This window comes from Sturnira hondurensis, unplaced genomic scaffold (assembly GCF_014824575.4).
Source record: "Sturnira hondurensis isolate 20B ecotype Veracruz unplaced genomic scaffold, ASM1482457v3 Scaffold0018493, whole genome shotgun sequence".
Classification (NCBI taxonomy): domain Eukaryota; kingdom Metazoa; phylum Chordata; class Mammalia; order Chiroptera; family Phyllostomidae; genus Sturnira; species Sturnira hondurensis.
The window spans coordinates 674,064-808,391 of NW_028091124.1; the positions used below are offsets into that span (position 1 = coordinate 674,064).

The 134,328-nt window shown below is 63.6% G+C and overlaps 7 protein-coding genes and 1 pseudogene across 9 annotated transcripts; 2 read left to right on the forward strand and 6 right to left on the reverse strand.

Moving 5' to 3' along the window:
* The first annotated feature begins 2,362 nt into the window (after positions 1-2,362).
* LOC119003091 (aquaporin-12-like) lies at positions 2,363-6,636 on the forward strand. Its single transcript, XM_037069251.1, has 3 exons — positions 2,363-3,009; positions 5,364-5,480; positions 6,222-6,636. The coding sequence occupies exons 1-3, from the start codon at positions 2,403-2,405 to the stop codon at positions 6,425-6,427; spliced, it is 930 nt and encodes a 309-aa protein (XP_036925146.1). The 5' UTR covers positions 2,363-2,402; the 3' UTR covers positions 6,428-6,636.
* A 1,201-nt stretch (positions 6,637-7,837) lies between these two features.
* Positions 7,838-9,350, reverse strand: LOC119003095 (G-protein coupled receptor 35-like; annotated as a pseudogene).
* A 3,988-nt stretch (positions 9,351-13,338) lies between these two features.
* LOC119003090 (G-protein coupled receptor 35-like) lies at positions 13,339-15,083 on the reverse strand. Its single transcript, XM_037069250.1, has 2 exons — positions 14,720-15,083; positions 13,339-14,590 (listed from the first exon to the last, which is right to left on the reverse strand). The coding sequence occupies exons 1-2, from the start codon at positions 14,908-14,910 to the stop codon at positions 13,666-13,668; spliced, it is 1,116 nt and encodes a 371-aa protein (XP_036925145.1). The 5' UTR covers positions 14,911-15,083; the 3' UTR covers positions 13,339-13,665.
* A 12,540-nt stretch (positions 15,084-27,623) lies between these two features.
* Positions 27,624-37,683, reverse strand: CAPN10 (calpain 10). The gene is made up of 12 exons (XM_037069155.1): positions 37,372-37,683; positions 35,464-35,595; positions 34,197-34,393; positions 33,272-33,468; positions 32,789-32,930; positions 31,783-31,949; positions 31,365-31,639; positions 30,473-30,675; positions 30,135-30,390; positions 28,456-28,655; positions 28,226-28,271; positions 27,624-28,025 (listed from the first exon to the last, which is right to left on the reverse strand). The coding sequence occupies exons 1-12, from the start codon at positions 37,495-37,497 to the stop codon at positions 27,996-27,998; spliced, it is 1,971 nt and encodes a 656-aa protein (XP_036925050.1). The 5' UTR covers positions 37,498-37,683; the 3' UTR covers positions 27,624-27,995.
* Positions 37,684-44,048: 6,365 nt separating this feature from the next.
* RNPEPL1 (arginyl aminopeptidase like 1) lies at positions 44,049-52,785 on the reverse strand. The gene is made up of 11 exons (XM_037069154.1): positions 52,145-52,785; positions 49,244-49,384; positions 48,662-48,813; positions 48,188-48,304; positions 47,766-48,001; positions 47,400-47,513; positions 46,964-47,076; positions 46,755-46,863; positions 45,615-45,845; positions 45,388-45,530; positions 44,049-45,031 (listed from the first exon to the last, which is right to left on the reverse strand). Exons 1-11 carry the CDS (start codon positions 52,673-52,675, stop codon positions 44,720-44,722), a joined length of 2,199 nt encoding a protein of 732 aa, XP_036925049.1. The 5' UTR covers positions 52,676-52,785; the 3' UTR covers positions 44,049-44,719.
* A 3,513-nt stretch (positions 52,786-56,298) lies between these two features.
* Positions 56,299-57,675, reverse strand: DUSP28 (dual specificity phosphatase 28). The gene is made up of 2 exons (XM_037069223.1): positions 57,202-57,675; positions 56,299-57,059 (listed from the first exon to the last, which is right to left on the reverse strand). The coding sequence occupies exons 1-2, from the start codon at positions 57,592-57,594 to the stop codon at positions 56,940-56,942; spliced, it is 513 nt and encodes a 170-aa protein (XP_036925118.1). The 5' UTR covers positions 57,595-57,675; the 3' UTR covers positions 56,299-56,939.
* A 3,124-nt stretch (positions 57,676-60,799) lies between these two features.
* Positions 60,800-95,058, forward strand: ANKMY1 (ankyrin repeat and MYND domain containing 1). 3 transcript variants are annotated; one of them, XM_037069221.1, is made up of 18 exons: positions 60,800-60,950; positions 61,500-61,647; positions 63,973-64,162; positions 65,755-65,898; positions 68,476-68,948; positions 70,307-70,523; positions 70,844-71,008; positions 73,276-73,658; positions 75,449-75,620; positions 76,876-77,016; positions 77,353-77,496; positions 79,198-79,305; positions 80,487-80,618; positions 81,289-81,402; positions 81,735-81,900; positions 86,175-86,253; positions 86,864-87,024; positions 87,560-87,754. In XM_037069221.1, the coding sequence occupies exons 2-18, from the start codon at positions 61,517-61,519 to the stop codon at positions 87,616-87,618; spliced, it is 2,979 nt and encodes a 992-aa protein (XP_036925116.1). In that variant the 5' UTR covers positions 60,800-60,950; positions 61,500-61,516; the 3' UTR covers positions 87,619-87,754. The 3 variants fall into 3 exon arrangements, with proteins under 3 accessions (XP_036925116.1, XP_036925117.1, XP_036925115.1); XM_037069220.1 differs by lacking the exon at positions 87,560-87,754 and adding an exon at positions 94,619-95,058 and having other exon boundaries at positions 60,801-60,950; XM_037069222.1 differs by lacking the exons at positions 86,175-86,253; positions 86,864-87,024; positions 87,560-87,754 and adding an exon at positions 94,619-95,058.
* A 458-nt stretch (positions 95,059-95,516) lies between these two features.
* Positions 95,517-117,346, reverse strand: GPC1 (glypican 1). The gene is made up of 9 exons (XM_037069205.1): positions 116,894-117,346; positions 101,029-101,187; positions 100,014-100,405; positions 99,161-99,326; positions 98,608-98,738; positions 98,411-98,527; positions 98,116-98,249; positions 97,643-97,818; positions 95,517-97,426 (listed from the first exon to the last, which is right to left on the reverse strand). The coding sequence occupies exons 1-9, from the start codon at positions 117,057-117,059 to the stop codon at positions 97,194-97,196; spliced, it is 1,674 nt and encodes a 557-aa protein (XP_036925100.1). The 5' UTR covers positions 117,060-117,346; the 3' UTR covers positions 95,517-97,193.
* Between the last annotated feature and the right edge of the window lie 16,982 nt (positions 117,347-134,328).

The following is a 134,328-nucleotide window of genomic DNA, read 5'->3' on the forward strand; positions in this document are numbered from 1 at the left end:
AGACCCACAGACCCACGCACGTAGTCACGGTCTGACCGAGGAGCAAGGCCCGTGCAGTGGAAGGCGGGCCGTCTCTGCGGCCGGCAGTGCTGGGGCCATGGGGAGCCCGTGTGTCCAAAGGAAAAGAAAAAAGGAATCTGGCTTCAGATCATACACTTTTCACGAAAGTTGAGAAGCTAAGTCAAAATGGATCTCAGACCTAAATGTAAAACACAAAACTATGACACTCCTAGACGTACTTTTCAAAAGACATTAATAAAACGCCCAGGGCCTGGGAGAAGATTTGTGCAGAACGAGCACAGGACAAAGAGCTTGTGTCTGGGACATGTCGGAATAAAAGACGAATCGGTATGCCTCAGTAACCGAAAGATACACACTTAATTAAAAAATGAGCAGAATGTATTTGAATGATCAAAAAGTTTATGAGAACGGGCTGGACATCAGCCGTCCACAGGGAAATGCAACCTAAGCCACGAATGGGGGAATGAACACACGAGTGCACCTCCACACCCCCGACTCTCGTCACAGGACACACACAGGACACACCCCGGCCCCCCAGGCAAAGTCACTGCAGTGCCGCTGACGCGACACCTGCCCTGGTCCACCTGCCCTGCCACCCAGGCATGTCTGGTGTTTACCGGGAAGAACAGCGTTTGTCTGCGAAGATTTACACAAAAGTGCTCATGGCAGCTTTCCTCGTGTCAAGAAAAACCGAAAAGACCCTCACCCTGCACCAGCAGCAACACGACACTCGGGCTGTGGTCTTCCTTAGGTGGACGGCCGCTCGGCAGCAAACAGGAGCAGGACGCGGCCGGCAGCACGCAGGGCGCCCCTCACAGACGTCCCCGCGATGGTCCCCGTCCACACGAAACGCAAGCCCGGTAACAGGAGTCAGGAGTGGGCGAGCGTCACCAGGAAGGAGCGTGAGGGGCCTCCGGGGTGAGGAAACGGTCCCTGTCTTGGTAACGGCGTGGGTCACCGGGTGTATGTGTTTGCCGCGAGGCACGGAAGAGCCCTCAGATGACTGATGTGCTTCGCTTGAAGTTTTACATAAAAATCAAACAGTCTGCAAATAAAGAACAAATTGACCTGGATGATCCGTGTGAATAACCGAACTCTGGCCCGGGGCCTGCGTGCGTGCGGCGGTTTGTGGCCTGGCGCCGGCTGCGGGTTCTGCAGTGAGTGTCGTGGACTCGGGTGGGGGGGGGGGCGGTGGCTCCTGTTGGCGTTCACCTTGCCCCTCTGGCGAAGTGCTGGCCCTCCAAGTTGCCTGCTGCCACAACCGGGGAAAGAGCTGGCCCCGGTCCTCCCCGCTGTGGCCCCTCCCGGGTCTCAGCACAGGGGTCAGGTTGAAAGAGTAAAAACAAACGGGACAGAATGAGGGGGAGGGGCGGGCAAGCCCTGGTGCAGGAGGGCGCGGGCCGCACTGGGTGGACCCTGCACCTGGGCCACATGCCACAGCACCCAGGAGGGCCAGCCCAGAGCGCGGGTCCACAGGTCAGCAGGGCGGCCAGGGTGCAGCTGGAACAGGGCCAGGACCAAGGTGCCCCCAGGGGACGTCCGGCTCAGCACCTCCTCCACAAGCCTCTGCTCAGCCGGACGCTCAGGAGGGAGAATCACACCAGCGCTGCGGCCTTGTCCCCACCTCCCCAGCCCCTCTGGACCGGAGGGCAGTGGCCCAGCAGTGTCCTCTGGAAAGGGGCCCATTCCACACTTGGGTGGGGCGTGGGGTGGCCTTCACAGGTGACCCCCAACTCGCCAGGGGCCCGGGCCTCCAGTGCGTCATGTCCTGGGGTCAGAGTGAAACTCTGAGCTCCCCGGCTGGCTGCTCTACTTCCTTAGAAAAGCACTCACATTCATCTGAGCCGCCGTGCAGACCAGCCGCCCTGTGTGGCGAGGTGGGCCTTTCTGCCCTTTCAGATTTGGGGGTGCCTGGAGCAGCCCTGGTGGGGCCCTCCTGGTTTCCTTGTGGGGGAGGCCTGGCCCCCAGATGGCTGCCTTCATGGAGGGGACTGGTGGCATGTGGCCCCGGTGCAGGCAGGGCCGGGGACCCTCGCCCAGGTGGGGACCTGGCCCAGGTGTGAGAGCTGCCGGGCTGTGGAGCCAGGAGCCTGGGTGTGAGTCACAGCTGTGTGCGGCCTGTCTAGGCCTTGGGCCGCTGGGGTGGGGGGAACGTCCTGGCGAGCCGCTGGCCCCAGGGGAGAAGCTGTGGGCGTTGCCAGCTCTGCTCAGGCGCTGGCCCCAGGTGGGTTGGAGGTGAGGGTGCAGCTGTGGTGTTCCCAGGACTCCAGCCCAGGTGGACACGTCCACAGCTTCCCACCCTTGTACCTGGGGTGGGCCAGGCCCTGACACGTGGGCTCAGGTCCCCACTCAGTCCGGCTCCTAGTAGAGCCCCTGGGCCGATGGCTGGTCTGAACGTGTCCCTCTCATTCTTCTTGGCCACCATCGCCCTCTGCCAGGTGGCCAGGAGAGTGTCCAAGGCCCTGCTCCCTGAAGGCATCTACACCAGCTTCGCCCGGGAGGTGGTCGGCGCGGCCCAGCTGGGGGCTTGCTGCCTGGAGCTGGGGGCGCTGGTGGAGCTGGGCCCCTGGGCCGGGGGCCTCGGGCTCGACCTGCTGCTGACCCTGCTGTTCCTGCTCTTCCTGGTGCACGGGGCCACCTTCGACGGCGCGTCAGCCAACCCTGCGGTGGCCCTGCAGGAGCTGCTCCTGGCCGAGGCCACGCTGCCCGACACGCTGCTGAGGCTGGTGGCCCAGGCACTGGGTGTGCAGGCGGCCTGCGCCATGACCCGGCGGTACTGGGCCTGGGAGCTCAGCGACCTGCACGTCCTGAAGAACCTCATGGAGGCCCACTGCAGCTCGGCCCTGCGCACGACCGTGCCCCTCGGCACGCTGGTGGAGGGCGCCTGCGCCTTCTTCTTCCACCTGAGCCTCCTCCGCCTCCGGAACAGCCTGCCCCCCTACAGGGTGCTGGCCGTGGCCCTGCTGGTCACCGTCACGGCCTACACAGGTGAGACCTGGGGTCCCCAGCAGGTGCACTCGGACCTCTGCCCCGGGGCTGCTGGCCAAGGGGGGGGCCACGTCCTGGGATGCTGGGGTGGGGTGATGACCAGCTGGGTTGGACACAGCAGGAGGGTGGCCCCCTCAGGACGGTCCTTGCTGGCTGGGCCTCTCCACGATCCGACATCTTCATGTTCATCCCAGAAGGTCCACACTCGGGCTCAGGTGGCGGGGGACAATGCCATTTCTCCAGGGTGGGGCCCAGGCTCAGTCACCCCTTCCGAGGCCACCAGGTGCTGACATTTCTCCCTCCCTATTGGCACCAACGCTTACCCCACCCTGAGGTGGCAGCAGGCTCCCAACCCCTCTCGGGGGTCAGGCTCACCCTCCCAGGTGAGCTTCCTGACCACATTCTCCTGGGGTCCCTCAGGCCCAGTGGGAGCTGCCCTGGGCCTCCGGCCACGGCCTCAGCCAGCGCCCCATTCTGTGTTCAGTTCTCAGAAAAGGTCTCCTGGGGTCGGGCAGGACCTTCCAGGAAGATGGCCGGGGCGCCTCCTGTGCTGGGCGTGAGGGGCACCCATGACCGCTGACTGCAGACCGGTCACCTGCAGTAGGTCAGGCTCCAGGCAGGGGAGACACGGCAGGAAGGGGCCGAGGCCGAGCACCCCCATCTCTGCCGCAGCCCGGCCTCAGCAGGGCCCAGGGGTCCCTGGAGGTGAGGATAGGCGTCGGCGCTGGGTAACAGGCAACTACACAGCTCAAAGGCAGGTGAAGCACTGTTCCGTTTATTGCAAGTACAAGCAGGTTTTTATATTTTCATTTCTGGTAGTGATTCACATTTACAGGTGCATAGCATGATCAGTTAAGCAGAAAAAAATCAATACAAAGGTAACCAGGAAAAGTACGAAAGTTCCCATAATTTCGATTATGTTGAACAAAATTATTTTGACCAGGAGAACTATTAATCAGACAACTTAAAATGGCTCTATGTACAAAGTTTAAATGTCCTATTATTTATCAAAGTTCTTAGAGTTAGTCATGGGACAAAACGATACGCTAGACCGAGCAGAGGTTAGGAAACTCATTATAAGCCTTTGTAATGTCTAACTTAGCTATCTATCTTTCTATCTAAAATATTTCTGTGTATTATAAACTATTTCTCTAGTAACTGTTTTCTACATGCTTAATAGCTAACTAGCTTCTCCTGTTTCTTTGCCTGTCTAATTCTAATAGATACATGTCCCTATTCAAGGTAAAGGAGGGGCTGTTATTCCAACAACTCTAGACATTCAGGGGCTGTTTCATTAGAGGGGATCTGCCTCGGGACTTACTTAAGGGGCTGCCTTGGGTATTCCAGGCCCCCTACTGGCTGATGTCATCATATCCTACAGCTGCTTAATCAGGTCAGGGAAGGAGGGGTTATTTTGGGGAAAGGCCAAGGTGATATTGTTCTCAGCCCGACCTAGTTGCTGTTCAGCTCTGAGAATGGTCAGCATTTCTAGGAGATTCCAAATTATCAGAAAAGTAGAGGTTAGAACACCAAGAGACAGCAAGATTAAGATCAACACCACATATCCATTCCTGCCACGTCCACCAGGCCGGAACACGCTTCTGTGAAGTCGTCCTCCCCACGCTCGGACTTTGTCAGGCAGCACGGTTGGCACTGGGGCTGGACGTGACACATCTCCACGTGGGGTGCCCAGTGAGGGCCGAGCCAGCACCGAGGGCTCACTGCCCGTGTTGCCAACCCCTCCTGGGGCAGGCACACACTGTGAGCTGCCACTAGGGCCGGCACGGGCGGGGAACCCCAGGCTCAGCTGAGCCTGTGGGGGATGGAGGGGACAGTGCTCTGCGACCAGACCACCTGCATTCCTGCCCTGGGGTGGCCCCCGGGGTGCCTCCCACACAGCCAGCGCCCCACCGGTAGGGCCCAGGGGTGGGGCTCTGGGCTCCGAGTCTATGCGGCCGCCTGCCTTCCCCGAGACGCAGACCTGCTGGGGAGGGCCCTGCTCTCTGGGGCCCAGGCTGCAGGTCCAGATCTCCCCTCTCCCTCCAGCACAGTGCGACCCTGGTGTGGCCTGGCCCGTCTCTGTGGTTCTGCCTCCCTGTGTCTGTCTGTCTGTCTCTCAAAGGCCACAGCCCTGGAGGCGGGAGGTATTAGAAAAGGGGGGGGGAGTGAGTCCCCCCAGGGACGGGAGGTCAGCATGGATGCTGGACATCCCTGGAGAGACTCGCTGAGCTGCTCCCCGATCTCGAAGCCAAGGGACGCCCCTGCCCGGGCCGCCACCCACCCTGCAGGGGGTGGAGGAGGGGCTGAGCCAAGGGCAGGGCCTCGTCCAGGCTGATCTGCTGCTTCCTCCACAGCCGGGCCCCTCACGTCTGCCTTCTTCAACCCCGCCCTGGCTGCCTCAGTCACCTTCCACTGCGATGGGCATACCTTGCGAGAGTATGCCCAGGTGTACTGGCTGGGCCCTCTGACAGGTAAGGGCCCACAGGGCACACTGCGGTCCTGTAGGAGCTCATGGTCGAGGGGCAGGGACAGATAACACCCCTGCATCTGGCCCCTGGGGTCCAGCTGGTGGGTGGGGTCCATTCAGGGGCTGCTTCCTGACAGAGGGGCCCTGCGGGGAGGGGGGGGCTGGACAGTGTTCCCAGGCCGCTGCCACTCACGGGGCCTGAGGGCTCCGCCCTGCGATCCAGACACCGAGGCCACTCCTCAGTGGGGCTGGTGACCACTCCCTTTCCACCCTGGGAGAGGGGCTGGGAGTGGCCTGAGTCTGGACTTGGTCACAGAGGGTCTGGGCCCCTGGAGGGGACGATATGGCGGCAGGGCTCCCTGTGTCCCCTGCGGGGACCCTCACAGCCGGCCAGCCTCCCTGACCTGTGCACCGCGCTCCCCAGCCTCTGCCACCACGAGGAGGCCTGGGTAGAGAGTGGCCAGACAGGCTCCACCAGTGGCTGTGAACTCTGGTGCAAAGCATGCTGGGCCCAGGTCCCCAGATGGTGGTCCACAGATCACAGGGACTCCCGGTGGCTTATCCCCATCTCCCAGGGGTAGGCGCCCTGGAGGAAGGGCATGGCTGGGAAGAGCAGTGTCCAGGAAAGGACCCCCGCCAGGTGTGTGGGCTCCCCATCCCAGGGAGGGCCCGCTGTGTGTGGCCCGGGTGGTCTTCAGTCGCACGAGCCCCAGGGCCCGGCGGCCTGACCCTCGGTCTCCTGCAGGGATGGTGCTGGCTGTCCTGCTGTACCACGGCCACCTTCCCCGCCTTTTCCAGAGGAACCTGTTGTATGGTCAGAAGAACAAGTACCGGACCCCCAAAGGGAAACCCGCCACGGGACCTGAGGACACCCGGACGCCCGCTCAGGCGGGCAGAGGCCGGGAGCCTGGGCGGCGGGGGCTTGGGAAACCACCGCTGGGCTCCAGCTGAGTGGACAGGCTCCGAGTGAGCTCCACAGAGGGCCAGGCCACCGGCTGGACCCAGGGCCCTCCCTGGGCAGAGGGGTACCATCGCCCCTACTTCCTCCTCCAAAACTCGTCAATAAACCGTCCTCGGACCTGCCCAGTGGAGGGGCACAGGGTGGAGGCTGGTTTGTGTCACCTCCGTCTTCCCACTCTGTCCGCCCAACCTCTTCTCAGAGTCAGAGCGGGACTGGGGGAGGGGCCTGAGGGGGAACCCGAGGTAGAGCTCTCCCCAGCGGGCTCCTGGCTGCCCCCGGCACCCCAGCAGCCCAGCCCGGGCCAGGGGCACTGAATGGGCCCAACACCCTGGACCCTGCTGGGGACATCATGGATGGGGTCTGGGGCCCAAGGCAGCAGGGGAGCAAGCCAGACACAGGCCCCCACCCACCAGCACCCTAAGCTTCAGGGCAGCTAGCTGCAGGCTCTCGGGCCCAGGCAGACCCCCACCAACCCCAGGGCCTTCCGGGAGGACCCCAGCTTCCCCCCAGGCTGGAGGGGTCACAGCCGCCTCCTCCCCCCAGGCCAGGGGACAAAGGCTCCTCAGCTCAGGGTCCCTGGAACCCCCAGCCCTAGGCCCCACCCTCTCTTCTGGCTGAGAAGGACAGGTCCTGGTCACCCACCTGGGCTTCTAGGAGGCAGTGGAGGAGGGAGAGAAACCCCCACCCACTTGCATGGCTCCCCGACCGCCTGGCAGTGCAGCGTCGCACTCAGCCCGACCCCCGGCCTCCTCCCTGCTGTGCGGCTGCTGGAAGTGGGGAGCAGGGGACACCCTGCATTAGGGCCTGACTGGGTGGGGCCGGAGCACACAGGGGTGTCGACGGGGTGGCGGCGACCGGCTTCCCTCCTGGAAGGCACCGCGCGGGCCAGGGCAGGGGCTGCAGTGGCACACGGAGCAGAGGTTGTGGCCCTGGAAGGAAAGGGGGTCTCCCCGAGGGGTGGCACGGGGCCCGAGGTGGGAGGACGGCTGGCATGTACGTCCCCACGCAAAGTTCCTTTGCTCTCCACACAGCTGCATCCAGGACAGAAACTGAGGGCACAGGCAGTGAACTTGGTCGGCTGATTAGCAGGAGACACTGGGCACATGGGCGTCGCCGCAGTAAAGCACGGCGCGCAGCTGCCGTTGGAGGTGTGTGAGGGTTGGAGTCTCTATTCCAGAAGACTTCAGTATTGTCGGGAAAACCCTATTCGGGCCCTGGCTGGTGTAGCTCAGTGGGTGAGCACCAGCTTGCAAACTGAAGGGTTGCTGGTTCAATTCCCAGGCAGGACACAAGCCTGGGTTGCCCACCAGGTCCCCAATAGGGGGCACACGAGAGGCAAGCACACACTGATGTTTCTTGCCCTCCATTTCTCCCTCCCTTCCCCTCTGTCTAAAAATAAATAAAGTCTTTTTTTTTTAATGAGAAGAAAAAGAATTTCTTTGAACTCATTTGGCAGCTGTGTCTCTTTAACTGGGACCCAGCTCAGAGACAGGCGCCCTCCCAACCTGGGGCTCCAGCAGGCGTCAAAGACTTGCGGAGAGGCCCCCGAGCCGGGTCGCAGCAGACTTTGGTATCTAGTTGTGACACAGAGGTGACAGGAGAGACGAGGGCCCGTTTTCCTGTGACACCCTTCCCAGGACGTCCGGCACTGGGAGGGTCACCTGGAGTAAACAGGGGTCACTCTGCGCCATTGAGCATGAGGGGGCCAAAGGAAAGGCTGAACTCGGAGGAGAAAGACCCATGAGGTCACAGACCTCCGATGTTGTGGCCAGGCCCCACCTGCAGAGGGGAAGCCGGCCCAGGACCCACAGCCCGAGACAGTGCCTTGTCCCACTGCACCAAGGGCAGCTGCTTCTCAGGGACACAGTGGCTGTGGGAAGACGGCAGCTCTAGGGGGGGCCCCCTCCCATGGCCCTCTCCTGGGCGCCCAGGTCTGGGCGGCCGCACGCAGCAGCGCCCGCCACCCTCCCTGCAAAAGGCCAGGGCCTGGCGAGCACAGCCCCCACCTCCTCCTGGAACTCCATGGCCACAAAATAGTAGCACACAGCGTCCAGGCAGCAGTTGGCGCTGGCCAGGCGGGGGCCACCTGCACGAAGGCCGCCACCCTCTGGACAGTGGGGCAGGTTGTGCCTGTCCCCTGGGCCACAAGCCTGGCCAGCAAGGCCATGTGCAGCAGGAGGAAGCAGAGCACGAAGGTGGCCAGGTTGGCCGTCACCATGCAGAGGGCCTTGAGAATGGGGGCAGCGGCCCGGGGCCGCGCCTGCGCCCACCGGCGGAGGAGATGCCAGAGCACCTGGCCGGAGCACCTGGCCGGAGCAGAAGCCCAGGAGGACCAGCGGGAGGACAAAGAGGAGCAGGGAGAAGACCAGGGCCCTGGGGCCCCGCGTGCGGCCCTTCCCAAAGTAGAAGCTCTCCCCTGGGCCCAGCCAGGCCGCGGGCAGAGCCACAGCCACAATGATGGGGACCCAGAGGGCCGCACAGGCAAGGACGGCCTGGCAGGGGCTGCGCCGGACCCAGGCCCCAGCGGGAACTGCAGGGTGGCGTAGTGGTCGGCAGCGATGGCCGTGAGGAGCCACATGCTCCTGTAGGTGTTGACATGGCGGAAGCTCTGCAGGACCCTGCACAGGGCGCCCTCCTGGGCCCCCGGCACCTGGCCCAGCATGTGCAGGACCCCTGCAGGCTCAGCAGCAGCAGGCCGTTGGCTGCGGCCAGGGTGACCATGTAGACGGGTGTCTCCGTCCAGCGGTGCAGGCGGCAGCAGAACACCCAGAGCGCCAGGACATTGAGCAGCAGGCCCAGTGCCAGGATGAGGCAGATGGAGGTGCTGGTTGCCACCTGCGACGCGGTGCCCCTGTCTGTGCTGCAGCTGCGCAAGCGGCTGGCAGGGGCATTGGCCAGCGACACCATGTCCATGGGAGCCATGTCCGTGGGAGCGGGGAGTGGGGGCAGGGCAGTGGGTGCCAGCAGGCTCAGGAGCTTCTCCTGGGGACGGGGAGGGAGGCACTGCAGTCACTCTGTCCTGCCCGCTCCCCTCCCCACTCCCCAGCTTCCTCTCCCTCTCCCCCACTTCCTGTGCCAGTCCCAGGGCTCCCACAAACCTGGATCGGAGTGCCCCCTCTTCTAACCCCAGGGGCTCCCCCGAGACCCCCCCGACTGAGGGCCAGCCACCTGGCCCACCCCACCCCACCCTGCCAGGCAAGGCCTCTGTGGGGCTTGCTCTTTGAACCTCTGGACCAGAGGCTTCAGCTCAACCTGGGTCCTTTGCTGGCCTGGGCCTCTGCAAGGTCACCCTGCCCCTGAGCCCTGGGGGCCTGTCCAGGGGCCATGGCCCAGCAGGGGGGGCCTGGTCCTCTGGAGGCAGAGCTGGCCTATGCTCTCTCCTCCAGAGCTCAGGGCCTCCACCCCACACCAGCGAGGTCTTGGGGATGCACGAAGGCCAGCCCCACACCCTGCTCCTGGGAGCCTCTCTGGTGGCCAGCAGGGCGGGCGCAAGACAGGCTTTTCAGAGGGACAGCGTTGACTCAGGGTGGGCTCACTGACCTGGGTCAGCCAGGGCCTTGAGGACTCGAGCTGGGGCAGCCTCTGCACACAGGAGAACCAGAGACCCTGGACCACCGCCTGGAGGTCCAAGGGAGGAAGGTATAGTAGACATTGTGGGGTGCTACCCAGGGACCCCCTTTGGGACAGAAGGGCATCAAGCAGCTCCTCCTGGCCGTGCCTGCCCCACGTGGTCAGCTCCGGGCGCCCAGGGCGCAGCTACGGCCCGTCTGTCCTTCCGGCTTCACTCACCCCCTTTCTGGTGGGCTGGCCAGAGAGTGCTCTGGAAGTCCCTGTATGCAAATCTCCCTCTCAAAGGGGCTCTGAGCCCCCATGCAGGGCATATTCTGGCTGAGCAGGAGGTGGCCTTGCCCCAGCCAGCCCCGCACAGCAGCCCTGGGGGATGCAGGCCTGAGCGAGGATGCGGCTGCGGCTGGGGCCGGGCCCGAGGGGCTGGCTGGCTGAGGTGGCAGGGAGAACGTGGCCAGGCCACCTGCAGGAGGAAGGGGCCAGAGAGTGGCCGGGGACTCAGCCCCTCTGCCCAGGGGCACCCCCGGGGGGACCTGGAGAAGGGCAGGCGAGAGGCAGCAGCACTTCCTCTGGGAACCCCACAGTGAGGTGGGCGGCCGCCAGCTCCGGGTGCCCCACAGGTGCCTGGCGCTTCGAGGGGCCATCTGCTCAGGCCTGGAGCTGGTGCTGCAGGGGGGCACAGCTCTGAGGGCAAGGCAGGGCACCCCTCCTACACCAGGTAGGTGCCGGGGGTGTCTCTTCATGGTCAGTGCTCTCCCGGGGAATGGGGGCTGGAGGACAGCCTTGCTTCCGGGGGACTGGGTGCTGTCTAGCCTAGACTCCGCACCGAGATGGGGAGGCCGGCACGCCCCTCTGTGTGTGGTCGGACTTTGACGGTGCTTTGGGGAAGTCGGCCGCGGTTTCCCCGCCGTGGGCTCCACATCCCAAGGTGCCCTCCCGAGGCGGCGGGGCAGCCCTGAAGTGGGGTACCTGGGCCAGAGGACCCTCGACACAGGCAGGAGCAGAGCAGGGGCCAAGGGCCAGGTACGGACGGCACCACGGCGAAAAGTTCCAGGTGCCCAGCAGTGGGCAAAACTGGAAATGAACTACTTCAGGCTCGGCCCTCACCCGCAGGGTGACCTGTCCTTGCCTTTCAATTCGCTAGACCTGTGGCCCAGCCCCCTGAGAGCAGGAGCCAAGGGGCCCCCAGGAGCTCTCCCAGGACAGCGAGGCTCTGACTGGCACTGGGTAATCTCAGGAACGAGTCTGACCCAAGGACACGGCCTCGGTCAGAGCAGCGGTGATGTCGCAGTTCAGCTGAGTGTCAGCTCTGCGCCCAGAGAAGCGCAGCACCTGGGGGGAGCGGGGGGGCGGCACCCTGGCTGACAGTGGGACCAGCTGTGAGGACTCAGGCCCCCATGGCCATGCCAAGCCACTGGGGGCGGGGACCGCAGCCCTGCAAAGACACACCTGGGGTGATGGTGCCCAGTCCACGGAGACCTCCCCTGCGGCCTCCACGTAAAAACCCCCATGACGAAGGACCGGCCCTGCGTGTTCGAGCTCCCCCCCCACTCACACCTTCTCCCCCACTTCCTGCCCCCAGGGGTGCACCTTGCACCTCATGTCCTCCTTCCTGAGCCCCAACAGCCTGTCTTTTCTGACTGTGGGCCTCGTTCTCTGAGCCCATGCCGCTCAGCCGGCTCACTTCCTCCACTTCCGTGACTTTCTAAATAATCTTCCCCTTCTAGGTAGAGCTCTTGGCTCTGGGCTCCTTCCTAGCCAAGCTCAGGGACCCACGTCTAACTTCACTGTGAACACCTGCAGCTCCTGGTTCCCACACCGTGGCCGGGGGGGCCGACCCGAGGCCCACACCGCCTCCCCAGGCCAGCTCCGCTCGCTCCCCCAGCACTGCCTCTAACCGACATGTCTTCCTGAGGGAGGCTGGACACATGCTTAGGAGGGACTCTGCTGAGAGCCGGACGGAGGACAGCCGGCCCCTCCTCCACGGGCTGCCTTGTCCCCAGACCACCTGTGGCCCGCTGAACCCCAGCACAGACAGGAAGAGGCTTCTTAACACAAACTGCCCTGGAAGAAAGACTCAGAGCACTGGCCAGACAGATGGCACAGACTGTCAGGGACAGAGCGACATGGCACCACCCAGCGGCACCTTGGTGTCTGTGTAAGAATCGCCGGCCACTCAGGTTCTGCACAAAGCCCAGCTCCCGATCAGAAGCAGCTTGGTTCCGGGCAGTTCTCTGGGTCCACCCCAGCCTTGAGGCTCGAAAGTGGCCACCACTTCCTGGGAGTGGCCTCACTCTGAGCTGACCACCCACGCTTCCTCTGGCTGTCCCCACGGGGTCGGAGCTGGGCAGCCCACAGCAGCGTACCACCCCCAGACTCTCCCCAGGGCATCTGCGGCCTGTGCAAAGCGGCGTCCTGTGCCTGACTCTGTGAAAACCCAGCTTCCTCCACTGTGCCGGGAGCCCCAGGAACCAGTGAGGGGGGCCCTGGGCACCCACGGGAGGTGGGCGGGTTGTTTTGGGGCTGAGGGCCCAGCAGCTGCCCCTCTAAGCTCAGAGAGGCCACCGAGTCCTGCTGAGCACGGGGCCCAGGGGGCGGCCGCACCTGCCCTTTTGGTCTACGGCTCTTTTCTGGTGCTGGTCCCCACAGGCATCTGGAACCCCCTCCTCCATCTTACGGAGCTGGGGAGGCCAGGGCCAGGGCTCTGGAGATGAGTCCCAGGCCCAGTTGGCCTGTTTTCCTGATCCCCAAACCTGGCCGAGGACAGAACTAGGTGCACCAATAGCCTGTGGGCGTGCCAGCCCTGGGGGGGGGCACTCTGCAGACCCCTCGGTTCCTTGGAAAGCAAAACCCTGGAGGGTGGAGGTGGCAGAGGCCAGGGGCTGGAAACTGTCCCCAAAAGGGCGGGGCTGTGATGACAGGGAGCAGGCTTGGAGGGCGAGAGTGGGGTACAGACACCTGGGGAGACTGGCTGGGGTGAGGGAGGCTGGCCCTGCCTGAGCCTGGACGTGCGGCCACGCCAGGGAGGCCAGGGAGATGCGGCCGTTGTGCAAAACTGCCTGCCTGGCACCCAGTCCCCCGCTTCCTGGACGAAGCATGGGAGTGTGTCCCTGGGCAGACCCCGGCCACCTCCTCCCAGCACCCCTTCCCCACCCACGGCATCTGTGCAGGGGGCCCAGCCCGTGCCAGCAGGAGGAAACCAGGCAGCCACTGGGCTTCAGGGGCCAGTAAGCCAGGTGGGTGGGAAGCAGGCTGGAGGGCAATGGAGAATCCCCCGGAGAGACACCCCGCCCCCACACTCCTGCCGTGCAGGCTGGGTGGCACAAACAGCTCGGTCCTGGCCAGCCCCGATGGACAGCTTTATTCTGGCCCCAGTGGACAGCAGCACCAGGCTCTGGACTCAGCAGGGGTGCAGTCCTGTCACAGGTTCCTGGCGGGGAGGCCTGCTCAGGCCTCAGTCCCCCAGCCCTTGGTCCTGTCTGTCCTCCATGCCAGGGGTGGGGTGGCCACCATCCCAGGCTCCGTGCCTAGAGCCTCGCTGCCCACTGCAGGACCAGGCCCACAGCCACAGCGAACTCCAGGGCTCCTCGCCACCGGCTCCCCTGCCCTCCATCAGGCGGCACCACCTGGCCCCCTGCCTCCCCAACCTCATGCTCCTCTCCTAGGCCACCGTCACACACAGAGAGCCCTGGCTCTTCTGGGCCCTGACGCCAGGGAGGCTGGCCAGGGCGGACGCCTCCTGGAACTCCCTGGCCATGTAGTAGTAGCAGACAGCATCCAGGCAGCAGTTGGCATCCGAGACCCTACTGGCGACGTGGATGGCGTAGACGGTAGCGCAAGTGTGCAGGCCGGTGGCCAGGCGCCATGTCAGTACCACGTGCAAGGGCAGGAAGCAGACCACAAACACGGCCAGGTTGGCCCAGACCATGCGGACCGCCTTGTGGGTGGCCTCTGCCTGGCCCACCTCAACAGCCGGCCTCCGGCCCAGGGCGGCCACCACCTGCAGGGAGCAGGGCAGCAGCACGGCCAGCGGCAGGTAGAAGCCCAGCAGGGAGAAGACCATGGTCTGGTGGTGCTGCCGGGCGGGGTTCCCGAAGCAGAAGCCGCCTTCCTGGTCCTTGAGGGCCCAGCGGAGCCCCAGGGAGCCGGCCACCAGCACCCAGAGGGCCGCGCACACGGCCCCAGCCTGCCTCGGGGAGCGCAGCCTGCGGGCGTACAGGGGGTGCCGCACGGCCACGTAGCGGTCCACGGCGATGGCCGTGATCAGGCCGATGCTCATGTACCTGTTGACCAGGTAGACGCTCTGGGAGACCTGGCACAGCACCGTGTCCCCCGTGGGCGGGCTGTGCATCAGCGAGTAGACCATGAAGGGCATGGCACAGAGCAGGCAGAGGTCGGCCACGGCCAGGTTGACCATGTAGACGCGCGTCTCCGTCCAGCGGCGCAGGCGGCAGCACAGCACCCAGAGCGCCAGGGCGTTCAGCAGCAGGCCCAGCACCAGCACCAGGCCCAGGTAGGCGTTGTGGATGTACTTGACCGGAGGCAGCAAGATGGCGGAGCAAAAGCTGCCGTTCATGGTCCTGGGGCTGCAAGAGGCGATCTGGGCTCAGGGGGCGGGCAGGAGGCCGGGCCTAGGGGCTGGCGAAGCCCCTCCCACCTCTGGCCAGGGATTCAGCAGGTGAAACCCCACCGCCACCCAGGCACCCAAAACTCACCCTCCCGAGGAACTCACAGACCCCAAGGCCGGACCCCTGCCCAGGGGACAGGCAGGGAGACCATGCCCTTTGGAGCAGGGTGGCATCGTGAGCCAGCCCAGACCCAGACCCAGGCCTTCGCCCTCTCTGGAGCACCCCCTGCTGCCCCGGGCCGGGCCTGCTACTGGGCAGAGCGGACATTGGGAACTCATCGTCCGCCTCGAGTCCAACAGAGCCAGCTCAAGACAGGGAGCCTGGTGCGGTGACTACGGGGCGGGTGGAGGACGAAGCCCTTCTGCCTCTCCCGGGACCTGGCTGCAGGAGCGCCCACCTCTGACCCATGCCCGGACCCAGCAGAGCGGACACACCCACCCCACCCCCAGCCATCTGGCAGCAGAGGCCCAGGACAACAGGGGCTTTGGCTCTGGTCAGCACCCCCTCAGACCTCCAGAACTCCCCCACCCCGGGCGCTGAGGCCCACCCTGGCCCCATCTGGGGCAGGGAGCCCCGAGCTCCCTGTGGTCAGAGCAGTTAGTGGGGCTCGGCCCCTCCAGGCCCAGGCTTGGGTCAGGGCGGCGCTGGGCTGCCTCTGCCCCATCCTCCTCCTCACCAGAAGCTCTGCCCAGCCTCACCCTCTACTGCCCACGCTGGACTCTGGTCCCCTGAACGTGCTCCAGCACGCAGCCTGGGGGGGCCAGGACCAGCCTACCGGGGCAGGGGGACGGGGTCAGGGGCCTGGCCTTCCTTCCACTGCACCCAGTGCCAAGATGGAGTCCGGATTCACCCTGAGCTGTGCCGGCCTCGGTGCCCTCTCACCAGCGGCACAGGGCACCTCCGCCCTCACACCTCCTCCCAGCCCCACCTTGACTCCTCTGGCTGGAGGGACCTGTTCCCTCCCCCACGAGAACAGGCCCTCTGGGGGCTCCCTGCCTTTTAGGTGGGGAATGGAAGGTGGTCAGTCCCCCAGGGCGGCCCAGGGCCAGGCTGGGCTGGTTCTGCTCCCATACCCAGCCTCCCCCCGCCCCCGCCCCCACTCACTCCCACACACGGGAGGGAGGAAACATCCAGAGCCCAGTGTCTGCTGAGTCATCAGGCTCATTAGTGCCTCCAGGCTGCCGCCCCCTGGGGACTTGCTGACACAGACCACAGCCAGGCAGGAGCAGTTTCCACCAAGAACAGAAAGATTCGGCAAACCAGCCATCCCAGGTCTTTTGAATTTAAAATGGCACATTTGCTAGCAATTACGATTTCACAAGCCCTTTCCCGGGAGTAAGATTCCCCAGGCCTCCAGCTCCCCCTCCAGCAGCTGGGGGGCGTGGCCTGTTCCGTCCCTTTTCTGTGTCACCTGCCTTTATACCTCAAGCCCGGAACCTGCTGGAACTCACTGCTGGCCTTCCCCCTTCCTGCCCATCCTGCCCTCCCAGCCACCTCCCACACAGACACCCCAAGATCTGCCAGGCCATCTCTGTGAGACCCCCCACTCCAGAATCCTTCGAAGCTGCTGGGACTGCTGCCCTGGGGCCCTCATCTCTGTCCCCTGGGGTGGGTCCCAGGAAAAGCTTGGGCCGTCAAGGCCTCAGTCCTGCCCAAATGGCCACTGTGTGTCCCTGCCTGAGCCTGGCTCCTGCGTGGGGATGTGTGTTCGGGACAGGGATGCCAGCCGGCCTCCTGCCCAGGCATGCGGACCGTCTCCACAGCTGTGCAGGGTCAGGGGTCACGCTGGGGCAGCTGGGGCTTGCGGAAGGAGCAAGCGCTCAGCTGCCAGGGCCCTTCCTCTCCGGCCGGGGAGGCTGCTGTGGGGTGGGGAGTGGAGGCCCCTCGTCTGCTTCCCACACAGGCAGCAGAAAGCCACGTTCCAACCTTTTCGGAGATCCGTGCATCCCCTGCAGATAGATCTGTGTGTGTCCTGGGGAGCCCGGCCCCCCCTGCAGCCTCGGGGCTCCTCTCGGTCTGCCCGCCCTGCTGGCCTCAGTGACCCTGCGTATCGCTGAGTGGGACTCGGGGGGCGGATGGCAGCACCCCGGCACCATGAAGGCCTCCGGAGCTCAGCCCACCTGAGAAACACCCCGGGGTCCAGGACTGGCATGAGCGAAACGAGAGTGTCACGGAGCAAGGTGGGGGTGCGGAGGGGAGGGGCCTGGCACCTGCCGCCAGGGACACGAGCAGGTGCAGTCACTATGCAGCAAGAAGAGAGCACGTAATTCGGCAATCCCTCATCTGAGAGTTGATCCAGAAAATAAGAAAAACAGCTTCTCTGAACAATACGTGAACCTTTACATTCGTTCACAGTGTCATTCACAGTGGCCAAGATGTGGAAGCCACCGGCATCCAGCGACAGACACGGGGACAGGGGATACGGGGTGGGCCCACACACCGGGACCCTGCTCAGTCACAGCGAGGATGAGACGCTGCCACTTGTGATGACAGTGCCGGACGCCGAGAGTACCACACATGCTAAGTGACATCAGTCAGACAGAAAAGAAGAAACACTACCTGGTTTCGCTCACGAGGGGGATGTGAAAGAAAAAGCAACAGAAGAAACCTAAACAAACTCACAGACGCAGACGGCAGAGTGACGGCCACCAGAGGCGGTGTGGTGGGGGACAAAGAGGGCAAGGGTCAGATACACGGTGACAGGAGGACACTGGACTCCGAGTGCACGGTGGCCGATGACACTCTCCTATCCCTGAAATGTATGGAATGTTAATGACTGGTGTTACCCCGTAAAATAAAAAACTTTCATGAAACAGAACTCACGGAGGCAAGAACACAGAACTGAGATATTTCTATTCTCGTTTTTAAACTGGTGGCCACAACCCACAACGTGGATTTCACAATGAGATGGGAGCCCAGGCCCTGGGAGACACCCCAAGTTCCTCCGAACTGCAGCCCACATTCTGACCGACCCTGCTTGGAGTGCCTCCTTTGGACACCCCCCTCAGTCCCAAGCCCGCAGTACAGCACAGCCCGGCCCTGGGACCCCTGACCCCCCAGTTGGCACTGACCTGCCCGCAGCCTGGTTTTCTGGGCTGAGTGGTCGACTCCACCCTCCGTAAGGCGGATGAACTGATCACAGCCAAGGGAGGCTGGCGGGCTCCCCGCCTCTGCCCAGCCCAGAACCGCCTGGGAAACTTCCAGGAAGGGAAGTGAGAGCCCGGCGGGTGTGATGCCTCTGGACTCCTCATGCACCAGTCCGAGGGCACTCACCCTCGCTCGCCCTCGCCGGCAGGACCTTCCTGCTGCTGCTTCAGCCACCTGCCCGCTCAGGCCCTGCTCCTCGGAGGCCTCCTATCCAGGGGCCTCCTCCTGTCCTGAATGCCCCAACGGCCACGCAGCCCCGGCCCCCCCTCAGCTGGATTCTCCCCCTCCCTCTGAAGACCTTCTTTCCCCGGTCAGCTCACACACCGCTGCTGCCTGAATCTACAGCCCCTAGACTCCCGCATATGCCCCCTCCGGGAAGTGACAGGAGCAGAAGGTGTTGTTCAGGAACATGTTCCTTTTTCACTAGCTGACCTCTCTTCAATTCAAAAACGCCTAGGCTCATTCTCCACTAACCCTACCAATTTTATCAGGGAATTCCAGTACCTAGCCCAGGCTTACGACCTCGCGTGGCACGACCTGCACATCATTTTAACTTCCACTATGACCCCGGACGAGCGCAACTGCGTCCGGACTGCAGCTAGGGCTCATGCAGACCAAACCCACACCACCAATCCTCTAATGCCAGTACAGGCTGAAGCCATGCCAGGGGCAGGACCAGGCTGGGGCTACCAGGTAGGACAGGCGGGTTGGAGACGCTGCGACCAAATGGTCGAGTGCCTGATAGCAGGTATGCACCAATCTGCCCAGAAAGCAGTCAATTACAATAAGCTCAGAGAGGTCACCCAAGGCCCTGGAAAAATCCAGCACTGTTTCTCAACAGACTAAACGAGGCAATGGTGCTCCATGCCCGCCTCGACCCGGCTTCTAGTGCTGGGGCCACTGTCCTAGCTACTCACCTTATCTCCCAGTCGGCCCCAGATATTAGAGAAGAAAACTAAAAAAGGCCGAGGATGGCCCCCAAACCCCTATCTGAGATCTGGTAAATATGGCATTTAAGGTTTTCAATAACCAGGAAGCAGAGGCTGAGGCTGCCCACCAGGCTCACCTACAGCAAAAGTAGCCCTGCAAACCCAGGCCATGCTAGTGGCCCTGCGGCCGGTGACAAACACGGGCGCGGGGGTGAAGCCTAAGTCCGGGCCAAAGAACACCTCACCGGGGGGCCTGTTTCAAGTGTGGCAAAGAAGGGCACTGGGCCCGCCAGTGTCCTCAACCCCGGCCACCAAGGAAGCCTTGCCCCGATTGCCAGCAGCTTGGCCACTGGAGGGATGCCTGTCCCCTTAGAGGCTCATCCCTGGCGTCTCCACACGGGGGACCAGCCAATCTAGGTGAGGACTCTTCCCTGGCCACACTGGAACTTCTCAGACTCCTAGGCAATTGAAGGGGCCCGGACTCAAAGACCCGCATCACCCTCGCTGAGCCCAGGGTAACGCTGCAGGTAGCGGCTAAGTCATCTCTTTCCTGGTGGACACAGGGGCTACCTTCTCTGTTTTACCATCTTTTTCAGGACCTCTTACTCCTTCCCAGATCTCGGTCATGGGGGTTGACGGACCCGTCTCGCCTGTGGTGAACCCCCCTGCTTAGCTGCAGTCTGGACGGCTTTCCCTTTTCCCATTCATTCCTTGTCATACCCTCCTGCCCTATTCCGCTTCTGGGACGGGATGTTCTCCAATTACTAGGTGACACTCTTCAGATTGCGCAAAACCCGACCCCTTCCCCCTCCCTTATCCTCCCGCTGTTAGAAAATCCAACTCCTCCTCCAGCTCCGCCCATTTCCCCTTCCCTTGTCAACCCACAAGTGTGGGACACTTCTACCCCAACGGTGGCTTCTCAGCCCCGCCCCCGTCGTCATGCGCCTAAAACGGCCCCTCGTTTTCCCATCCCGACCCCAGTCTCCCGTCTCCGACGCAAACTCAAAAGGATTCCAGCCTATCATCACCCGCCTCGCCTCCTAGACCAGAAACGGCCAACCTCCAGCCCCTTCCCTCTAGGCCCCCTGACAGCAGGAAGTAGCCAGATCGCACACGACGCCCCTTATCCTATCAGAGAGGTTGGGATGTCAGGATGGGCGGGGTAGGGTAAACCGGCCGCAGAACTACGACCCGGAAAAGACCGCTGACGTCAAACCAGAGAGCCGAAAGGGCGGGCTTACCTGAGCCCGAGGAGAACCACCGATGATATATTGTTCAACAGGGACCAATCCCCAGCTCCCACGAAGAGCCAACCATAGTAAACCCCCGTCACACTCCCTGCTTGGGTGCGACCTCCCCGACCCCCCTCTGCAGACCGGGAACCTCACAAACCCCAACAAAGGTCTGTACTGCCTGACTTTGTGGCTGATTGGCATTTCTTCCTGGGCGGAGACGAAGAAAACCTTTCACAGCCAACGTCAACTTCCGTGCCGCTGAGCCCCGCACAACTCGGGGTTAGAGGCACCGACCCCACACTGCCAAAACCCCACGAGTAACTTCGACTGCCCCGAAACCTGACTGCCAGGGGCCTCCTGCGGCCTGGAAGCCTCAATGACCACAACAGGCTGATTCACGCACTCGGGACGGGGTGCACTTCGGACACTGTGTTCTTGAAGCGAGTGGAGACCAGAGTCTCGCCGAGAAAGCCACGGGGAGGGAAGTCACAGGCACGGCGTGAACCGAGAGCGACGTGCGCGTCCGTGGGCCCTGTGGGTTTGAACCCTTGTTTTCAAGGGTCAGCTGCACATAGTTCTTGCCTGTGGCAGGGACCTCCCTGACCTCGACTTGTCACCACGGGGACACAGTAGGGCCTCAGTGAAGCCTGTTAGCCGGCTGGCAGCCCCGACAGCAAGAAGAATCTAGCCAACGGCCGAGCAGAGGACCGAGCAGGGTCGCAGCTCCCAGTGGGTGCTTTGTGAACGCCTACTGACCACGGGCTCAGACACATGTGCCTGTGAGAGGGGTCTCTGTCCTCCCACCGCCCCCAGCTCACCACGCTGCTGGCTCCCTCCCAGTGGGGTGGGGGCTGCTCTGGACAGGCCTCTGGCTTCAGACCAGGCCCTGCCACCCATGGCTGGGCAGTCTCGAAGCCGCAGCAGTGCATCTGTGGAGGACAGGCCAAGGGGCCCCCCCGATGCCGCCGGGCCCCCCCGCTCAGCCCACACTCCACGCCTGTCATCCTGCCGAGGTCCCAGGGGCCTGTCCTGCTTTGCACCTGCTGGGCCTGGGAGAGACCCTGTGACAGGCAAGTGTGTGGGGTCTGGGCGGGGTGGTCCTTGGGCCTTTCCTCTGAATCCTTGGGGGTGGAAAAAGCCTCAGGCCTGTGAGCGACAGCCATCAGCTACGGTCACTGCACTAGGTCCACCTGAAGCTTGGCGGGAAGTGGCCCGGGGGAGGCCAGGCCACCCTGCTCCGGCAGCTGCCACTCTCTTCCTCGGGAACCTGCCACCCCGCTGTGGGGCTGAGATCCCTCATTCATTCATCACTCATGTGTTCAGCAAATGTGCTGAGCGTGGGCAGGTTTCCCCGAGCGGCAAGAAGGGCAGGGCTTGGTGGACACCCCCAGTGACACACCCTCGGGGCCTGCCTACTGTGTCTGCGATCCATAGATCATGAAGGGTCATGAAAAGGTCATGAGGGTCCTTCAAAACTCCCTGGGCTACAAAGATGTGAGAACAGATGGGCCGGGGGATGCCTGTGGGGCTGCCTGTCCTGGTCCAGACCCCCACGCACACCCCACGGAACCACAGGCACACGCAGGCCACGCGAGGGGATCACACACGGCACCACCCTTCCCTGCCTGTCACCGCGCCTGCCCGTGCCTTAGGCAGTCCAGACACTGTGGGCAATGGAAGTGCCTCCTCAGCTGGCTGCAGCGCCCCACCCTCCTGGCACTCTCCCAGCAGGAGGGTCCCAAGTGGGGAGACCATGGTGGGGCGGCCTCAGCCCCCCAGGTGGGCTCACTCACCTCTGCCAGCCGATGCTCCCCGCCCCGCCTGGCCAGTTCCCAGGTGGCCAACAGCTTACAGCCCGTGTCTGCTCTGCCGGAACCCTCAAGGATCCCTCTGCAGCGGCAAAGGGGCGGCTGAGGAGGTTGCTCCAGCCTCAGGCTGCTGACTCCTCCCAGCCTCCTCCCGCCTCTGCCAGAGGTTGCTCTGTCTGACTGAGGCAGGCTGCAGGCCTCAGGCCAGGCTGCCTTCCCGCAGGGCACCCCCCACCCACACAGAACCCCTGGCGGGGCTCCAGGCCACCTGGGAGGCCCTCCCCATTCATCATACCCTCTTCTCTTCCAGGAGGCCAGGAAGGAGGCCGTGGCCCCTGCTGAAGAACCTGGGGGCCCTCCCCACCCCACAGGACAGGCATTCTGGCTCCGCCCCTGTGGGGCCCTCAGGCTGAAGAGGTGATGGGCAGAGAGCCCGGGTGGCCTCCCCTCTGCTGGGAAGTGGGCTGGGAACCTGCCGGGGCATCTGAGGTCAGAGCAGAGGGTGTGTCTCCCCATGAAAGGGCTGGTCTCCCCCTGACCCCCTGCCACCCAAGGCAGCAGCCTCCACAGTGGCTGGTCTGACCCAGTCTGTCTGGGGTGAGCCCGAGTAGGCAGCTCACCCAGCCCCCCAAGGGCCACTGAGGCAGGAGGTCCCCCGCTTCCCTTGAGAAACTTGCTGTCCCCTCTCCTGTCCCTCCCCAGGACACTGGCCTCCTGACCCTTCCTCTGGACAGTGGACAAGATGCTAACTAATAGAAACACAACAGATTACACGGAGAAGAAGTAAAGGGCTCCGTAAAGAGGTGAAAAGAAAAGCCTGCAACAGACTCGTAAGAAGAGAAACGTGAATCAGCAGTGCCCATTCCCTGCCCCCTGGGCAAAAGCCAGAGGTGACAGCAGCTGCCTGAGGACACCCCCCAGGGACTCTGAGCAAGGCACACCCGACCTGCGGAGGGGGTTTGCATATCCACCAAAATTAGAGATTCGTGTCCTTTGGCCTGGGAATGCTCCTCCTAGGAACCAATTCTTCAGACAGACAGACAGACAGACAGAAAAGATGCTTCCACGCTGGGGCAGCGGCGGCCTGGAAAGCACACACGTGTCTCCCGCTGGCACCCAGAGCACCAGCAGTGGAGGGGCAGGCGCCGTCTCCTCGGGGACACACACGCGGCTGTGTGGCTCTGGACAGACAGGGGCCCGTGGCTGTCTCCAGCAGGTGCTGTGAGGGGAGCTGGGACGTGGGTGTTTCTTTGTGACGCACGTGGTGAAGGCCAGCAGGTTATATTTTCACAAGTGGAAGGGGAAGCCATGGAGTTCTTTGGGATGGAGGGATGGCCAGGGAGTCCCCACGGCGCTGTCAGCGTGGCCCTAGTTATGAATAAGGGCGTGGGGGGCAGAGGCGCTCAGATGTGGGGCTTAATAACCCGGGGGCATGGGCCCGTGGCTTTTCCGGGGAGCTGCAGCGTCACACCCCAGGGCCCACGGGGAGAGGTGCCGTGCTGCAGAGGCCAGTCGAACCAGGGGTGGACCCATCCAAAGCCCCCGAGAGCCTGGGACGTTGATTGGTTCTTTTGAAAAAGCACCTGGTCCGGGCGGAACCCTAGCGCCTGGCTACCTCCCCAGGGGAACAAAGCGCACTCTTGCACTAGCGCTCCCTCTCCCTCTCTCTCCCCCCCCCCATGGCCCGCACTCGCCTGGTGCACTCGAGTGTGCTCTCTCCACAGCCATGTGGCCTTAGCAGCCGTGGCTGACGGCCTCGAGGACCGCACACTCGGACTCCGGGGGCGGCTGGGACACCTCGGCACGGCCATGGACTGCAGCCCCGAGCCCAGGCACAGGAGCTCGGGCTGTTTTTAGCCCTGCTTTCCCACGGCGGGACCAATGGAGATGGAGCCTCGGGGTGGCCTTCCGCTCCAACAGATCGTTCTGCTGGCCACCACTTCCTGTGCACGGGTCCTTGGAACGCTTGCCTCATGCTCCCGTGGAAGAGGCCCGTTTTCACCAAAAACACAGGGTTGTGTGGGGCTGCAGCCCGAGCCCACGGCCATTGTTGGCGCTGCTGGGGGAGAAACGGGACCCCTGGGCTGCAGAGCTGAGTGCTCTGGGAGCCGGTGGGACCAGCCTGGCCCCTACGCTCCTTCTCAAAACCAGAGGTGACCCTCCCCTGAGGGAGCAGAGCCAGGCCCCAAACCCCACTGTGTCCCCAGGACCACCGGGACTCCTCTGCTCGTTTCAGATGCAGCGGAGCTGGTTTACATCTGTTAGGTGTCATGGGGGCAGATCTGGTAAAACCGAGTGACGCAGACAGGGGACCCTGAGCAAGAGTGATCACAAACGAAGAAGGAAAGAACTCGGAACCTCAGAACCTTGGCTGCAGCCTGGTTGGCCCTGGCCAGCTGGCTGCGGCTCCCACCTGCCGCCCGGCCAGGCCCTCGCCCCAACCACCTGCTCCCAGGGCAGCCAGGTCTCTGTACTCACCGCCAAAGCTCTGCGACCCCCAAGGCTGACCCAGGCCTGGGGGAAGACCATGGGCTGGGACATGAGAGGGAAGGCCCAGGACCAGGACGGGGAAGGGCACAGCTCCCGCAGGGCGGGCACTGCCACCATTCCTCTCCTGCAGGAAGTGACCCTGAGACGGAAGTGCAAACAGGTGGAGCGGGCAAAGTCTGCCGGGGGGCGGGAACGGTGTTCCTGCACTTCCCACACCTGCCAGCTGGGTCTGCCAGGCCAGATGTAGAGGAGGGAGGCAGCCTTCGCCCGCACAGCCCCCCATGGGCAGGACCACAGAGCGGCTTGGGTCCCTAGGCGGGCCTGGCCCTGGATACTGCCCAGGGCGCTGCACTGCCACCAGCCTGGTGGGCTGGCTACAGACCCTCCCCGGCCCCGCTGGGTCAGGCCACCCAGTGAGCCCCTGCCGGTTGGCAGGGTCCCTACAGATCTGCAGCCCCAGCTCAGCCCAGACTGCCCCAGTGGGCCTGGGACTGGTGACAGGCGTGAGAGTACAGACTGAGGCTGACACGTACAAGGCATGGGGACATCCGCCCCACGGCGGTAAGGGGTGCAGCCCCCAGGGTGGGACCTGCTCAGGCCCTGGACAACTGGGGAGCAGCCTGTTCCCCGGCTCCTCAGCGGACAGCCCCACCCCAGCAGGCACTTCCAGGCTGCCCAGGGCTCCAGGGCGGACCAGAGGGCAGAGCTGGGACAGTCGCTGGGGGACACACTGAGTGTGGCCGGAGCCCAGATCACCAGGCAGCGCCATCAAGGACAGGCCTTCAACAAGGGCCCTGAAGTCCACAGACGGCTGCTGGTGGAAGCAGGCCCTATGGCTTCAGAGGCTGCCTGGGAGGTGGGGGTTGGGGGCTCCTTCAGCGCTGCCTGTGGTGGGAAGGCCTGGGGGCAGGAGGGAGCTGGTCTGGAAGTACAGGGAGACCACGTCCTGTGCACCCAGACATCCGCTTCCTCAGCCCCAACCACACAGGTCCTAGGACCGCAGGGGCCACTGCCCCCCCCCCCCCCCCCCCCGCCACANCGGCGCCCCCGACTGGGCCTCTGCCAATCATGTCCCTCCCCACCACCCAGCAGGAGACTAGGAATGTCCCCAGATCTGGTCACAGCCAGGGTGTCTGGCTGAGGAGCCCCCAGCCCTCTGCCCCTCCTGGGAGAGCTCCAGAGGGTCCTGGGCCCCCCGCCCAGGGGTGAGGGGGCTGTGAGCAGGACCTGGTTTTCAGTCATCTGCTGCTGCCCCCCCTTTGGAGGGCGGCACACCCCATCTCCCACACAGGTGCTCTGCGGGGAACTTCAACCAATGACAAAACACATGGCTTTGTCTGTTTTCACGTAATGGAACTGCTTTGCAGCCAACAAGCTGACAACAGAGACTGAGCAAGGAGAGGATGGCAGAGCCCAGAGGCGCAGGGCCAGCTCGAGGGCACCCCCTGCAGGCCTCCCCGGGACTCACCCGCCGGAGGGGCCCATAGGGCCTGCATCCTGCCTGGGGCATGGCCGCCGTGACAGATGGGCCGTGAAAGGTCACCAGGCCAGGCCATCAGGTGGAAATGACAGGCCGACTTCCTGAGTTTCGGAGGCCGGAGGTCGGAAGCCAAGGCGCTGGCTGGGAAATTCAGTTCCTGGCCTGCAGACGGCCACCTTGCTGCTGCTCTCGCTTGGCCTGGGGCCTGCTCCTCCGAGGACACTGACCCCATCACGTGGCCTCATGTGAGCCTGACCACCTCCCCGAGGTCCACCTCCTGGCACCACCGCATGGCATAGGGCTTCACTGTGAATTTGGGGGACCAGCTTAGTGCACAGCATGCCCCCCCAGGAGCCAACGGGCATGTTCCAGGGGTCTTTCCAGTTTTCAGGCCCCACGTGAGTTCCCTAAAGAGGGTCCCAGTGTAGGTGGCAGCAGGTAGGTAGTTTTCACCCAAACAGAACTCCCCCCACTGGAGCAGAGGTGGCCAGCTGTGAGTGGCAATGCATGGCAGGACCGGCCTGGGACAAGCTGGGGGCTGTGAACCTGGCCTTTCAGCCTCCCAGGCACTCCCTGGTGGAGGCGCAGCTGTGGTGCCCAGCACCGGGACAGACGTCCCCACCTTCCCACCCTTGCGCACAGCTCATAGGACACTTGTGTTGGCCACAGCCTCTGGAGGGCCCACCCCCAGTCCCAGGGGAGGGCCAATGAGTGCCTATCTGTGGCAGCAGGTGGACTGTGATGTCCCGCACGGGAGTGGCCTTGTCCAAGTCCAATGTTAACCTGCTCTAGTGCCGGGTCAAAAGGTGCCAGGGACTGGAATGTGCCAGCGGGCCCTGCGAGCTGCAGGTGTGAGAGATGCTGACGAGAGACTCTGAGAGTGGCAGGCAGGTGGCTGAAGGCCAGGGGTAGGTCTGGGTCATTCACAGAACAGCTGTGGCTGGAGGGCAGAGCCAGGCCGGGGACCCACAGATTGCAGAGGGGGTGGGGCTCAGAGAAAAAGGGCCCCCCATGGAAGGTGCCAGTGGCAAGGGCTCCCCCAGACGCCCCACCACTGCCGACAGCACTCTGCTAGGTGGCCACCCACTGGGCAGAGGAGAGGGGCACCGGACGTCAGAGGCCCGCCGGGTCCTGAGCAACACAGACCGTCAGAGCAGGAAGCACAAGGCGGCTGATGACAGGATCTGGCAGGGACCGGCCCACAGAGGGCCCTCAGGGACATTTCCTGGTGTCTTCGCACATGACTGCCACGGATATGGGGCACACGGCCAAGGACCAAGAGCCGCTGCGGGTTACGTCCATTGGGAGGACCCAGGGAGACTGTGACCATCACCCCACACAGCCACCAACACTGGCACCGTGGGGTCAGCATGAGGACGGCCCTTGGGCTCTGACGGGGTGAGGGTGGTGGCTCTGTGCCTCTGTTTGAGTGTGTGTGGGCCCTGTGGACGGGGTCGCCCCAAGGGGTGGCCAGCCCAGATCACTGGGCCTTGGGCGCAGGGCTGCGGCCACAGCGGGAAGCCAGTGAAGCTCAGGAGCCAGCCCAGGCTGCACTCACGCAGGCCGGTCAGCGGGCTCAGCAGTGTTTTCCAGGAACCTGTCACAATCTAGGACATTCGGCTGGCTGGTCACCCTGGCAGACTGAATGAGAGGCAAGGTGGGGCCTGCCGAAAATGGGGAAGACACATGCACGTGGCAACAGGGACAGAGGGCCACCCCATCCCACAGCCGAAATACCGAGCACTGGCAGGGGACGGCAAGGCTGCCAGGTGAGGAGATGGCAGGCAGCCCCTGCTCCTTGCCACACCCCCCGCACCTGCCCTGGGCCGCTTGGGGGCCAGTCCCCCTCCCGGCACCACCGCGCAGGCCACGGTCCGCAGTGGCTGGAACAGGACACCTGGCGACTTCTCAGTACTCCTGTTTATTTGCACAGTCACTTCCCAGAAATGCTGCGAACATGTGGTGACTCCCACCAGGCAGCTGCAAGGCCTCCCTGGACCTGAGGGGAGACTGGAGGGTCCCTGGGAGCTGCTGTCTTGGCTCAGGGACGAGGACGCCCACGCCAGGCTTTTCTCGCCCTCCAGGCAGCACCTGCCCAACCTGGGCTGCCTCCTCCTGGGACTGGGAGTCTCCACCAGGGGGAGCCACAGGGCATGTGCCACCCAGCATGGGACCAGAGGCCACACTGAGGCTGGTGGCACTGTGAGAGGACACCATAAGCTGGTGGGAGCCCAAGGGCGCCAGTCTCTGGAGCTGGCATGCAGGACTGTCCAGTCAGGTCTCCATCACCGCCCTGAAGGAGGCCTGCGGGAGGGAGCGGCATGGTGTGGGTGGCCGGCGGCCTCCTGCCCGGCACCGCCAGAGACCGTGACTGGGAAGCTCTGTCCACTGCCTCTCAGGGGAGACACCATTGCCCCTCCTGTCCCAGAGCAAAGCCCAGCACGGCCGCAGGAGGGGGTGGGGAAGGGCAGGGCACCAGGCAGCCCCCACACCGCCCCACATACCTCCTGGAGGGGCTGCCCCAGCATCTCCTGGCTGTGGACGGAGCGCCTGTGGCAGAGGACACCTGGGTCGGCCTGGGCCCTCCCCTCGCACTCAGACCCCCCTGTGCCCCACAGGCGGACGGGAAGGAGGCTACTGTCAGCCTCCCACCTCAGCAGGACAGCTAACATGGGGGGGACCATGGCAGAGAGGGGTCTAGGACGCTGAGGCCTGCAGGCCCCCGGAGCCCCACCTGTCTATCCTGGTTGCTATGGTCACCGTGAAGGTGCCCTCTGTGTCTGGCAGGTAGGTGGAGGGCACCACCCTGTAAGTCCCCGCGGAGAGATGGCAGACTCGGCTCACTTCCGGGGCGTGGCGATGTGGCACGCAGCTCACCAGGGGCTTCTGGAGCAGCAGGGGGGATGTCCCCCGGTCCCCACCATCTGCTGGAACCTGGGGAGGCGCAGGCTCAGGCTCAGAGGCCCGTCCCTGAAACGTCCTTCAGTCTGCAGACCTTCAGACCTTCAGACCTTCAGTCCTCTGAAGGTCCCTGCAGACCTTCAGTCTGCAGCTGCCCGCTCCCCCAGGCCTGAGGCAGCCCTGGCTGGGGACATGCTGGGATATCGTGGGCCCAGTGCCTGGTCCCTCCACTGCACACGTTCCCTTCCAAGGACGGGGGAATGGGCAGCCCCACCGCCCCTGCCTGGGGACCACCCGGCTCAGGGCCTGAGCCACCAGCCTGGGTGGCCACCAGCACTTTTCCCGAAGCCGCCAGTGTCTCTGCTTGGGGCGGGGGGGGGGGGCGAGGGGGAGATGGACTCCACAGCCGCCCAGGGTGCAGAACCTTCTCAATCAGAAAACCCTGCTCTCCCCTCGGATCGCCTGTGCACCAGGATTCACGTGCCCCTCGGCCCCGGGATCCTGGGACAAGGCTCCGAGTCGGCCTCCCGGGGCCCAGCCCCTCATCCCGCCTGGCTGGAAGCGGGGCCCCCAGGAGCACAAGGGCACGTGGGCTGGGGGGCCACACTGGCCATGACGGGCCTACCGCCTCTGACCTTTCCCCTGCCCCACCCACAGGCTGCTAATGCGTCTCGCCTGCATGGCGCATGGCGCATGGCTCTGGGGGGGCTCGGGAGGCACCAGCCCTTCCTTGGTCTCCACATGCTTGGACACCCACAGGGGCACTCTGGGGTTCCCACCCTTCCCACGGGCTCCCCAGGCGCACGCCCGTTCTAGGCAGAAGGCGGGAACAACACACTCGCAGCCCGCGTTCCTAGAAGCCACCTCTCTCTCCAGCCTGTCTGGGGTTCAGGAGCCGCCGGCTGCACTGAGCCCACGGTGGTGCGCTGACCCAACCCCCTGGCCCTGGGGCTTCGCAAGCTCCTCCTCAGTCCGTTTGGTGTTTTCTTTCGGCTCTGAAAGCCCTGGTGGTGCCCCTCAGGTGGCAGAGCAGCTGCCAGACCCCAGATGGTTGGTCTCGTGCCTGTGGCCTCCCCCACCCTGCCTTCCTGCTCCCCCACAAGCGCTTGCCATCAGTGCCACTCCCCACAGGCTCCCAGGGCATGCCTCGCCCCCCCCCCCCCACTGGCGGAGGCTGGGGTGACACGGTTCTAGGTGCTGCTGCTGCGGCAACGCCCATTGCTCCTGCAGTGCTGCTGGGCCTCTGGGGCCAGGGGCGGGGGTGGAAGACAGTCCTGGGGAGCAGAACCAACCCTGTGGCACAGCTGGTCTGAGCCAGAGCAAGGGGACAAAGGGCTGCCTGGGCTGAGCTGTGACCCCCCAGTAAACTACAGACTTTGTAAAACCCAGAAAAGAGTCTTGCCCATGAACGGCCAGCTTGGCCAGAATGCCGAGTGACCAAGTCCAGGCCTCTAGGTCACGCCCCGCTGACCCAGGGAGACCCCCCCCACCAACCTGCTCCAAGGAGCTTGCCTGGAAGACGTGGAAGCCGATGGGGTGGCAATCACCGTCTGGGCGGTGCTGGTGCAGAGAGATGCGGATGCAGCGGGGGCCCGTGCCCTCAGGGACCGAGAGGGGGAAGCAGGGGTTGCTGGGAAAGGAGGCGAAGTTCCTGCTGCCCCCTGCCGTCTGGCCGGCCTGCCAAGAGCCCTGCAGCCGCACAGTCTCCCACTCCCCTGCCGACAGGGCTGCTCCAGGGTCCAGGCTTGGGGCCCCCATCTTGACAGCGCTGCCAAGAGAACAGGCGCACGCTGGGACCGGGGGGACGGCATGAACCCGCCCAAGGAGCCAGCCTGCCCTGGGACCCTCACCTGAGGGACACACGCCCACTGGAGAAGACCCGGAGCAGAAACCGCCCTGGCATGCCCTTCAGGAAGGTGCTGGGGACGGCCAGGTAGTAGCCAGGGGCCAGTTCACAGCGGAGGTGGACCTCGCGGTCATACGCATGGCAGGCAGTGCCAGCCACAGGGGGTGCGGACAGGACCCTGGGCAGGCTGACTCGCCGTTTCTCCACCTGCGGAGAGGGAGCCGAGTGGAAACTGGACACCCCCCTCCCACTCCAGCCTTAGGGCCTCTCTTCAAGGGAGCAAAAAAAAGCACCTGCCTCCCAGGGCCCAGCCAAAAACACCCGTGACCCTGGGCACGTGCTCGGCCCTCCTGCTCCAGGAGAACCCTCGGTGGACAGGACTGGGCCCCAAAGCAAGGGGGGGCCAAGGCTGCGGGGAAAGGCCAGCCAGCAGCCACTTCTCAGGAGGACAGGAGTGAAACACGCTCCACATACACAAAGGGGTGAGCCATCCAAGCTGGGACAGCAGCATTGGCCAGGCTCCTGTCCCCAGGGGAGCAGGACAGGTGTCTCCATCAGGTGCCAAGCAGCTCCTTGGTCAACCCCTCCAGACCAGGTGTAAGGAGGGGATCGAGGGAGCAAGGAGGGTGAAGTGGCAACCTGGGCTCACAGGGAAGAGCCGTGGGCCAGGAGGCCACGGGCCGTCCTGCTGGCTGGCTCTGCCAGGGGCTTTGGTTCTGGATTCCTCCAGCCCAGCCACGCCCGGGCAAGGCAGGCACGTGGGCTGTCGACTTGGATGAGTGCTGGGTCTGCGGGGCGCCAGCGGGCATGGGACCCCAAGACAGCCAGGGCAGGTGGGGGTCCTCCCATCCCAGCCCCCAGCCCCACTGAGCAGGACACTGGCCCAAGGGACTTACCTTCCAGAGATGCAGGCCCACGGCCGGGTAGTCCCTGCCTGGGACGCTGGCTGGGCTCCACGCAGCACGGTTGTCCCCCACTGGGGCCCGGCCAGCCCAGCCTGCCGTGCACCTTCTGGACCTCTGTAGGACCGCGACGCACACCTCACTGGGTTCCGAGACCCGCAGCCAGAACTTGGGGTTGCTGGGAAAGCTGCTGTTGTTGCGGCAGCCTCCTGCAGACTGGCCCTGGACCCAGGCCCCCAGCAGCTCCTGTGTGTGGCTCAGCACCTTCTCTAGGGCAGGAGTATACCTCACGTCGGGCTCCCCACCCTCCCACACCAGCCTTCTACCCTGGGCGCCACTGCAGGGGGACATGGGTGCCTGCTCTGGCCTGACTTCAGAAGGCCAAGTCCACCCGGGGTGGGGCACTGGTTACCTGAGTGGAGGCTCTGCAGGTGGCCAGCCTCCGTGACCGGGTAGCCAATGGTGACCTCGTCAAACTCTCGGAGAAACTCCTCCTCCTCCACCCAGAACTCCCCCTCCTGGAGCTGGGAGAGCAGGGCCTGCGAGGCCCCAGGGTCCACCCGGCTCCACCCTTCACCCCTGGAAGGGACCTTAGGTCAGCGGACAGCACTGACCGTGGTGGAGCACGGGGGCCGGGAGGGGCACAGGGCACCCTGAGGGCCACGGCCCGCTGGCCCCCAGGGCCGAGCCTCACGGCCCACCGGCCCCCCCTCGGACCTGCGCTTTCCTCAGAGCTGCCACCTCTCCTTCCACCCTGTGGCCGGCTGAGCAGACAGGCAGTGAGCAGTGACAGAGGACGCTTGCCTGTCACCTCAGGCGGAGCCGAGTGTAGGATCTGCCCTCCACCTCAGCCACCCAAGGGGCCTGTCCCAGTGCCTTCGCCCACCAGTGACGAGTCTTAAAGCGGAGCTGAGGATGGGGCACAAGTGCCCCACAGGTCCCTGTGCCTAAGCTCAGCTGGGTGTCCACTGTTCCACAGGCACCCTCCTGAGACCACCTGGGGCCAAGCAGGCCTTGCTGGGACCACCCAGCACTGTCCGGCCACAGAAACCACCACAGGCCCCCGCTGGGGTGGCTCAGTGGAGGGAGCGCTGCTGGCCTGCGAACCACAGAGTTGCAGGTTCCATTGCCAGTCAGAGCACATGACTGGGTCATGGGCCCGGTCCCCAGCAGGGGGCGCGCTAGAGGCAACCACACACTGACGTTCCTCTCCCTTTCTTTCTCCCTCCCTTCCTCTCTCTCTAAACATATATAAATGCAATCTTTACAAACAAAACAAAATACGAGTGAAAAAGAAACCACTACAGAACCAGGCATGGCACCAGGGCCCAGGCGCCCACTCTGTGGCACCGGCTCTCGGCTGCCCCCTGGGGCCCACCCCACCCGACAACGGCAAGTTCCCTGGCCCACGCCCTCACCCCTCTCTCCAGGGTCCCTGCCAGCATCGCCGGCCCCAGGGGTTCTGAATGCGCAGCAGCAGGATGGTCTGACCGGCCCGGCCCTGGAGCTCACACAGGTCCGAGACGATGAAGGCGTGGAACTCCCCCAACTCCCTGGCACCTGGGCGAGGAAAGGCTCTGTCACAGGCGGGGTCCCCACACTGAGCAGATGCACACGTCTGTCTCCGTCCCCGGGGGCCAGTCCGGCCCACCCAGCCGTGGCCCCACTGACCCCCAGGGCCTCCCTGACTGCCATGGACAGTGAGCTCGGTGGCGGGCTGGACGAGCGCAGCATCCCAGTGAGGGGCCTGGGGCGGGGCTTTGGCTCAGCAGAGCCGGGCCTGGGGGAGCTCAGTCACTGCCGGGATGGACCAGGGACCTGGCCAGACCCCGTGGCCGTGCAGGACACCTGGCACAGAGCCAAGCCTCAGAAGACTCGGGCCAGGGGCACCACAGCCTCACCTGCTCTGGGGCTGAACACCGAGCAGCTGATGGGACACCGCTTCTTGAGGCCGAGCAGCTGCCGACACGTCCTGGGCTCCGGGCCGCTGCTGAGGGCCGGGCCCTTCAGGCTCCACCTCTCTGCCAGGCCGCCCGTGAGGTCCACCAGGGCGTCCGCCACCTGCCCTGCCCACAGGTGCTCGTAGGACCCGTGGACCCTGGGGGACAGGCAGGGAGAGGGCCTCAGCACAGACGCGGCGTGCCGCCTCTCCCCTACCCCCATAGTCTGTGACGTCCCAAATCGTCCTCCGATCCCGCTTCAACCCCTGCTCGTTCCTGCCGCCTCACCCTCAACACAGCCACACAATCGTGCCCTCACTGGCTGCCATGGGGGCAGTGTCCCAGCAACGTTCTGCCGCCTCTGCCCACATGCAGACCCCCTCCCACACCCCTCATGCGGCCCCTGGCGGGGACACCTGCTCCCGTAGCACAGGTGGCAGCCCCCCTTCCTCTGTGCAAGGGCCTGCCCATCAGCCCCTCAGTGAGGCGGCAAGTGCACTCTCGAGGGAGGAGCCTCTGTCCAGACTCCCCGAGAGGCTCGGGCTGGGCCGCCACTGACAAGGTCAACACCCGGGCGGCCTCTTCTCTCCCCAGTGGCCTGCAAGAGGCTGCCTGTCCCCAGTGGTGACAACAAATGGGTGGAAAGTTCTTTCTTGCTGGGGTTTGAGGACAAAGAAAGGAAGAAACACGTGCCTACTCTTCACACCCAGCTGCGCAACGGGGGTTGGGAAAGAGAGGCGACCACAGGCCAGGAACCACAGTTTCGGTCTCTGGACCAGTCAGCTCCACCCCAGGACTAGCCACCAGACACTTGGAAGTGACAAGGGAGCTGCAGCCCAGGGGACAGGCTGAGGCGGGGGTAGCCCCCGGCCCCCAGCACGCGTACTTGGCATAGGCCTTCTCCAGCAATGGCAGCCAGAACACATCCTCTCTCTGGCACCGGGAGAAGCAGAGTCTCCCTGCAAGACAAGGCAGACGGTCATCTACGGTCACCTCCACCCAGCGTCCAAACTGCCAAACTTGACAAGTGAAGGAGCCACGATATGTCTTGTCGACCCAGCTGGGCTGTCCTGGAGGGATGACCTGCCACACACAGGGAAGGAAAAGGAAACCATGAGACAAGCGCCACGCAGCGCCCTCCAGGTGTCCTAGCCAGAGTGGGACGGAGCTGTGTCGTCCCCCAGTGCTCTGCGGTGGACAAAGGGTCCGACCTCATGCCACACTCAGGGTCAGTGCTCACGGGAAACCACCCCATGGACAGAAGTCCACAGACACATCAACAGAATATTTAAAAACCACAGTGAGCTAGCCCAGTGTCTCACAAAGCTTGATGTCAACCATCATGGTCTCCTGTCTCAAATGGGCCTCAACCTGAATCCAAAACGAACATGACTTTTATAAGCAAGAGACCCAATTCCCAACAGAGCTGGCTGCAGATGGCAGGTCGTCGCTGCCCCCGCAACCACCCCACTGGAGCCGGGAGCCGCTGCCAGGCTGGGTGCTCTGACCCAAGAGGCCGTGGGGGCTGCAGCTAGATGAGTTGTGGGGTCCGGGCTCTGCCACTCGCCAACCAGAAAACCAGCAACTACAGCTCCAGTGCCCCCATCAGGGAGACGAAGGCCAGAGCCAGCGACACGTTTGGTGTGGGCCTGGGCCGCGGGAGGGGGTCTGGATGGGGCCCCACTGCCAGTGGCTGCACTCCTCAGAGAGAGCGAGGAGCCAGGCAGAAGGCTGCGGAGGCTCTGGGGGTGGGGGTGGGGGCGCGGAGCGTGAGCAGCCCTCCCACACCTGCCTTGTCTGCTGAGTACCAGACACAGTTTTACTCATCTTTGGCCAATTTATGTTTCAAGACCTGCTCAAAGTCAACTAGCTAGGGGTGCTTATTCTAAACAAGGGCACAGGCTGCCTTGGCCAGCCCCTTCCGATCCAAGCTGGTGCATCTGTCTTTTTAATTCACAGGACAGCCCCGGGGGCAGGGGACACAGAGCCAGGCGGAAAGGTCCTCTGCTGGAGAGGGGACCCCTGAGGCGTGGGAGCTGAGCACTAGCTTTCCACTGCCTTGTCGAGCAGCCTGGCAAAGCCCCACAGAACGGGGGTTCAGCTGCCGGGCCCCCCGCTTCCTTCCTATGCACAGCAGACAGGAAGACAGGCACCTGGTCCAGGAGGTGCCGGCTCTTCTGCAGGGCGGCGCAGGCGCACAGGAACCAGCAGTCCCCCAGCAGCCCTTGCTTCACCTGCCCTTCCTGTGGGTTATCTGGAAACATCCGGGGTGTGGCACAAATTTCCTGAAATACAGAAAATTGTCCAGAGTTACAATGTGTTCCCTGTCTTAAAACAGAGAACACAGGACTGAGGCGACAGGCTCCGGGGAGCCTCTCTGCTCACGCACACTGTCTGTCCTGCTTAGATTATGAGGTCCCTGCCTCCATCCATCTTCCTTAGTTGGCAAAACCCCGAACTCTGGATGAATACTACCACCCCCTTCTCGAAGCAGCTAAATGTCCATCTGGAGAACCGTGTCCCTTCAAATCCTAACGCTCACTCTCGAGGGGCCTCTGACCTGCTGGATACTCCAGCGTTTCTCTGAGGGGCCCCGTGCCTGCACCACCGGCCAGCTCAGCCTGCTGTGCTCTGCCGCTCCCCGGGCGTCCTCACCTCGTGCTTCTGTCAGAAGCCCCCTGACCCGCCTGGACTCCCCCTGCGACCCCTCCCTCTGCCCCCTCTGTGGGCAGTGTCCCTCCAGTATAAGGCACAAGGGGGGCACTGCCCCTCGGCACCACGTCCCTCTAGACTTCCCTCCGCTGACAACCTTCAGAAGAGGGCTGCCACCCTCCCTCCTGCTCCGTCTCTAGCTTCACACCCCAACCATCTTGACCAGTGCCACCCCCCAGTTACCAAATCTGACAGGCATCTGTGTCCTCATCTTTCCCAACGTCCGACCAGAACAACGGGGGCTGTCCCTGACCCCAGCAGTCCCAGTCCCCCAGATCGAGCCTCTGCTTAGATGGTCCTGTGCCCCACACACTGCACCCCTGCCTCCTGACAGCACCAATCAACACGCAAAACCAGCCCTAGACTCCCACTCCCAATTCCACCCAGGTGCTCAGGCGAGAAACCGGAAGTCATTCAGATCCCTCCTTTACCCTTGCCCTCTACTTGTCAGGGGTCACTAAGCCCCATCAAAGTGCTAACAGCATCACACTGACTGCACAGCCCCTTCGCTCTTCTCCAGGACCACCACAATGGATCGCTCACACTCTTGCCCCCACCACCCATTGACCACCCCGCAGGTGACACTGAGCTTCCTCCCACGGACAACCAGTTGAATCTTTCCTCTGCAAAACACCCTCTCCTAGCTATCCACTGCAATCAAGACCCATTTTTACCCAAATTCCGCTGGGGTGGCCTGTAACGCCCTCCGAGCCTTGGCCTGCCTCCTCCCAAGTCCAGGAATGATTCACTCCAGGCAAAGCTGCCCCTGAAAGACTCTGGCAGCCAGTACACCCGGGAAGGCAGGCTTCTTCCACAGACAATCTCACTCAACACTCAGATAAGCCACTTCTAAAGATGTCAATGTAGCACTCGGAGCATCCCTTTAAGTTGCCACCTTAAAATGTTCATATCTGAAAGTGCAGGTGCACCAAGTCCAAAAGAAAAATCTGCAAGGCCAGGTGGCCTCCCCAATGGAGCATCAGAGGACCTCGCTGCCGCGAGCACACGACACAGAGGAGCCGTGGGAACTCGAGGCCAAGTCCCGCCTGACGCCTTGCGGAGCAGACGCTGGAAGGGGCACTGGCTCTGAGCCTATGAGCACGCTCCTCACTCTCCCTCGGAACCGAACTCACACAGGTGCGGGCCACGAGAGCGGGGCCCGGCGCACCCCAGTAAACTTCAGGAGGAGCTGTGATGTGAGCTCAGGAGCCTGGGAACCCCCTCCCGAGGACAGTAGAGCACACCCTGCTGCTGCCGGGTGCCCACACCTAGCGGAGCGGGGCAACGGGCTTACACCCCTGCAGGACACGACATGCAGAGACTGGACTCAGGACCTCGCAGCCGCTTACCTGGGGCCGCTTCCATGTGATGTCTTCCCGGAACTGGGCCAGCGGTGTGGAGAAGCTGGAGAAGAGCGAGGAGTCCGAGGCAGGGAAGGCGGCGTCCCGAAACAGCTCCCTGGCCGGCGCCCGCATCTTCGGTGCCCTGGGCTCCCATGTGCAACCCACGCCCCGGGGCCGAGCACGGCCGAGGGGGAGCGCGGCCCGTCTGGAGGCGGAGTCGGACGCTGTCCCCGGGCTGCCGGACGCCGTCCAGCTCCGCCAGGCGCTCTATCGCGTCAAACCCGCAGCGCCTACGCCGCCACTCGCCGCCGCTCGGTCGCCCCGGTAACCGCAGGGTTCCGAGGCTGCAGCCAACCAGGCGCGGCGTATATAGTCACATGACGCCGTAGCCCAATCGTACCCGAGCGTAAGGGTAAGATTCCCAGCTCCCCGGGAGCGTGGCGACTGGGCTGGGCTGTCGCGAAGCTGCATTTCTCTTTCCGGGCCAAAGGAACTCGGAACAGTTCCGGCCGAAGTTCAAGCTCGAGGAAGCCGGCGGCTGTCTTGTCTTTGGGCCTGTGCGGGTCCGGCCGAGCCGTTGGGACCGCTTGGGCTCGCTTGGGCTCGCGGACTCTGGGGCCGAAGGGACCAGAGAGGCCGCCTCGGCCGAGGACCACAGATCCCAGCATGCAGCGCGGCCCTTGGAGGCCGCCCCTCTTCTTCCGGCCTGCGGCGGCGGGTCCGCCTGTGTGGGCGGAGCCAGTGGGAGACCCGCTTGGGCGGGGGCTTCGCGAGCCGGCTGAGGTGTCCCCGGGTGTTGTTGCTGTGCCCATAGGTCCTGGGGAATTAGATGGCCCGGGGTGGTGGGGTGGGGGAGGGCCTCCCCCAACCCTGGGAGGCTGGCTTAAGGTAATTTGGGATCAGACGCGGCCTCCAGGGCAGGTGGCCGGGCTTCTGGTCCTGATGGGCTGGACAGTGACCTGCTGGACGTGCGGCTATAGCTCATGGCCGCTCGGTGTTGCGGGGAGGTGAGGACAGTGATTTCAGGACCTGCTCAAGGACTCATTCTTGCTGCCGAACCTGCCCTTCCTGCCTTCCCTTCCTTTGCGATCCCAGGAAGGAAAGCGGCCAGCCACAGACTTATTCTCTCTCTGCTCCTCCAGGCTTCTTGTTTCATTATGGCTGCTTTTGCTTGGGCTCAGAAGTGGGTCCTTCAAGCTGGGGTGGCACAGTGAGGTCAGAGGCCCAGCTTTTGAACTAGCAGTGGAGAAAGACTTAGTTTCTTAGAAGGCACTCGGTGACTAGTCGTGATTCAGAAAGAGAGACTGCCCGAGGGGCGTGGCGACGGGTGAGACAGCCCAGAGGCCCTGTGGAATTGCAAGGACTGGCTTTGGGGGCCGTCAGTTTAGGAAGCTTACGGGACTTTTAGTAAAAGGATGGCCTTATGCGCAGCCGTGGACGATCCTGCAGAAGTGAGGAGGTTCCCCCCTGGAGGGCTAGTTTGTACGCCCCTCACACATCCCACGGGCAGGTATCAAGGCGGCATTCCGCAGACTTAAAAAGGAGGAGGTGGCGGCCCAGGGCGGCTGGACACCCGCGGCTCCATGGGGGGGCGGGGCAGCCGGCATTCCCACCCCGGGGAAACCCCATTCACGTTGCTTACTGCTGCTGGGGGAGTGCATTCTTACGGAGGGATGTTTTAGATTAAATTTCGGTTTTTTAACCCCCTTACAAAAATAATATGGAAGTGCTCATCTCAGTCTGTTGAAATCTTGCTTCCAGGTGTATCCTCTCTTTGGTTCAAATAAATTTTTATAAAAATGAAAAATGCATGCTCCTTATAGGATGCTCCCCCAACTACTGCTCCCAAATGGTCGTGTTCCTAAGTTCTGTTATGAACACAATACATGTGGTCCCCACAGTTGACGCCAGTTCTTTTGAGACAGGATAGTAAGAAGCCAGGAAAATTCCTTGGCAAGCGGCGTAGGGAAACTGAGAGGTACCTGAACACAAAGGCTGAGCAGTTTACAGCCAGATACAAAAGTTCACCTCCCTAGAGAGAACATACAGGCCTCAGTTGTGTTTATGCCCCAGGGCCCCCAAAGCAGCAAAAGCAGGTGGGCAGATGCCAGAACCAACTGCAGTGACTAAAGGACCCCGTTGTGGCACACTAATCAGTGGAGACTGGCCCTGAAAGGGCACACGTGGGGAGCTGATGGCTATTCACAGGCCCTTTCCCTAAGGTTCCTGCGGCAAGAGAGGGGTGAAAGCCTCAAGACAGAGGGCCCAGCTCCAGCTCTTCCTTTGGGGAGCGCCTCGCACCATTCCCTTCCCCTTTCCCCACTTCTCTCATCACATGCCTGCATCTCCTGGACTCTCAGGCCATAGGCAGCTGGTCCCAGGCTAATCCCCAGAACCTGTCCCCAAAGCCCCCCTTTCTCTGACTTCCCAGTGAGCCAAGGCAGCCCAGCCCGGGCTCTCCTGTTGCTTCCTCTGTGCGAAGTCCTTGTTTCACTGTCCGCAGCTGTAATCAATGGTTCCTCACAGTCACCCGGACTCATGTTGTGAAGTCTTTCCTACACAAAGTCAAGAACCCACACACTACAGCTGATCCTAGGCGGGCACACTCGGGGCCAGGCCCCTGTCTGGTAACATAAGCCTGTGTCGAACACCTGAACATAAGCACGTGTCAGGTATTCGTTGCCCCCTGCCTCAGTCATTGCAGAGTGGAATCTTTTTCTGTCAGCTTACTCCTTCATTTTTGAACAAAGAGGTTGTCTGGGCCTGGGTGGGTGGTAGCGATCTTCACATGTTGCCGTGATCCCATTAAAACATGGCCGAGACGCTGGGCTGCCATGGACAGCCTGGCCAAATCCCTGCATTTAATGGCCAGTCCCCTCTTCTGGGGCTTCCATTCTCCCTGGGTCTTGCCACCTGACTCTTTAGAGATGTCAACCAGGAGTTCTCAGCACCAATCCAACGCTGCTGAGAATTTCCCATTTGGGATCAGATGAAGAAGGAAACTAATGGGCGCACAGCTCAATTGCAACGCAGCAACCAAGACCCTCCCTGGCCAAACAGCTGTGGATCGCAGACCCTACTATGGAAACTGAGTCTCCAATGGAAAGGAAAATTTCAATCTGGGAACCCCCAGGGATCTGGCTTATATAGCTAGAAGTCCCTGCCCCCTGGTTCCTGATTGGTCTGTGCTTTTCCAAATTAATTGAACCAAAAGGCACTGTCCTGATTGGTCGGAATGGAGCTGCTCTGATTGGTTGATGAAGAAGGTGTGTGCAGCGAGGTGGGAAGAGCTTCAGTCCTATTGGCTGACATTGGATCCTAGAATCCCCTTTATAAGGGCGGCTGAGCAGCAGGACACCGTGCAGGCAGCAGCTCCATGCAGGTTGCTCTCTTGTGTGGTTTGCATGAGGGGCCCCTGTGCAGAAATGACTTCTGGGCTCAGTACATATCTTTTTTTTTTTTTGGTCATCAGGAACCCCCCTTAAAAGGAATTTTTTTTCTCAAGGTCCACAGAGAGAGGGTGGAAAAAATACATAGCCTGAAGAGGGAACATCAGGTTCTTCTAAGTACAGGAGAGTGTGGCAGGGAGAACACCTGGATGGGTACCTGGGTCGGGCGGGTTGCCCAGAGCATAGCTGCCACAGGTGGGCAAGTCTAGTGGGGGAGGGGAGAGGCCCCCTGGGGGTGGAATGAAGGACGTGTTGAGAGTGAGGATGCCTTGATCAATTTGAACTTTCTCCTGCGACTTTGTCTCCCTGTGATGCCCAGGTCTTCAGTAAATCCACTGACTTAACTTTTTCTGTATGCTTTGTCCCTTTGCTGACCCTGGGAGCACCTGTCTTGCTCTTCCAGCCCATGTGCCTTGTCTTCATTTTCAGCATTTACTGAGTTTTCTTTCACCTTTTGTAATTGACCCTTCCAACATTTCCAGGTCTCTGACTGGCTCTTCCACACCCCAGCCCCTGGCCGCCATGGTCTGCTTCCAGCCCCTGGTGTGGCGGAGGTGTATGAATCCCAGGCTGAAGGGCCTCTTGGGCTTCCTCTGCCAGCTGAGCGCTCGGTGCTGGTTCGGGGTGTTGTGAGTTTGGCCCTCCCCACACTTCACTGATTGCTCCCAAGGGTGAGCGGTACCTTTGGGTCTGAAATTCCCGGGGCTTCTCCACAAGGCATCTGGCCTAGAACAGGGGCGTCTACACCAGTAAGAGTTGGGGAACCAGAGAGAAGCACCCAGCTTCTCTCACCCAGCCTGGACTGTGCAGGACATGGCCTGAGGGACACAGGATGCCTTATCTGGGTCCCGGGACCCAGAAGGCCGCAGGCAGTGCAGACCCCACATGCAAGTCCCTGGCTCCCTCACCTGCCCTAGGCTTCAGCCCTCCAACGTGCCCCGAGGACGCCATCTCCTCAGGGTCCCACCGTCCTGGGCCCCAGCAGATCTGCAGCTTGCAGACCCTCCCTCCTGTCTGGACTGCACCCCCAGCTCCATGGCCTCCACCCTCCCCCACCTCAGTACTCCATTTTCTGTCCTGAAAACGCAGCTGCCGCCCAGTGTCCCGCCCCTGGCCCTTCTGTGCATGTCTTGGGAGCGGCTGTGTGAGGCCAGTGAACAGCAGGGGCACGTGATCCCCACGCATCCCATCACCAGTGTGTCCGTGGCAAGGTGCCTGGAACACTCCAGATGTCATGTCCTCTCTCAGCTCAGGCGGCGGGTGCTCCCTGAGCACCTGGTGGCAGGAAGACACCCACTCCGCTGCTGGCCCGAAGTGGAAAAGTCGCACGAATGGCAACCAAAGCTCCATGCTCCGAAACATCGGCCTTTAGAGCTGTTCCCTGCTGGAGTGCACCTCGGCCAGCGTGGTCTGGAAAGCAGCCCCTTGGAGAGGCTGCTGCCCTAACGACAGAGCGGGGCGTGCCGCCAGCCCAGGGGCTGCCTGGGGCCCGTTACCCGAAGTGGGAATGTTGGCAAGCGGTCGTGCAGCCGTGGAACATTCGGGGAAACAGCCGTGATGACTCGTGAGGCGACGACACCCTGAACAGCTCAGTCTGGGGGAGAACCGGGAAACACCAGCAGTACATGCTGCTCAAGGCTGTGTTGGGCGAGACCCTGCCAGGAGGAGGGGGGCTGGGAGGTATTCAGGGTTTGCGAGCTGGGAGGAAAGGAGTTGAGAAAGGCCAGGGACGCGGGGACACCCAGGCTGAGAGCACCCTGCTCGCCCCAGAGAGCAAATCACAGCCGGAACATGTGGGGCCAAGGCAGCGTCGCCGAGGGCGTTGTCCCCTGTTGGAACTGCTGGGAGCACCTTCCGAGCTCTCCAAAAGGGGGAGAAGCTGGCTGGGTGGGGTGGTCCTGGGCCCATGGGGTGGAGCCCCTCCCAGTGGCAACCAGCCAGCAGGGCTGTGGGCCCTTGGAGCCCCGAGTATGTGTTCAGACCCCCACTCTGCAAGAACTGAACCGCCAAAGAAACCCAGAGCAGAGACCAACAGTTTGGGACTGGAGACCTGCATACGGCCTCTGCAAGGAAGAGGCTAAGTGGTGGGGCCTCCGAGGAGGCCTTCTTGGCCAGCATCACGTTGGAGGAGCAAGAAGCCAGGACGAGGACACACCCTCAAGGGTGGAGCCAAGGGCCCCAGTGCACCCTGGAGGGGTGCCCACTTGGGGACATGTCTCTTGCAGTGCCTACCTGGCAAGGTTCCAGGTGGCTACAGGGCGGGTGCTGTGAGGTACCTTCCCCAGGATGTCGCAATGACCTAGTTCCTGTTTCCTGGGTGGGGGGATGGGGGCGAACTGTCTGAGTGGGGGTAGGGTCCCACCCATGCCTGGTGTAGGGCAGGCACAGGGACCCTCATTCCTGGAGACCACGGAGACCCGGCATGTGTTTGTACCATGCCTGGGCAGTGACCGGGCCACCTTGGGGGAAGGGGTGGTCTGAAGTACAGGGAAGAGTCACTAGGGCATTTGGTGACCGAGGGGCTGGACGTGGCGAGGCAGGGTTTCAGGCCCATATGTGAGCCTGCCACATCCTGGCCCCTTGTTGAGGGGGCGCCTCTGTGCCTGGGTCTGACCAGTGGGTCGGGTCCCGGGTCACTCTGGGCCAGAGCATGTAATCCTGGCATGGGGGCTGTGACCAGCTGGAGACTGCCGCCGCCGTGGGGACTCAGTGGCTGCAGCCCACAGCTCAACCATCCTTCATGGTAACGTCCTGAATGTGGCCCCACCCACCGCTCCTCTGAGCCCAGTCTGTGCCAGTCTCTACAGCACCTGTGCTAGTGCCCCCACCGCCTCCCACCCCCCACCTGGACCCTCTGACACCAAGCGTCACCACTCACCGCTCCTTTACTCGTTGGGGTGGGGCACTGACAGCCCATGGCGGGGGGGGGGGGTGACACGTGGCCTTTTTGGGTTTGGTGTTTGAGGATCCAATGGGAGGTCCCAGAGACCTGGCCAAGGGGCTGGGCAGGTCAAGGTCAGCATGATTCTAGTCCTCAGACCTGAGGCTTCTGGACAGAGCCAGGACAGCCTGGAGTGCCCAGAGTGCAGCGGAAGACCCTGGGCCCCACCCTGCATCCCCTCCTCTGGCCAGGGGCCTGCGTGTCTGAGGACGGGCTGTGGCCGACGCCCGGCCCTACTCCAGAGCCACCAGGGGGTGTGGAGGGTGAGCAGAGGGACGACTAAGCTGGGAGGCCATTTTCAGAGGGGAGGTTTAATGGGACAATCACGGTGACCCAGTTGCAGCGGTCCCCTGAGTGGCCGCGCTCTGAGCGCGGGGTCCCCGGGCCTCCCCTAGCATGGTGGGCCCCACAGCACCAGCTCCACCTACCCTGTCCCCGTGGGCACAGCAGCACCGGCCCCCCAGACCCAAGGCATCCTGGCCTGGGGCCCCGTGCTCCCCGCAGGGCTAAGGCTTTGCAGGGGCTCATCCCCGGGGACGTCCATTCTCCCCTCAGTGTCCCCTGCCCCTACACTGAGGGCACGTCTGTGTCCTTGTCCCTCCGCCAGAGGCCAACCCAGGCCACTCACCCCAGGGGCAGAGCTCTGTGGGAGGCCCGCTGTGGGGACAGCGCAGCCCAGGCCTCCCAGCAGCTATAAGGCACAATGTGGCGGCCACCATGGGGCCATGGGGCCATCAGCCCGGGGGCAGCACCGGCAGCCAGTGTTGAGACCAGAGGGCGTGTGCTGGCCGGCCAGGGCTGCAGTGCAAGTGGGCCAGGTCCCAGGGCCTTGGCCACGAAGAGGTCCCCAGGGGCAGCCCCAGAGGCGAGTGTGACCCAGGCAGAGCTCACGGCTGGAGCTGACATGCAGCCATGGCCAGCTGGGGCCACCGAAGGCACAATCATGGTGTCTGGGAGGTCAGGGCTAGGCAGACACGTTGACGTCCCTGAGAGAGATGGCACTGCTGGGGGCCTCGTCCCCGAGCAGCAGGGCCGGGGTGTCCGTGTCCACCTCTGCATCGGCTCCAGCCTCACCCTGCTCCGTGCCGGGCTCGGTGCCGGGCTCCGTGCCGGGTTCCGCACCAGGGCCCAGGCCCTGGGACAGGATCTGCTGGATGGTCCTCCGCAGGTTGGGGTGCAGCCGGCCCTGCGTCTGGCAGAAGACCTCCAGGGCGAACGACTTGAGTGTGCCGGTGCAGAGGTCCTCATACAGCGGGATGGTGTACATACGGGACATCTGTCGGCAGGGGGTGGGGGGTGGGTCTCACTAGCTGCTCCCCGGCCCCTCCCACCAGCCCACAGGCCCTGAGCCCATGGTGACAAAGGGAAGAGCCCCACTGGCCTCTGACCCCCACTAATGGCCCATCGCCAGGGAGCTTGGGTGGGCAGAGAGGCCACGCCCCCTCGGACTCTGCCCAGCTCGTCCTCTGCAGATGGACCCGTGACGGCCGGCAGTGTCTGTGCCCCTCCCTTGTGGTACCCGCCTCAGGTGCCACGTCTTCCCCACCCCGTTCTCAGGGATGCCCGGCCTGAGCAGCCAGACCAGAGGGTCAGCTGAGGTAGCGCAGCGGGAGGGCGGGGCCGGGGCCACACCTGGCTCTCGAGGAAGCGACGCACCCGGTGCAGGTCCGGGTGGTAGTCATTCCGGACCACGATCTGCAGCCAGCGGATGCGGATCTCGGCGTTCATGGAGTCCAGCAGGGAGGAGTAGCACTCAGACAGGCTCGTCACCACGCCTGCGGGGCCGAGGGCACGTCAGGACCGGCAGGCGCACCCCTGCCCCCCACCCCCGCGGCCCTGGGGCCTGCCGTGGGACCCACCCTGGGGCAGCGGGGACCCGTCCAGCAGCCGGTCCAGGAACAGTGCCGTCTGGAAGGTCCTCCACTTGGAGATGTCGATGGAGCTGGCGGAGGCGGCCGCCTGGTCCAGGGGTTCCGCGGTCCACAGCTGGAACAGAGCCTCCACAGGCCGGGTCAGGCTGGATCCCTGAGACAGGTCCGGCTCGGCCAGCGGCGGGCCCGTGGCATTGAGCCAGCGCTCGAACTCCAGGCCTGCAGGGAGGTGTGATCCTGCATCCCCCCAGCCGGGCAGGGGCTGTCCGAGCAGGACTGCCCAGGGGCCCCAGAGCATGAGGGCGTCCCTGGGTGTGACTGTTCCAGGGCCGGGGAGTCCCCAGGACAGGGGCAGTTCGGGAAGTCTGGGGTCCGCTCCAGCACCTGCCCCTTCAAGCCACCAGAGTGGCTTCTGTCGGAGGCACAGGGAGGCTCGAGCTGACAACCCCTGGCACCCCCCGCACTTCTGGGTCCAAGGCAATGGGGTCGTTTAGAACTGGACCTGGGTGTCGGCGGGGGGCGGGTGTCTCTGCACCGTGCCAGGGGAGCACCCCTGCTGCTTCAGAGCCTGGTGCCAGGCAACTGTGGGGGCGGGCAGAGTCCACCCCCAGGGCCCTTGGTGCACTTAACAAACCTTCTATAGTGGTCCGCACACCCAGCCCGCCCAGCCACACGGCACTGCCCTCTCGCAAGTCTTGGCCCCTGCTACTCGTGGGACCACCCAGTCTCTCCTTCTGCCCCTCTGCCCTCGGACCCCAGAGATACCCTCAGGGGCGTCGCAGGAGCAGGCCAGTGGGCTGCAGCCCACTCTGAGGCAACCCAGCCGTCTTCCACCTGCTGCCCCTGCCCCAGGCCTTCTGCACACGCCGTTTTCATGGTTTCCTGTTATGGCCTAAACAGGTCAGCCCTACCCAAGTGCCACCTCCTCCTGGAAGCCCCCTGGGCCCCAGCCTGCTGGGACACACACCCTCCTGTTTCCATGGCCTCCCAGCCCAAGCTCACACTGTGTGGCGAGGACGTCCGGAGGAAGGCGGGTGAACCAGTGGGGCTTCTCCAGGCTGAGGTGGCATCCTGTGCAGGTGGGCCCCCACCCCCCGGCAGGCTGGTCAGGACACGGGGCGGCCTCACCTGCCCGGCAGTCCACACTCTGCTCCTTCAGCTCCGGGAAGAAGCTCAGGAAGGAGTCCAGCAGGTCCTGAGCCACCACGCTGGTGAACTTGTACTTCTCCACATAGGCCTGTAGGGGCGGGGCAGGGCTCAGTGGGGCGGAGGGGGGGGCGGGGATGGGCAGGGGCCCGGCAGGTGGGGCAGGGCCTGTCCAGGGCGGGGCTGCTCACTCGGAGGAAGTCATCGAAGCGCTGGGGGTCCCCACAGAGCTGGGACAGGTAGTAGACGAAGCAGTAGCCCTTCTCGTAGGTGAACAGGTTCATCAGGTGGCTAGGGTTCACCCCTGAAACAACAGCGACTCTGGGTGACGCCCCCACGCCCCAGGGAGGGGATGGGGTGGGCAGGCGGGTGGAGCAGGAAGGGCCAAGGGCCACCGACCCACATACGTCCAGATGCCCTGGGAGTACGGCGATGAGGTCTGCCTGAGGGGCCTGGGGCAGACGGAGGGCCTACCCACCACAGGCAGCAGCAGGCGCTCAGAGCCAGCAAGAGAGGCGGTGAGGGGCTGAAGGAGCCTCAGGAGGCTGGGGCCCCCTGGCCTGGCCTTAGCAGTGCCCTAGCCATGCTGGGGACAAGGAAGCAGGGCCTTGGGGACAGGGTACCTACCTGGCTCCAACTTGACCTGCAGCTTGCTGACCGGGCTGTCCTCTCCGAGCAGCTTCATCTGCCTGTGCAGCGCGTCCAGGCGGAAGGCCGTCTCCAGACAGGTGAAGGCAGCACCTGGCCAGTCACGGAGGCAGGAGACAGGCCTGAGCACATGCAGGCCGGGCATGCAGGAGGCTGGTGCTGCCCGGAGCCTGGTGGAGCTGACCTGAGGCCATGCGCTGGACGCCCCAGAGCAGGGGCAGGGGCTCGCACCCTGGAGGCTGGCCTGGCTCCCAGCCCCTCCACAGTGCCCGCCAGCACGAGCAGCGCCCCCCATCCTGCCCCTGCCCTGGGGACCCTGGCCCTGGGGTCGGCCCCAGGCAGTACCGTAGGTCTCAGTGGTGATGCGGCGCTGGGCGTAGGTGGCCAGGCCCTCGCTCAGCCACATCTCCTCCCACGTGGCGTTGGTGACGGCGTTGCCAAACCAGCTGTGGGCCACCTCGTGAATGACGTCAATGACCAGGAACTCATCACACTCCAGGATGGAGGAAATGACGAAGGTGAGGCAGGGGTTCTCCATGGCCACGATGGGGAAGGAGGGGGGCAGAAAGACGATGTCATACCTGCCGGGAGGGAGGGCAGGCCCGTGACTGTAAGAAGACTGGGGTGGGGGGCAAGTGTCAGCCTGCCCTCCCTGGGAGGTCAGATAGGCCCACTGCTGCTCCTTGGGGCGGGGGGGACAGAGACTCGCACTCCGACCCTCACCCCCCGCCACAGCCAGCCAGGGCTCCAGGGTGCTCCCCACGTACCTGCCCCACATGTATGGCCCATACAGCCGCTCAGCTGCGCTCAGCCACCGCTCCACCACCCCTGACAGCTTGCTGGCGGCTGTGGGCAGGAGGCACGGCTCGGCCCACACACGGCTCCTGTCACGGGGCAGAGCGGGTAGGCTGAGGTACACCCTGAACTCCTCGCCTCACCAGGCCCTCCCTCTGCTCAGGGCCACCATGCTGTGTCCAGCCTGGCTGAAGGCCAGTCCCCCGGCCCCCGCCTCCCTCAAGGCCACCAGGCAGGCCCTTCTGTGGCAGGGGCCCAGCTGAACACTGAGGGGCCGCTTGGTTCCTTTTGTCTCTGAGCAGAAGGAACTGCGTGGGCTTGAGGAAGGTGCCGGCTGGTCCGGAGCCAGGGCTGCCCAGCCTGGGGGTGCGTGGGGCCGGAGGAGCCTGGCACGGCCAGTCCCTGCGGCGTGGGGCCCCCCAGGAAGCAGGAGGAGGAGGCTCTACCTGGGCCCGATGTCTGCTGGCTGCAGGTCCCCGGCCACCAGGGCCACGAGGTAGGCAGGCACAGGATGCTCCATGCGGAAGCGGTAGACGCCCTCCTCCTCCACATAGGCGCTCTGGGTGGCGCTCATCAGCACCTGCACCCCCAGCGGGGCCTGCACGCAGGAGCCCCCCTTGTCAGGGGGCCCCACAATCCAGGAAAGCCCCTATTCATGAAGGAACCCCACACTTCCCCCTCGGGGTACCCCGCACTGAAGCGGCCTTAAAGGGGAGCCCCATGGCTCTGTCGGGGCACCCCACAAACTGGGTCAGGGAGCCCATCACCCCCATCAGAGCTAAGCTCTGGTCTGCAAACCACTGGTCCCTGGGTGGGGGCTGCCACCCCGAGGCCCAGGAGGCCTGGACCCTACCATGGGACCGGCGGCCCCGTCTGAGCCCCCTTCTCAGGGTCCTCCAGCTCATCCCGGGGCCAGGCCCCCAACAGTGAAGCAGCCCTCCTCCCCAGTGAGGAAGGTGGGCTCTCTGTGGGTGGGCGGCCGCCTGGGGCTGGAGGGAGCGGGCAGGGGCCAGGTGGGAGGGCTGGACCTTGACCACGGCGGAGTAGGTGCACTTGACGGCAGGGGTGTCGAAGCAGGGGAAGAGGGAGCGGTTGCACACGGAGTGGCCCTGGGTGAAGACGAAGGGCTTGGCACCGCCATAGGTCAGCTCAGGGTCCAGCCACCAGATCTGCAGGTGGACGGCAGGCTGGGCGTCAGGAGATGCCCTCCCCTCCCCCCGGAGGCTGGGCACCCCGGGGTGGCTCACAGAAACACCAGGACACTCTGAGCCGGGCAGGACTCCTTGAGAGGGTGGGGCCGCAGGAAGGGGGCCCGAGCCCGCTGTCCTGCTCGGGCTGCTGGGCCCAGCGCCTCTGGGGTGGTGGCTGCGAGGTGGCGGCCTGACCAGGTGGCAGCCTGACCAGGTTCACCCAGGGCCACAGCTGCTCAGGTTGCCACTGCTGACCTGCCCCCCAGGCACGCAGGGCACCTGACCCAGAGGGGCGCTGCATTACATCACCAGGGCCAGCCCTCCCTCCAGGCAGTGGGGTGGGCAACAGGAGCCAGCCTGTGCCCCTCACCCCAGCCTCCAAAGGGAAACTGAGGCACAACCGGGACAGCCCAGTCCAAATTCTCACAGACCGGCTGTGGCACATCTGGTGTCCCTCGGGCAGGGGGTCAGGCACCTGGAAACGCGGGGAAGCAGCGCTTCCTGACGACCCTCACAGGAGCAAGCACTGACCCCCGGGTTTGCCCCGGGAAAGGGACCAGCCTTGACAGGAGGGACTCCCACGGTGGGATGGTGGGCAGTGAGCCTAGGCCAGGCACTCGAAGCAGACAGCCTGGACGGAGGTGTCCGTGGGGAGGGTCACAGGGGCCCATGCCTGGAGCACTGGGGACAGACCCCACAGCAGCCGCCAGCACCCAGCTGCCTATCCTTGGGCAGGGCTGTCTCCCCGGCAGACCCCTGCCAGCGCGCACACACTTCTCGAAGTTCGCCCCTCTGTTCCCTCACCACAGGGAGTCCACATGGGTATCTTGCTGACCACACGGGGCCTCCCATGTTCAAGAGGTCTGTCTTGGGAGCCTGCTAAAAAATGCAGACTCCTGGGCCCCGCCTGAGAAAATTCCTGTCTGGGACCCAGGAGTCTGCATTAAGGAGATGCCCCACAGTGGAACCTGCTGCAGGGAGCCCTTTGCCCACCATGGGGACAGGCCCCCATGGTCCCCAAGCTCCCTTCAACCCCCCCACCACAGCCTCTCATGGATCCCCTGATGTGGCCCTCCTCGGGGTCCACTTAGCTCAGGCCTCCTGTCCCCACTGCCCATGGGGTCCACCTCTCAGCCTCGCAGAGATCCATGGGGTCCACAGTCATCCTTAGGAGTCGGGGCCCGGGGCAGGCCCCTATGCAAGCAGGACCCTGCCCCAGAGTGGCGGTGACTCCCTGGGTGCACAGGGAGCAGAGGCCCCGCTGCTGCTGGGCAGGAGAGGAAGACACAGGGCTAAAGGCTCCAGACACTGCGGGGGGGGGGGGGGGAAGACAGCTGCCCTTCCTGGCAGGTGGCTGGCATTCAAGAATGGGGTGCAGGGGCATGGGCCCCAGAGTCTGCAGCACCCCAAACTGCCTGCCAGGAGCTGCACCTTCACCTGGCACAGGGACAGGCTGAGGGATCCAGGCTCTGAGCCCCATGGCATTCGTCTGTGACAGTGGGAGCTAAGGTCATACACCAGTTTGAGGGAGGGCGCAGTCCCTTGTCCTCCGGCCCACAGCTCCAGAGGCTCACAGCCTGTGGGGACCACACTGCCTCTCCCTGCCCAAGTACCTGCCCCAGAGCAGGCCACAAAAAACCCAAGGACAATGGCCACCCTAACTGGCCTGGCCCCATCCCCAGTGGGCCGAGGGGCCTAGTCCCACCCTTCAGCTGGCCATGGGTTTGGGTGAACAGACACATGGGCTCCAAGCTCACATGTGAAGGTCAGGGAGGAGCACACCCTTCTAGCTGTGTTGGGAGGCATGTCTGCCGGGTCTCCAGACAACCTGAGCCAGTAGCTGGCGCCCACACAGTCAGCCAGTGGCCAGCCGGGCAGCCTGCAGGTATGTGTCTAGTTTGGGCTACCAGCCTGATGCCTCAGCCCCACCTGTCCATCACTCTGTCCACTTTTGTGCCATGGGCAGTGACAGATGGAACCTCTGGGGGACTTCCATGTTGTGTGTGTGTGTGTGTGTGTGTGTGTGTGGAGGGGGTGGAGTCACATGTGTGCTGTCCCCATGGGCGCCCAGGGCCATCCCGGCTTTCCTGGCAGAGCCTCTGGGGCAGTGGGAGTTCTGGGCCCAAAGTCCTGCAGAGCTTGTGTGTCTGTGGGGGATGTGAGGCCACTCAGCCACCGCTTCCCACCAGGCCTTGCCCAGGAGGCCCAGAGAGCCTGCCCTCAGCTGCCTGCCCCACTAGGTCTGCCCCGTGTGCCACCTCCGGAGAAGAGACCTGGTGCCCAGAAGTCCTCGGAAAACTCAGGCCCCATGGGGGCCCTTCCACAAGTGCCACCCTGGTCTGTGCCTCGGCGGCAGGTGCTGGCAGGTTCATAGCATGGCAAGCGCCTACCAAATTTGGCTGCTCTGTCCCCGCACACCTGAGAGGAGGGGCCTCCCTTGGCAGCCTACTGTCCCGGGTCCCCTCCAGCTGCTGGGCCAGCGCCTTGGGTCTCATTCTGTCCAAGGCTTCTAAGGGCTCCACAGACAGCAGCTGGGGTCAGTGAGGACGCCTGGGCGAGCCTCCAGGGCCAGGTCGGGTAATGCCAGATGAGAGGCCAGGACCCCCGAACCAAACCGGCCCGGCTCCTTGCAGAAGTCCCCGTCTCGGGTCGGCCTGGCAGCGGGTGAAGAGGAAGAGGCTGCCTGGCGAAGACCCTGTGCCAGTCCCGCCGCCCCGGGCCCACCCTGACAGGACTCACGGCAGGGGCGTCGATCGAGGTGTAGCGCAGGATAACCTGGAAGGGCTGGTGCGCTTGCAGCTCAGGCGGCAGCGTGACGGTGAGCGAGGAGCCATAGTCGGTGAACGGGTCCACCCTGAAGGCCAGTGGGCAGCAGGCAGGCTCGGCGCCGGGCGCCTCGGGGAAGGCGGGCAGAGGGGGCGGGGACGCGGGCCCGGGTCCGGGAGCGGCGAAGGCAAAGGCGCAGGGCTGCTCGGTGGCGGCGGCAGCGGGGGCGCGGCGGAAGGCGGCCGAGTGCAAGCGCAGGGTCGGGTGCGTGTCGAGCACGAGCGCGCGGGGCGCGGGCCGCAGCGCGCACAGCTCGAGCACCAGGCAGCCGGCCAGCTCGCGCGCCTCGGGCCGCAGCTCCAGGCCCAGCTGCAGGTGGCGGAGGCGGAAGAGCTGCGCGCTGGAGGCCGAGGCCACGTCCAGGGCGGGCGGCGGCTCGGGCGGCGGGCGGGCGGGCGCGGCCTCGGCGCCCGGCGCCTTGCGGCAGCAGCATTGCGCCGCCATGCCGCTGCGCTAGGTGAAATCCATGGGCGGCGCCGCGCCGGGCCGTGGGGAGCCGGCGAAGGGTGCCGGGCGGCGGCGGCGGCGGGGCGCGGGCACAACAGGAAGTCGCGACGGGAGCCGCCCGGCCCGGCCCCGCGCCGTGCACCGCCCCGCTCCGGCTCCGCCTGGCCGCCGCCGGGGGCGCTGTGAGCCGGGGACCCGGTGGCCGGGGCGCTGTGCGCGGGGTAACCGGGCGCGGGAGAAACCCTGTACAGGTGGCCCGGACGCTGTGCATGGCATACTAGGGTGGTCGGGGCACTGTGCGCGGGGTCCGGGAGCCCGGGCGCTAGCGTGGGGTGGGACGGGGAGTAGAGGGCTCTGTGCCAAGGACTGGGGCGTTGTGCCTGTAGTGAGCTGCAATGTGGGGGCCGTGAGGACACTGTGCTCGGAGGACCAGGGCGCCCTGGGGTCCGTGCAACAGGCAGCCAAGTGGCCTTCCTGCCCTGTGCGCTTCCTACCTGGCGGGCGCCCCAGAGACCCCGGCAAGCGCCGCTCCCTTAGGGACGCTGCGCGCCAGCTCCCTGGGGCAGTGACTGCCTCTGTGAAGCCAGGAAGCGTAGTGTCCGGAGCTCAGTGCGATTCAACCACTGGGGCTGAGGTAGTGGTCCTCTTCTGTCCCCACCTCACTGCCCCGTGAGACCAGCGGCGGTGCTGTGAGCGTTGTGGGGGGAGCGGGGAAGCTCAGGAAGCTCAGGGCTATGCTGTCAGGTCAGGTGGCCGTCAGGCTTGTGTGGCTCCGTAGGTTTTAATGAACAGAAGTTCAGCTCCCCAGTTGCCTGAGCGTGTTCCGAGGTCTCGGTTCGTGTCTGGAGTGCACTGTGCGGCTGGTAGCAGGGCTGGTGTTCCGTGTGGAAGGAAGTTCCCCAGGACAGTGTTGCCTGATGGTCTGCGGGGCCCGGAGAGGCCAGCCGGTTTAGGGGGTGTGTGGTCTGCTGGGCCGGTAACCAAACCTGGTCTGCCTGCCCGCCCCCGTCCCACCTGCCCAGTGCTGTGCTGGACCCTGGGCTCAGAGGGGCCAGGTGCAGACCAGGCAAGATGCCCCATGAGAGTGTCAGGTGGACCTCGGAGCAGTGGCTTGAGAGGGACCATCATGATGTTGTGATCAGCGACTGTTAATACTAGGGGCCTTGGGGGGAAGGGGCTTTGCCCTGGGGAGCGTCCAGGAGCCCCGCACGCCTCTCTGCCTTGCACGATTGCCTAGTGGCAAGGTGTAGGGCTGGACTAAGGCCCTGCTCTTGACCTCAGCGTCATCCCTGAGTAGTATTGAGTTTTCTGGACCCTGTGTCCCCATGGTAACCATGTGATCATGCCTGCCCTCCCCACCTGGGGATGGGAAGGACGGCCAAGAGGGAGGGTATGTGTTCACTGACGCAGAGCACATTCCCAAGGCAGGTCCCTGTGTACCATCTCAGCTGGGGGACACGGCCTCCTTCTTGGGGCCCACACCCCAAACGCACTGGGAGCCCAGCGTTCCAGCTGTCACCTGGTGGAGGGGTCCATCCGGAGCCAGAGGCTCAGTAGGAAGAGGCCTGGGGTCTGGCCAGTCCAACCTGCCCTTGGTGCCCCAGCGCCTGCCTAGATAGCAGGGGCCCTGCAGTGCGAGGGCGGTGTTTTCCATGGCCCTCCCAGTTGACCAGCCGCTCCGAGCTCCACACCCAGGCAAGCTTCTTATCCCACCGGCTCTGTTCTGAGAATCACCTGACCCTGGTTCCTTCCACCTGGCCTGGGCTCTGTTGTCTTTGCACTCTTGTCACCCAGGGCCAGGTCAGCATGTTAGGGGGCATGCCGTCACAAGTGCCGTGAGTAGGGGGCGGCTGCGGTGCACAGGGCAACCGCCTGGGCTCCGGTCCTTGCTCCCGACCTCCCGGCTGGGTGAATCGCTCAGCTCCTAAGGTTGCAGATGGAGCCAAGTGGAGAAGGTGGCAGTAGACCCCCACAGAGTTGAGAATGGCGATGAGTCGTGAAGGGCTTGGGAGTATGTGACAGTTGGCAGGCCTTGCATGAAGGTGGTAGGAGTAGGGTCGTGACTGGGGCTGTGGCTCTCGTGTGGGGCTGCTGCCTGGTGACCCCCAACGGGGCTGGGTGTGGTGTATGATCTGAACTAGGGACCCATGGGTGACATGGTTTCTGCCCCAGGTGCAGAAGCTAGAGGACTGGGAAGGGGGCGGCCCCTTTCACAGCCACTCTGCTCTACTTGCAAAGGGTGAGCTTCCGGTTCCCACAGCTCTGGGCTCTGCTGGGGCAGATGTCTCAGTTCCCAGGTAGGATGAGTACACCTGGGGACACACCCTGTTGCTCTGGATGGGAGGCTGAGTCACCACCTCGTACCTGAGGCATCAGGCAAGTCAGGGCTGCTCTGCTGGAGGGAAGGACTGGCCCTGGCCTCCAGGGACAGTGGGGTTCTGCTCCACTCCATGGGGATTGGAGTAGCCTGCTGGAGCTCTGGCGGCTCTCCTGACCCCTCCTGGTCAAGTGGGGAAGGCTCATCCCTGCAGGAAAGACCAGGAGCTGGCCAAGGGTGGAGGGGATGTGCAATGACTAGTGGGAAGGGAAATGATAAACACAAACTACGGTTATTTTATGCTTTATCTCATTATATATATATTTGTATGTTAACTAGGAACTATGTACAGTATCTGAAATTCACGTTGTAAACCCTGAGAAAGAAGATACCCGTTAACAAGGAATCCGGGTGGCTAACTGGGCTCGAAAACAAAGATAAAACCCAGAGCCCAGCAGCCATCTCTATACCTTGCAAAGTGCACTTTATGGATAAGCCTCTGGTGCACGGAACTACTCACCTGCACTGTCCCTGCCCTCTGAGCAGCCCTTAGAAGGGAACTCCTGAAATCCTGTGTTAGTCAATAAGACTGATGCTTTCCCATCCAATCAGAAGCACAGCTCCTAGGTGGTTCTATTCTGACCAATCAGGACAAGTGCCTTAGGACCAATCAAACTGGGTGGACCTAGAGTCCTCATTTGCATGTGCAGGGTGCAGGGTGCAGGGACCAGGGGCAGGAACTTCTGCCCATGTAAGCCAGCTCTGCTCTGGCTCTAAATGCACTTTCTCTTTCCACCTGATACTTAAGATTTTTCCTGGCTGGGCTGAAACATTAAAGGTGTCTTGCTGGAGCACAGCACAGAGCAGACCAGCACAGCGAGGCAAAGCTTCGAGGATCAGAGCAGAGGAGCCCCAGGGCTACCTGACGGTCACTGTTTTAAAACTGCTGTGTTGCAGTTGAACTCTTCACAGTGAATAGTTTCCTTCTTAGCCACACCCCAAATCAGGGATTCCTTTTGGCACTCAATTGGCACCAATGGTAATTAGCGGAGGACATGTAGTAGCCGTTTTTTCCTTTTCTTTTCCCCACTGTCTTATTTAAGATGTGGTGGTGGTGGTGCCCTGATTGGTGAGGCTCAGTGGGTTGGGTGTTATCTGCCAACTGAAAGGTCGCCAGTTTGATTTCTGGTCAGGGCACATGCTTGGGTTGTGGGCCAGGCCCCTGGTTGGGGGCTTGTGAGAAGCGATTGATTGATGCTTCTCTTCTCTTTACCCCTCCTCCCCCACACTCATGACAAATAAATACAATCTTTTTTTAAAAAGCGTTGATGGTGATATATTTTCTAGTATTCTCGTTAGGCCACAGGATGTCCAGGTGAGGTGTGTACCCAGAAGAGGGGTACAGAGGCTCAGAGGCACAGATGGGGGTGCACTGCTGCAGGAGAGCATGCATGGGCTCGATACTGCAGCTGAAACTAGGAGGTAAGGAAGGCAGGAGGCGGGCACGCTTGACGGTGTGTCACAACCTTGCATGCTCACCTTCGTGTCGCAGCAGCTACAAGTCTGGAAACCATGGCTCTCGCCGGCCAGATCCTGTGTTGGGTTCTGAGACTTTAGAGGGGACCACTGTGAGGCTGGGGAAAAACCACTACGGCTTGAGCGGGTGGCAGACACGAGTTTGCCAGCAGCCCCACAAGTCCTCCCAGAGTCACCCACATCACAGTGGCCAGGAGCCAGCACCAGGGTGGCAGATGTCTGTGACCCCTGAACTTCCCAACTTCCTGGCCTTGGCTCCTGGTCTTGATGTCCCTGTAAGAAATGCCTTTCCGCTTTAAGTTCAAGTGGTTCTGATCTTCCTTGTCTAATAAATTAGGAGTGTGCATGGACTAGCTCACACTCAGAAACTCGGAGCCCCGCTTGGTGGTTGGACTGAACAACGAGGGCTCACTGTCCGGAGGGCCCCTTGAGCAGGTGGGACCCGGACCGCACGGCCTCTTCGTACTCCTGGAGCTGACGCCAAAAACCCGGGTTGGGCTCGGCCACCGGGCAGGCAGTCTTCACGGTCTGCAAATAAGGGGAGTAGGTTAGAGGCTGCGCAGGGCTGCCTACAAAGACCACAAGTGCGCCCCGCCCATGTCCGGAACCCCGCCCCTCCAGGAAGACTTGCGCCAACGCACAGCCCCATCCCACCGGAAGGCCCGCCTACCTGGAAGGCCTGCTCCAGGCTGAGGCCGCGGTGCCGCATGAGGTAGGCGGTGCAGACCGCTACCGAGCGGCTGCGGCCGTTCTTGCAGTAGACGAGGCAGGCGCCGCCGGCGCGCACCGCGGCATTCATGGCGGCGCAGGTGGGTTCCAGGTGCGCCAGCAGGTCCTCGGCCGGGTCGTCGAACACGGGCACGCGCAGCTCGGCCACGCCGGGCGCGCGCGGCCCGGGCTGCTGGCGCGAGACGTTGATGCACAGGGTAACGCCCGCGCGCGCCAGCAGCTCTGGCTGGACCGCGGCGCGCGCGTTCCCGAGGAAGAGCGAAGGTGCGACGTGCACGAACGGCGGCGATGCGGCCTCGGAACTCCCGAGGCCTCCAGTTCGTCCGGAGTCCATGACCGGCGCTCGGGCGCCTGGCCCGGGGGTCTATTTTGGGCAGCCAGTCCGGCGGCGGGGAAGCCTTGGACCCCGTGAGCAGCATCCAAGCTGTGCACGAGCGGGCCCGCCCACAAGGCCCTTGCCACTTCCTTATTGGTCACGCTCTGCAGACTCCTGCTCTGATTGGATGCTGCTGGGCGGTCCCGGCAGCCGCCCTGGGAGGCGGGGCCTCTAGAGCTGCAGGTGTAGGTCCCTGCGACCCCGGGAAGCTTCAAAGACTGGGACAGCTGTGCTGGAGTGTGTCCAGCAGGCGGACCAGTAGGCCTCTGGTAGGGCTGAAGGCGGGGCGGCGTGACAAGCTGTGGCTGCCGTGAAAAGCAGCGATTTGTAAGCAGTGTGCTGCAGCAGGCACACTGGTGTGCCCCGAGAATTTTTAAAACGTGCAATACCTAGCTATTTGGTCAGGAGCACTGAACTTTTCCCCCTTAGTTTGCCAAATTAAAAAATGACAACAGCAAACACAATAGCCCCGTGTGGATGAATTCAAATACCTATTTTTTGTTTGTCAGATGGGCAAAAATATATATTTAGTGTGCCGCTGCAGAATTTTGTGTGTGTGTGTGCGCACACCTGGGCCCTGATACAAGTCCTTGGTGCAGCGGAGCGGAGGGCCGTGTCACAGATTCTCATCCGGACCCCCATGAGTACCCTCCGTGGCCAGTTGTCTCCTTGGTGAACCACCTAGTTTGGTGTGTTCCTTTTTAAAGTTTATTTTTAGAGAAAGGGCAGGAGGGAGAGAAACATCCATCATTTGCCTCCCAACCCCACAACCCTGGCATGTGCCCAGACCGAGAATCGAACAGGCACCTCTTCAGTCCCACACCAGTCAGGGCAGTTTTGTGTATTCTTAGTAACCACATCCTATCTATATAACTGCATTGTCGGATGAGGTCCCTTGAGTACAGCTTTATGCTTATTCCTTATGGTTTTTGTCTCCTAATAAATTATCCTTTGTAATTTATTTATTTTATTTTTTATTGTAAAACATGGTTCATATAAATAAAGCTATTTACCATCAACTTTTCATCATTTCCAGACCAGTACTTTCATTGCTTGTCTTTTTCTTAGTTATTAATTTTGAGAACATCACTGTAACTTTAAAAAGCTACAATAATATTATAAATATTTAAAAATTCATATTATTTAATGTCCACACAGTTGCCTCTTCAATAAGATTTCTCGAGAAAACCTCTAAATAGATGTTTTTCTGATAGTATATTTCAGGGAATGGTTTCAGTGAAAAGTAACTGTCTTACAGCCTTGCATATATTTATTTAGTTGCAATTTTCATTTTACTTTAATAGTAGCAAAAACATTTCTGATTCTTCTCCATTGTTTACTTGAGATTTGCAATCCATCCTTCCAGAGGTTATTCTCCACTCCAGACCACTCCCAGCCCCCAACCCCATCATGCACACTGGCCTGGTACTGGATAAATCTGGCCAAATGAACCTGTACAGTCCCTCTGGGCGACCTGGGTTCTCTTTATTCCAGCTGCAGCCACTGAGCATTGCTGACAGTCAGATCTGTCTTGCAACCAGGGGCTCCCTTGTGAGCTAAAGCCTAAAATGCAGGTCTGCAGCCAGGTCTTCAGCTGCTGCAGGTCTGGACAACACTAACGGAGGCCGGCCCAGAATAATCCACTTCCCTCTCCTGTCCTAGGGACAGACACGACATTCCTGGGATGACATTCCCATTTTTCCCAAGTTCATAGGAGCCATTGAAATAGATTTTCTGTCCCCCAGCTTGATAAAGGGTCCGCGTTTCCTCCAGCCAATCAGTGAAGCTGTTCTCCCATGGTTGCTTTGTCAGCAACCAAGGTGTTACCAAACCTAACCAGTAGTTGGGGCCGGGGTCAGAGGGGGGGGCGTCCCACTGCTCGCTGCCTACCAGGCAAATCTCAAAAAAAACGGAAATTCAGTAGAAAAGAAAGGAATCTTTTACTTTATGGCAAGTTTCGCCTAAAATATCTGGGTAGCAAAAATAAGGGGAGAGGAAAAATCAGGGTATGACATGAATATTTGTCATTACAACCCCCAGGTCGGTTCAAGAACTGAAAATACAAGAACAGAGACCCGTTCACAGTGCTGTCTATGATCACCAAGGTCTGAAATGGCAGCAAGCTTCTGTCTCAAACCCCATTCATTCTAAGACACCCCAAAAAAAATCACTTGTCACTTTCTGCCAGCTCATTTCAAGGTTGTGCCAGGAACCTCTTCTCGCACCTGAAAGTATCATGAACATAGGTAGTTTAGCTGGTCTCCAGTAGCTGTCCAGCTGTTAATAACCTTATTTGAAAACAGGGTCTCAGTAGATGTAATGACGTCATACTGGATTAAACCGAGTGACTAGTGTAAAGAGAGGAAGATTGGGAGACCCAAATACAGAGGAAAGAGTAACTTCTGTTGCTTTATTTAAGGCGCCCGGGTTGTAACACTTGGTTACAGCAGCTTCAGGAAAACTAAAGCATCGGCCAATGCAAAGGACCCTTAAAAATATTTCTGGCAAGTCCAACAATGTGGTAAGATTGGCTTAACAATTCTAAATTCTAAAATGTGGTCCCAGTGACCCTGGACTCCAACCCCATCTTGTGCCCCGACCAGACCACGCGCTGCCCCTCGGTGCCCTCCACAAACATTTACTTTGGGGTCAGGCCAAGTTTTATTAAACACTGGCTTTACTGTGACGGTGGACAGGTTAGTTCATCCCTCAGGAGAGCCTGTTACCTCGGGGCTCTCTGCACGGAGGCATCAGGAGCCTTTCCCGCTATGTCCCTCGCGGAGCCCTTGGCCCCTAAGCGGACCGCCGTCCTGTCTTGGGGGACATTGAACTCGGTGGGTGGGTGGGGGAGAAGACTGACCTGCCGGGTAAGCCAACAGCCGGGTTCAGATAAGCCAACAGCACTCGCGGATGTGCGGGGGCAACGAGGTTGGGGGGACGGGGGTCACCGCGGGGGGAGGGTGAATGGGGGGCACAGGGCCAGGGAATCCTGGAAGGGCCCGGAGGGGCACTTCTTCCCAAGATTCCTGGACGTCCGGGGGCGTGTCTTCGCACAGCGGGGCGTGTCTGTGGGCGTGTCCGGCTGAGGCCTGGCGCGGGATTGGCCAAGACGGAGAGTCGCACGTGGGCCGGGCCGGTCTCCAGGGAAACCCGAAGCTCTGGGGGGACCAGCGCCGGGACCAGCGGAGACTAGTAAGCGGCGCGGCGCTGCGCTGCAGGCGGACCCGGGGCCGTCGCTGAGGGCTCTCCGAGCCTCGGTGAGACCCAGTGTTAGGGGCGCTGTCGGGAACCCTGCGGGGAGTCAGCGAGTCCCGGTGAGTCGATGTGGGGGTTCTCCGAGCTCCTCAGAGGCTCCTGAGGGCCTGTGCGTGGGTCCCACATCCCCTGGGGGAGCAGAGAGGAGGTTTGGGACCCCACGTGCGTGATAGGCTGTGAGTTAGTATGAGTTAGAGGTTGGGTGGAGGCCATGCCCTCACGCCTGGTCCCGCAGCCCTCGTGGGCGGGCTCCTGAGGCCCCCCGGGGTAAGGGGGGACCCTTTGACTGTGCCCCCAACTCGGAAAGCCAGCAGGTGCAGGACTGGCCCGAACCGCAGGGCTCTAAGTTGTGGTCGTGGGAGAGTGTCCTGTGTGCTCTTCCTGTGCCCGCCCCCCACCCCCCGCGTCCCACGAAGGGACAGAAGCACCCTCGGAGGTCTGGAGAAGCTTTCCCGGGCGGTTCTAACGGGATGTGGAGGGCTGCGGCCTTGGGCCCGGTCCAGTTGGGGAGGGGACCTTTTCTCTGAGGTCGATGGGGCTGTGGGCGGTCAGTGGGCACCGTCCAGAAGCCCCCCGGAGCTGACACGGGTCTCGGGCTTTGCTTCCAGGTTCAAAGACAAGAGGCATGGAAAGGGGTTACTTCTCGGACTTACGGTGTGAAGTCCCAAGCCCTGACCAGCAGGAGGGGAGGGGCAGCGAGCCTGCTGCCTCTGAGGACCCAGGAACCCTGGAGAGCTCGGAGCTCTTCACCAAAAGGTGTGGGGACCCTTCCATAGGCAGGTCTCCCTCTGACCCTGGGGGCCAGGCTTTGCTGGGATCCACCTTCTGGGCAGGGGCTATGGAATCGCTGAATGTTGTCTTATCCCTCCAAACACTAGTCTCTGGAGAAACAGAAAAACCTGGAGGGTGTATCAATAGTCAGGAAAATTACCGTAATGGGCGACTGGGCCCCTGAGCCTGACCTTTGCCCCCTCCTCCAAGCCTGCCCACTCTGCCCCTGCCCGTCTCCTCCCACCCTCGGGGACATTTGCTGTGCATCACGTGGTCCCAGGTCGGCACGTCTCTTTCACAGGATGTTGTCCTGGGGGCTGGCACCTGGCAGGTCTGCCTTGGGCTGGGTGCTGCCCTGACGTCTCAGGAACTCCCCCTGGAACCCCATTGGATCTGTCCCTGGTGTGGTTTGAACTGTGTTCCCAGCCCTGGAATTGCTATATTGAAGCCCTAACCCTCAATGCGATGGGGTCAGGAAAGGGGGCTCAGGGGGTGATTAGGTCAGATGAAGCCGTGAAGGCGGGACCCCATGATGGCATTACTGCCCTTATAAGAAGAGGAAGAGACTAATTAACAGCTTCCCTCCCCACCCCGTGAGGACATGGGAAGCCGACCCTCACGGAGAACCACGCCGTCAGGCACCCCGACCTCGGACTTGAAGCTCCTGCCACTGGGAGCCATACCTGCCCGGGTCCGAGCCCTACACATGCTGTCCATTGCAGCAGCTGGAGCAGCCAACACGGTCCCCATTGAACGGATGACGAGACTGGGTCGCAGGGGAGTAAGGAACCCATCTGGGGGCAGAGCTGAGTGGTGGAACTGTCGCCTACCGTGCCCCCCATTTCCAGGGTCCCCAGAGTGGGCCTCACACGTGATGGCTTGCAGTAATGATCTCCTTGCCTGACCTCAAAATCACTTTCACTTATTTGAACATTTTTATTTCTCATATTCTCACTGTCAGTTATCTTTCCTCGTTATTTTTTTTAAGTAACAAGTAATATCTGGGCCAGGCAGAGAATGAGGAAATACTGGTATGTCGGTCTGCTGGGCCAAGGCCAGGGACCGAAGACTGGGGGCCTTCCACAACCACCACTGTTCTCCGTTCTGAAGTTGAAGACCGGGCTGTGGGCTGGGTCACTCCTTGCCAGGGAGTGGGAGGTGCGGCGGCAGGCCCTCCCCCGTGTGCGGACAGCAGGACAGCCGTCTGCTCTCTGCCCACGGGTCCTGACATTGTGTTCTCGGCCCCATCCCGACTTCCTCCTTTTACGAGGACAACAGTGTCATCAGAGTAGGGTCCAAATCAAGTCACACTGTGTTTCTGGAGGAGTAGGACTCCAACATATGAACTTGGCAGTTGGGGGGGCGCGGTAAGGGCACAATTCAACCCCCAGGTAAACAAAACCCGGGAAAGCCCCCAAACAGAGCATATCTGAGTGCCCAGGCTTCCTCGTTGTTGCACGGGGGTGTCTGTCCTTCTCTGACTTCTTTCTACAGACCTGCAGTGATGTGGCGGATAGAGGTCTGTGTGCCTGTAGCAGCCCAGTCGCTCCTTACTGGGCGGGTGCTTCAGGCCTCTGCAGCTCGAGGCTGCCACTGGAGAGCCATCTGGTGGGGGGCGTTCGGAGTCTGAGTGTCATCCCCCCCCCAGCACCATGTGCAGCCTGATAGGGGGCAGGTCTGGAGGACAGGCACCCACATGGAGCGCCCCAAAGAGAGGCCTTTGGAGTGGGGAGGGAGGCAGGGAAGGGGACTGTGTGCTGGGCAGGGCAGGGGTGGGCAGATCCCCAGTTGAGTCAGGAAAGAGGCAAGCCCACCAGGCACACGTTCTGTCCCCGCCGTGTGCCCACTCACCCCTGAACCCTTCCTTGATCTATGAGTCCACTGCTGCCCCTCAGGCTGCTCTCCCGTCACCCTTCCTCCAGAAGCTTGTGCCCCTTGTTTAGTCTGTTGGACATTCCAGATGTGTCTGCCCAGCTCTGCCAGCTGAGGAGAGAAGAGCCTGCAGGGGGCACTGGCTGGTGGCCAGCACCAGGCTCGCCCAGCACACAGCTGGCACAAGGCAGCCATTGGTCCTCTGCCTGGTCCTGCTGCCAGGGCACCCTCCACTCTAACCTGGCTAGACAGACTTACTGTGCCTCCCACTTCCTGTGGCATCCTCTCTGCCTCACTTTCCCTTTCTGGAGAATGGGGATATCCGCAGCCTCTGCCCCAGCATTGTTGGGAGGGAGAAGCCGGGGTAGAGCGGGGTTCTCACTCAAGACCTCTGGCCAGCTCAGTTCTCCCCCCTCTGCCCTTCACCCCCTACCCCAGGTACGGGCCACAGGCCCTGGAGGAGGAGGAGGAGGAGCCCAAGGGCGAGCTCAGGCAGCAGGACCTGCAGGAGGCCCGCGTCCAGCTGGCCTCAGGCGTGCAGGAGTGGCAGGACGGCTGCGTCTACCGAGGGCAGTTCGGGCTGGGCATGAAGATGGGGTCAGGAGAGTTCTCGTGGCCCACGGGCGAGGTAACTGGCTTCCGAATCGTCCTTCCCCCTTGCCTGGGGCTCGACCAATCAGGGCCCCTGCCGTTCCTTCCGAGGAGGGTATGATGTGGACACATAGGCCCAGCAACAGGAGGGTGGCCAGGCTGATGCCTCTCCTGCCTGAGGACCCCTGGAACATGCCCCGAGCTTACATGAGCCTCCAGACTAGGTGACCAGGACCCAGCCGGGAGGGCAGGGACCTGAGCTGGTGCTGCTGGTCAGATGACACTGGAACGGGGTGGACAGAAGCAGGAGCCCTGACCCCAGTGCTGGGCATGGACAGAACTCCCTCATTCGGGGAGTTAAATGGCCCCCACAAACAGTTTGCAGCCCGCAGGCCATTCCTTTTTAGTTGAGCAGACACAACATCCCCGCCCCGATGTCGCCATACACACTGAATGGTGTCGGACGTGGCCATCCCCATCCTGGGGCTACTCTGCTGACCATTGTCTGGCACGGCCAGACTCTCAGGAGGAGTGACCTGAATTAGACCTGGCTGAAATGAAAAGGCACTCCTTGGCTCTTGGGGCTGGAAGCTCCTTGCTGGGGCCCTGCAGCCTTCCACACGGCCGGGTCCAGGGATCTGGTGGCTGGTGGAGGGGACAAGGCTGCCCTCCCCCACGGGCAAGCCCGCCGGGTGGCATCACACACTGCTGCAGGGGACAGGTGGCCCTGGCAGGACCCTGGTCTGGCTTGGGGATGGGTCCCACAGCCAAGCCCTCATCAAGGCCTCAGCTGCTGGTCAGGAGTCCTCTGGCTGGACAGGCTTGGTCACATGGGCAGGGGAGGGTCAGTCCACTGAAAAACCCATGGCGAGTCAGCTCAGCTGCTTGAGGGGAGAGAAGGGACACTAGCAGGCAACAGTGTGTCCCCTTGGTGCGGAGCAGGGACAGTCACCCGAGTGCTGTCCAGCCCGCTTCTGGTGTGGAGGGCAGTGTCTGACAGGCATGGCAGTCGGTTGAGTCTGCCAACTGGTTGAGTGCTTCCTCTTGGGGTCCCCGTGGGGGACCCGCTCTGACAGACCCACCTGGACCCTGATGGGACCCAGTGTGGCGGAGTTTACAGTAGCAAAGTTTACAAAGCCACACCCATGTTCCTAGCCAGAGCCTACAGCCCTCCCCCAGAGCCACACAGGTGACAACTTGCTGGCGGCCCCCCTCTCCCTGGGTTTCCTGTGGCCCAAGAACCTGCGTGGATGCAGGGCAGGGTGGGGGCTGAGGCCAGGCCAGGGCCCGGGAGCAGACACAGCTTTTGCCCAGACCCAGGTGGGCACTGACCCGGTCATGGTCATGGCCTTTGTCTTCCTGACTCAACTCCCCCTGGCCCCCAGCCAGGCAGGAGGGGGTGTGGCCACCGGGCAGACACCTGGCACACCCTCTGCACCATTTGGGTGACCAAGCTCTGTTCACAGTGGCCACTCAGACTTGAACGGGACACTGTGGCCAGGCAGCCCATGAGTTTAGGAGCCAGGGGCCCCCACTCACAGCTGGCCGGGCGTGGGGCTCAGCTGGGAGGGCGTCCTGGGTGGTGAGGGCGGCGTCTCGGGCACACATCTCAGAGTGCTCTGTCCACAGTCCTACCACGGGCAGTTCTACCGGGACCACCGCCACGGCTTTGGCACTTACACGTGGCCGGACGGCTCCCATTTCACTGGCATGTTTTACCTCGGCCACCGGGAAGGCTATGGCACCATGTACATGAAGGCGAGGCTCTTCCAGGTGAGTGGCGGGGCCCGTGTATGCCTCCATATTTTCAGGCCACCGGACGAAAAGATATTTAGGTTTGTTTCCCGTTTACATACATACATGTTTGTACGTAATCGTGCCAATAATCAGGTACATGAGAGTGAAAAAAACAAGAAGAAACTGGAAGCTCTTCACTGCCGAGGCCCCCGAGTAGGGGTGCAGAGTTCGCAGGTCGTGCGGATCTTCAGATAGAACTGAAAATGCACGTTGATACTTACACGTTTTTACACATGGACGGGGCCATTCTCTGTATATTGTTTTGGAACTTTTTCTCCCCTGGAGACTGTTGTTGGTTGTGCCAATGCAGACAGGTTCTTCCTTATTTTATTCTGTTACAGTATAACTTACAGTAAACCCACCGTGTCCTGTTACACAATGGGCAGTTCTGGAGGTCTGGCAAGCGCAGACCACCACCACGGAGCCCCCGCCAGCGGCCCCCCAGCGCTGCCCCGCACCTCAGTGTAACAGGTCTCTCCTCCCCCCACCAGCCCTCGTCTGACCCCCTCTCGCCTGTCAGGCCTCCTTTGCCAGAATGCTGGATGCGTGAGATCGCGCCCTGTGTCTTGGGAGCAAAGTGCACTTCAGACCACGTGTGTGGCTGCGTGTGCCGGGGCCTTGGCCTTCTCGCCGCTCAGGGGCTTTTTGCTGGAGGGCCACCTGCTGGACCCCTCCCTGGCTGGCAGACCTGTGGGTTGTTGCCAGTTTCCGGTGATTTTGAGAAAAGCTGCGTTAAACATGTATATGTACACAAACCTATGGGTGTCTGTATGTCTGCGTGTGTGTGTGTGTGTGCGCGCGCACGCAAACACGCTCCCAGATTTCCTGCGCTCCCTACCAGTCCCGCCTCCACGCCCAGCCCTCAACAACCACCAACGTGCTCTTCATCACTGTGCTGTCTCCCTTCCTGTAGTTCCATGTAAATGGAATCGCACAGCATGCACCAGTTAGTTTAATTTCTTTTCGGCATAGGGTGTGACTCTGTTGAGATTCATGCATGTTTTGCCCGTGTCTGTTGTCTGCCTTTGTATGGGAAGGAGCCGCATCCCACTGTGTGGATGGCGGTCATTGTCTGCTGCTGCGCCCGCCACTGCGCATCTGAGTTCTTTCCAGTGCTTGGTTTTCACGAGTGCAGCCGCGAAGAGCCTTCCTTTTCACACGGACACAAGTCTTCAGCGTCAGCTGGATAAGCACTGTGACTGGGTAGCCACCGTACGTGTGGTAGGTTGTACAAGAAACTGCCCAGTGGTTTTCTGGAGCAGCTGTGCCACTGTCCGTTTCCACCATCGCCACATAAAGTTTCCAGCTGCTCCGCACCTTTGTCACCACGTGGTATTGGCAGTTTTAAAATCCTAGCCATTCTAATGGCTGTCTTGTGGTTTGAGTTGGCACTACCCCAATGACCCACGATCTGAACACCTTTTTACACTGAGTTGCCATCCGCGTATCTCCTGAGGTGAAGTGCATGTTTCTGTGCTTTGCCCGTTGTTTTCAGTGGGGTGTTTGGGCTCTTCGTGGAGTCACGGAGTTCTTTGCGCACGTGTATAAGGCAGAAGTGTGTGCGTAGCTGTCCGTATGGAAAAGGATACAGTGATTAATAAATAACAACGCGAGAATAAACCCTGTGTCTCAGGCACCATAGAAACCCTGCTTCTGCCCGACTCTGTATCATGGGCATAGCGTTTACCAGCCTCATGACTTACAACCATTTCCTGACAACAGCAGCTTGCCTTTCCACTCTCTTAACAGTGTCTTTTGAAAAGCAGACTTTAAAAAATGGTGACAAGGCCCTACTTACCCATTTTTCTTCCCTGGTCTTGTTTTGTGTGTGCGTGTGTGTGCCCGATTTATAAAGTCTGCTTAACCCAAGGTTTCTCAGACTCTCGTCTGAATTCCCTTCTGATTTACAGTTCTAGTGCTCACGTCTGGGTCTGTGATTCACTGTGATTCACCGTGTTTCACGGGAAGCAGAGAGCACGCCTCCCCGCCCCCCGCCGCACAGGGACCCGACTTCTCTGGCCCCATTTGTGGAAAAGACTGACATTGCCCACTGCCCAGCGTCTGCATCTTTGTCCAACCCCCTGGGGGCTTTGGTCCCAGGGTCCCTTCTTCTGGGGCTGCCTTGTGGCTCGTGGTTTGTCTGCTTCTCCCGGCTCTGCCATCTCCACGTCTGGCGGAAGCATCCCGAAAGGGCCAGGAGCTGCTGCGCTCTGTCAGGTTCACAGGCAGCGAGGACCGGCTCCTCCTCCTCGGTCGCAGCTGCCGGGGTCTCTCTGATTCTGAGCCTGGTTCCTCCTGCTGCCGCTGCTGGGCGCCGGGGCTGGCTCCCCCGTTGGAGCTGCGGAAATGGGCCCCTGGTGCCACTCCCATCACGCTTCCGCTCCGAGACCTCCAGACCCGCCCACACCTTCTCAGAGAGGCCACCCCCGACCACCCAAGGCCCAGGGCACACACTGGGAAGGGTCCGTGACTACACAGTTGCTTTTGGTCCCTGTGCCTGGGGCACAGGAAGCTGGTCACAAAGCTTTCCTTCCCGGGGGTCTCGTTTCGCAGGGGCTGTACAAAGCGGACCAGCGCTTCGGACCAGGCGTCGAGACCTTCCCTGACGGCAGCCAGGACGTGGGGCTGTGGTTCCGGGAGCACTTGCTCAAGCTGTGCACCACGGTCCCCTGCGGCTTCTCCATCTGCAGCTACCCGGAGTTCGAGGGCTTCCTCACGGGCGCGGTGGCCAAAGTCAGCCTTTCCGACGAGGGGACCATGCAGTGGGACCTGTGTGAGCAGCAGGACCCCTTCTTCTACGACTACAAGCGCTTCTTGCTGGACGACGAGCTGACCCTGCCCGCGGAAGTGCACGCCTACTCGACGGACAACGCCCACATGCCCATGACCCGGGCTCTCCGCAGAGACCTGGACGCCAGCATCTTCCTGCCCGGCGTCCCTCCCTTCATTGAGGACGGAGAGCCCTGGTTCGTCCAAAACGAGACTCCCCTGCTGGTCAGAATCCAGAAGCAAGCTTACAAGTTCAGGTAATGCCGGCTGCCGCCCCCACCTGGTGTCCGGACGGCCGCTCCTCCTGCCCTGACCACACGGCACCAGGCCCAGCCGCTCCCGAGTGTTCGAGATAGGCTTCTCTTCTCAGTCGTCGCAGCCCGACGATGACGGAGGGAGAGCTGGTGCTGACCGGCTGGGGCACGCCGGGTGCCAGAGGCCGTAGGGCCTGCTCCAGGGGAAGGAGTGGTCAGGAGGCTGCTGGGCGAGTGTGTGGCCAGGGCCTGCAACGGCCGTGGAGCAGGACGAATTCCTGAGCCCGCTCCTGGGCTGCGCTCACCTCCTGGTGTGGGGACCTCGTGTGTGCTTCCTCTGTGGAGGTCGGAGCGGGAGCCCCAGACCTGTGCAGGGTCACGTCCCTGTGCAACGTCCGCACACCGAAGTGCTATTGCCCGCAGTCTTCACAGGGACCTGGGCAGAGAGTTGAGGTTCGGCGGGCCAGGCAGCAGTGGGCTCAGGGCTAGCTGGCCTCTGGCTTCTCCAGAGGTGGCGGGAAAAGATAAAGCTGCGCGGCCAGTCCCCGAAGACACCCCTGCCCCACAGCCTCGCTCGGGGTGGCTGGCAGCACCAAAGGAAAGCAGATTTCTTAAGCAAAATCTTCAAGAGTATCTTAAATTTCTTCTTAAACTTTGTCTTCAGATACCACTGAACTATTTTAGAACGTGTATTTTGTGGGCACAAGTGGCTACTTAGGTGTCCATCTGTATCCACCCGTCCCCCCGTCCGTCTGTCCGTTCACATCCACCAGTCCCTTCTATCCACCTGTCCACCCCCTGACTCACGGAGGCGCTAGTCCCTCTATCATGCAAACATCGGCTCAGCCCACGGCCATCGGTGACTCTTGGGCCCAGAAGCTGCCATAAAACCACAGTTCGTGACTGGGAAGGAGGTCACGTGGACACAGGAGGCTTTTGTGTGTGTGCGTGGAGGGAGAATGGGCTGTGGGCCCTGCGTGCACTCTCCTCAGAAAGGAACCTGAATGAGCAGAGGTGGGACGTGCTTGCCTGGTGCTGGGTGCCAGACCTGAGTGGGTGCCTGGCCCCCTTCCCACCCAGAGCCCCTGCTGTGAGAACCCCTCCCTGCACACATGGGGAGCAGATAAATTAGGGGTGCTCAGCCTGAGCATCTTCACCTGCAGGCAGCGTGTCCATCCCTCCACAGTGCCACGTCCGTACTGACCCTGGCTGGCCAGCAGAGCAGCCCCCAGAGCTGAGGGGGAGGGGCCAAAGAGGGCTGGGCAGCTCAGGGGGAGGGCGGGGAGGAAGTGCAGGAGGATGCGCCCAGGGTCCCCTTGGGTGGCAGGTGTTGGGTCCATGGAAGCTCCTCGTATTGCCAGGAACACGAAGGCCCACTCCAGCTGGAGCATGGGCGCCGTCCTGGAGGGGGACCGCAGTGGCTTTGCGCGCCCTGGGCCCAAGGAGCGGCTTTCCAGGGAGCTGATCCTGAAGGCAGAGGAAGGGAACTACAGCTGGATTTATGGGATCCTGAGGGACAACCTGGCCAGCCCCGACGTGGCTGACGCTCAGGGCTACTCTGTGCTCGCCGCAGCCGCAGTGAGCACCCCCGCCCCCTGCTGTCTGCTCAGGGTCACCCTTGAGTGGGTGGGGGACATCCCATCTCCCCTCAGTGGAGCCTCAGTCCTTCCAGGCAGCCCCTCAGTGGGGGTGTCCGGGGTCACACGGGAAAGGGCGCGTAGACCTTCGAACGCTTCGGTCACGTGCTGGGCGTCCCTTGGCTGAGCTCGAGTGGAAGCGTGAGGCCATCTCTGAGCCCCGGCCAGCAGGGCCTCACCCAGGGAAGCTGTCTCCTCGTGTGTCAGGCGTCCTCTCGGAGGAAGCCTGTGGTCCTGGTGAGACCGGCCTTCTCCCTCCAGGTTCACGGTCACACTGACGTCATCAACCTGCTGCTGGACAACGGGGCTGACGTGAACAAGTGCACGGACGAGGGCCTCACGCCTCTCAGCATGTGCTTCCTCCTCTACTACCCGGCCAGTTCCTTCAAGCCCAACGTTGCCGAGAGGACAGTGCTCAAGACCCAGGTCAGCCCGCGGACCCTCGGCCTGGCTCGGCACCCGCCCTGTCCCCCATCGCCCATCCCTCTGTCTTCCCAGCTGCCCGCCAGCCGCCCCTCCTGGTGTGGACCAGGCCAGATGGGGTGAAAGGACAGTAAGGCCCGGGGCCGGGAAGCAGAAAGCAGGGGCAGAGCCTGCATGCAGGCTGAGGTGTTCTGAGCTGGTTGCGGGGATGCTGGGGGACATGTGTCCTTAAGCCATGTGCACAGTATCTGGGACCCTGGGACTCCCCCAGGAAAGGGGGCGCTGGAGAGGGAGTGGGGAGGCCCACCTCTGCAGAGTGGCCTTCAGTGGCAGCTTCCCGGAGAGAGGGGCCTGGTCAGCCCCACAGCGTCTCCACGCACAGAGGGCGTGGGCTCAGGGGAGTCGGTGGGTCCAGTGAAAAAAGGCTCAGGGGCGGGCGGGGACCAGAGCTGAGTGTCCTCAGGGACCCGGTACCTGGAGGAGTCCTTGTATGCTCGGAGTAAATGAACTCTTGGAACAGGGCCCATAAAGCCCACTAATTCTATTCTTAAAATTCTTGTAAATGCCCTGGCTGGTGTAGCTCAGTGGATTGAGCACGGGCCTGCGAACCAAAGGATCCTGGTTCAATTCCCAGCCAGGGCACATGCCTGGGTTGCAGGCCAGGTCCCAGCAGGGGCCCACAAGAGGCAAACATACATTGATATTTCTTTCTCTCTCCTTCCTTCTCCTCTAAAGATAAATAAATTAAAACATTTTTATTTATTTTTTAAAAATCTTTTTAAAATTCTCATAAATACCACTCCCTTTGTTTTTACTCAAAGCTGTCTCTCTGTCCTCTCTGTGGGGACAAGGCTGTCCTCTGACCCCTGCACTGCCCCGCAGAGCGGCTCACAGACCTGAGTGAGTGCAGGGCCACCTAGAGCAGGGCTGTCCCTGCAGACGATGCCATGGGGACATGGCCATGGCCATCTTCGTAGGCCACTGTGCTGGGTTACGTTGCAGACTGCAGTCAGGACAGGCTCCCAGGCCCCACTCAAACCCTCAACTATTCACAGAAAAAAATAGATAGCGGGGCCCACCCCCAGCAGTTCGGCCTCAGTGCGTCTGGAGTGGCCCAAGGATGCATGTTGCTGGCACTGCTGATGCTGGCTGGGCCCAGGTCCGCACTCAGGCGCGTGAGGCTGAGGAGCTGGGACAAGAGCAGTGTGTCCTCGCAGAAATGCCAGCGAGCAGCAGCGGGAGCCCCACACGTGACTTAAAGCTTTCTAGGAGTCACATGGAAAGTTAAAGGTGGAATTAATGGTATTAATATACTTTATTTTACCTGGTGTGTCCACGATCTACCACGTCTATGGACCCTGAGAAGACCCTAGGAGAAGGGCTGCTGGTGGCTCACTGGGCTCAAATTAAAACCACCACAACAAGCAGAGCCTCGCAGCCATTTCTGCCCTGGGGCCGCTCCCGCAAACCGCCCCTCGGAGCAGCCCTCATAGAGGAGCCCCTGGGATCCTGTGCCAGCCAGTGGACCTGGGGCTTCCGGGTCCAGTTGGAGCTGTGCAACCAATCAAAGCAGTTCTACTCTCACCAATCACAACAGTGTCTTTTGGGCCAATTAAACTGCAAAGATTTGTAGCCTTCATTTGCATGAGAAATGACCAATCAGAGCAGGGCCAGGAACTTGGGTCAGTAGAAGCCAGCTCCCTCTGAGTCTGGGCACAGGATTTCCCTTCTCCCTGGAGAGTGAGGGCTTGGGTGTGTGACCTTGGCTTGAGTCAGACCGGAGGAGGGGTGTTGGTGGGAGCACAGTGGACCAGAGCAGCAAGGAGCAGAACGGGGCTGCCCAGCCAGAGAGGGGCCCTGGGGCCACCTCACAGTGGGATTCTATTACCATTGAGCTGTTTGTACAGAACAAAGCTTCTCTCACTGTACCCCAAACTGGGGATTCTCGTTGGATTCGAATTGGTGCCAGTGGCTGTCAGCTGACACTTGAGTGGCTAGCCAGCTCGGAGATGCTTGATGATGTAACTCTGGTGTCTTCACACCACGGGTGGCTTGTGGCTGTTGTGTGGCTCAGGTCTCTGTGGGGGCCTCTCGGGTGCTTGCTGCCCCTCTGGGCTTTCGGGGAGGCACCTGGGTGCTGCTGTGCCAGCCTGGATCCTGGGACGGCCCCTCTAGGCGTTGGGCAGCGGCCTTTTCTAGGGAAGGTGCTGGGTGGGGCCGCCTCTCTAATCTTTTTCTTCCTAATGATGGGTTTCTTGTACTTTCCAAAGGGCGCCCCAAAGTTCCCAGAAACTGTGTGCCACCCCTGCACGCTCCGCTACCCAGACTCCCCCTCCCACAGCGAGCAGGCGCACACCCCAGGCAGCCAGGAGTCCGTGCATCCAAGGGGCAGCCCTGAGAAATGGGAGTCCACATCACTGAGGGACAGCGCCAGCGACCTGGACAAGGGGCTGGACGACACTTTGGGGAACCTGGACAAGTACACCCTGGGCAGCGAGAGCAACTCCGAGTCCAGCGTGCAGAACTTCTCCGCGGAGCCATCACAGGACCTGCTGGAGAGGAGCGCTGAGGCCTGCGGCGCGTCGGAGGCGCCCTTCAGCGAGATGGGCTCTGACAAAGGGGCTGAGAGGCAGACGACACCGTGCGTGGTCAGGTAGGTGGTGAGGGTGTGGGGCCGGGGGTCCCGTTCAGGGGAATCGCAGGCTCAGCTTAACTTCCTCGCCCCGCTGGGAGAGTGTTTGCAGTGTCTGCACCTTGTCTCGTGGAGGCCTCCCGGGCCTGGTCCGGCGGGGCGGTGCTGGTGGCCTGGCTGCGGCCTCTGAGGGCCGGGCAGCAGAGTCCCAGTGTGTCCGGACCCCCAACACACTCACCCGAGGACACACACACTCTCCCCTTCCAGTCGAGACCAGTGGTTCTCCACGTGTGTCTCAGGTGCCCCAGGGTCTCTCTGGCCCTTGCAGGGAATCTGTGAGGTTGAACTGCTTCTCATAACAATTCTAAGACTTGTGTGATGGTTATGTGACACTTCTTCACACGCACGACAGCGCCGGCTTCTCTTGGAGTTTGACTTACCGACGCCATGGAAGCAGCGGACTTATTACACCCTGACACGGAACTCAGGCCTGGGGACATTCTGGGTGACCAGATGGGAGGGCGCCTGAAGCCCGTCTGCCTCCCACCGCAGTTGGAGGGTTTGTGGGGAAAGCGTGTTTGCGGCTGGAGCTGCGCACGGAGTCACTGTCCTCTCCCATGGGCCACTGTGTTTACCGACAGAAGGACCAGGTGGCACGTGGCGGCCTCTCCTCTGAACACAGCCAGCTTTTGCTTTAAGGACAGTGGACACTGTTGACAAGGATGACGTCCCGTGACAATGAGAGTTTCCGAGTTCACACCCTGAGTGGCATCCGTGATGTGTGTTGGCCTGGGGTGACCTCGGTGAGGCCGTGTGTCTGCGGGCCCCGGCCCGACACTGCAGGCCTGCTCTCTTGAGGGGGGCTCTAGGGGGCTGGGGGTCCTGGTGCAGCCAAGTGCAGTTTCCACAAACACCTTCCACGTTAACGTGCAGTGGGTTTGTAGTTGGTACTTCTTAAATGTATCAGTGAGTATTTTAAAACTTCTCAGTTTTTTGAATTGATAACAGAGTAGACATGGATGGGTTGAGTCCAGGTAAAGAAAAGCTCTTTGGGGTCTTCAAAGAATTTTAAGAGTGGAACGGGGTCCCGAGAGTTGGAAGTTTGGGAACCACTGCTCTAGACCGACACGACCCCTCCAGCACCCTCCTGCTCACCTCGCCCTCGTTCTGTGCTGGTGGCGGGCCGGCAGGGCCAGCAGGGCCACCACCGGCCGTGCCCTTGCCACCCGTGTCGCCGGCTCGCCTCCTCAGCACAGCCACTGCATCCCCTGCCCCAACGTCCCAGCCCACCCAGCCGGCCTCTCCAGGCTCAGTGCTCGGCCCAGCTTCCCCCAGCTCCGTGCGGCTTGTCAGAGACATGTGTGTGTGTGCATGCCTGTGAGTGGCACGTGTGCGTGCACATGGTGTGGGGGGGTGTCATGTCTGGTGTGCATGGTGCCAGGTGCTCTACATGCTCCCCTCACAGCCCCCAGGAGAGAGGGCTGGTCCCCACCCCACACTCCACCTCTTGGTGACCTCGGGGTGGGGGCTGAGGGACCCCTGAATTCTGAAGACAAGCACAGCCACAGCTGGACTAGCACTTGGTCGGGCTGGCTCACCTGGGGTGGTTAGGTGACAGGTGGGAAGCTCAGGCACCAGGGTAGGGGCTGGAGGCCTCGAAAGGGCAGGACCCTGAGGCTCAGGGCATCATGACCAAGGCCAGTGCCCCCCGAGCCTCTGCCCGGGGAGCGCCTGTCCCGACCAGGCCGCTGTCCAGGCAGCTGCCTGTGCCTCCCCTCCAGCCTGTGACCATGTCCTGCTGATCCTTCCAGAGGCAGAAACAGGTGGCTGACCATCTCCCTCCTGCTGCACCGAGGCGCTGATCCCAACCTGTGCCGAGTGCCCATGCAGGTCCTGTTCTTCTGTGTGAAGGCCGGGGACACGGATGGGGTGCGGATGCTGCTGGAGAGCGGAGCCAGGACCGACATCCAGTTACCCCCTACGGTGGGGTCCCCGAGGTGGAGCTCGGAGGTTCGGGGAGCATGGTGGGAGGGGCCAGCTGCAGGAGCCATTCATGGTGTGAGGACACGCCAGGACCGGCTCTCCTGCTCTGGCTACAGGGGTGCTCTGCCGCCATCCCCAAGGCCCTCGGGCTGTTGGGAGGGTGCTGGCGGCAGGGGCGGGCCATTCTGTTTTGCCTCCACATCAGAGCTGGTGGCTCTCGCCGTTCAGGCCCCTAGGCCAGGCCCTGTCTTCTCTTCTGAGGATGAGGTTCGGTGGTGCAGGAAGTGGACTTCGTGTGACACTCAGGTTGTGTTTCCTGATCGGGTGGCACTTTTAAAACTAAGGTTACAGCCTTCTTCAAACTCAGCATAGACTCCCTCCCTTCCTCCTTCCACCCAGCCATCCACTCATCCACCCACCCAGCCATCCACCCACCCAGCCATCCACTCATCCACCCACCCAGCCATCCACCCACCCATCCATTCGTCCATCCGACCACCTGCCCATCCTCAGTCAAGAGTCAGCTGTTTACGCGCACCGTTTAATTAGAAGCTTTGCTTTACGAAAACGTCCGAGCGGGCAGTGGAGCAGGGGCAGGAGAGCGCCCGTTCCTCCCTGCAGTGCTTTCTGGGCGATGCCCTTGCAGCCTTTCTCCGGGGCTCCTTCCTGTTTCCTCAGGGTCCTGCCCAAAGGGTTGGGGGCTCCTCCCCCCGGCCCGATGTGCACTGTGTTCCTGGCTGGGGTCTCGGTCCGAGTTGGCTGAGCCCCTCAGGGACCAGGCTCCCCGACCACCTCCGTGTGGTCAGTGCTGACCAGGCATCCTAGAGACAGTCCAGCAGGGACTCTCAGCCAAGGCAGAGGGCGGCCACGAGTGAACGACAGGCCCGGTGGGGACGGGTGTCCGGGCTGCAGGGCCATCTGAACAGGGCCCGGCGGGAGGACGGGCTTTTCTTGGAGGAAGGCAGGGACAGTTGTTCTAATATGAAGCTGAGGCCTCGGGCCCTGCGCTCCTGCCTGTGGCCCTCGCCCGCGGAAACACCTGGCAAGAGGGAACACGTGTCCGTGGTCCAGCGTGGGCAGGCTGCGTTAAGCCTGGAGTACCACAGCTTGGCCGGCCAGGACGCAGTGCTGTGGGCGGGCTGCTGGCCCAGGTGGAGGCGGTGAGGCCCGCCCTGGACAGGCCCTCCGGGCCCTCTCGAGGGGGCAGCCGCCCACCCGGGAGCAGCAGCCTCACCCTCCCGTGTTTCCTCTGCAGCTGGGGGCCCTGACCCCGCTCCACATCGCTGCCGCCCTTCCCGGGGCGGAGGGCGTCAGGATAACAGAGCTGCTGCTGCACACGATCACGGACGTGGACGCCAGGGCGACTGACCAGGACGACGTGTACAAAGGAGACAAGGTGTGCGGTCTGCCGCGTGGGAGGGCCGGTGCTGGGGCCCGGGCCGCTCTGTGGGCCGTGTCGTCGTTCAGTTCGAAGGTCCACTGGTCCCTAGAGAGGCTGGCGGGCGCCCCAGACCAGCCCGGCTCCACCACAGCGTGTGCACAGCTCCCTGGTGTGAGAGCAGGAGGGGAGGGGGTTCAGGGGACGCTGCTTCAGACCCACACTCTGGGGAGCAGGGCCACTCGCTCCTCCTCCATGTGAGCTCCTCTGTGGGTGGTCTCATTCCGGCAGGGTCTCGGCCGGGGTGATGGGGAGGGGCTCGGGGCCCAACCGGATCACTCTGTCTGCGTGCAGCTAGACCTGCTGCTGCCTTCGAGCCTGAAGCTCAGCGGCGAGGCAGGCCCACCCAGCCGCTACTACAGCGCACACTCGTCTGTCCCCGACGAGGGCGGCAGGACACCCCTGCACGTGGCCTGTGAGCGGGAGGACAACTACAGGGTGAGGGGGCCTTCCCGGGGCTCAGGGGCTGTGCACCGTGTGTGTGTGTGTGTGTGTGTGTGTGTGTGTGTACCTGTGTGTTCACACCAGCATGCACACACGTGTTTTGTGCATGTACACTAGCTGTATTCAGGTGAGCATCTGTGAATTGTACTTACAGGCAGTGTGTGCTCATGCAGTATGTGGGCATGGGGGTCTGTAATGGGCAGGGCAGTGGGGTAGCAGCCCTGGTGGGGGACCGGTGGGCTCAGGGGACAGGCGTGGGGTGTCGGCCATCCTGCCTGAGCGGGCTCCAGAGGGGGTGGACAAGGGGTCGCACCCACAGAAACGCAGCTCCTGGGGTTGAAACAGCCGGAAATGCCAGGGGTGCTGCCTGTGACTTGTGTCCCCGTGCCACTCCAGAGCGTTTTAGGGACACTCATTGACACATGTGCCTGCATGCGCATGGGTCACAGTGTGACGTTGCTGTCACACGCATGTGGGTGTGGCCATCCTGGGCTGGAACAGCCCATGACCCTCGGCCCTGCTGTCCCACCCTGCCCCGCCCCGGCAACCTTGGGGTTGAGGCCAGCGAGAGGCAACTGAGTGGTCAGAGTGGGAGTGAGGGACATGGGAGCCAGGCTTGGGCTATGCAGGGTCGTGGCCAGTGCAGCCCTGGCCAACCAGAAAGCCGTGGAGCCTCAGTCTACCTTCCCATAAAACAACAATTGAAGCCGTTCAAAGGGCTGTCACAGTTTGCTGCTGCACAGGGTGACCATCGTGCGTGCTGTCCCGACACGACACCGTGAGGGCCTGTGTGAGGGAGGGCAGGACAGGGACACCTTCAGGCCTCCCTGCTTCCAAGCATCTCTCTTGTCAACGCCTCCTGGGGCCTGGGCCCCTGCCCTGACCAGAACCTTCCGAGGGGTACCCTGAGTCCATGCAAGGAGCAGGGGCAGCTAGGCTCCAAGAGGCAGGCTCCTGGCCAGTAAGTGTGAGGCCTGGGCTCTGAACACAGTGCTTTCCAACCCACCCCCGTGTCCTTTGTGCCAGTTTCCAGTTTGGACAGGCTCCGGGGGAGCAGAGTTAGGGGACACTAGAGGCAGCACCTCGTTGGGTCGCAGACAGGTAGATGGGTAGGGTGAACTCCTGAGCTGAGTGGTGGGGCTGCAGTGGGGCGAGAGGCGGGGAGCTTGCCCAGGAGTTTGGCCTGGCCAGTGAGGCTGGGAAGAGGGTGCAGGCTCAGCAGGGGGACAGTCCCTACCTGCTGGCACTCTGGGAGAAGTGGGGAGGAGGAGGGGACATTGGGGTTCCCGTGAGGAGAAGAAGGGTGGGCGGTGTGTGCAGAAAGTCTCCTTTCAGCCCCACTGAGCTTCTTGCCCTGGCTGTGTCTGGGGCTGCGCCCCCGCTGAAGGGCTGGTGCTCCGGGCGCACAGACTTGGCACTTGAAGGTCCTGACTCTCTGCCTCCTTCGAACACGAGCTTTAAATCGATCTATGCATCGGTGGCCCTCCTGTTGCTAATCGGAGACGATGTCTATTTAGAAAACACATTTTCAGTTTGAGGATCCATTCACAGCCCCCACTCCTGCCCATCGCTCCTGCCTAGGACTCGGAACCGTGAGGGGCCAGGAGCTGGGGTGGAGGAAACAGGTGGACGACCTCAGGGTGCCCCACTCGGCACTCCACCTCCCTCACCTGCCGCCCTGCCCCCCCCGCCCAGTGTGCCCGGGACGTGGTCCAGCTGCTCCTCGCGCACGGGGCCGACACCAGCCTGCTGTGGAGTGGCCACTCCCCGCTGTCTCTGTCCATTGCCAGCGGGAACGAGCTGGTGAGCACACTCTGACCCCGATGGACTCCTGCGGCGTTGCTCCTGCAGGCCCCCCCCCCCCCGCACTGGCCCAGGGACGGCAGGGTGCGAGGGGCACAGACCCCTCCCCTGTGGACGGAGCTCCGTAGAGAGAGCAGGGTGACCGGAGGAGGGAAGGGCGGCCTGGGCAGAGGCTCCCTCGGGGGCCTGGACTGCAGCCCTGCCCCTGTCAGGCAGGGACTCGAGGTGCCGTGGGGAAGGCACACTGGCCAGTTCCCACCTCCTGCCGCCTCCAAGGCGTGTGCTTACTCCCCATTCAGCCACCTTCCTCTCTCCCGTCTGTGTTCTGCCCACCTGCTCGTCCTTTTATTTCACTGCGGGTTTTGGAGCATCTGCTGGGCGCCAGGTGGGCACCCCCTCAGGCGGAGATGCTGAGTAAAATCCGGTCTCCAGCGCAGGGGTGTTACATCCCAGTGGGGAAGACAGGCCATCACCCATGTGTGACACGGGTTTAGGTAATGGCCAGCCCTGTGAAGAAAACAGAGGCCAAGTTCAGACAGAGGATGGAGGGTGGCCCCTTCAGCAGGGCAGCCAGAGGGCCCTGCGGCGAGGGGACATCTCAGCAGAGGCCTAAATGAGCAGCAGGCAGGTTCTGTGCAGGGGCCCCGATGCCTCCTCCCAGCCTCAGTGAGCTTTGCAGGCGCCTGCCCCTGCTGCGGGGTGGCTGGGGTGGGGTCACAGGCCCAGCAGCCCAGGGGTCGCGTTCCCAGCAGGGCTCCTGAGAGAGCCGGGTGCTGGGGCTGCTCTTGCTCTGGGCTTGCCGGGTGACCTGGGCTTGGAGCTGGGGATGCAGCAGGCAACAAGGGACGTGTGGCTGCTCTGTGTCTGGCCAGGTGGTCACAGAGACGCAGGTGGCCCAAGGCAGAGGCAGACTAGGGGTGGGGGGCCGGCCGTGGGCTGGCTCAGCAGTGCTCCTGGACAGACGGCAAGAGAGGGGACAGGGCCAGCCCTCCCTGAGGGCCTGCCGTGTGCCACACCCCCATCTCTGAGCCAGCCGCAGACACTGAGCCCAAGGGTGGCTTCCAGGAGCCCCGGCTGCAGCCGACATGGTGCTCAGCATGGCAATGGCCTTGCTCCGGCATCTCCAGTGGAGGCAGGGGCCTGGTGGGTGCTGACCAGCTGACCAGCCTGTCTGTGTCCAGATCGTGAAGGAGCTCCTGGCCCATGGCGCAGACCCCAACCTGCCCCTGACCAAAGGCCTGGGCAGTGCCTTGTGTGTGGCCTGCGACATTTCCTATGAGCACCAGAGGGGCACGGACAGCAAGCTGGCCCTGGTGAGTGGCCGGGTGCCTGGGGGAGGGAGAGCCCTGGTTGTGGGGTCTAGGGGCCCTGGGACCCTTGGTGGGGCCTCCTCCCCACAGACAAGCACCACATGGTCTCGCTCTGTGTTCTCCAAGCCTTGATGTTCCAAGTGCTTAAAATAATGAAAAATCTTGCCTTTTGAAATGCACGGCTCTGAAGTTTGTCACGAGACACTGGCATTCAGCAGGCCGGAAGTCCCCTGGTTTTTCTCAGGAGAGACACAGGCCATGGTTTGACCCAGTTGTGGGATTCTAGATTTTTCTGTCTCGAGGGAGTGTCAGCCAGGGATCCTGACAAGGCGCCCGCTGGGCTGGCGTCCGGGTGCTGCGTCCCGGGCTGCGCTGCAGCTGCTCTCGCCAGCGCTGTCTCCACCCACTGCCACCGAGAGGCAGACCCTGTGGCGCCCACTCACCAACAGACACCTAAGCAGGTGGCTGAGATGGAGACTGGCATCATCACCCACTCATCCAGCCTCCAGGGTGGGCTCAGTCAAAAGTCACAGGGTAACATGCGAGGTTGGCAGGACGGCCCAGATCCCAGCGGGGGCTGTCGGGGGCCTGGACACCCCAGCCCCAGGATCCCGGGTCTGGCTCCGCCTGCCAGAGTGGTCACGTGGGTTTGATGCAGCCCTGTTCTCCACAGATTGACCGGCTCATTAGCTACGGAGCCGACATCCTGGCCCCTGTGACGCTGACGCAAGGGGACAAGTTGGCTGTGGGCACAGCGGTGGACTACGGGTACTTCAAATTCTTCCAGGTATGGCTTTGAGTTTCTTCTTGGTGGTGGGGTTGGAGCTGGGCCCTTCAGCATCCCTTGGGCAAAGCTGGGCCAAAGGTCCCTCATGCCTTGGACCAGAGCGAGTGCCGGTCCTTCTGGAAGGAAGACCTGGCTCCAAAGGTGTCCGTGCAGGTGTGGCTGCCGTGTCTGGCTTTCAGAGGGCTCTTCTGGTGGGTCCTCACAATGAGCCCTGAGAGCGGAGGGGTGGTCCCCGCCAGTACGGCCGCCCAGGGGACCAAGCCAGAGCCGGGAGTGGGGCCTGCCCTCCGGGGCGGGGCTGCTGTCCCGGCCTGACTGGCACCGTGCCGCAGGACCGGAAGATCGCCCACTGCCCCTTCCACATGCTGATGCCTGCGGAGCGGGAGACGTTCATGGCCCGGAGGCGGCTCCTGGAGTACCTGGGCTTGCAGCTGCGGCGCGCCGTCCTGGCCAAGGAGAGCCAGTGGGACCCCAAAGTGCTGTACCTGAGCAAGAGAGGTGGGTGGCCAAGGGCAGAGCCGGGCTGTCTTTTCTGACGATCGTGGGGTGTGAGCGGCTGGGCCAGGAAGGGACGCGACTCAGACCTGTCCTGTGGCTGCCCAGGCCACCTACTGGGCCAGGGACTGCTGGCCCCTGTGTCCTGCCTTCCTAGGAGGTCGTGCAGGAGAGCATGGGGGTGTCCCAGGAGAACCTCAGGCGACACCGTGGGAGCACATCCGGGAGCACCGTCTTTGGGCAGGAATGCCGGCGCCGCTGCCGTGGGGTGAGGGCGGGACACTGCAGGTCTGGCGGCCAGGGTTCCCGGGTGGACCGGCCAGCACTGCGGGAGGAGGAAAGGGACCTGCTTGGTGCTTTGCTTCGTGAGCCACATCCAGGGGACTGAACCTGTGACCTCTGCCAGTGTCTGGGGCAGTCTGCCCTGGGAAGTGAAGTCCTGGCCTGTCCACCATCAGCAGGTGGCAGAGCCGTCCAAGTGACAGATTTGGGGAAGCATTAGTGGGAGTGGCTGCAGGGTCCCTGGACGCAGGGAAAGGCCGGTGGTTCTGGAAAGATCCAGAACACACTCTTGTGCACGTAGGAGCTTGTTGCTTGGTTGCAATAACATTCTGTTCTGCTTGCTAAAAAGAATCAGACTTAGTGGGAAACTGTGGGGGCCCATGCCAGGTGTCTGCCCGGGAGGGGGACAGTGCATCCCTGGATGGCAGGGGAGGCCAAGGACCAGCCCCTTGGTGGCACGGGTCAGCCACTAGTCTCTGCTCTGTGCGATGGAGCGTCCCTAGTCACAGGCCCAGGACAGCAGCCTTTTCACCTGCCTCGCCGAGGGGCCCAGGGGCTAGACCAGAGCTGCACAGGACAAGCGACAGGGAACGGAGGGCATTTTCTTAGCCTGATAAAGGCGCCACAGCCTGAGTCGGACTTGAACGGTGAAAGGCTGGGCGTTTCCTCCCCGAGGTCAGGAGAGCGTCTTCCAGTGTTTCCCCTTCGTGCCGCGCTGCAGGTGTCACCAGGATAAACAGGCAGGAAGAAGGGAACTGCGTCCCAGTCAGAAAGGAAAAGCTGAACTGTGTCTGCAGATTGAAAATCCTAGGAGTGCACTTCGAAAACTAAAACTGATGTTAAGTTGTTAAACGAAATGTATAAACATTAGAATACTAACATAAATATAAAATTCCACTATTCCACTATGAAAAGTGTATGCCTGTTTGGTGAGGTTGTAGGATGTGGTTCGTACACAGAAGTCTTCAGTGCGCCTACAGAGTCACCGTGAACAAACCAAAAGTGAGATTTAAAAAACAACCCCATTTGTAATAATATCAGTAAGAGCGAAAAACACGTGTGCATGGAACAGAAGCTGTGTGACGCTTACACCCTGAAAACCACAGAACATTGTTAAAACCTGCCCTGGCCGATGAGGCTTAGCGGGTTGGCGCATCGTCCGGTAACCAAAGGGTCACAGGTTCGATCCCCAGGTGCGTACGGGAGGCAACCAGTCAATCACTCTCGATCTCCAGGTGCGTATGGGAGGCAACCAGTCAATTATTCTCTTGCACGTTCATTTTTCTCTCTCGGAAAAAGGCAATGGAAGAAAATGTCCTCAGGTGAGGAGAAAGAATGAAGGAAAAAGAGAAAAACAGAAATTAAAGGGACCTTTCAGCAAACAGGAAGCCAACTGCGTGTCAGGATCCCAGCTGATTTCTTTGTACAAAGTGAGAAGCTGATTCTAGAGTCCATGTGGAAATGCGAGAGTCCCAGAATGGCCAAAGCAATCTTTGAAAAGAAGGACCAATTGGAAGGGCTGACATTTCCCAATTTTAAACTCACCGCAAAACAACGGTCACCAGACAGCATGGCACTTGCGTAAAAGCAACACTCAGGCCGGCGCAGACTGGACACAGGAGGAAACCACGTGCCCACACCGAGGTCTCCACGGGGCAAGGACGACGGTCTCTTCAACCAGTGGGGTCGAGACACCTGGTGTTCCAAACACAAAGGAACGAGATTGACTCTCACATCACAGATGAAAACGAATTCGGTTTGGATCAAAGCCCTGAGCTACCAGCCCTGCATCTGTGAACCTCGGGGAAGAAAACACAGGCGTGATTCCTCAGACCGAGCAGTGGGCTCATAGATACGACACCCAAAGCATGAGCCATGAAAAACTTAGATCAATTGGACATCGTCGCAATGAACTTTTTTTTTGCTTCCAAAGACACTTGAAAAAACGAAGAGGCAACCTGCGGAGACCCCACACCTCGTCAGGAGCGTGTGTGTAGAATAAACTGTCACAGCTCAGGAACAAAGACGAAAGACAGAATTGAAAACCCCACAGAGAGTGAGAACAGAAATCTGTGCGACGGTGGAGAGAGGTACAGCGGTCCCAGGCGGTGTCTGGAGCCAGCAGGTCCGCCCCCTGTGACAATTCTCGGGGCGTGGGGGTGACGTCACTTCCAGGGAGGGGCCGGAGCGGAGGGTGCACCCGTCCGCACAGCTCGGCTCTGCCTGGACACCTCTGTCGCCGGCCGGTCGTCTGTAAGACGTCTGGCCAGCTGCTGGTGGGCGGAACAGGAGCCACACCTCCGTCGCTCAGACTGGACGCTAGCACCTGGTTGGATACCTGCCTCGGTGGCTGTGCCCTACGGCCAGGGACAGAAACCTCCGTGGCCCCCAGAGCCTGGCCCCTCATCACCCCCCAGGCCTTGGGCTGCTGGCTGAGGCAGTTTCGTCCCAGTTCACGGCACCAAAAGCTGAGCCAAAATGGAGTCAGGGGCACAGGGACAAGAGTCGGTCTTAGTTACACCAGCATCTATGCATGACTTCTTTAAAGGACACAGACACATGAACGGCCAACGCGCCCGTGAACAGAGGCCCAGCGTCGTTGGCCATCGGGCACGAACAAACGGAACCACGCCGCAATACCGATGCACGCCCAGTAGGCCGGCTGTAACCCAAACCACACGCGTTGCTGAGCAGGTGGAGCGGGGCCTCCTGCCCCCTGGTGGGCGTGTGGGTGGAGCACAGCCTGGCGGCCCTTCAAATGCCAGCCACAGGGGCCCCATGCGACTCAGCAAGTCTGCTCCGGGCTGTGTGCCCGACAGATGTGAACGCATGTCCCCCAACACTGGACATGTGTGTTCATAGTGTGTTCACAGAGCCGCGCCGCGGCGTGAAGGGCCTCACACACGTGAGGCACAGATGGCCGCATGTCGAGCCAGGTGTCCGCAAAGGCAAAGCCACACAGACGGAGTAGACCATGGTCACTGGGGGGTGGGGGTGGAGGGCCGGGCGTGACGGCCATCTGGGGTGCTCATGCGGGCAAGATGACGCTCGGGTTGATTGTGGCGGTGGATGCACCCCTGCAAACGTACTGCAGCCGCGGGCGGTGGGCAGCGCGCTGCGTCGGTGACCTGGAGGCGGGCATGCGAGGGGCAGCTCTGCCAGGCCATGCAGAGGAGGCCACAGCTCCGCCTGACAAAACGCCCCTCCCATTCCCGAGGCACCTCCCAGGGGAATGGCGTGACGCTGCGGCACCAGACCCGCTCCCACGTTCTCCACTGTCACCTCTCGCAGGGGCACCCTGTGCCCCGTGGCCTTCGGAACACTGCCTGGCAGACTGTGCCCTGGGGGCCACGTCCTGGTTGCCGCAGCAGCCCGAGTGGCAGCCTGCGTGCGGTGGGCATGGGAGGAGTCGGGGTGAAGAAGGGCATTCACCTTCCTGCTCTCGTGGCCCGAGGGGTTTCTCTGCGGGGTCTGCACTGAGGGGTGGGGTGGCAGCAGAGGCCGAGCGGCCTTCCCCAGGGGCGTGGGGATGACAGGTGTAGGCAGAGGACAGGGCAAGGGCATGTGGTGGGAAACGCGTGGCTGTTGTGGGACTCCCTGCCCTCCAGTCGCCTGCCGGCCCGTCGTGTGCCCTCCCGCAGTGGCCGGCAGGTGTCCCCACTACAGAGTGGGCTATGCACTGGGCCAGACCAAAGAACCCTGGAGCTGCCCCATGGTGAGAGCACAGAGGAAGGGCGACTGGGAGGCTGTGGAGGGTGGGCAAGCACACAGGAGCAGACAGAAGCCCCCCAGGTTGCTGACACCCCAAAGCCCCCAGACCAAGCTCCACCCTGCCCCCTGGAACCTGCCTGTGGGCTATCCAGGGCTCGGGGGTCCCAGGTGCCTGCCGCAGTGCCTGGGCGGGCCTGCTGCCCAAGGGTGGCTGAGGCAGGCAGCTCAGAGCGCCCTCTCCCCACGGGGGGTCTCAGAGGCTCATGTGGTCTCTCTGGGCACAGCGGAGCTGACCCCCTACTTCAGGCTGAAGCCGAAGGGCATCGGCCTGCTGAAGTCGCTGCACCCGGAGGAGCTGGAGCTGTAAGTGGCTGGCGTGGCCCTGCCCACTGTGGGTGTGCTGGGACGGGGCGGCGGGAGCCACAGGGCACCTCGAGGGGACCCTGCATGTCCCGGGGGGTGGCTGGGCGGGACATGTGTGCTGTCTCATGGACCTGTGCCCCACACCCCTCCCAGCCCTTCCACCCTGTGAGCACGGCTCTACCCCCGCCCTGCTCTTCCAGAAGTATCTCCACACACCCGTGTCACTGATCCACAGCACCCTGGGGTGCGGGGCGGGGCTGATGGGGGGCAGGGGTGGCATCCTCCTGGTTTCACTTCCCTGCCGAAGCAGAGGGCAAGGGTGTGCAGGGCTGACCCACGCCCACGGATCTGCTTCCCGGAGGCACGGGGACCCTCCCCACCCTGCAGGGCGGCATGTGGGGTCCCCCGCCTCCTGCCCCCTGCCCAGCCCCTGCTGCGAGCCCTCTGGTGGGTTGCTGGGCGTGGCACGTGCTCTCTGTCCTGAATGGCGCTGTGATGGACGTCCCTGCAGGGGTCTTCAAGTCTCTGTCCTCGGGTGGAGAATGCAGGGCGGGCTTGGGTCTGGGGCGCAGGGACAGGCACCACCCAACACCCCCGTGGCCCCTGGCAGGATCCCCTTCTTCAAGTTCTGCTACCAGTGCGGCCGCTCCGTGGGGGTGCGCCTCCAGCCCTGCAGCCGCTGCTACGGCATCCTGACCTGCAGCAAGACCTGCAAGACCAGGGCCTGGAGCGAGTTCCATGGCAAGGACTGCGGTGCCCTGGCGGCCATGGGTGAGTCCCCATGCCAGCCGGGCCGCGAGCACACAGGCGCCGGCCGAGCGAGGGCCTGTGGTCCTGGGGAATCTGCCGGCCCAGCCACCGCCGAGTTCCCGGATGGTGGGGACCAGGGGCACGGAGCCAGCCCGGCCGTTCTCCCCACACTGCAGGTGCCTTGCTTCATGCACCCACAGCTCCCGAGTGGGTGCTCCGCTGGACTCCCAGCCCCTGGTGCCTCAGGTTCCCCTGGACCCCACACACTTGGCCTTGGGGCAGGCTCCTCCCCACCCACCCTCTCAGGCGGCTCTAGAGGTCAGCAGCCGGCTGCCCTGGGAACGCCCTCCTCTGCGTGATACCCCCTCCCCTGGGGCCAGCTGAGCCTGTCCTCCCAGCAGGTGGATGCAGGAGCTGGCTGACTGCCCCCATGCGAATCCTCTAAACTCTGACACTTGCTGTCCCCTCCGTTTCCCCTCGGTAAAATGGAGCTTTTAGGAAAGGCTGGCAGGGAGGGTGGCTGGCCCAGGGTCTGCCCTCATGGCCCCTCTGCCAGTTCTCTCGCCAGGGTCCCTCCCGCAGGAAGAGCGCTCAGGGCCAGAAGAATCTCCGTAAAGAGCAGAGCCCGCCTTGCCTGGGTCACCTGCCGGGGTCAGGCCGGGGCCAGGTGGGAGGGGGTTCCCTGGGCTGCACCAGCCTAACTCGGGAGTCTGCACCCACCAGGCACCACCCCCCCCCCCCGCCCCGGCAGTGTCTCCCTTGGGACCTCCCAATAAATCGGCCCATGGGCCGTGTTATGACCCAGTCCGTGCCACGGCGCCGTCTGCCCTCTCATCCCCGCACAGGCTGGGCAGCTTTCGGGCCGATGAGGGTCAGGTCTGCAGTGGAGGGTGCTGTGAAGGGGCTCCGGTGCTCGGAGGGTGTTTGGAGGTTTCCGAGGAGCCCACACCCCACGCCCACTCAGCTGAGGTGTCTCCATCACTGGTGCCGGAGCATTCACTGGTGGGGGGGTTGTTGACAGTGGTGTGAACTGGCAGGGACTGGGGTGGAGGAGGGCCAAGGTGGCCACGAGTGCTGGGGCCTGCCCTGGGGGAGGGTGCGTGGAGGGGCCAAGGGGAGAGAGCGCCTGTCCTCAGGCTGTGCAGGGAGGGGCAGGGGCCGGGGCGGCTTCGGACCACAGAGGAGGGGGCGCGGGGGGCTGGGGCAGAGGGGCAGGATCCTGTGGGGGTGCCACCTGCAGCGTGGCTTTGCAAGGCTTCTCTAGTCTCCTGGGGGCTTCTCATCCGGAATTTTGCCGGGGGCCCCAGGCCATGCACCCGGAAGGAGCGTGGAAGTCTCCTGGGAACAGCTCGGGACCCTGGGCCACTCTGGAGTCACACCACAGCCCCCATAAGACCGAGGGCAGCCCAGTAACGTGACCTCGGCGGGGGCGGCTCTGGTGGGGGTCGAGGAAGGCCTCCTGGTGAGGGGCTGGGGTGTGGACCCCAGGCTTCTGCGACCTCTGCAGTGGGGAGGGCGCTTGAAATGGGGCCGAGAATCCACCCAAACTGTGGGTTGTGCAGAGGTGTGTGTGCAGGACGGGGGGAGGGAGGGCCACTGCAGTTCCCACCCCTGGAAGTGGCCACATCCTGCCAGCCCCGTCCCTGCAGGCACCCACGCACACACGTGCCCATGTGCACAAACGTGTACACTTGGCTGACATGCTGTTGTGCCGCCCCATCTGTACAGATGCCCACGCACACACTTGGGCACACACACGTGGCTGACACTGTCCTGCCAACCCCATCTGTCTGTATACACATGCACACTCACCACGTGCACACTGGAAAGCAAAAGTGTCACCCGCATGCTGTAAACTAAGCACAAACATCTTTCTTTGCTGTTCTTTTCCTGAACGCAGTTTCCGGCGCGTGGTTTTATTTTCTGTGCTACGTCCCGTAGCTGCTCCTTGTCGGAAAGGCAGCATCAAGACAGCAGAAACCGCCCGACCTCCCACTCAAGGACAGGCATCCCGAGCGTGTTCTTTCTGGGGGGGGGGGGCGCTGCACGAGGCCACACATGCGTGTTCATCTGCAGTGCCCCGCACACTCGTGCTTTTTCACGCCCGCTTGCTTTTCATTAAACAATGGTCGGCTCTGCGGCCTCGACCTGCCTTCCCCACGACCGGCCTGTGGTCTGTCTCACGCGCGCCTGCCTGGCGCCGGGTCAGCGGGTGTTCACGTCTTGCTCAGTCGTCGGCATGCGGCCCCGGCCCCGGCTCTGTCTGCCTTTGGCGGGTGCACAGAGGGCTGGTTCCCCGGCGACAGGAGTCACTGTCAAGGGCGCTCAGGAGGGTCGCAGCAGGTCTGCGTGGCATGTCCTCAGAAATGGCAGTTTCCCTCCAGCCTCCCGAGGAATCCGAGTGGATATGTGTGCCCTCCCCACGCGTGGCATGGTGTCTGTGTCCCTGTCATTCAGGGTGTGGCTCTTCCCGACAGGTGTGGGTTCCCTGGAGCGCGGCACCCTCCTGAGTCCTTGGGGGCCGGGCGCCTCTATTTGCTGCGAGGGTTCCCTGCTCTGTGCTACTGCCTCCGCCTGACCTTCGGGGTCTGCGTGCTGGGGACTGAGGAGGCCGTGCCCCCGCCCCCACAGGACCACACAGGGTGCAGCCAGCCTCCGACACTCCTTCCCGTTTCACCTGTGATTTCTGAGCTGCTCAGGACTGACTGCTCCCGTGTGAGGTGTCGGTGCCCCGCAGCCAGCACCTCCCTCCCCGGCGACTGCCCTGAGCTCATAGTGCCCGGGCCAAGCAGGGCGACCTGCACTCAGGGGCCGTCTCCACACATTGATCCTGTGAGACGCACGTGCTGCGGTGCGCGCTTGCTCAGAGGGAGAGCGTCTTGCTGGGCCTCGTCACACTTGTTTGGATGGGGACACAGCCGGCTGTTCCCAGCGCTGTCTCCCAGGCAGCGGTGGGTGTTGTGCTGGGTCCCATGGCCTCGCTCATGTGAGTTTGCACTCCCTGCTCCCTCTCGCCTTCTCACCTCACATCCAGTCCTTCGGGACGTCTGCTCGGCTCTTTGTAATCCAGCCACTTCCAGAAGCCGCCACCACCGCCACTTACCCTGTGCTCAGCCCTGTGGTCCCCAGGTACCAGTGCCGCAGAGGCCGGCCCGTGTTGCTCCTGTGTCCACATGGGGCTGTCCCATCAAAGTCCTGGCTGTTCCGCCCATCCCTTGCCATTGCCTGATGCGCCCCTGCCAGGCTGTGCCGTGCCTGCCCAGAGCCCTCCCGCCTGCCACACCCAGACGATGCCACCGGTCCTCTCTCGTCTGGGTCCTCTTGTGTGGTGAGGGCTTGCTCTGGGCACTCAGAGCACCACAGAGGACAGTGAGGCGGGAGGCCCGCCCTGCCAGGGAGACCTGCTGTTTGGGGGGTGAGTGCTGCCAGGCCCCCTGGGTGGGGCTGTGCTCACGGCCGGGCACAGAGCGGGTCCTCAGCACCCACTGATGGGGCGACCCGGCCAGCAGGACCCCAGGCTCACCTCACATCTCCTACCCACCCCGAAGGACGTCTGCAGCTACGGCTGTGTCCTCGTCCTGTGCTCTGGGCAGTCGCTGGCTCCTGTCTCTGCAGACACCCTGTCCCAGCCCGTGCCTTTCCGGCATCTGTGGCTGCTTCGTCCCTCCATGGCACGGGGGCTGGTGTCGTGTGGTGTTAGGCGACAGTAGCAGGCCAGCTCATGACTTCTGGGGAACGTTCTCAGCCTCCAACTTCTTAAAGGACGTGAGGCACCCATCCTCCGGGTTGTCACAGTAAAGCCAGTTGTCCTGGCGTAACCCTTTAACTCTCTCCGCTGGGCCACATTTCATCCCGCTGATCTGTCTGCCCCATCAGCGGGGTGGGTTTTGTGTTTTTACTAACCAGGTGACGTGGCCGTACCCTCCTGGCTCACAGCCGTGGGTCCCTGGAAGGCTGGCTGGCCGAGGGCAGGCTCCAGAGCCCTGCCGTCCCCACCCCTCTCCTGAACACCCAGCTCCTCAGGAAATTGGGCTGTCTCCATTTGCAGAACGTACCAGAACCAGCCACTTCCCATCATGCTCTGGGCAGTTGCCGTGGTGTCTCGGGAGGGCACCTCTTGGCCCTAGTCTGTGCCAAGCTCTATGCCATCTCACCTCCCACGGTGCGGTCCCCGAGACCCTGGTGGGAGCCGGGCTGCAGCCACGCCAGCGGCTGTCCCTCAGGGCCCAGTGTCCCTGGCAGCCTGGCCAGCCTTCTGGACTTTCAGGGAAGCTGGGGCTCATAGCTGTCCCTGTGGTCGGCGATCCCTGTTACGGACCCAGTCGTTCCTACCTGGAGGGGTGGAGGCCTGGCACTGCCCCCAGCACAGAGCAAAAGGGGGCCCCTCGGTCACCTGTGCTTGGGGCTCCCGCTGAGCATTGCTCTCGCTCCAGAAGGTGCTATGACACTGCTGAACCCCTCTGCCTGCCCTGGGGGACCCTTGCCTCGTCCTCCTGGGACTGTGGTCACCCGCTGGAGGATGACAAGAGGTGAACATGCCCGAGTCACCGGGGAGGAGCCTGCAGCCTGCTGGGCTGGGGCCACGGGGCCGCGTGTTGGGGAGGTCAGAGGGGCAGGCTGAGGCCTGGTGAGTCCTGAGGACCCAGACACTCCGGGAAACGAGACTGTCGAAGGTTCTGTTTGCTGAGGGTGGTCTGGGGCCGGCCCACGAGACCTCTCCCGCTCCCAGCCTTGCCCGCCCTTCCCCTGGCTTGTGAACACGCCCGCACAGCCACCCGCCTCACCCACCCCCCGCCAGCCTCTCTCCAGTCTCCCTGCCCCTTCAGCCTCTCGACCACTCACCTGGACTCTGGGGTCTTCTTGGGCTGAGAAGGAGGTGTCCTGGCCCAGCCCAAGGCCCACACGGGGAGCAGTGAGGTGGGGTGGACCAGGGCAGGGTGACTTCAGAGTGGGGGTGGAAGCCAGGCTGAAGGGTCCAGTTTAGATGGAAGGGAGGTAGGTGGGCAAGGAGGGGCCAGTCTGCAGGCCTCCCTCACCTGAGTCCCATACCTGAGCTGTGGCCAGGTAAGGTCCTGGGGGGGCCTGGGGCGGAGGCCCAGGGAGACAGGTGTGGATGGAGAGGGCCAGGTGGGACAGAGGCAGGTGATGGAGAGGGTGCTGGTGTCAGGCTGGAATGTTGGCAGGGAGCTGAATGGCTTGGAATGTACCAGTTGTCAGGGTTCCGCGTCCTGTCGTTGCCGGAGAGACAGCCGCGAGTGTGGCCCGTCCGGGCCCCAGGAGGCACGCAGAAGCCGTTGGGCAGGGCCGAGGGCTTCCTTCCACAGAGCGGAGCCCCCTGCTCACCCAGGGAGCCTGGGAGCAGGACACCTCCCTCCACCCTGCCACCCGCCCCACCGCGGCCACAGCTGCAGACTTACCGTGAACCTGGGAGATCCGGGCCCACGCCAAGGTCCTGCCTGGGCCTCACGTGTGGTCTGTGTTCTCGTTTACTGGGGGCACTGCCCCTGCGTGAGGCTTCAGAGCCCCAGGAAACCACGGGCTGACCCGCGACAACATCGGGATCACAGAAACCAACCAGACGGTGGGAGCGCCCGGTGACCACTTGGCACCCAGGTGGACGGACGGTTGTCCGCCCTGACGTGCTGCCCAGGGCGGGGTGCGTCGGCCAGTCTCCATTTTTGTCCCGTGGATTTCCACTGTGGCGGGGGTTGCTGCTCCAGTGCCATGTGGTCTGCAGGTCGCAGGGTCACGGCCTTCCTCAGGGCTCCGTGCCCTGGTGCCTGGGCCCCACCGTGGCCTCGGTGGCCTGTGGCTCTCGGTCCGTCTTACGTGTTCTGTGCCTCCCCCACATTCTGAAGCGCTGGTTTCCATGTTTGTGGGACCTCTTCTTTCCCACTTTCCCACTGGGATCACCAGCAGCCGGGCGCTGTTTGGGAGTGGCTTCTTCTCCCCACTCTGCCGTCCCAGGAGACCCACCGTGACCAGAATGTCAGGCAGGTGGCCCGTCACCTGGAGGCTGTGTTCGGGCTGCACCCTTGTGCCAGGCTGTCCCCTCCACGGGGGTCTTGGTCCCACCTGCAGTTCCTCACAGCTCCTGCCGACTCGCCTCCTGGGGGGGCCACCTTTTGTGGGGCATCTGCGCTTGAGCCGCACTTGGTGCTGCATCCGCTCTCTTCCTCTTGTTTGCTTTTAAAGATGAGACATGTCCTCACCGGACAATGCCCATCTCTCCGCTTCCCTCCGAGACCACATAGCACTCAGCAGCCCTCAGGCCCAGTCCTGGCTTGGGGGGGGGGGCGGGGGGGTCCTCTCCCTATGCTGGAACTTGGATTTGTAGTCCTGTCACTGGAGGCTTGCTTTGCTGTCCCAAGAAGCTCAATTCTGCTGAACACGGGGGGTGGACCCCAATGCTCCAGAATCTGCTCCTGGCCCGGTCAGCAGAGGCCCAGCGGAGCTGGCGTTTCTGTGGGTCCCGGCAGCAGGGAGGGCTGCCTCCGTCCACAGTGTCCTGGCCACACAGGCTGAGCCCCGACACCTGCTCTACCTGTCTGCTCACCCGCTTGAGCAAGGGGGCGTTTCTGTGAGTGATCCCCCTTCGCCGAGGCCTCGAAGGCCCCCCGCAGTCCTTACACCGCCGCCCCTGCCCTCAGGCAGCTGCTGACTTGGGGGAAACTTTGACTTCATCCCACATCCCGCCTCCCTGGCGGGCGGGCGACTGGCTGAGCGTCCTGAGGGGTTCCCACTACACACTCCCTAGTGTTTCCTGCTCCCACAGGGGGACCGTGGGGGCTCCTCTGCTGCCCAGGTCGGCACGGGAAGGGGTGTGTGCTGGCAGCTCGGGGGCCCCGATCACAGCTGTGGCCACAAAAAGGAGGTGGAAATGTCCAGATTCTCTGCAGCCTCACTTGGACTCCCTGTGTGCGGGGCCAGGGAGGGCCAGTGGGTCTCCCCGAATCCCATCCTCCACCCGTCCCCACCCCTAGACTGTCCCTGTCTTCGGTGGCCCTGACACGCAGCCTGCCGTGTCTGCCGTCTCCAGCAGGAGGCAAAACGCCGCTTCTAGCCCTTTACTTGCTAGGAAAATGGGGGGTGGGGGGCGGCATCAGGCCTCAGCCCGGACTCCAGCAGGGACCCTGTCAGCACCTTCTCTGGAGANGCCAGGGAGGGCCAGTGGGTCTCCCCGAATCCCATCCTCCACCCATCCCCACCCCTAGACTGTCCCTGTCTTTGGTGGCCCTGACACGCAGCCTGCCGTGTCTGCCGTCTCCAGCAGGAGGCAAAACGCCGCTTCTAGCCCTTTACTTGCTAGGAAAATGGGGGGTGGGGGGCGGCATCAGGCCTCAGCCCGGACTCCAGCAGGGACCCTGTCAGCACCTTCTCTGGAGAGGTTGCCTCCAGGCAGAGGGCTGCTCTCTCCTGGGGGGAGCAGGGTGTGCACGACTGTGTGTGCACTTGCGAAGGTGCAGCTGAGCGTGCATGAGTGCGCCCGCCCACAGGCTGGCTGTCAGTGTGGGCCGTCAGGGGTCTGTGGGCCCCTGGACTCCTGCAGGGGGCAGGCCTTGGGGCTGTCCGGCACCAGGTGCCCCCCTCACAGGTGCCCTCTTTTCCCCAACAGGGAAAACGTATCTGCCTCAGTTCAGAAAGGCCCAGGAGCCTCTGAAGCAGGTGTACCAGCGCCAGGAGCCCATGTGGTACAGGTGGAAGCAGGTCTACTCCGGCTACAACCAGGAGTGAGCAGGGGCTACCCTGCTGCCCTGAGGTACCCCCAGGCTGCCCCCGCACCCAGGGAGTGGAGGGGCTGGGCACCAGGCCCCCAGGGGCTGTCGGAGGACAGGGAGCATGCAGCCCCCACTCTGCACAGGTCCTGGAGGCGGTGCTGCACCCAGGCCAGCAGGAACCGCAAGGTTCGGGGACTGGGGGGCCCTCCACAGAGCCCATTCTCTCTCCCAGGGTACATGTCCTCCCTTGCTGGGGGGCCCTCAACACTCCGGGCCCCAGGGAAGGGAGGCCTCACTGAATGCCAGGCTGCTTGTGTCGGCTGCGAGGCCCCAATAAAGTGACCCTTGAGTAGCTCACAGGTCTGGTTGGCTGCAGCCTCTGGCGGATGAGCCAGGCCCTGCACACGGTGCACCCCTGTGGGTGGTGGGGTCAGGGTTGGCACCTTTGTGTCGAGGACCATGAAGGCCTGCGTGGGACAGCAAGGTGGCTGGTGCAGGGGTCCCACTCTGGTGAGAGGTGCCAGCCCCAGTGGGATAGTTCTGAAGCCACTCGGCAGGAGCCCGAACCATCCCGGGCCCACGTGACCAGAGCAGAGGAAGGGTGGGTGGCAGGGGGTCTTTCCTGGGGTGGGACGGGACACACAGACCCTGCCCGCTGCAGCCACAGGGCCACCATGCTGGCACCGTCCGAGCCACCTCCCCACAGGCCCAAAGCCCTGCCCTGCGTAGCCTGTGGGCCCATGCTGCGGGGCGGGGCTGGCCTGGCCTGAGCAAGAAGGGATCACAGCAGCCACATGAGGTCTCCAGCCTTTTATTCATACAAGGACGCAAAGAACACACATTGCCTGCTGACAACACGTGGCAGGACACGGCAGGCCTGCCACCCCTCCCCGGAGATGCATGTGTGGGAGGGGCACAGGGCACAGGCCCCATTGGGGCCATCCCTGTGTGGCCCAGGAGCCATCCTGGCACGCAGCAGTCATTGCCCGAGTCCCCAAGGGTCCAGGCCCCACCCCTGGGCCCAGACACTTCAGGGTTACCTGGAGTGGGCGTGTCTGTGGAACACAGGCTGGGGGCCTGCGCCCAACACACCCAGCAGTGTGCCAGGGGCCCCGGCCAGCAGCCCTCTCGACCCCTGGAGAGAGTGCAAAGCCGTGCTAAGCAATCTGCTCAGGGCCCCCCTTGCTGGCCAGCACGCCGTCCCTGCCCACCGGGCTCAGCCTCCCCTGCCCCTCGGCAACTGCCTCCTTGCTGAGCCCCTCTGGCAGGGTGCCAGCCCCCCCCCCCGCCACTGGCATAATCGGGGCACCCAGATGCTGGTCCCACGGAAGGGCATCCTGCAAAAGCCGTGAGTGGAGCTGAGAGCAGCTCCTGGAGAACAGGGTGGGAAGCGTCTGGAAGCGTCTGCACCTCTGGAAAAGCCCTTAACTGTCACAGCGCTCACAGGCTCCCTGCACTGGCCGGCCGAGGAAGGGCCCCCGGCGGCCCCTGGTCCGAGCACTGCTACTCGCTGGCCCTGAGCTGAAGCTGCATCCGCCACTCAGCAGCCGTGGCCTGTGACACCCTGAGCTGGCACCTGGCTCTCAGTCTGGATGGGGACAGGAGGGAGGACAGCGCCAGGTGTCTCCTCCCCTCGCCTGGAAGTCCCTGTGTAGGCTGTGGCCCAGCCCCGGGGTGAGGGGGTGGCCCGCCTTTGGGGGTGGCCAGAGGCAGGAAGTCCACCTACAGACAACGGAGCGCGGAGCCCGGGCGGTGAGCTGTGCTGCTGCCGCTGAGGGCGCATCCGATCCCCTGCCCCCAGTGGGTCTTTGGCCAGGACGAGGTCCGCTGGGCCCATCTGTCCGGACAAGCTCCCACCGGACTCAGAGGCTCTGGGGAGGCCCTTGGTGTTGCAGGGTGGGGGCCTGGCGGCCTATGAAGGGCTCATGCATCACCTCAAAGGCCCCTCAAGATCCCAGGTGGCAGAGACCCCATGCCCACTTGAGGATTCTCAGGGCGCTGAGGGGTGGGCCTTGCTTTCCAAAACCTGGGGCCCCTGGTTGTCACAGGAGGAAGCAGGAGAGGAAGGCACAGGCTCCGGGCTCCCCCCCGCAGGCCCTGGCACTGGGTGGTGATGGAGCAGGGAGCTGGGGGGAGGCGCGCGGGCAGGGAGGAGGGGGCCCAGGAGAGAGGCCCTCAGACCTGTCTGCGCAGGGCCTGCTCAGATCCAGGGCCCCCAAAAGGTCCCTGAAATACATGGCTTTGGGGGATATTGCTCCCGGCTGACCTGAGGGCCTCACAGACAATTAAGAGCCAGGGTGACGGCAAAGCCAGGCTTGAGGGGGCCACCTGCCCCACCCCCCCGCCCCACAGAGCAGCAGGCTCTCGCTGTCCCTCCCTGTCCTGCCCCAGGCCTCTAGGCCCAGGGGAATTAAATATCATGAGTTTTGGCAAAGTCAGTCCTTGGCCTCAGTCCCTGGGGCCAGGGAGCAGTTACCGCCACCGCGGCCTGGCCACTGAGAGGCCCAGGGTGAGGAGCAGGAGCAGAAGGGCCATGCAGGGCCGGGGACAGCCTGTGGCCGAGGTCTTCTGGCCCTCCCGCTCCGACAGGCCAGGGAGGGCATGGGTCAGGGTGGTCCTCGAGCTGGAGTTCTTCTTGTTGACCTTCCGGCCACAGACGTCATCGGGGCAGCCGTCCCCACTGCCGGAGCTGCTGCCGTCGTCACCTGGGAAAAAGAGGAAGCTTGGGCAGGCCGTCCCCGCTGGGGCCCCGAGGGACACAGCTCTGCACGTGGGCCTCCCGGGGGCACCCTAGCTCTGGGTGCCTGGCCCTGCCAGGGCCCCGCCACGCTTGGGGACACAGCTCTGTGGCAGCCCTGCGCCAACTCAGAGTGCTGAACCCACGGCCACGGTCCCCAGCCCAGCCCGGGGGCGGCGCTCACTGGCGTCCTGGAAGTCGGCGTCCTCGCCATTGTAGGCGCTGCGCAGCCGGTTGGTCATGACCTTCAGCTGCATGATCTGCTGGCGGACGGTCATGTCGGGCTTGGTGATGTCCACCTCCACCTCAGGGTTGTTGATCTGGTTGGCCAGGCCATCACCCATCACCTCAGGGAGGTACCTGGGACCAGGAGGCAAGGTTCTGGGTGACCACCTGGGTCCCTGCAAAGCGGTCCCCTCCCCACAACCAGGAGTGGGGTGGTACCCATGGGAGCCGAGGGGCCAAAGGGGGCTGACACAGGCCCTGAGGCAGAGGGGTGAGGACACCCCGGGCATGGTGTGTGCAGCAAGCAGCTGGCTCTCGTCCCCGTGTCCCGTGTACTGCCGTGTGTCCCGTGTCTGGCATGGCCCAATGCAGGCCGGATAAGGGCCCCAAGATGCACGAGAGGAAGGGCCTGCCCAGCCAGGCCGCACCTACCGGCCCCGGGCCACCCCGTTCCAGCAGCGATCGTCACTGGCGGCGCTCATGGCCATCTTCTCGCTGCACAGCGTGCCCGGGAGGCTGATCCAGAAGTCCTGGGCGTCACGGAGCTGGGCCTTGGCTTCCGAGACCTATGGGGCAACAGTCAGGCTGTGGGGTGTCCCGGCCTAGCCTGCGCTGGGCCTTGGCTTCCGAGACCTATGGGGCAACAGTCAGGCTGTGGGGTGTCCCGGCCTAGCCTGCCCTCCGCACCCCTGCCCCCCAGGGCAGGGCCAGCTGAGGGGCCACTCACCAGCTTCTCCAGAGCACCTGTGGGCGGCTTCTGCAGCACCAGCTTGCCCCGAGGCCGCGTCTCCTCAGACCCGGAGCTGTGGGGGTTCACCTTGGGGTTCCCGCAGCCCTGGATGACCTGGGGGGAGACCACAAGGGTCCTTGAGGGGCACAAGGCCCTGTCTGGACAACCCTGCCTGCCACACCTCCTGCCCGAACCTTTGCTGTGAGTGTGTCTCGGTTGTCCTGGAGGGCGTTGATGGCTTCCGCCAGCCACAAGTGCACGCTGCCGATGACGTTCTCCGCGCCCGACGGGCCCCAGAACTTGTCAGTGATGAGCACCATGGAGTCTGGCACAGGTGTGAGCACAGAGCAGTCTACACGCCTGCACACTGGCCTGCCTTGTGTCCATGCATGCAAGCTCACATGTTCACATGCAGGTGCTGCACTGGCCCACGGTGGGCCAGCAGATTGCATGTGTTCACGTGTGTGTGGGCCCACATCCCACACACACTGGTGTGTGCGGGTCCACCAGGCGTCACGCCTGCTGGCACTGTGCTACCGTGAGGCTGATTAGTTCTTGTGTCAGCTCACAGCTTATTCATGTGCCAGCCCGCCACACCTCAGACACGAGTCAGCACGCGTGTGTGTGAGGGCCCTTGCCCGGTGGAAGGGCAGGAGCGATGACCCCACGGGGCTCCCACCCAGGCTGCTGCCCACGTCACACTCCACCCGGCACATTCCCAGGGTACCCTTGGCCCCGGCCGCTCACCCAGGAGGTTCCTCCACTCGGCATCCAGGTCGGCCTGGTTGGCCAGGCAGCCCTTCAGCACGTTGCGGCAATAGTCCGGGCAGGGCCGGGCGCCAGGCACACCCAGGCAGTGCGCGCAGTACAGCAGCTTCATGACAGCCCGCCAGCACTCGGGGCCCAGGGGCACCTGCACAGCCAGGGCAGCCTGAGTACCTCACAGCCGGTGCCCAGCCCCCCGGGGCCCAAGGGTAGGGGCTCTGGACCAAAGTCTGGTGGCCCTGCTCCTGCTCCAACCACCGTGGGACCAGGCCTGGCCCTTCTTGGGGGCCACAGGGGCGCTCACTCTGATAACCAGTCTGTGGCACACTGCGTCACTGACCCCCCGATGAGCCCCTTGTGAGCACAATAGCCACGCAGACGAGGGAACTGAGCCTCAGGACTGAGGGCTGACACACCGAGGACCCCAGCTGGAGGGGGAGGTGGCTCCACCCAGGGCTGCGAGGGTCTGAGGCCAATGCTCTCCCGTACCTGTCACCAGAGGTCTGACGGGGTGCCCAATGGGGCAAGGGGCCCCACTGGCCTGTGTGGCCTTGGCCCCTGCCTGCTCCAGCCGCCAGGCCCTGTCCCCTTGTCCCCTAGCCCCCCGACCCCTGCAGCTGGCTCAACGTCCAGTCCCAGGCCCTTTCCTCTTCCCTTCCTGCCCAGGACCCAGGCTGGCCAAGGGATGGGACCGGGCAGTGGGCAGGCTGTCCAAAGGCCCCAGCCACAGCCCAGGGTCAGGAGGTGGCTGGAGGCCCAGGGGTCCAGGGGTCCAGGATGTGAAGTAGTGGGGCAGATCATGGGTCCCCCAGAAACCCCGGGCAGCTGGGCACACCTGGGCCACCTTCCGGACCACGTCAGCAGCCAGGCCTAGGCCCTGCACGAAGGCCCGTGCGGCCACGAAGGCGCGGGTGGCCCGCAGGCGCAGCTCGTGCGGGGCGTCCCCGAAGGGCCGCAGCGGCTCGGCCTGCTTGCCCAGGCAGTCCAGGTAGTCGTCGGGCAGCAGCAGCTGCGGGTGCAGCTGCCGGAAGAGGCGCTCCAGCAGCCGGGCCCAGAACTCGGCCAGCGTCTCCTCCAGGTGCAGGTTGGCCCCACGGTGGTAGAGGCGCAGCTCTGCGTACAGGTCCCGGAAGGCCTTGGCATTCTGCGTGAACAGCTCCCCGAAGGCGCCGGGGAAGGTGTCCTGCAGCACCTGCTCCGAGTGGTTCAGCAGCTGCTGGAAGTGATCTGGGAACAGGGAGGCAGCCGTGAGGCCTGCAGAGATGCCTGTCCGCTTGCCACCCCCACAGGCCGAGGCGGCCAGGGCAGGCTTCCGGGGGCTCCGCCTGGGACACCACAGTGCTGGGCGCTGCTGCCCAAGCCCCCCATGCCCTTGCCCAGGTGGCTCGGCGGGGGGTGCTCCAGGGTTCTTCATCAGAGGCCAGGAAGGGTCTGCTGCCCGACAGGGACAGCCAACGGAAGCCAGCCGGGCCCAGCAGCAGGCACTGCCCAAGGCTTCTCTTTCATGGAGACCTCGCTTCAGAGGCCACTCCCAGCACGCCCCAACTGCGCCCCCTTAGGCGTCTTCAGGTCATCCTGACACTTGCGGTTCAAGGCCCTGTCTGCCTAGGTCTGAGGTGACTGTCGCGAGGGCTGGAGACACACTACGGGCAGCCGCCCAGGAGCTGCGAGGGCCTCCCTAGGGGCCCAGTCTCCCTGCCCCTCCCCGGGCAGGTCCTGCACTGTGGCCTGGCCCAGCTCTGGCCCCTGCACGTGGGTACCCTCCTGTTGCCAGGACCCCCAAACCCCAGACAGCCGTCCTAAGCCCCCCTGACTCCGGCGCACCAGGAGAGGCCCCACGCCCCACGCACCATCGAAGCCTCGCAGCTGGGCAGCCAGCGCAGCCTGCAGGGCACGGCTGCTGTCCAGGAGCGCCGTCTCCAGCTCCGCACGGCTGCGGTTGGCCAGGTTCTCCTCCATCTCGCTGGTGCAGCAGGTGTGGCCCTGGGGGCAGATCCGCAGGTGCTCACCTGCGGAGGGGGCTGTTAGGCGGGGGCGGGGCCTGGGTGGCCCCCAGCCCTGGCTTTGCAGGCCTCACCCCCAGGCCCTCTGGGCAAGCCTAGTGGGGAGGGCACAAAGCAGGGGTGCCAAGCGCTGAGCTCCAGAGCACGTCCCATCCCCTGCAGCTTCCAAGCCCCGGTCCCCTCCTGCCACAGGTCAGGATCAGCTTCCAGGCAGTGCTCTCTGCCACAGCGCTCTGTCCAGGTTTCCACAGTGGGTCAGGGACAGGCTTGGAGTCGGCGCAGCCAAGAGTAGGGGGCACCCACAGGCAGGGGCCGCAGGCGGCTTAATGTGCAGGGAGGAGAGAGAACAAGGGGCCTTTGAGGACACGCTGGTCCCGGTCGTGTAGCAACTGCGGCTCTGAGGTGGGCGCTGGGACCCAGTTTCACAGGCCAGGAAACTGAGGCTGGCAGAGGTGAGGTGTCAGGGCACTGCAGCTCCCCTCACCGACTGGGGCGCCTGGCAACCCCACCAGCCCTGGCCCCTCCTCACAGCCCCCTCCCCACAGAGCCCAGTGCTGGCTCTCCTGGCCGGGACAGGGGGGCAGGGGCACCCTTGTGCACAGCTGTGGGTGGGGGCGGGGGGCCTGGGCAGAGCTCCCGGGTCCTGCAGTGGGGGACCCCGACCTGGAGCTAGCACCCTGGCCCCAGGCGGAGCAGTGTGCTGCATGTCTCAGGGCTTCCCATGCAGCTGGCCCGGGGGGGGGGGGGGGGGTGGCACCTCCCTGAGTCAGGACCGACATACAGACGGAGCAGCAAGAGCACTGTGCCCACACTCTGAGAGACTCGGACCCGCAGGGGTGCAGGCTCAGGGTGAGCAAGGCCCTTCAGGTCTCCTGGGAGCAGTCTGACCGCCCGGGGCCTGGCAGAGAGGGGGTGCCTCATCTCTGTCTCCCTTCCATGGTGGGGGGCAGGCACCTCCAGGCAGAGAGGGCCGGAACATGAGAACATCCCCCTCAATGGCCCTGTTCTGGCTGTGATGTGTGGCCCTGGCCCCTGACCAGCAGGGTGGGACACAGAGCAGGCCCTGGGCCGCCCCCTCAGGACCCTGGCCACAGAGTGGGGCACATCCCAATGGTCTTCCAGAGGACCAAGCGTGGCAGTGCAGTGGGGCTGTGTGAGCCCCCCCGGAGGACCCTGAGCACCCCCACCCCACCTGCCTCCCCTCCAGCACAGCCCAGGACTGCACCCGTGGCAAGGGCCCTCACCTACTGCTTAGAACTGCCAGGCTCCTGGGGTGCTGGGGAAGGGGTGAGGGGTTGGGCTGGGGGTGTGCCCTGGGGGTGGGGGCGGGGGCAGGTGCCAGCTGGGGGCTTCCAGGTAACAGCTGGGCTCAGCTGTGATGGGCGCTCAGGCCAGGCTGGCCGAGGGAGAGGCAGTGGGTGGGGACACAGCTGTTCAGATGGGTGGGCTGTGCAGGCAAGAGCTCTCAAGGCCAGAGGGGCAGCAGTGTCCCAGCTGGTCGACCTCCGAACCCTCCTGATCCCCTGGTGGACCCCTGGCCCGGGTCCCAAAACCTGTCATTCATGCAGATGGCCCAGAGGGAGGCTGAGTCCACAGAGACAAGAGGGCATAAGGAGCCCCTGGGGGAGGCTCCCAGGACCCTGGGCGCCATCAGCCCACCCCCTGCTCCCTAATTCAAGCTGGCCCCACCCCAGCCCCGCCGCCTCGCCCAGCTGCCCGGTGACCGCGCTGCTCCAGCAGCCCCAGCACAGCCCCCGGCCCTCCCTCCCTCCTCGGCACACACGGGAGTGAAGACACGGAGCCAGAGCTCGGGCGCCGGCCTGAGGCCCCGGGAGGCCGGGCCGAGGCGGCCCCCATGCCCACCGAAGGGCTGACGCAGCTGCTGGCGGTCGGGGCACAGAGCTGTCTTGCGCCCCCTCTGCCCAGCCATGGCCCAGCTCAGCCCGGGCAGCGGGGCATCAGTTGGTTCTGGCCTCGGGGACGGAGGTGGGTTCTGCAGGGAGAGGGGATGAGCTCCCTGACCCTGGAGGTAAGCAAGTGAGTGAGGGAGCCTCCATTTGCTATTTCAAACCTTCCCATCCCAACCAACCCCTATGTCTTCTCTCAGCTCAGTATCTGAGAAAGGCCAGGACCAAATCAGGAGTCCGGTCCTGCTCCCCACCCCCCAGCCAATTCTGAAACTGCCAAGTGCACCCTCTCACCCACCTACTCCCCACCGGCTGGCCTCTACCTTCCCACCAACCCCAGGTAACGGAGGCTACTCCCCGCCCCCCACAGCTGGCCAGCAAGCCTCCCTCCTCCCTGCCCATCCCTTTGCCAGTTCAGCAGCTGGCCCCACCCTTCCAGAACTCTCCGTTCCCCTACTTTTCTAGGCACATCCTCCAGGTTGGTTCCAGGTGTTTGAAGGGGGACAACAGTTCTGTTCCCCCCCCCGCCCCCCCTTCAGAGCCTCTCCTCCAGACCACTTCCCCCCTGCTGCGCTCCCCGCCCCACTCCCAGACTGCGCTGTCCTGCTCCTCAGTGAAAGCACCTGCCTGCCCTTCCCAGGTGAAGCCGGGCTGCAGACCTCCTGGGCCACCCTAGATGCGGCTTCCCCTCACTGATCCTCCACTAGGCTGCGCGGGGAGGGTCCTGCCCTCTGGCCACCCACTGGCACAGCTCCCAGCCCCCCACCCGAGGGCATTGCAGCCTCTAGATGGCGTCCTTGCTCAGCACAGCCCCCCAACCCTTCAGCCTGAGACCCCATCCCAACAGTGGGCACCACATCCCGGGAGGGACCCGGACCCAGCAGCAGGGCACCCTGTGACTGGTGGCCACAGAGCCCTCCCAAGGAGACTGCAGAGGGAAGATGGCGCCACGCCAAGCCCATCTCTCCAGAAGCTTCCGCGGCTCCCACAGTGTGCAGACTGCCTGCTCGACCACCTTCAAAGCCACGTCCGAGGAGCTCTGCACCCACTGCCCAGCCACCGGGAATCTCTCTAAGTCAGGGCCTCCCAGGATGATGCCGAAACAGGTGACAGTCCCAGGGGCGGCCCCCAGAACACACTGGGGGCTGCATGCAGGTCTGGGAGGCAGGCAGGGGCTCCTCCCGCCCCCGCCCTGCCCCCATTCCTGGGCCCTGCATGGCTGCCTGGCCAGGGCTGGGGTAAGCTTCCCCATGCAAGAGACCTTTCTCTGGACAACTGCCCCATGCCCGCTCCTGCTCTGGGACCCTAGCCTAGCTGGACCCGCCTGGCACGTCCACCAGCCTGCAGCGGGCACTGGACAAATGACCAGATTCTCTGGGCACTGCCCCACCTCCACACCCGGCTCCAAACCTTCCCTTCCTTCCTCACCTCTGCCCACCCCCACCCCCCAGTCTTTGTCCCTGTCACAATGACAACCCTCCGTGAGGGTGGCCTCAGACCCACCTCGGAGAGGACATTTCAATGGTCCCCTCTCCCCCCACTAACACATCAACAGCAGCATAACCCCTCCGGCTCTGTCCCAGCGCCCTCCCCCTCCCCTCACCCACCAACCAAAGCCCCTCCACCATTTCGGCCAAATGACAGTCTCTGTCACACACGGGACACGAAACGGAAGGGCTTCACTGCTGGCGCCTCTGTGCTGGGTGAGAGGAGTCCACCCCCCAGGCCCGGGCGACAGGTGCGAGGCTCGCGGGGCTGCGTTGCAGGCAGCGGAACAAAGGCTGGCGGCCAAGGGGTTCCGGGTGCCCCAGGCGCCCCCGGTGCCGGTCGCGAGTCCCGCTGGCCGGGGAAGGAGGGTCGTGTGCCTTGAATGTGGAGCCGGCACGCGGGGTATGGAGCTGCAGCAGCGCTGGGCGCGGCGCGGTGCGGAGGGCGGTGCGGGGAGGAGGGCGCCGCGATTGGCGGGGAAGGGGCTTGCCTTGCCGCAGTGGGTGCGGCGCGCCTGGGAAGGGGGTGGCGGGAGGGGCTCACAGGGGCTGCAGCGAGTGAAGGGAAGGGGGATGGGTTTGCGGAGGAAGAAGGGGGGCTTGATGGGCTGCGGCAGGACAGTAGGGAGCAGCGGAGGGGGTGTGGGGGGGTGGCCGGACACTGCGGGGATGGGGCAGAGGGGGGCACGCTGGGGTGCAGTGAGGATGGAAACATCGACACCAGGGGTGGACTGTGAGGCAGTGAGGGGATGTGAGACGGGACCGGGGGCGGAGAGCGGACGGGATGTAGAGATGGGTTGGGGGGGGGGGGTGATGGGTGAGGTGGTAGTGATGGGGCCACAGTGGAGGCAATGAGGGTGGCGAGGAGGGAGCGAGGTAGCGGCAGCGCGCCCAGGGATGGGAATGCGCTGGGACGGGCAATGAAGATGGCTGTGCGGGGAATGGTGGGTTGGGGCCGAGAGGGGTCCCCCAGGTTGGATCCCAGCTCCGCGGATGCCACCCCGGCCTTGATCCAAAACCCCTTCCCAGCGGCGGTGGCGGCGGCGGCTCCAACGGCGCAACGTTCCGGGAAGCGCGCGCGACTCCAGCTACGGGCGCGCAGGGATCCAGAGGTCCGGCGGGGCAAAGGCGGTGGAGCAGGAAGGACCCGGCTGGGAGCGCTTGGAGGAGCGGAGCCGAAGCAGATCGGTGCTAGAGTGCGCGGGACCGGGACTCTGCGACCACGGTGGCAGACAGGACCACAGCCGCACTAGCACGCACGGTGAGGGCGGTGCCCCGCGGGGACGCGCCTCCTCCCGCAGCCCCGCCCGCCGCGCTCCAGCTGCTGCCGGGCTACCCGGCGCCCCCTCCCGCCACCCTGCAGACTGTGGCCCAAAGACCCTCGTTTCCTTCAACCTGGGGACCAGCTGGTGCCCCACCCCCGGGGCGGCGAGACTCCTGAGTGCTGCTCCCTATCTCCGCGGGCGGGAGGACAGGCCCTTCGCGAGTCCCCAAACAGCAGAGGCTGCGCAGGCCCGGCCGCCTGCTACCCACCCAGGGATAGCCATGAGGGTGGGGGCAGATGATGCCAAGTCCTTCCTCTGGATACACAGTGGCAGGCGGCCACCGGGGAGGCCAAATGCCAGCCCCTGCTGGACTCTCCATGCCTCTGGCCTCTCACCACGGTGACCAGGCCTCCATTCCAAGGCCTTGATCTGCTGTCCCCAGGAAACACCAAGCCCCATGGGGCCACAGCCTCCCCTGGCTCAGCCCCCACCCTTTAGGGCACCCGCTCCCCGCATGCCCTCCCGGAGGTGAGAACAGCCCCCACCTCCCCACACCCCTCGCCTGCCCCTGCCTTCACTGGGCCTGCCAGCCTCACTGGGGAGACCTGCTGCTCACCTAGAGGCCACCCTCTCTTCAGGGCAGGGTCCCACGTGTGCTCCCTCAGCCACCCTGCTCACAGGGACAAGAGAGACTTGCTAGACAGGCTGCTCTCTGCCACATGCAGGACACAGCACCACAGTCCCCAGCAGAAGGGGTTCCACCCTCTGCACCACCTGGTTCACGGGCAGGCTGCCCTGCCAGCGGGCATCCGGCTGGGGGCCACCTCACACGTGGGGCCCTCGCCACAGCTCTGGCCAGGCGGCGAGGCCTCCTCCACTGGCCTCTCGGAAGCTGCTTCGGGGCTCACGGGTCACGCTGTGGTCTCGGGACAAGGGGCCCTAGGTTTGCACCTGCGGCACCTGTGACCCCAAGTCTTGGCTGCTGGCCCAGCTCAGCCCTGCCGAGGCCATGCCGAGGGGGGTGCCTCCCGGGGGACACATCTACGCCTGTGCACACAGCTCTCCCATCCGGCTGGCCTACCCGCAATGGAGTCCAGGGCCTGGCCACGTCCCTGAGAGCCATGTAAGGGTCTCGGCCACCCCCAGCCTCAGTTTCAGAGCCATTTACTCTTCATAGCACCTCCTCCTCCAGATTCCCACGCAGCCAGGTGGCCCAGGCAGCTCAAGTGTCATCGGATGCCACTGGGCCTGGAACATCAGGGGACAGGGGCCCGCCCACAATGCCCATCTCAGGAGAATTCCTGAGCAGGGCAGACACCGCACTCAGCTGGGCCAGCCGCAGACGCCTCCAGGCAGGGGTGTCCTGGCTGGAGGGCTCCCGCTGCCTCATCAGCCGCCCAGGCAGCAGGCTGCTCCCCTGGGCACCCGGCCACTCATAGGCCTGTGGGTGTCAGGGGAGCCCAGCCCTGTGGCCCAACAGGAGGGCTGGTGCTGGAGGCACAGCATAGGACACACAGGTTAGATGTGGGTTTCAGGAAAAGACACGTTACTTTCCAGTGCAGGAGTGACTGGCCCCAGAGATCGGACGCAGGGACTTGAACAGAACCGAGCGCAGCCCTGCACACGTAACAGCATCCTTCACGAGAACGGAGAAAGGTGAGTGCAGGGGCAGCACACACACACACGGGAGTCGTCGGCAGCCGGGACCGACCCACCCTGCAGCCCCACGCCCACCGAGGGGATGACCAGCGCTGGGAGTCCCCAGCCATGCGGGCCGCAGTGCCGGTCCGATCCACACACAGGAGGGTGGGCGTGGTAGGGTCAGGGGCTGGGGCTGTGACAGAGGCACCACACTGTGTGCGCGCTCAGTGTGGCTGCGCCGCACCCTCAGAAACAGTTCAGGCGGTGGATTTCATCACATGCACTGTACCGCCAAAACGGCCAACAGTGGCTCCCCAAACATTTGGGGTGCACCTGCACTGAACACAGGGGCACACCTGTGCCACAAACACAGGTGCTGTGGCGCGTGGGGCATTAAACTCGAGACAAAAACTCAGAACTGTTCCAGGTGTCTAGAAGCATTCCGACCTACCCAACCTGGCAGCCTGCCGTGGGGTGTGGGGAGAGGCCCAAGCAGGGCTGCCCAGGGCCGCTGCCATGTGTCCGCCTGCCTGCCCCCCTGCCCCAGGGGCGGGACCCCAGCCACGCAGTGTCCCAGGGGCAGGTGGCCATGTGGACGCCTGCTGAGTCCCCACTTCTCCAGGTCCCGTCGAGGGGCCAGTCAAGCTGGAGCGCGTGCGGCAAGCCTCTGGGACGCAGGGAGTCTGTGCCCACTGGCGACGTGTCTCAGCCTCACCCTGTCCAGCGGCTCCCAGCAGGCAGAGTGCCACCAGACCCCCTGCAGACGGCCCTGGGCAGTTGGGCCTACAGCAGACAGCCAAGGGGATGGGGCCAGCCCTGTCCCCAGAGGGACAATGACCAGGACCCACACGGCACCAGCAAGGAGCTGCCAGACCCCCAAGCTCAGCCACAGGCCGACCACACATGGGCCCCCTCCCATCTCTGTACAGAGCCTGCGGCTCCTTTCTTAAAACCGGCTGCCACCCTCCAGGCTGCTGGAGTGCCCCTCCCTAGTGGTGGCAAGGCCCCGAGCTGGGGACGGTGCTCGCTCACTGTGGGCCACACCTTCCTGAAACTCCTCACTTCCCGGAGCCCACGCACCCACTGTGCGGCTCCCAGCCTGGCCGGTGCAGGCGGGCCCCTCCGCAGCAGCGGGCCCTTCCCACGGCCGCCTCTGGAAGACCGAGCGGACTGCGGAGGGCACGGCCCTCTCTCCAACAGCTGTGCCAACACGATGCCGCGCTGTGTGGCGTGGGTCTGGCTGGCACTACAGGGAGCGGCCCACGCAAGAACTGTTCCCACAGCTGCTCCACGAGGCAGGGTCCCCCCACTGAACAGAAAAGGTCACTGAGGCAGAGTAGCCTGAGTCACAGCCTGTGAGTGAGGTGTTGGCACCTGGCAGGTTGGCCGAGTCCAGTCGGGCAGGCTTTGGCTTCCTGTGGGGATCCCCCTAAGAATGGCCAGTGGATTCAAGGGACACTGGTCCTCAGCCAGGAGTGTAATCTGACCGTCAACACAGCAGGGGACCTCCCTCAGACCCCCCCAACACTACAGAGCAGACCCCCCCAACACTACAGAGCAGCCCCCCAGGCTTGGCTTCCCGATGTTTCTGGGCTTGTCATTGCCCCTGGAGGACAGGGCCTCAGTCCCCACTTCGGGGCAGGGCAGGGCTTGGGGAGGAGGGGCACTGTGGTTGAGCCCCCCACACGCCTGTCCTGATCTGCATGGTGCTTCACTGTCCTTTTACCCAACATGCGCCCCACATGGCCCCTGGTCACCGAGGCCACCAAAGCCCCCGCTGGTGAGACCTCTGGCTCCCATACTGTCCCCTCACTGACAGTGTTGCCTGCGGCTGAGTCCCAGCAACAAGAAGAGCGCCCTGCACACAGCAGGAGCTCAAGGAACTTGGACTGAGCAATTCACACTTGACCTTAACCAAAAGGCAGGGAAGCGGGACCTTTCCCCCCCCAGTCACTCCACCCACCCAGCAGCTGGGACCCTCCCCATTCCTGCCCCATCTCCCGCATCCATGTGTGTGGACACCAGGGCCCCCCCAGCTGTCCTTTGGGCCCCCCAAGCTGCCCTTTCGACCCCGCCTGCAGACCCTTTCTCAGGACGGCACGGGGAAGCCAGCACTAGTCGAGGAGGACACCAGGAGCTGGTGATGGCCTCATCGCACTTGTGAGGGGGCCTGGTCACACACGCCCCCCCCCCCCCTCGCCGCAGGTCCACGGTGCCTGGAACGACAAAGCAATGGCAGGGGCACGTGGCATTTCGTGCCACCCGCTACCAAGGCAGGGACTGGGAGGTTCCCACCGGTGACCGAGTCCCAGCCACTGCAGTGCCACTGGGCCTGGTTCGAGCAGCAGGAACTGGGGCTTCTACTTAGAGGCCAGAAGGGATACAATGTCCTCTCAGCCAAGTTCACGGACACCGACTCCTACCCCCCGGCCTCTCCCCTGGGCTAGACCCCCACCCAGGAACGACCTCCGCCCGCCCGTCTGCCTGCCCGGTTTGCCCAGCACTCTGGGGCTGACCTCCCGCCCACCCCCGCCGGGCTGTCCGCCCTTCCCTGGGCTCGTTGGCCTGGCCCCCTGCTGCCTCACAGCTACTCGCCTTTCCGGGAAGTGTGGGGTCCCTGGCCACCCTGGCCCCATCTCCAAATCAGTGACCCCCCAGAACGTTCCAAGGGTAGCTGCTCCTGGTTGGGAACACCCCAGAGAGGGGCCTACAGCTGCGCGTCGGCCTCTGCCCTAAGCGTCCCCAGCCCCACAAACACACAGTGACGGGGCAGGGCCGGTCCTTGGGTGTCAGGCTGCTCTAAGGAAGGGGGTCAAGATGCCTGGCACACCCCAGGGGCAGCCGGGGACTGAGCCACTTAAGAGCCATGTCCCTTTAAAACGGCTCCCCAGGTCCAGCACGTCCTGCGCTCCATGACAACCAGAAACGCCGTGAGCACCTGAGCCAAGCCTGGCGGCAGGTGGCATCAGCTTCCTCCCCAGAGTCTGGGGGTGGTGGTCACAGCAGGGTGCAGCGTCCTCTGCGGCCCCCAATGCCAGGGGTGGGCACTCGGACGTCACACTCAGCCGGCCACAGTGGCTACAGGAGGCCCCGGGCACTGAGGGCGTGTGCAGGCACAGGGCCCGGCCTGGCCAGCCCTCCGCCCCCACCGGGGACCACACACCCAGCACCCTCGGGACAGGGCTGCGTGGACACGCCCCCAGCTTCCCAACACAGCAGGCTCGCACCGCCTCACCTGCCACCTGCTCCACTCTGGGGCACCCCACCAGCAGTGGGCACCATCACCTGGAGCCCACGCCTGACGCCCTGGGCAAGCTTGTGCCCGACCCTCAGCCTCCAGCAAGCACACCTCAGCCGGCCCCCACCTGCCCTACACACTGGGCGTCCCCCCGAGCCTGTCCCAGGCACGCTGGCCCACCATCATCACTCTGGGCTGGGGCCACCCAATCCCCAGGAGGGTCTCGAGGCTGGCCCCCCCACTGCCCACCCCAGTTCCTGGACATGGCAAGCAGTGAGTGGGTAGGCAGAGGGCACCCGGCTCCGAACAGCGGACGGAGTGAGTGGGCCTGGCCTGCCCAGCTCAACAGGAATGGAAATATCAGGCTCCACAGAGGGTGGGGGCCGGCCTCGGACCCAGTGGCAGCACAAAGCCTTCAGTGAGGCCACCCAGTCCCGGGCTGTGCCTAGAGCCTTCGGGCGGCCCAGGGATGGCCTGACCACCACAGTCACCAAGGCCTCGAGGCGGCACGTCTGTGCCGCAGCGGATTTGGGGAGGTAGTGTCACAAAAGACTATGAGGCCCCCATCTCTAGCCCCCACCCACAAGAAGGGCCGTACCCTAGAGTTATGGGCCCTGAGACCTCAGAGGATGGCCTCACTTGGGTAGAGGCCCTTGCACATGGTTAAGATGAGGTCACACAGGAGTCGCGTGGGCCCAGACGCGATGGGAGTGGTGTTTTTATTGGAAAAAAGATCTGGAGGCAAAGGTGAGGCAGGTGGATGCCACCTGAAGGGGAGGCCAGGGGCTGGCAGTGGTGGAGGGAGTGGCGGTGGCCACGGAAGCTGCGGGCCTGAAACGGGTGCTCCCTCCGGCCTCGGGGAACCAGCCTGGATGACACCTTGATTGTGGGCTTCCAGCCTCTGAACTGGGAGACGATGCCCTTGTGCTTTGAGAGCCACCTGGTCTGTGGCATCTGTCCCGGCAGTCGAGGGACACTGCCACGCCCGACCCTTGGGCCCCAGCTCAGGCCGGGCACACGGAGGCGCTCAGCATGCCTGTGGCCTGGACCTGGGACACAGGCAGAGCCCACGGGTACAAGCGCTGCAGAGGCCTGAGAAGCTAGGCAGCAGGGCCAAGCCCTGAGGGAGGAGGGGCCAGGCTTGTGTTTGGGTGGGCACAGGGAGGACTCACCTGGTGGGGAGGGGGGTGGGGGGGCACGTGCCAGGAAGGTGAGCCAGCCAGGAGCTGGCGGGAGGTGATGCTGAGGCCACAGGCAAACAAAGGAAGGGGGTAAGGCTGCCTGCCCCCAACCCCAGAGCTCCCAGACCCACCCAAGATTCTGGGGTTCCTACCCCAGAGAGCAGGTATGCGCCCCTCAAACCCAGAGTGTCCTGAGGCCCAAGGCCTAGTGGGGCTGGAGGCCTAGGCCCTGACCCCCAGCACGGCGGCCACGGTGGGGGAGGACGGGCCAGCATCTCACCCTTGGCTGCCGAGTGCTCCCACCTGGGAAGGTGGGCGGGGCCCAGGGGGGAGGGGAAAGGCTGCGGCATTCCCCTCCCCCTCCCCGTGGGACAGCTCCGGCGCCTGCCCAGGCCTGTTCCCAGACACACAGGCAGGAAGGGCTGCCTGCTGGCATGTTGGCGGGGCTGGGGTCCAGGGTGGGTGGCCCTGGGCTACAGCCCTCCCCCTTCCGAGCCTGTGGGCAGTGGCCTGACCCCAGAGCCCCGAGGGCCATGTTGGCAGTTAGAGACCACTGGGGCTGGCACCTAGTGCCAGCCACAGAGGTGTCACACAGGCCGGGGCTCACAGGCCCTGCCACAGGTCTCAAGTCTCGGGTTGAAATCCCTCTGAACCAAGTCGGGTCTCGGGGAGGAGGGTCTGGCTTCCAGGAGAGGTGTCCTACCGGTCACTGCTGGCACGGGGCTGACCCTGGCAAGCCCCTGGCCTGGCCCATCTACCCACCCATGGCCAGCCAGGCCAACACACGTGCCCTGCGCATGTGGGTACCCGTGCACAGGCATGAGCAAGCACGCTTTCCTCCGAGCTCTGTTGCCCAGCCTGCGTGTCCCCAGCCCCTCTCCGAAGGCCTCCCTAGCCCGCAGGCCTGCCAACCACGGGCTGGCACTGTTTCTAATTACGCAGCTAGTGCACCAACAAAGCAACCGCCATCTCCTAGGCTCACCAGCCCCTGCACAGGACGCCTGTCCATGGCTCCCTGGGGAGTTGGTCTAGCCTGGCACCGGGGACACACAGGGGCTTCCCCTCAGGCCAGCCAACAGGGCACAGCCTGGTCAGCCTCCATGCGCACCCAGGGTGATCCGACTCCGTCCCTGCTGCCTGGGAACAGCCTTTCTGAGCAGGGCTGGAGCAGCCAGAGGGCAGGTGAGGCCTGGCTGCGTGAAGCTGGACAGGGCAGGTCTGGGACAGGGAGGCCGGGGCCAGGGCTGAGAGTCATCCCAGGGAAGAATTCATACAGTTCTAACCCCATATGAAAACCACGAAGCCGAAAGGAGAGGGCCCTGGCTGTGTACCCCCTTCTCAGGCCTCAGGGCTGGGATGCACAAGGCTTCCAGAAAGCAGGGAGCTGGGCTGGGCAGCCTTTGAGGTCACAGGCTTTGAGGTTAGCAGACCAGGCTCTGAGCCGAAGAGCCCCTGTGGGCCGGAGAGAGACAGTGGCTCCTCGGAACCTTGGTTTACTCGTCTGTAAAGCCGGCGATGCCCCAAGACCCTCGCCCGATGCACTCACTGGACGTTGAACCCAAGTCCAACATGCAGCCAGGGCTGGTCTCCAGGGTGGGGCACCACCCCTCGCAGGTCTCTGAGTGGCCTTGCAGACCCCAGGGCAGGCACGGGGGAGGGCACAGCCCAGGCAGCATGCTCCTCGTCCCAGCAACCTTCAGGCACAGGACAGAAGGCTGCCAGTGTCCTGTGTCTAGAAACCGGCCGTGTGGGGTGGGAGGCGGACGTGGCAGAGGCGCAGGGGGACAAACTGCCACCCCGAGGAGCAGGGCGAGGTGGCCGGCACAGAGGCTTCAGCGAGGGACCCAGGACCATTGCATCACGCAGGGGCCCTGTCAGACCTGGCTCCCTGGGGCCCCCGCGTGCCCCTCCAAGCCCTGTCCCCAGGCCAGGATGATGAAACCTCAGCCCTGTGAGTGGAGCAGAGACAGAGTGAGGCAGGGCCAGAGGCACAGACCGCTATGGCCCCCATGCCAGGCCTCTGCCTCCTGCCCAGGACAGACACCCACTAGGTCCATGGGTGTGCTGTGGACCAGGTGACGAGCAGCCTGCTGTGCAGCCCGCTGACCGTGGCTGAGGGACAGACCCCAGGGGGGGTTCTAGGAAACGTGAGGGACACCCGGGGCTTCTGAGTACCCCCTCAGGATCCATGCCCTCGGCGTGCACGGTCAGAGTGGGCACAGAGAAGCCAAGATTTCCACTGAGGGGCCTTCGGGCACGCCCCCCCCCCCCAGCAGGCATCTCCAAGCCTGGGGCAGAGGCCAGCCTGGGTGTAGCAGGGTCAGCTCCGAGCCCGTCTCCTGTCCCGGCGCCGCCTGCTCCGCAGAGCCTGCATGCAGCAGGACACAGTGTGAGTCCCCGTGAGTGGTGGCCCAGAACCCTCTTGGCACCAGGAGCCGGGCCAGGTTCTGTGGCTACGACTGCAAAGGGTGCAGACAGGTGCCCCTAACCCAGAACCCCAGTGGTAAGAGAGACCCAGGACACGTCGCCGAGTGCCAGAAGGCCAGGCAGGTGCCCAGGAAATGTCGGGGGGCCAGAGGCAAAACCCACCAGCGGGCACCTCTGACTCAGCACCTCAGGACGAGGCCGCCTGTGTGTGGCACTCTGGCCTGAGGGAGGGCCTTGGCAGTGCTGTCCCCAGGCCTGCCCCTCACCTGCACAGCAGGGTGACAGACAGCTGACGCTCCACTGCTGGGACAGTACTCCTCACACCCCACTTCCACCACACTCTTTCACAGCCTCCTCTTCCAGCCACAGCTGTTTCTTACCCCTCTGGCCGAGGCCGAGAGGCCAGCCTGGGCCCAGTGCCACCCTCCCTGCCCCCCACCCCCCCACAAGGAAGCAGTCCGCCCGATCTGGGCCCACTGAGCAGGTACCCTGGCTGGAGTCCAGCTGCTGGCCTGCGGGCGAGGGGACCCAGGTGTGGCTGGGCTCCCCAAGAATAGCGTGCTGCTGCTGGGCCACCAGAGGGCACCCGGTCCTCAAGGCCCAGCTGAGTCACACGGAGCAGGAAGGGACAGGGCTGGTGGCCGCTGCCCTGGGAGGTCATGGGAGTGCCATGTGGCCCTGGCACTGTCCCGGGCACCTGGGTCCCATGGGGCACTCCGGAGTTCCGGGGCTCATGGGGGCAATGGGGGTGGGGGTGAGGGTCTAAGAGGGCAGCCCCCCTGGTGAAGGAGCCGTGAGGACTGGCAGGGAGAGGACAGCCCCTGCGTTCCAGGCCCAGAGCAGGGTGGCGCCTGCAGCCCTGGCCAGGATGATGCGTGGACAGCTGCTGTGTGGCTGCGCTCCCCTGGCAGGCCGGACAGCCCCCGCCCCCACCCACCACAGCCCGCTTTCCCACCCTAGGCCTCTAACCTGCTGCATTCTCCAGCCCACGGGGGATAAGGCCCAGCCCCTCACCACCCCGACCTGGGCCTCTCCAGTTCCCGAGCTCCGTCCTAGCCCTTGGTGGCCCCCCAGACTCTGCCAGCCTGTCTCCCAGCCTAACTGGGAGGGAGCCCTGTGGGTGTGCGTTTAGGGTGGCCCCCAAGGACACATGGCTGAGTGGGAGTGGACGCAAGCAGGAGGGCAGCAGGAACGGCTTCCACCAGAGACCCCGGGTGGGGAGCAGCAGAGGGGTCCCACAGGACAGCCAAGGACACCCAGCCCAAAAGTTCCTCTGTGGGGGGGAGGGGGAGGGGGGAGCAGGGGCCACACAGGGCAGCTAGTCCGAGACACCTCCAGCCCCTCCCAAGGATAGAGGCTCCCCCCCGCAAATGCCTGGCCCATCAGCAGAGGCAGGCACAGGCACGCCTGACTCCGGCTCCTGAGGGAGGACCCCTCCAGAACCTGGGGGCTGAGGGGTGCGGGGTGGGTGCATCTCTCAGGGCGGCCTGCTGAGCCCCTGCTCCCCCTGGGAACCAGGTGGGGGGCCTGGCTGTCCCCCCACCCACTACCAGGGAGACAGGCTCTGGACACACCCTCACACTGGTACATTCTCCTCTGGGCCATGGCCACTGCACATCCCCCATGTCACTGTTCAAGTGTGGCCCTTACCTGTCCCAACCCCAACTGGAAGGTGCCCCCAGGACAGCTGGTCTGCCCTGCTCTGGCCCACTGTGCCCCAGGCACCCCACAGAGACCCTGCGCGGCTGCCAGCAGGGCCACAACCTGAAGATAAAGTTCAGGGGTCCTTGGGGCACTGCTGTCCCCAAAGCTCTTCAGCTGCCAGCAGGGAGGGGGTAGTCAGGGCTGCCAGACAGCTGCTGGGCTGAGGCCGCCTGGAGGGTCGATGCTGTTACACAGAGATGACACGGACCCTGGGAGGGATCCAAAATGCAGACCACCTGCAGCTGGACTCCCGGGGAAGTGGCTCCAAGTGCCAGGCCAGCGAGCTAGCAGGCGGACACGAGTTCCCGGGTGGAACTTCTGCAGGGCAGCATTCCTGGTCAAAGGACAGAGGCCGCCCCCCACGCCCCCAACTCCAAGGCTGCCTTTGCTGGTACCCCGTGGGAATCCCCAGTCCACCCGACAGCACCTCCCGGAGAGGCCCACACAGTCCGATGAAGGTTCCTAGCCCCGCGGCCACCCTCAGCTGCGCCGCGACAACTACCACGCAACTCAGCCCTGGCCAGAGGCGAGGGTGGCCGGCGCGCCCGCTGGGTCTGGAACTCCAGCCCTGCCGCCGCGCTGGAGCTGTGGCCCTGGAGGAGCGCTGGGCCGGCCGCCCGTGCACAGCCCAGCGACGACAACTCCACGGGGAGGGGGCCGGTGAGCCAGTTAAGGGTTGGTGGCGACCTAACAGAGCGAAGGGAGGGCGACGCGGGGCTCAGGGGTGAGGGCCCGAGCGGGTGCGGACAGGCGGAGGCGGCGCGATTGGGAAGCCCCGGGCACTTAGCCGCGCAGGGCCGACGACGGGACGCAGAGGCAAAGCCGGGCGCGCGGGGGTACCGGACCCGCAGCCCTGACTCACCGGAGATCTCCGCCTGGGGCACGTCGCTCAGGCTGAAGCCCTTGGCGCCGTAGATCTGCCGGACTTCGCCGCAGCTCCGGCTCTTGCTGGCAGGGTCCCCGTGGGCGCAGGAGGCCAGTGCGGCGGCCGCGCACAGCAGCCACCAGCCGCCGGCCCGGAGCTCCATGGCGGGGCCGAGGCGCTACCGGTCGCTCGCCGCGCCTCTCTCGGGGACGGTGGGGCCCGAGGAGCCCCCGCCTGCGAAGGGCAGAGCCAAGGTCCCGGCGCGCGGCTCGTGGTCCGCAGGCGGCGGCGGCCGAAGAGGCGGAGACAACAAAAGCCGGCGGCAACGCGGAGCGCGGGAGGATCGAGGACCGGCCGCTAGGTCGGGCCGCCCAGCGCAGCGGGCGAGCGCGCAGTCCCGGCTCGGCACCTCCCCCGGCCCAGCCCGGCCCCTGGGCCGCCTCGGGAGGCGGGGAAGGCAGTGCAGGGGAGGGGCGCGCAGGGCGGGAGCGGGCGCCCGGGGCGGAGCGCGGGGCGCGACCGGGGCCCACTGGGCGCTCCGGCCCTCCCCGAGGATTTGGGGGCCCAGTGGCTCCCGTCGGCCAGTCAACTGCCCGAGGGCGGGGGGGGGGCGGCGGGGACGAGCGCCGGCTGCGTCCGGGGGTCCCCGAGGGCGGCCCCACGCCCAGCGCCCAGGGCGGCGGCACCACCTGTGGGGGCGGGGCGGGAGGGGGCGCGGAGGCCGGGCTTCCCCGCCGGACGTGACGTCACGCCACCCGCGCGCCTATCAGGGGCCGCGGGGCTCACAGCCGAATTCAGCATCCCTCGCATCCCGCCCCCACCGGCTCGCCAGGCTGCCCTGCACCCCGGCAGCGCGCCTTGGCCAACTCCCGGGCGCCCGCGTCCCCTCGGCCCGCCGCCCACACCGCCGTCCGCCGCCCCCCTCCTCGCCTGCATCCCCGTACCCCATCCCCGCCCCGCTGAGTGCCCCTCCCAGCCCTCCTGTCACACCTGGTGTTCTCGCGGGGGGCGGTGGGGGAACGCGGGAAAGCCCCCAAGAGCCGCCGCCCCCCGCCCCCGCTCCTTGCGCTACAGCGGGGCACGGACACTTGGTTGTTGGGGGTCGCCAGCCTGTTTGGTCCCCTCCACGTGGTTCTCTGGATGCTCGAGAAACAAAAGCGCTGCGGACTGCCGGCCTGGGCTGCGGGCGGCGGCAGGCGGCCCCTTGGAGAAGGGACGAGGCTGCACAGCAGCAGGTCAGACTGCTGGGGAACGAGGAGCGCGGAGCGGGGCGAGATCGTCCGTCCGGCAGCTTCTCCAGGTCTTTCTCCCTGGGCTGCTGCTCCCACCCCCCCGCCCCGTCCCCCGCCTCGTCCTCTCCCCGTGGCCTATAGGCGAACCCCACAGAGACCAGCGGGCTTGGCCAGGCCACAGCCCCAATGCCTGATAGGCCGAAATGGGAGGGAAGGAGTAGATCCGTGCCCTTGGCCGAGATAACCAACACGAGGCAGGGAGAAGACGGGGCGAGAGCCGCAGGGACCCACACACACAGGGTCCCCCCCACCGCTGGTCTGCTCCCCAGTGTGTCAGCCTTGTGGGCTGCCTCCCAGAGCTGGCTGCACCCCTCACTGGGTGACAGGGGTGGGGGGTTCATCTTGCCCCTCCACACCTGCTGCCTCACCGAGGCTGACTCACGAGCTCCCCCGCCGTGCACGTGCCAGGGCCTGCTCCCGCTTGCCTGGGCCGGGGCACCTTCCCGGTGCCCGCCTAGCTGAGGCCACCCAGGGCAGGGGTGAGGGACTCCTCTCTCCTCACAAGCTCACTGCCAGCCCCGATCTTTCAGACCAGGCGGGAGCCAGCCTGGGGCTTAAACCCCACCCGATGCGGGAGAGTCGCCCACTCTTCCTCTCCTGGTTGTTGGGGGCACCCCTGCCGCCTCCTCTTTATCCAGGTCCACAGGGAGGTTCCCGGGGTCAGTGGACCGCAGACAGGAGCAGGGCCTCCTGGGCCCACTCAGGGTTTCGAAGGCTCCACCCCCGCAGGGCCAATGTAGGACGCCTACCTCACAGTCCACTTGCAGCCTCCCCTGGTGAGGACACTACCCCCAGCCCATTCAGAGCCCTCATTGCAGAGGCCTGGGCGCCTGCGCAGTGAGGAGGCCAGGTCCTGCCCTGTGGAGGACTGGGGTGGCAGGGCAACGGGTAGGCAGCAAGCACAGGGCGCAGGGTCCTTCTTGCTCTGGGGTCTGGGGCTCTGGCCCTTTACTGCTCCCCGTTGGGTGGCTTCCTGGGTGGTCAGATTCCTGCACACTGGAGGCTGGGGCTGGGCTGGGCTGAGGTGCGGGGTGGGGGTGTGCAGCATTTCTCCCGGCTGTGCCCGGGAAGCGGCAGCAAGCCCGCCTCAGGGACAGTGTGGGTTGAAGGCAAAGTCGTGGTGTCTGAACTGGTGCTGGCTGCTCACCGGTCCTGTCCCGAGCAAAGGACACGGAGGGCTGCATTCAAGTTCAAACCAGACCCCACCGCCGACCAGCCGTGTCATTTGGGCCTCAACGCTCGGCTTCGTTTGCGGGTGGCCCCCCGTGTGGATTCGGGAGAGGAGGCAAGACGGGTGCTCTGTGCCAGGACCCAGGGTGGAGCCAGCTCTGGGGGCCGGCAGGTGGGGCAGTCCTCCCAGCTCTGGACGGGGCCAGCACCGGCCGGGAGCCTTGGTGACGTGGAGCAGGGAGGCCAGGTGCCGGGACCACAGCTGCTGGGGGGTCACAGCTCGGAATGACTCTGTGGAAGCTGCTGGAGGCCCACAGAGCCTCCTGCCCTGTCCCCGCCCCAGGGGGGCGCTTCCGTTTCACAGGCCGGGGCACTGTTCCGGGGCTCCCGCTCCGGTCATGTGGCTGGAGGAGCGACCCCCAGGGCCACCGTGCTGTGCTGGCTCGCCCTGGTCCCACCGAGGCCTGGCCGCTCAGCTCGGACTGGGACACTGCTGGCCAGGCTGGGGACACATAGCACCGGGAGCCCTGTGTGGGGAGACAGGGCCCCGGGGTGCCAGGAGGAGGGACCGAGGGAGCCAGTTGTTAATTGCCTGGTTACTCGGGGGAGGGACGCCTGGTGCCGGGCGGAGAAGAAAGGGCCGTTCAGGGTCTTGGGAGCGGGAATGTGGGCGCACCCACGCTTCTGTCTCTTTGAGGAGTGACCCCAGTCCTGGAGGGCAACACCCGCCCCCTTACTTCCTGCCTCTGGCCCGGGAGGGGCGGAGCAGGCAGAGCCCTGACAGCTCAGAGGACACGGGGAGCAAACTGGTCACTGCTGCCTCCTCCCTCAGAAACAGTTCCACTTCCGCTCCCTCAGGAGTCCTGCACATCAGGGCTCCCCTTCCCCAGCCGTTTGGGGGCTGTAGGGTGTGTCTTCTGTTGGGGGTCTTTTGGCACCTCCAAGCTTTCCAAGTAGACCCAGCAGTGAAGGCAGTTTCCACCCCATGTGCAGCTCGAATCATCTCTGCCGGTGGCCACCCCACATGCCCCCAAACACTCCCCTGCTGGCCCTCTGGTGCACGGGGCCTGGATGAGCTGGGCCCGCTGGGCCGAGGGAGCAGGGCGGCCAGGGGTCTGCAGCATGGACAGTGCATGGGCACCTCCTCCTGCACAGGTGGGCCAACCTGTGCCAGGCCCCCCTCCCTGCAAGCCCTGGGAGGGGGGCGACCGGCTTCGAGGTGGGCTCCTTCACAGCCCCTCTGCCTCTGACCCGCCTGGGCAGGCCTCTCTCCTCCCTGCAGAGCAGAGGGGAAATCCATTTAGAGCGAGCGGCTCCTCAGAGAGCGAGCACCCATTTCTCGGGCCCCTGTGCTGGGCTGGAGGCTGGGTCCCCAGTGGCCAGGAGCTGCCTGCGCCTCCGGGACTGCCGCCGGCCTCCCCAGTCTGCAGGGCCAGGCTGCTTGTTCCAGAACCAGCGGCAGTCACGAGCCCGGGATAAAGCCAGAAGCAGGTGGCCACGGCTGCTGGGTGTCACCCACATCTTGCCCCACAGCTGTCCCTCCCACCGAAACAACCCAGACCCTCCACCCATCCCAGACATCCCTGCTGGCCCGCTGTCGTCCCTTGTCTCTGGGCAGGCCCAAGGTCACGTCCAGCTCCAGAGGCAGCTGCCACCAAGAGCCATGACCACGGGGCCCCCGTCAGCCCCACCTCAGCTCAGGCTGACCCTCCTCTGAGCGCCTGCACCTGGGCCAAGCCCCCTGTGTGCGGGGCCCACACACCTGCGTGGCCTGCAGGGCCGTGCTGTGGGGACAAGACACACCACTCAGGAACGCTGGGGATGACACCCAGGTGAGAGGTGCAGACCTTCTAACAGGGCTGCCGTCACCCGCCAGCCTGCTGCTGACCCCTCTCGTGGCCTCGGCAGGACCCCAGCCGGGGCTCACATCCTCCTGGCTACAGCCTCCCTCCCAACCCGCCTGCCGATCTTCTGGAAGGAGCAGCCCTCGCTGAGTGACCGTTTCTGCCCCCCCGCCCCCCCGCCCCACCGCAAGCTGCCCACACTGGGCGAGTTGGTTTAAATGCACTTCGGAGACATGCGTGGAGATGTCACCTGCGGCCCGTGGCTGGAGAGCCCAGAGCCCCCTGCAGTGCTGGGGGGGGGCAGTGCCCGTGTGTGTTGGCACCTGCGTGGCGATGCATGTGGAGAGCGGGCTGGCTGGGACCTGGAGACCTACTCAGCGCACGCCCGGGGGTTCACGGGGGGCTCTGCCCACTTGGGCTGAGGAGGTGGGCTGAGCGTCCGCAGGTGTTGCTCTCTGGCAGGGGTCAGGTCGTGTGACCCGCGACCGGAATTTAAAGCTCTCTAAACACATGAAAAACCTTGAGTGATGTGTACCTGTGTGGAATTATTAAAATTTCAAATTCAGAAGCACGTGAGCAAAAAGGAAAGTCCTGTTCAGGCGCTGGTCCCACTCCCCCACCCGGAGCGGTGGGGGCCAACTGCAGTCGTGTTCTGGAACATTCCCTAGGTTCTAGTGGGGGGGCCCGTTCATGTGGTGGGGGAAGGGGGCAGCCGTTCTCGTACCGAAATCTAAGTCCGCACTCAATCCACACACCCTTCCTTGTCCTCTGTCGGTTCCCTGGGTTTGAACACTGCGTTTCCCTCCAAGCATGCCTGTGCGGGGGGTTGTCATTTCCTGCCCCCCACCCCCATGCCTTCTGTGTGCACTTGACTTCCCGCAGGACAGGTGACCAGAAACCCTCCGCTGAGGGGCCAGGTGAGCCGGCAAAGACCACCCTTAAGAAAGCGGGGCCTCGGCAGCTCCGGGGGCCCACGGGAGTTGGCTGCTGGCTGACCTGGGGACAAGGCCTGATCTCTCCCGAGTGTCCCCACCTGTGCACCGTGAGGCTGGGCCACGGGCATGTCCTCATGGTCTCCTCGAGTCTGCTGCCATTTTCACCTTCGTCGCTGGGCTTCTCTGCACTGATTCTTGGGGATGCTTCTCGGGCTAAAGATCTTGGCCTGGGATCCGGCTGCAGCCCCAGCCCCCCTCCACTCCGCCCCGAGACGTGAAATGCCAGGAAGGCCGCGTCTCTCTGCTCCGAGCCTCGTCTGACCTCGGCGCCCGTGTCGAGGCCACGCTGCTTCCCAGCCCGTCATTTGACAGGGGGCCTATTTCTTGCTTTCAAAAGTTCTTGGCTGTTTTTTTTTTAATGTCCTCCGTGACAACTTTGGATTCAGCCTGTTAGATCCCATAAATAACAGACGGGAATCACCCTGAATTTATAGATTAGTTCTGGGAGAACTCTTCCCCCCCTCCAAATTGAGAATTTTGAATATTTTGAATTTCTCTCCTTGTCCAATTTTTTCAGTCATCTGGGCCTTTCACAGTTCGAGGTTTATTTGTGGGTGTCCCCAGCTGTGGGGGGCAGTGCTGTCAGCCACCACCGTGTGCCGGAAGGTCAATGGCCGATGTTTTTCCCTGGAAGCTCTGCGAAACGGCCCGACTAGTTCTAACCAGGCTCCAGTGGACCGCCTTCTGGTTTCCCGGTCAAGCCCACGATTAGTCATAACTGGGTCTTTTAATTTTAAAATTTGTGTGCCTGCTGTTTCTCTTCCCACTACATCATGGCCGTGACTAGGACCCCTGGTGGGACACTGGTGAATGATCTGCAGTGACAAAAGGCTGGTGGCGACAGACTCATGCTTCGTCCCCCCCCCCCCCCGTGAGGGGCGCTTCCGAAATGTCGCTGTCAACCCTGACTGTGGCCAGTGGTTCCCAGGAGGAGCTGTATCAGGAAAGTGTCCCTCTCCCGCCCCCGCAGGCAGGAACAGAGACTCGTGCCCCTGGTCCCAACAGAAACCACTGCTGGACGCTGGGAACACTTGGCTCCTGGCCCTGAGAACAGGCTCAGTGGCTCCTTGGTGACTTGTTGTGACACTTGGGTGTGTGGCTCTTCGGCTCCCTGGGGGTTGGGGCCCTGCGAGACCAGCGGGGTTTAGAACTCGGGAGCCTCTCCAGGGCTGCCTCCTTCTGCCCCCACCGTGGGATCAGCAGCCTCGGGGAGGGGCGGGCCCTCCTGGCCGTCAGCACCTGGGTCAGACGGGTCCTGATGCTGCCAGAGACGCCGCACTGACAGATGAAAAATAGAGTCAAACAGAACGCTGCAAAGCCGAGGTGGGGGTGTCTGGGGGCTCTTGGACACCCCGAGGACTCTGAACTTGGAGACCAGAGGACAGGGTGGGGTGGCGGCACAGGGGCCCAGTCTCCTGCGAGCGCAGAGCGGTTTGGCCTTTTTCTCCCTCTCTAAATTACAGGAGAAAGGCGGGCTTGGCGAAGCACAGCTTTGGATTTGCCAAGCCCAAACTATTTGAGAAAAAAAATCACAAGTCTTTTTGCTCAAATTCTAAAAAATCCTTTGATTGTGCTTGAATTCTGAGGTCCACAAATAGGGCCCTGAGGGAAGCCTGGCCATTGGGCAGGGGTGGAGCCTGGGACTGGCCCTGGATGTGACCGCAGGGTGGCCTAGTGGGCCGACCAGGCAGGGCTTCCACCCGGCACCCTCCCTCACTGCACCCGCCTGTCTCCAGCTGAGGGCACTGAGGGCCCCGGGGTCCTGGAGATGTTCACATACGCCTGCCGTCTTCTCCGTCCTGAGGAGCAAGTGGGTGATCTCCTGTCCCCCAGGCCTGGGATGCCCCGGAGGGCGGGACAAGTTGCCCCTCATCAGCTCTGGGAGGTGGGCGGCTGGAGGGGGGCCTTGCCCAGCATGTCCCTGGCACAGTGGGACGGAGCAGTCCACACAAGACCACCCTCACTGTGGCACCAGTCTGTGGTCCCCGAGAGCAGCTGGGGTTCCGTCAGGCACTGGGGAGGGACACTCAGATCTCGAGGGAGGGCTGCAGTGCCCCTGAGGAGGAGACAGGTTCAGGTGCTGGCACCACAGCAGGGGGCCTGCCTGTCGTAGGCACCATCGACCAAGGATTGATCTATTGCTCAGGCAGCTGCCCTCAGTCTGCAGCCCCTCCTGAGGTCAGCTGATCCTCGAGAGACCCCACTCTAGAGCCAGGAGTCCCTGTCTGGTGTGGCCTGAGGCAGCTGTACCAGGCGGACCTTCCAAGGGCCCTGGTTGACCTCCCGGGAGCCCAGGGCAGAGGCCAGGCATTGGGCTGCGAGGTGCTTGGAGGAGAGGCGGCAGCCCACTCCCTGCTGCGCCCCTACCACCAAGGGCCGGCAGTCCCGCCCCTGTGGGCTGGCTGGGGGTTCGGAGTCCCTGAGGCAGGAGGCGGAGCAGGCCCTGAGCCCCCGGGACTTCCACAGCCCTCCCCAGGGGTCCAGAGCCCCGGGGACAAGAGTCAGGGCTCAGCCCAGGAAAAGGAGCCCGAGGCACTCGCAGGAGGAGGGAGACCGCCACCAGCTCCCTGACGCCAGCCCCGCTCCTTCTCCAGGAAAGCAGGCCGCTCTGGAACCTCCTCCACCCACCCCCACCCCCACCAAGTGAGGGGTGACGGAGTTGGGCCACCAGCCCGATCCATGCAAGGTGTCGGGAGGCTGCAAGGTGCGGGGGGGGGGGGGGGGGGCCCCGCTCCGCNGGTGGGGGGGGGGGGGCTCCTGGCCAGCCCCTCCCCCACCCTGCCCAGGTCCTGGCCCCACACAGACAGAAAGCAGGACAGGGGCGGCTCCCTTGCCTGTTCCTCCTTCGGCCCAGTGCCTCCTCTGGGTGCGGAAGAGGTTTAGCTACGACAAGGGCATGAAAACTTTATTTTGAGCAGAAAATGCTTAATGAAAAGGATAAAGTACAGACTCCCACCCCTGTCTATAAAGTGGACAAGCCCAGAGCTCTTCCGGGGCCCTGGTCCCGGCCTTCCAGCCCCACTGGAGTGAGTGACGGGCCCAAGAACGGAGACTCCGCACACGCAGAGGCTCAGGGGCTGGCCAGGCATGTCCAGACTGCAGACCCACAGGGCGGGGCTGCAGCTGGCCAGTGCCGGGCGAGAGCCTCGCTGTGGCCCCTGGGTGCCCCGGCTTTGCTCCCGTGGCCTCACCTGATGGGGCAAGGCCCACCCACCATGGAGGGCCCTCCTGCTCCTCCCTACTGAAGTCTGCTGACTGTGGAGGCTGACCCCTCCACGAACCTCACAGTGGCACAAGACCTGTGTCCTGTGGAGTCACCACCGGCTGTGCAGTAGCCAACATGGAACTGGCCACGGTCCCCAGGAGCCCTCGTCCCTGCTCCTCACAGAACCTCAGATACCCCACGGGAAGCAGCCCCCTGATGACCAGGCAGAGGGGGCAAGGGAGACCAGTCTGGGGCTCACCCAGTGCTGGACCCACAGGCCTGGGGCCCTGAGCCTGAAGCCCCACCCCTGGAGGACAACCTGGGGGCGGAGGCCTGAGGCTGCCATCCACACGAGACCACTGCCTGGCCACCAGGCTGGTAAGGAGGCCCTGGACTTGGTGGGCAGTGCCGGCCCCCAGCCAGGGTGGTCTGGCCCCTGGTGATGCTGTGCTCCTGTCACCTGGGTGTGTGGCCACTGTCAGCAGCTCCAGGTGCCTAGGGGCCTGTCCAACGTGGCTTCCCTCCCACCCGCTGAGGAGCTATAGGAGGCCTCCCGGGGGTGCGGGGAGGCCCCCAGCCTGGCCTGGCCCCTCAGGGCATGCAGTCCCAGGTTCTGGGGCCTCAGGGGCTGCTGTCAGGAGGACCCCTGAGGACAGTCCTGCCTGTTTGTGGAGGACACGTGCAGTAACATCTGGGGACACCCTGGGGCAGAGATTGCTGGGCGAAAAGCGTTTTCAGCCTCCCACTCCCGGGCTTCTGGTCCCGGCCCTGCCAACCTGGCAGGGCCGCCCTCCGCCCCTCTGCCGGCTCCTCACCTGCCGCAGGTGAGCGTGTTCGGAGCAGCACGGCCAGCATGCCCCGACCTGTCCCTTTTGCCAGCAGCCCGGCTCCTTTGATGCCTGCGTCCCCAGGCTGGCCCGGCCAGGCCCTGTCTGGGCAGACACCACAGCCCCACATTCCAGGCTGTGGGTCGCAGAGGGCAGGGGGGTGGGTGCCACCTGCTGGTCTCCTGACCTCGGGCTCCCCTGCTCCCCATTCAGGCCCCTCTCTCCTCTGATCTCGGTCCCCTCTGCCCACCACTCTCCACCCTCGGACAACGGCACTGGGGCCAGAGAAGGGAAGTCATCCAGGAAACCGGGCAGGGAGCCTCTGGCCGCCTGGTCCTTCCCTGAGCTCCACCTCTGCTCTCCTGGTCTGGGAGGCCGACTAGCCCAGGGCTGCCTCGTGGTCAAAGATGCTTGCTGGAGCTCCCTCCTTCACATCTGCATCCCAAGGAGTAGGGAGCAGACAGGCCCAGGCAGTAGCTACCCTCTGAGCTGGGCTGGCCTGCCCTCGGGCGCTCCCCTGTGAGCCCCGTGGCATCATCTCGTTTGCTCCCTCCTGTTTGCCTCTTCGAGCAGAGGGGAGGCTGGGAAACGCCTTCGCCCCATGAAACCGGAGTTCTGACTGCGGGTGCAGGGAGAGTGGGCGTGGGGGGCTGTGAGCCGCATCTGCTACTGCTGCTGTTACCACTGTGAAGTGTCCCCCCCAGCACTGGGCGCAGTGGGCACTCGGAACCCTGAGGGTGGAACGGATACAGCTGCCAAGGACAGAGTCCTCTACAAGTGGCGGGTGGGAGTCCCAGGGGTGCCTGGGGGAGCGGGGCTTTGCACACAGGGGCTCTTTCCGTCCCCACGAGACCCCAAAAGCCAGCAGTCATTGCCCACTCCAACCACAGATGAGGCTCGGAGAGGCAGAGCAGCTGGCCTGAGTGACTCAGAGGGTCGGTGATGGGCTGACCTCACCCCTGCGGCTGGAAACCAAGTCCAGCTCCTGCCACGGCCCCTACCCAACCCCGTGGGCCTCAGTTGACCGCAGCCTTGGGGAAGGCCCCTCAGCCGGGTCCCCAGCCTCCAACCACCCACCTGCTCCAGGCGTGTGGCCTTTGGGTGGTGAGGCCGCACCTCTGCCGTCAACGGAGCCAGACGAGGCTACAGAGCCTCCGGGAGGGGAAGAATTCGCGGCCCGATAGTGGGGCTGGAATTTTGGGGCGCTCCACTCCCGTTCTCCACCCTGGCTAGGCCTTTGGCTCTGCTCCTGGGGTGCAGCTCCCAGGCCTCCTGCCCAGGCGGCGGCTGGAGAGAGCGGGTCAGGCCCTATTTTTAGAAGGCCCTCGGAGCTGGGGCTCCAGGGAGGGGCTGCGGGCGGCTGGGCAGAGCTCCTCCAAGTGGTTCAAGATGTAAGAGGGCGAGCGAGGGGCGCGGGCCAGGCCGGCGTTTCCTGTGCTTTGAAGAAGTGTCAGCAGAAGGTGGGCTGGGGGGGTGGGGCGCTGCGCCCATCTGGCTGCCGAGAACAAGATGGGCAGGGTGGGCCGGGGGTCTGGGGGTGCGCCAGGGGGCCTGGGGTGGGGACCTCCGCCCTGCGTGCTCAGGAGCCCCGGACAGGACCCTGCTCCTTCCTGGGCACTGGGAGGGACAGCCGCCCTCTCTGGACTATGAGGCTGAGCGCATGGTGTTCCCACTCCTGTTGGGTGGGGTTTCACCGTGGAGCTCAGAGGAGGGCCCTGCCTTCTGGCTTCATGGGGACGGCGGGGAAGGTCGAGAGGGTCCTCAATCCAGGGACAGAGAAGGCAGATCTGAAGACCCCAGACCCTGGCTGGCTGTTTCAGGGCTGACGTCCAGGTGGGAGGCATCTGTGACCACGTTTCTGCGACCTGGACCTGACCCGTCGGACCCCAGTCAGAACCACCCCCAACTGTCTCCGTTGCTTCAGGACCAAATGCAGGCTTCTCCCCTGCAGTCCCTCACTTCTATAAACGTGCCCCAAACCCTCTCTGAGGCCACAGACCTCCTGGCCGGGCCCTGTGGGCACCAGCCTGTGTCTGTCCGTCTGTCCATCCATCCATCTGTGTGGGGCTAGCTTCTGCAGGTACCGCCTGCAAGGACAGAAAGCTGGCCCAGATGAGCTCAGCAGATTGGGGATTCAGTGTCACATGTGCCCCCGAGCTGCCCGCCTCGTGAGCTCCAAGGCCTGGGGGTGTGGGACCCCTGGTAAGCTCCAGTGCACACTCCCCCTGGTGGTGGGGTGGGGGGCACTGGGCAGAGAGGAGACCGGTCCCAGTGCTGGGAATCCTGCCCCCAGGCCCTGACTCAGCACCCCAGGCCCTGGTGCTGGAATTTGGGGTCGGCACCTGGGTGTGGGAGCCCTGGAGTGGGGCGAGGTGGGAGGAAATGTTCGGTCCNGCCCCCGAGCTGCCCGCCTCCTGAGCTCCAAGGCCTGGGGGTGTGGGACCCCTGGTAAGCTCCAGTGCACACTCCCCCTGGGTGGTGGGGTGGGGGGCACTGGGCAGAGAGGAGACCGGTCCCAGTGCTGGGAATCCTGCCCCCAGGCCCTGACTCAGCACCCCAGGCCCTGGTGCTGGAATTTGGGGTCGGCACCTGGGTGTGGGAGCCCTGGAGTGGGGCGAGGTGGGAGGAAATGTTCGGTCCTGACCCCAGGGCCCAGCAGGGGTGGGCGTGGCAGGCTCGCAGCTGGGAAGGTTCCCCAGGCAGTGAGGAGGCTGAGGACAGGGCAGCCCTGACCTCTGGGCATGACCTCTGCGCCAAAAAGAGGCTGGTACAGCACTGCCCTGGCCACCTTGAAGGCCAGTCACCCAGGCCTGCCGTGGGGACTCAGACCCGCAGGACGGGGCGGGTCCGGGGGTGTCTCTGCCCTCCTCCTCCAACCACAAACAAAACAGAGGTCTGATCTCCACGCTGCCTCCTGGTGTGGCACACCGGGGGTCAGGGAGTTCTGATGGGCGCCCCCAGGGCCGCGGGACACTGGCTCAGTACACACAGGACACAGTGGTCGCAGGCTGGCATGAGCTGGGCATGTGCCGAGTGCTGCCTGGTCCCTCGCTCATTCACTCCCCAGGAAATGTCCACTGAGCCCTGGTCAGCAGGCATGGGGCCGTCCCCAATCTTGGGGGCTCCCAGTTGGCTGCAGAGAGCTAATGAGAACGGAAAAACCAAACAGAAAAGCAGCGACTGCACTCGGTGCACCCTGCTGGGCCGCAGGGAGGGATCTCGGGGGCTTCCCGAGCTTCCCGGGCTTCCCCGGATGGCAGGCACCCGGCAACCTCACCTTCAAGGCCGCTGGACTGCCAGCATCCCAGTGGTCTGTTTCAGACGCTACCAGGGGCGGCAGCCACCAGGGGCGGCATCCCTGGTCCCGCAGTGTCACGGCCCAGTCCCTGGCAGCTGGGAGCCTGTGGTCATCTGGAGGCGCGTGGGCAACTGGACTTGGGCTTGGCCTTGGCCACGGAGCTACCCTGAGCAGTCACAGCACGTGTCTCGGAGACCTGGCTGCGGGTTGTTTTCAAAACCCGCTGATCCTGGGTGGAAGGTCATCCCCCCACTGGTCTTGGCTTTTAAAGCCAAGTGTGTGTCCCCCTCAAAGTCAGACACAGAAAGCGAACTCGGCCCCAAGGCTGGGCGGGTCTTGGGCTCTGCACTTGGATAAGCCGACAGTGAACCCCAGCCACGGGTAACTGAGAGTAAACACCCGGACAGGAACCACTTGTCATTTTAAATGGGCCAAGACTGGAAAAGGCATTCACAAAATGGTTAAGAAACGTGTGAAAAAAGTGCTCAACATCCTTAGTTACCACGAAAATGCAAATTTAAAACCACAGTGGTCACCGGAATGGCCAAATTATAGGGACGACCAAATCCCAGGCTCTGGCCCCCGTGCAGCAAGGGGTCCTCAAGGGCGAGCGTGTGACGGTGCCCAAACTTCAGAAAATTGTTGGCAGCGTCTCCCAGAGTTGGAAACACACCCATCTGAGGACCCGCCCGTGCCATCCTGTGAAATGCTCTGCTGCGGCCCCCCACGACCCAGGCAGGGGCAGGGTCCTGCCACCCACCGAAGCCCTCAACCACACACGCTGCGGTCCGCCTCCGCCGCCGCCGTGAATACCTCCCCACAGGTGGGCGGTCGCACGGCTGAACACAGCCATGAGAAGGAAAGTGAACTCCTGCCTGTGGCAACCCCATGAGCCTCACACCTGTCCCTCGAACTGAAGAAGCCAGACACGAAGGAGCTTGTTCACTCGGCGAGACTGCATTCCTGTGAAGTTCAAGGCCAGACAAAGCTGGCGGGCAGTGACGGAGGCAGAGTAGCAGTCCCCTTTGTGGGTCATGGGGGAAGGGGGGAGGGCCGGGGCTCTGCTGATGCTCTGTGTCCATCTGGGCGGCGGTCTCACCGGTGTGTTCACTTTTTTAAATTCCTCAAACTGCTTGTTTGTGGTGTGTGGACTTCTCTGCCCGTGACCTGTTCTCCAGAGGAAGACCACTAACAAACACCACGCCCAGGGAGACGCGTGTTTTTCCCCACGCACAGGTTTGCCTCGGCTCCTTTCGGCTCTTTTGATCTTCTGCGAAGAGGCAGGCTTTAAATTCCGCCCACTAACCTGCTTTCATCACTTTCTCCTTTAAAAAAGTTTCCCAGGTGACCAAGGGCGGAGGGTCCCCAGGGAGGTCTGTCCTGGTGTACTTCCCAGTGGTGGCCCAGCGCTGGTGGCTTTGCTGCCCCCCAGCTGTCACCAGGCAGCCCGGGCCCCTCCCCAGGAGGAGGGTGCCCAGGGCCCTGGTGTTGGCCGGTCTCTGCAGACTGGATTCGGGGGCCGCGTCTGGGCAGGAAAGAGGTAAACGGGCTTGGCTCCCCCAAATCGGGGCTCCCAGGAGAGGCTGGGTTCCCGCCCTCCAGCCGCACCAAGGGCGCTGCTCCAGCTGGCCCCTCGCTCATGCTGTGTCCCTGTGTCCCCCATTGCCCCTCCAGTGCCAGCTCCCCGTCCAGCACCCGGAAGCCTTGGCAGGCGCGGGGGATGCGGCCGTGCAGGGCCAGGTGGGCATGTGGGGGGCCGCTGTGTGCTGGAGGGCTTGCCCAGGGGTCTCTGTCCACCCCCTCGGCCTCAGAGACATCACTGCGGTGGCCCTGATCCTCGAGGATGGCCGTACCAGGTCCTAGAGCCCTGGTGCTGGGCGTGGGACGACACTGAGATCCCTGAGGGTTGCCCACCTCTCTCCTGCTAGAAAGGGCAGCCTGACCGCCGGGCTCAGGGCCCAGCCTGGGTCTGGGGAGGGCTTCTTTCTCCTCCGAGCCCCAGGGCCCTCTGCCCGGCCCCAACTCTCCTCACCCTTCCGGGCAGCCTCGCTGTCCTGCGTTGGCAACAAGCAAGTGAATGTCCCAGGGCAGGAGCCCGAGGCCTGGCGCCCAGCGAGGCCCCTGGACTGACCTCAAGCTCCGAACTCTCCTCCCTTCCCACCCTTCTGCTCTGGCCTCGGGATGAAGAAAGAGACGAGCGTGGCAGCGGGGGCAGGGGCGTTGGGGGGGGGGGTCCTGCTCCCTCGTTCACGTCACGTCTGTTCCTGTGATTGTTGTCAGCAGACACCCAGCGTTACATTTGAATTTGTGTAACTGTTACAATAAACGCAGGTTTCGCCAGCCCTGGACCAGCTGGCGCTGTTTCCCCTTTGAAGGCACCATGGGTAGACCTGCTCTGGGGGCAGGTGGGGCAGCCCCCGAGGTGGGATGGCTCAGGCTCTCAGGGGTCCTGAGGGTGACTGGGACTCAGGGCGGAGGGGAGGGATGTGTCGTGGCCTCCGTGGGCCACAGAGCCCGGCCTGAGGCTGCACACTCCTCGTGTGACAGCCACCCACACCCTCCCCTGGACCAGCGTCCGGGAGCCTGTGCTTCCTCCTGGGCCATGTGGGCCGAGGGCCAGGGCCATGCGGGCTGAGGGTGGGTTTGCTGACTGTGTCCTCTGAGTGTGTGCTCCCCAGTGACAGCCTGTGATAACCAGGCCACTGCCTCACTCCTCAGGAATGTGACTCAGCCTCCGAGGCCCCGGGCTGGCATCAGAAGACTCCCGGGGCCAGGCCTCCTCCTCCGCATCCTGGTCCCTGGGGGAGGCTGGAGAGGCCCAGCACGGGTCCCTGGGCGGTGAGGTCCCTGGGCTGAGGGGCAGCCTCCGTGCAGAGTCGCTCAGGGACTGGCCATGGCTGGACGCTGGCTGGACGGTGAGGGTGATGATGTCACAGCCGCTGTCCCTCTCAGCAGGGGGCCTAGGGCCCAGAGGCACATTCTGGACTCAGAGGGGTCCCCGTGGGGATGAGAAATGGGGACCCGTCCGGGAGGTGGGGCCAAAAGGGGCTCTCACAGGGCATGGGTGGCTGGTCAGCAGCCGAGGACACCAGCCCAGGCTGTGTCCGTGGGGGTGTGTGAGGGGCCAGGGTGAGTGAGGGGTCGCCCCAGGCAGGAACCCAGGACCTGGGGTTCTATGTCAGATATTCCTGAGTGGATTTTTAAACAAGACTTGCAAGAGTCCTGGCGTTGCTGCCCTGACCATCGGGCTCAGAGGTTTGGAACGTCGTTCTGTAGAGCTCGAAGGCACAGGCCGGGTCCCAGGTCAGGACGCGCAGGAACGGGACACAGCCTGCCTGTGTTTCTCTCACACTCGGATGGGCCTCGCTGTCTCTCCCTCCCTCCTCCTCCCCAACACCAGGGAGCACATCCTTGGGTGAGGATTTAAAAATGTTCACGTCAAGGCCATTGTTTACACAGTGTCGTCTGAAGGTCACAGGGAGTAGGGGCAGGGGGTGAGGGGCAGATGAGACAGGCAGGGATGTGCTCGGGGGGTGGAGGGTGGGGGGGGAGGAGGTGCCATCTGTCCTGAGCCCGGTGACCGTCCTCGAGTTGCGCCCACACGGGGGGGGGGGGGGNGGGGGGGAGGAGGTGCCATCTGTCCTGAGCCTGGTGACCGTCCTCGAGTTGCGCCCACACGGGGGGGGGGGGTGTTGCTGAGCTGCGTGAGTGAGCCGTGGCGTTTGGTCACGTGGGACTCGCATCCCAGTGAAGTGCTGTGAGGCGCCCCTACTGTCCTGCCCCACAGCTGCGCCACTGGGCCATGTCACCGCCCCCAGTGGGAGGCGGGCTGGTTCACTGGTTTTGAAAAGCGTTTTCCCAGGGGTTTCTATGCAGATTTGTCCCTGGGAAATGATGGATTTGGCACTTTTAGGAATATCTTCCTATTCCTTCACTCGATTCTTTTCTTTTTCTTTTTATTTCACCACGGAACCCCCCCTACCCTCCTCTACCTCCTTGTTCGCTGGATGCCGTTTAACGGGTAGTTTGCCACACTCTGCACCCTGCTTGCCTAACAACCTGGTGTTGTATACGAGGCACCGGCGGGATCAGTCACCTCACACGGGTCTGCCCCTCGCGCCGAAGTAACCAGCCTCCCGTGAGATCCCAGCGGTCCTTCCCTCACAAGGTCACTCACTGCCTTTTCTCCCCTGAAGGGTTATTATTTTCATAATGATGGCATCTTTCTGTGGAGTCTTTGTTTCACCGTGGACACACACCCGCACACCCGGGCATGTCAGAGAGGACAGGCACGGGCCACTCAGGGTCTGCACGCGAGCCAGACTGCAAGATGCCCACCGTCCTCACCTGCGTCTCTGCCTCAGTGAGAGCGTCCGTCCCCTCCAATGTCAGACTAGGTCAATCCCAGCAATGCGTCCCTGCTCCTGGTTCGTGTGGACGGGGTGTTTCCTTATCTTTGGGGGCGTCCATTCCAGGTTATGGCCATTCCACCTGAAGCCGGAAACCCGTGTGCGGGAGCCAGCGGGCTGTGAGCTCCTGACTGGAGCGGATGAACCAAGAGAGTAGCGTCCCTTTGCTGCTGCGGTGCCGTGACTTGGGGACACGGATGGACTGGGGTATCAGAGATGCTATCTGGGTCCACGTACATACGTGTGTGAGCTCCACCTGCCCAGGGCTGGAAGTGCCTGGTCTGAGCCGTGAGCTGAATTTCGGGCCACAGCAGGTAAGGACCCTGCCGGGATGGAGGCCGCATGCTGGGGCAACGTGGGCTTTGGGCTCTGTGAGCCGGCAGACCCTGCCG

What these genes read in the sequence shown, in the direction of transcription:
- LOC119003091 (XM_037069251.1), top strand. Translation starts at nt 2,403, where the DNA reads ATGGCTGGTCTGAACGTGTCCCTCTCATTCTTCTTGGCCACCATCGCC. An exon ending in CACCGTCACGGCCTACACAG is followed by an intron (nt 3,010 to 5,363) that starts GTGAGACCTGGG and finishes CTTCCTCCACAG; the next exon opens with CCGGGCCCCTCACGTCTGCC. An exon ending in CTGGCTGGGCCCTCTGACAG is followed by an intron (nt 5,481 to 6,221) that starts GTAAGGGCCCAC and finishes GGTCTCCTGCAG; the next exon opens with GGATGGTGCTGGCTGTCCTG.
- LOC119003090 (XM_037069250.1), bottom strand. Translation starts at nt 14,910, where the DNA reads ATGAGTTCCCAATGTCCGCTCTGCCCAGTAGCAGGCCCGGCCCGGGGC. An exon ending in TCTGTGAGTTCCTCGGGAGG is followed by an intron (nt 14,591 to 14,719) that starts GTGAGTTTTGGG and finishes CGCCTCTTGCAG; the next exon opens with CCCCAGGACCATGAACGGCA.
- CAPN10 (XM_037069155.1), bottom strand. Translation starts at nt 37,497, where the DNA reads ATGCGGGCGCCGGCCAGGGAGCTGTTTCGGGACGCCGCCTTCCCTGCC. An exon ending in GCCGGCACCTCCTGGACCAG is followed by an intron (nt 34,394 to 35,463) that starts GTGCCTGTCTTC and finishes TGTGTGTGGCAG; the next exon opens with GTCATCCCTCCAGGACAGCC. An exon ending in AGTGGGCGTGTGTCCCTCAG is followed by an intron (nt 30,391 to 30,472) that starts GTGAGGGTCCCA and finishes TTCTCTTGGCAG; the next exon opens with CGCTGTCAAGATGGGGGCCC.
- RNPEPL1 (XM_037069154.1), bottom strand. Translation starts at nt 52,675, where the DNA reads ATGGCGGCGCAATGCTGCTGCCGCAAGGCGCCGGGCGCCGAGGCCGCG. An exon ending in CCAGCAGACATCGGGCCCAG is followed by an intron (nt 48,305 to 48,661) that starts GTAGAGCCTCCT and finishes GCCCCGTGACAG; the next exon opens with GAGCCGTGTGTGGGCCGAGC. An exon ending in GGGCCATACATGTGGGGCAG is followed by an intron (nt 48,002 to 48,187) that starts GTACGTGGGGAG and finishes CCCTCCCGGCAG; the next exon opens with GTATGACATCGTCTTTCTGC.
- DUSP28 (XM_037069223.1), bottom strand. Translation starts at nt 57,594, where the DNA reads ATGGACTCCGGACGAACTGGAGGCCTCGGGAGTTCCGAGGCCGCATCG. An exon ending in GCCTGGAGCAGGCCTTCCAG is followed by an intron (nt 57,060 to 57,201) that starts GTAGGCGGGCCT and finishes CCTTATTTGCAG; the next exon opens with ACCGTGAAGACTGCCTGCCC.
- ANKMY1 (XM_037069220.1), top strand. Translation starts at nt 61,517, where the DNA reads ATGGAAAGGGGTTACTTCTCGGACTTACGGTGTGAAGTCCCAAGCCCT. An exon ending in CTGTGCTCGCCGCAGCCGCA is followed by an intron (nt 70,524 to 70,843) that starts GTGAGCACCCCC and finishes TTCTCCCTCCAG; the next exon opens with GTTCACGGTCACACTGACGT. An exon ending in TTGCCAGCGGGAACGAGCTG is followed by an intron (nt 79,306 to 80,486) that starts GTGAGCACACTC and finishes GTCTGTGTCCAG; the next exon opens with ATCGTGAAGGAGCTCCTGGC.
- GPC1 (XM_037069205.1), bottom strand. Translation starts at nt 117,059, where the DNA reads ATGGAGCTCCGGGCCGGCGGCTGGTGGCTGCTGTGCGCGGCCGCCGCA. An exon ending in GCCCCAGGCGGAGATCTCCG is followed by an intron (nt 101,188 to 116,893) that starts GTGAGTCAGGGC and finishes CCCCCTCCGCAG; the next exon opens with GTGAGCACCTGCGGATCTGC. An exon ending in TGGTCCGGAAGGTGGCCCAG is followed by an intron (nt 99,327 to 100,013) that starts GTGTGCCCAGCT and finishes CTGGCTGTGCAG; the next exon opens with GTGCCCCTGGGCCCCGAGTG.